General features: G+C 35.0%; 5 protein-coding genes across 5 annotated transcripts in view; 2 read left to right on the top strand and 3 right to left on the bottom strand.

The window, feature by feature from the left end:
• Positions 1-47,201: 47,201 nt before the first annotated feature.
• LOC138329790 (uncharacterized) lies at positions 47,202-56,278 on the top strand (the record flags this gene model as incomplete). Its single annotated transcript, XM_069277085.1, has 4 exons — positions 47,202-47,416; positions 47,905-48,023; positions 51,376-51,502; positions 54,111-56,278. Coding segments are annotated over 4 exons (831 nt in total), but the record flags the coding sequence as incomplete, so codon positions are not given.
• Positions 56,279-67,342: 11,064 nt separating this feature from the next.
• Positions 67,343-72,498, top strand: LOC138329662 (mediator of RNA polymerase II transcription subunit 18-like). Its single transcript, XM_069276903.1, has 6 exons — positions 67,343-67,741; positions 69,181-69,247; positions 70,696-70,818; positions 71,071-71,149; positions 71,311-71,447; positions 71,799-72,498. The coding sequence occupies exons 1-6, from the start codon at positions 67,567-67,569 to the stop codon at positions 71,845-71,847; spliced, it is 630 nt and encodes a 209-aa protein (XP_069133004.1). The 5' UTR covers positions 67,343-67,566; the 3' UTR covers positions 71,848-72,498.
• On the bottom strand, positions 71,017-123,811 carry LOC138329661 (CD82 antigen-like). The gene is made up of 9 exons (XM_069276902.1): positions 123,718-123,811; positions 101,690-101,820; positions 85,859-86,068; positions 83,893-83,967; positions 82,236-82,334; positions 81,956-82,024; positions 81,648-81,770; positions 78,697-78,780; positions 71,017-78,320 (listed from the first exon to the last, which is right to left on the bottom strand). Exons 2-9 carry the CDS (start codon positions 101,747-101,749, stop codon positions 78,255-78,257), a joined length of 786 nt encoding a protein of 261 aa, XP_069133003.1. The 5' UTR covers positions 101,750-101,820; positions 123,718-123,811; the 3' UTR covers positions 71,017-78,254.
• Positions 123,812-126,466: 2,655 nt separating this feature from the next.
• Positions 126,467-127,724, bottom strand: LOC138329789 (protein starmaker-like). Its single transcript, XM_069277084.1, has 2 exons — positions 127,602-127,724; positions 126,467-126,799 (listed from the first exon to the last, which is right to left on the bottom strand). The coding sequence occupies exons 1-2, from the start codon at positions 127,722-127,724 to the stop codon at positions 126,467-126,469; spliced, it is 456 nt and encodes a 151-aa protein (XP_069133185.1).
• Positions 127,725-132,669: 4,945 nt separating this feature from the next.
• Positions 132,670-144,179, bottom strand: part of LOC138329660 (apolipoprotein D-like) — a 22,170-nt gene continuing 10,660 nt past the window's right edge. Inside the window, exons 3-5 of the mRNA XM_069276900.1 lie at positions 143,509-143,603; positions 141,367-141,468; positions 132,670-132,961 (exon numbers count right to left, since the gene is read on the bottom strand). Of these exons, the coding sequence (XP_069133001.1) occupies positions 132,792-132,961; positions 141,367-141,468; positions 143,509-143,603 (367 nt within the window). The 3' untranslated portion in view covers positions 132,670-132,791. The remainder of the gene's footprint in view (positions 132,962-141,366; positions 141,469-143,508; positions 143,604-144,179) is intronic.

Below are 144,179 nucleotides of genomic sequence, written 5' to 3'. Positions count from 1 at the left end.
TAAAACTTTGTGAAGGAAAAATAATTGTATCTTTGTGTACATGTGTGTCACTTTCTGTTTGATCGACTGCCAAGCTATTTACAGATGCACATGTCGTGGAGTGAAGTGTATATTTACTCTTTCGACTGACTCTTCTCGTGTCATAATCAAATATGGCGGGATAGTTTGCTGTCGATCGTGTGTGCTCTCCTTTAGCATTGTATTATCTTACATTTTTGTTAGCATCATCATGGAATGTAAATACAAGAATTGTAAACATTGCACAGTGGAGAGTTAGGAATTCTAGTTAATTCCATATTTTATCTACTCACGTTACACGATGTTGTCTGTATCGTTAATCTATAATGGGGAATATAAATATTGAAGTATCTGAAAAGTTTGGTCGCCAAATGTTATTAAATTAGAGCATTTCAGAGAAAGTGGTTCCACGCATGATGTACATTTGTATATATAGTACATATGATCTTTAAGTGTTATGAATGTGCCATAGTACTTCATACAATTTGGAGATACCGACCATAGCGCAATAACGTTACTAAGCAACTCCAAGCAGACCCACTACACAATCAAATCGAATTTGGCGGATATAGATTTTGAATAGTGCCAGTGTTGTGATGATGGTCGCTGGATACAGTGTGGAACAGGGGTGTACAGCTAGGCCGGACTAGGGTACCAGTGTGACGATAAAAAGCGCCACTAGCACGTGGCCCAGTGCAAGAGGTGCCAAGCAGAAATTACCCACGAGGAATAGGTGTTCCCTAGGTATATTAAGACGTCACTATCCCAATCTCCTATTGTGTTGCATTATGAGACCCCGAACGACTGGCGTGGGACGCTTCGCGCTCGATTCTATAGCATTCCTGTACACAGGTAAGTGAATTCCTTATCGATAAAATGAATAATTAAATGTGTTAATGTGAAATCATTATGCAATCACAGATTGAAGAATTTTTTTCTTTTATTGATATGAATCATTCCATGGCGATATTTATGTCTTTTTCTTTAATTTGAATTGCATTGACACCATGGATTTAGAAATTGACGTAAACAATATCTTCTATATCATAATTTAGATGTAAATAGTACTAGTATAAAGATTGCATTAACAATATTACAGGTACAATGTAAAGATTCGACACTGGCGTCCCCATCTTTTAAGTGTTATACATTTGGTAGCTGACTGAGCAATACCAAAGAATTGATGGAAATAAAGGCATGTAATTATAGTGTAGCGTTGATTGGTGAAAACTTTAATACTTAAGAACAATGTTCAATCAATGTTTGTTTTTATCTGACAGATTGTGTGATTTTACAAGATATGTACATTATGAAAATATTACTGAATTGCAATATATTCGTAATAAATTGCTTTCATGTTCAAAAGGCTTATACTCCGAAAATTTTGTTAAAACACACTGCAGCAAGCCAGATATGCAATAGATTCATACAAATACATAACGGTACATATTTGAAATGTAAGGGAACTTAGCCTACGGTAGCTGAGAGAGGTTAAACACATATTCTAAACCAAAGAATTCTAACAACAAACAAATTCATTATAACAAGAATGGAATAAAATGGTATACATAACTATGTATATGTCTCTTATATAACCATAGGACGAGGCAATTAAAATTTTATGTTTATATCATTCGAAATATATTATACTTTATGCATTTTTCACTGAATTTGATTCAAGAAGATAAATTAAAGGAATATCATGATAATAATTACTTGTGTATGAATTTATTTTCTTAGAATAAGAGAAAATCGTAAGGTATAAAAACAATATTTGAATCTTTGAGAGTAATCTGTAACAAATGTATTAAAATCTCACTCGTATATATCAGCAACAGATTGAAGATATAGGTTAAACGAAAAATAAATAAATGTTTCGATATCAATTAAACGTAACTTAATATACAAGTATTGACGTAATAATTTAATATGTATATATTTAAGATAAATACGCAATGTCCAGATAATCATTTTCGACTTCAAGACCATACGTGGCTATATTGAATGGGCACATTTTTTCCATACAAGGTGTATTTTGACGTTATATCAAATTGATGACCACTTGAATGTATATTGTAATGGGAAGATAATCATTAGCTAGCATTTATTACACTACGCCTCCTTAAATATCTTATCAATTTTTTATAGTGATATTGATTTTTACAACGGTATGAATTGATTATTTGATAAGGAAATGTATATCGATACCCGAACAATGTATATAATGTACTGTATGTTACTAGTCCCACTACCTACAGTATGCCTAATATTATATATTCTAGTTTAGTCAAACTGAGAATCTTAGAATATGACGATGTCGAATCAATGTCTTTCTGACTGTTCAACCTAGCGGGTTTTGAAATAGTTTTTGTCTATTACATTTATGCGCTGTGGTGCCTTTCCGTGTTACCAGACTAGGGTGGGAAATAAATTGGGGGGGTCCATCTCTTCACATGTCTATGTTTAATTCATCGAGTATAGTACCCTTTTATGATCCCCTACAGCTAGACAGACGGATCCTCATATCCCTTATGATACTTCAGCTAGTCGAATTTCAATGTGAACTCGGCTGTACTCTGTATATATATTGCAAGATTATTTATTTCATAATTTCTGATGTGGTATTTTATTGAAGAAGCATTTGCTCGTATTGAAACTCGGTGCCTAACAGACTTCCTCCTGAATACAAATAGTGAATTTATTTATTTTACTGTTGTTTCACATTCAGCAAAGCGAGTGCTTGAATCCTTTCCAAACTAAGATACGAGTAGAAAATCAGACATGATTATGATATAGTGTTCTTTAACACATCAAATTGCATGACAGAGATAATACAGGGTATCGATGTACTCAAGCGTAGAACATCAACATTGTCGAACAATGCCCATTTAATATAACTCATTGGGAGAGTTTGAACTTCCTTCACTCGTATAACTCGAAGACTATTTATTTCGCATGATATTTGACGTTTTGCCATAATTTTCATTAGGTCGAGTTACCGAAATTTGGCTTGTATCAATTGTATATATGTTCGATGATTGATACACATGGAACTATGAGTTCAGAGTTACAGTTAGACGATGGTAACCTATAAATGATGTAGGAATTAAAAAGAAAGAATTTAACCGTCCTTAAAATTAGAACTCCATATTGTGTGTTCTAAATGAATCATGCTCGTATGTGATACAGATAATACTATAACATAAAGTGTTTTCTACGTAATAAGAATGAACCAATGGTTAAGGTTTTCTATATCTCGTCAACATTGTTTTTCTTTATCTCCGTCACAACCTGGAGGCATACAATAGACACACATAGTACATACAAAATGAAACAAACGGATATTCCTAGGGTTTATTTATCATACTTATTACTTATTATCATACTTTAATTCCTAGGGTTTATTTATCACACCCATTACTTATAATCGTACTTCATTTCTAAGGCTTAAAATTATACTTATTACTCGTTATCATACTTCGTTTCTAGGGTTTATTTATCACACTTATTACTGATTATCACGCTTCATTTCTAGGGTTTATTTATCACACTTATATAACACCTTAGGATATGTAAACTCCGTGTAATCATTATAAAATACTAGTTGTCGATAGTAAAATCTTAGGATGTGTAAACTCAGTGTAATCATTATATAATACTAATTGTCGATAGTAACATCTTAGGATGTGTAAACTCAGTGTAATCATTATATAAATACTAATTGTCGATAGTAAAAATCTTAGACGTGTAAACTCTGTGCAATCATTATATAATACTAATTGTCGATAGTAACACCTTAGGATGTGTAAACTCAGTGTAATCATTATATAATACTAATTGTCGATAGTAACACCTTAGGATGTGTAAACTCTGTGTAATCATTATATAATACTAATTGTCGATAGTAACACCTTAGGATGTGTAAACTCAGTGTAATCATTATATAATACTAATTGTCGATAGTAACACCTTAGGATGTGTAAACTCTGTGTAATCATTATATAATACTAATTGTCGATAGTAACACCTTAGGATGTGTAAACTCAGTGTAATCATTATATAAAACTAATTGTCGATAGTAACACCTTAGGATGTGTAAACTCAGTGTAATCATTATATAATACTAATTGTCGATAGTAACACCTTAGGATGTGTAAACTCAGTGTAATCATTATATAATACTAATTGTCGATAGTAACACCTTAGGATGTGTAAACTCAGTGTAATCATTATATAATACTAATTGTCGATAGTAACACCTTAGGATGTGTAAACTCTGTGAATCATTATATAATACTAATTGTCGATAGTAAAACCTTAGGATGTGTAAACTTTGTAACTCAGTGTAATCATTATATAATACTAATTGTCGATAGTAACACCTTAGGATGTGTAAACTCAGTTAATCATTATATAATACTAATTGTCGATAGTAACACCTTAGGATGTGTAAACTCAGTGTAATCATTATATAATACTAATTGTCGATAGTAACACCTTAGGATGTGTAAACTCGTGTAATCATTATATAAACTAATTGTCGATAGTAACACTAGGATGTGTAAACTCAGTGTAATCATTATATAATACTAATTGTCGATAGTAACACCTTAGGATGTGTAAACTCAGTGTAATCATTATATAATACTAATTGTCGATAGTAAACACCTTAGGATGTGTAAAACTCAGTGTAATCATTATATAATACTAATTGTCGATAGTAACACCTTAGGATGTGTAAACTCAGTGTAATCATTATATAATATAATTGCTAATTGTCGATAGTAACACCTAGGATGTGTGTAAACTAGGTATGTGTAAAACTCAATAAGTGTAATCATTATATAATAATACTAATTGTCGATAGTAACACCTTAGGATGTGTAAACTCAGTGTAATCATTATATAATACTAATTGTCGATAGTAACACCTTAGGATGTGTAAACTCAGTGTAATCATTATATAATACTAATTGTCGATAGTAACACCTTAGGATGTGTAAACTCAGTGTAATCATTATATAATACTAATTGTCGATAGTAACACCTTAGGATGTGTAAACTCAGTGTAATCATTATATAATACTAATTGTCGATAGTAACACCTTAGGATGTGTAAACTCAGTGTAATCATTATATAATACTAATTGTCGATAGTAACACCTTAGGATGTGTAAACTCAGTGTAATCATTACACTAATTGTCGTAAGTAACACCTTAGGATGTGTAAACTCATTCATTATATAATACTAATTGTCGATAGTAACACCTTAGGATGTGTAAACTCAGTGTAATCATTGTATAATACTAATTGTCGATAGTAACACCTTAGGATGTGTAAACTCAGTGTAATTATTATATAATACTAATTGTCGATAGTAACACCTTAGGATGTGTAAACTCAGTGTAATCATTATATAATACTAATTGTCGATAGTAACACCTTAGGATGTGTAAACTCATTGTAATCATTATATAATACTAATTGTCGATAGTAACACCTTAGGATGTGTAAACTCAGTGTAATCATTATATAATACTAATTGTCGATAGTAACACCTTAGGATGTGTAAACTCAGTGTAATCATTATATAATATACTAATTGTCGATAGTAACACCTTAGGATGTGTAAACTCAGTTAATCATTAATAATAATACAATTGTCGATAGATGTGTAAATCAATCATTATATAATACTAATTGTCGATAGTAACACCTTAGGATGTGTAAACTCAGTGTAATCATTATATAATACTAATTGTCGATAGTAACACCTTAGGATGTGTAAACTCAGTGTAATCATTATATAATACTAATTGTCGATAGTAACACCTTAGGATGTGTAAACTCAGTGTAATCATTATATAATACTAATTGTCGATAGTAACACCTTAGGATGTGTAAACTCAGTGTAATCATTATATAATACTAATTGTCGATAGTAACACCTTAGGATGTGTTAACTCAGTGCAATCATTATATAATACTAATTGTCGATAGTAACACCTTAGGATGTGTAAACTCAGTGTAATCATTATATAATACTAATTGTCGATAGTAACACCTTAGGATGTGTAAACTCAGTGTAATCATTATATAATACTAATTGTCGATAGTAACACCTTAGGATGTGTAAACTCAGTGTAATCATTATATAATACTAATTGTCGATAGTAACACCTTAGGATGTGTAAACTCAGTGTAATCATTATATAATACTAATTGTCGATAGTAACACCTTAGGATGTGTAAACTCAGTGTAATCATTATATAATACTAATTGTCGATAGTAACACCTTAGGATGTGTAAACTCAGTGTAATCATTATATAATACTAATTGTCGATAGTAACACCTTAGGATGTGTAAACTCAGTGTAATTATTATTATAAATACTAATTGTCGATAGTAACACCTTAGGATGTGTAAACTCAGTGTAAATCATTATATAATACTAATTGTCGATAGTAACACACTTAGGATGTGTAAACTCAGTATTCAGTATTATTACATAATACGTATTGTAAATAGTAACACCTTAGGATGTGTAAACTCAGTTGTAATCATTATATATAATACTAATTGTCGATAGTAACACCTTAGGATGTGTAAACTCAGTGTAATCATTACATAATACGTATTGTAAATAGTAACACCTTATGATGTGTAAACTCAGTATAATCATTATATAATACTAATTGTCGATAGTAACACCTTAGGATGTGTAAACTCAGTGTAATCATTATATAATACTAATTGTCGATAGTAACACCTTAGGATGTGTAAACTCAGTGTAATCATTATATAATACTAATTGTCGATAGTAACAGGAAGTGTAAATAGGTATGTAACCTTATAAACTAATACTAGTCGATAGTAACACTTAAATGTGTAAACTCATAATATATATATGCTAATTGTCGATAGTAACACCTTAAGATGTGTAAACTCAGTGTAATCATTATATAATACTAATTGTCGATAGTAACACCTTAGGATGTGTAAACTCAGTGTTAATCATTATATAATACTAATTGTCGATAGTAACACCTTAGGATGTGTAAACTCAGTGTAATCATTATATAATATAACTAATTGTCGATAGTAACACCTTAGGATGTGTAAACTCAGTGTAATTATTATATAATACTATTGTAAATAGTAACACCTTAGGATGTGTAAACTCAGTGTAATCATTACATAATGCTAATTGTCGATAGTAACACCTTAAGATGTGTAAACTCAGTGTAATTATTATATAATACTAATTGTCGATAGTAACACCTTAGGATGTGTAAACTCAGTGTAATCATTATTATTATATATGCTAATTGTCGATAGTAACACCTTAGGATGTGTTAACTCAGTGTAATCATTATATAATACTAATTGTAGTCGATAGTAACACCTTAGGATGTGTAAACTCAGTGTAATCATTATATAATACTAATTGTCGATAGTAACACCTTAGGATGTGTAAACTCAGTGTAATTATTGTATAATACTAATTGTCGATAGTAACACCTTAGGATGTGTAAACTCAGTGTAATTATTGTATAATACTAATTGTCGATAGTAACACCTTAGGATGTGTAAACTCAGTGTAATCATTGTATAATACTAATTGTCGATAGTAACACCTTAGGATGTGTAAACTCAGTGTAATCATTATATAATACTAATTGTCGATAGTAACACCTTAGGATGTGTAAACTGATTGTAATCATTATATAATACTAATTGTCGATAGTAACACCTTAGGATGTGTAAACTCAGTGTAATCATTATATAATACTAATTGTCGATAGTAACACCTTAGGATGTGTAAACTCAGTGTAATCATTATATAATACTAATTGTCGATAGTAACACCTTAGGATGCGTAAATTCAGTGTAATCATTATATAATACTAATTGTCGATAGTAACACCTTAGGATGTGTAAACTCAGTGTAATCATTATATAATACTAATTGTCGATAGTAACACCTTAGGATGTGTAAACTCAGTGTAATCATTATATAATACTAATTGTCGATAGTAACACCTTAGGATGTGTAAACTCCGTGTAATCATTATATAATACTAAATGTCGATAATAACACCTTAGGATGTGTTTAATCAGTGTAATAATCATATAATACTAATTGTCGATAGTAACACCTTAGGATGTGTAAACTCAGTGTAATCATTATATAATACTAATTGTCGATAGTAACACCTTAGGATGTGTAAACTGATTGTAATCATTATATAATACTAATTGCCGATAGTAACACCTTAGGATGTGTAGACTCAGTGTAATCATTATATAAATACTAATTGTCGATAGTAACACCTTAGGATGTGTAAACTCAGTATAATCATTATATAATACTAATTGTCGATAGTAACACCTTAGGATGTGTAAACTCTGTGTAATCATTATATAAAACTAAATGTCGATAGTAACATTTATTACATTACCTATATAGCTATACACCCTCACAAACTCAGAGCTGGCATATAGGACTGGTTCATAATGCACCATATGTAAAACTACCTGCAGATACATAATATGCATTCCATTGTCAAGCATTATTTCCTAATTTCAGAGACAGTTCACACATAATTCCCATCATGTTATGTCGACGTCAACAAAACACACGGTCTGATGTTATATTCACAAAGACATCTATGTTTTTTCTCTCAGGATTGCTATTTTAGGCAGGTATAGTGGTATAGACATTTGATATATCTATGCATTTTTCAAATGTTTGACCAAATCAATTCCCGGCACGAAGACGTTTTATTTTAAATCTGTAAGAAGGACTTGTATTGATATTGTAAACATTTTTGGCAGCGTAGTTGTAATATACTACTCGAACTATTTCCAAATGCTTCATCATTTGAAAAATCTATACTGGGCTTCATTCCAGTAAAACTATGACTTCATAAAACGTTCAAACGACTCCCAAGGGGATGTTTCGTTATTCTATATATAGCAATCAAATAATGCTCGAATTTAGTCAATAAAAGTCTAAACATGATTACATGCGAAAAGTGAAATCGTGAGCGATGCATTTTAATCCGGCTGAAAGGTTGTACAATAAAGACATAACTTTTTAATCATCTTTAATGATTTATCTATATTATAAAGTTTGCTTTGTCCTTCTTTGTCTTACATTAGGGAACAAAATCTATAAATGTCTTCAGGTAACCAATGCTCAAATTCAAATAACGTCCGATCGGTAAATAGTGGAGCTAGGTTGTGATGAGACTCATTTATCTGGATATGTTGGACGATTTCAATATAAATTTGACAAGAATCTGAATTGCACACAAATACAGTAAAACACGATTATACCTAACATTTTGGACCAATAAAATTACTTTGATATAAGCATAGTTCGTTATACAAATATTACAGACATCTTATTGGAACCATGATGGGGAATGAAAATTACTATAATGTTTTAATCATGAATCCGTTGTAAATGTGTTTTTACTGTATAAGAGCAGGGTCAGTATCCAAACAATAAAAAGATAGGTTACAGCAATACTTCACTAAAGATTATACAATGCATAAGATATTTACGTGTAAATTTTTCGGGGTTTTTTATTTTTCTTTCTTATGTATCGCAGTTTTTTTTGTTTTTGTTTTTTTGGGGGGGGGTTTCTTTATTTTTTTAAAGATGCTCCGCCGCTGACAAATGATATTTTTACTATTAAAAACAGTAGCATACGATTTAGTATTTTTCTTCAGTTACAAAATTACTTACTTTACACCATTACCACCAATGAAAAGTTTGAGATTCTAATTTTACTTTAAGTTAAAACTATGAAAAATAATTAACTGCATCCCGAAAAAAATCCGTACCACTACATCCTATATGAAATGAACTACTGAATGCGCATGTACCAAAGGCAAAATAAATCATTTTATATTATTTTTTTGTGTTAATTAGACTATTATATACACGATTAAACACCAATTATTGTTCAAATGATGAATATCATTTTTGGTCTGTCGGCGGTGGAGCATCTTTAACGTTTACATTATCATATCATATATACATGCGAATACGTTCAGGAAACTTTAAAAGAAGGCTTTCAACTCATGCGCAAAAGAACAAAGTAAAAAGATGGTTTCTAACTCGTGTACAAAAGAAAAATGTAAAAACAATGAAATGGATTTTGAGGTCCTCTATGTGGTATCTCAGACATGTTATTTACGAGGTGATCTACCCTAGATGAACTGTGTACCTGATGGTCTCTCGCACGCCATGCCTGGTGGTACCTTGTCAGTTTTGGCACGAGCAATATCTGATTGTTTGTACTGTCCAATACGCTATACCCGTATGGGTCGATGTAGCTTACAGATAGTACTGGCTTTATTTCTACTGGATCAGATCATCTATATCAACTATCAGAACTCTTTGTCTATTGTGTTTTGTTGTTGTTGGGTTTTTTTTCAAAAAAAGGGACAAGATGTCTTACTGTCTTCAAGAAAAACTGCATCGTAGCATATTTGTATCATAAAGACAGCAACTGACAAAATTGTTAGCACACGCACAGAACAGATTCATCAGTTACACATCTATATGTATATACATCCTGAGTGGGGTTGTCTATATATCTTTGCTATTGTAATACAGAGTACAGTAAAAACGCCAGTGAATTGATAATTTTAAACGGGTACATAAAGTACCGTCTCGGATTCACATGGCTGACGATGACTTTCGTTTTCGAAATATATCTATATCTTTTCTCACATGCATTATTATATTTTTTTCTGTTGCCCTGAGCCTACTTGGTCGGCGGCATGCGTCAGTCAGTGAGATAGCACTATAAAAAGGGCGAGAGTTCAACTATAACAAGGATACACTACACGAATATACCACAGCCTCCCAAAACATACATACATTTATACATTACACACACGAAAACTATCCTTATAGCTGTTAAATATCTGATAAACCAAGCTAAATCATTCAAATCTACTATATACTATCATATGGTAAAATTGTATCGCCTAAATACATGTAATGCTATCTGTCAGAAATAATAGAATGTTTCGTGTTTATTTTGTTTTCGATCCTGTGTTATATACTTAATGTCCTCCAAAGTGAATATTCATAATTATTGATTGTCTTTTAGAAGTATATTAATAAGCAGTTGTTTCATTCCTTATTTCATTACCATTGAAAAGCGCTGTAAGAATTCAAAATCTTTAACTACACATCCAAAGGCTATGGCTTCACCCAGTATGATGTATACCTAAACGTAAAGAAGATATTCAATATGAGTCGTTTGGGAACTCAAACACAAAAAATTCTTTTTCCAAAACTACCGAATTCTGTCGTGATATTGATTCCTGAACCATTGTACGAATTTATAGACCTTCATTTTCTGGCCGCACATTTTATGTGTTCAATGTGAACTCGTGTGCATGTCATTAATTGATTAATACCTTTAGGTTGTATGCCCTTTAACCATTACTAGGGCACGTGTCAATGTGTTGTTATGACGTGCTGACATGCGTCAAAGATAGCCAACATATTTTGATAACGTAACATGCTAAGTGCAATAGCGCGCCGTAAAGACATGATTGTACGTGTTTCCAAATAATTTTCTTTTGCAACAAACATGGAGACGTCTAAAACATATGTTTGATCGATAATGAAGGGTATCGCCTTCATTCATTTCTATTTGACATAAGTAGCGCTTTGATTTTTCTGGAATAGGCGATTCTGTGTTGTTAATTTTTATATATTTTCACTTAACTATCACACATATATAAAATAAATAGAAAGCAAGAAAGCATTACTTATATCTATTTGTACATTAAATAAATAACAGATTCGGTAGAAAAGATAAAATATTTGTTGAAAAAATTACCTCTTTTATCTTGTGCAGCTCCGACAACATGTTATGTATTGATATATTTGCAATGTATAAATATTTTATTCTTCTTGTTTGCTTTCAAGCCTAAATTTATCTTAACACATCGGCATCTGTCATAGGAAACGTTCATGAAACAGCATAATAATCTTCTATATAATACATCATATATATCTCCTAGTTTTACGATGGAAGGATTCGAAATAAAATCTTTGAAAAAAAATATTATTAAAACAATTCACTTGAAATATGTAAAAGTCTATAACATACACACCAATTTATGTTAAAAAATGAATAATTACATATGTTGTTAAGTGTTGTATTCACTAAGACATACCATTAAACTTGCGACACACGTAAAAGAAACCAAACGGCCAGAAGCTATACATTGTGTATGTTGCCTTAGATAAAAAAACAAAAACCCAGACAAGATGGAGACAGAATACAGATCCACTATCAAAACTATTCGTGGGGTTTTGTTTTTACGTTTAAATTCTATGTGTGTGAAGTTTTCTATTAAATGATTCAAGACAATTTATCTCTGTGCTAAAATGTTGTTTTTTTTATCTATATTCGGTTTTTCATTTTTTGGAAGTTTGTGCTGAACTATTCCCCTTGCTATTTTCGTTAAGTTTAAAGTTTTCAATCCCGCGAGGTATCACAATTTGTTGTCTGACACAACTCGTATCCTTATATAGACACAATTCTTTCACATTTAGATATCATTCAAACACTAGTTAATTTTGTCGTCACCCTTTACCTACCCAATCTCGTGAGGTCACGGTTACAACGAGACTATGACTATTCGGTCAGGATCTACAATACGTTTGACCACACACGTGGTACAGTAAGTCCGTTTAGATTACCACTAATTAGTTTCCTCCTTTTTTGGTTTGTTATGCCGTAGAATTGGATTCGGCAGGGTCCCGCTTTACTGTTTTACCTCAGGGACATTGCTTTTTTCTATCTGTGCGTATGTTTACGGTGCTTTCTGTCGGGAATGTGTGAATTCAATTTAGCGTAGGCAACAGATTAAGCCGCATTTTTAATATTAGGCTGTCTCCCATGGGAGAGCCATCTCCGTGATCACCCGGGAGTTTCTATTCCGCTGTGATTGCTCCACCAGTATAGAATAATCAGGGTTTGTTCACAAACCTTGGTGTTTAATTTTGTGTCTTTCTAAAAAATTTCTAATTTAATTCTTACAAAAAAGACTTTAACTTTAAATCCGAGAAAATTGGATGTGACATTCTACTATTTTTGTGATAATTAATGCCAAGCACTGTAACAAACTCCATCGTACCACTCTGAACATATCACGTGCACCCACAACAACCCTTCTAGGGACGCTAACTGTCACCACGTTTTGACACATTTCATACAGATTTACATCTTAAGTGTAAAGTTTGATTTTGACATGACATCACATTATTTAGTGATATGTGCGATCGATTTGTGCAAGTTGTGTCGAGGCTTGTAGAAGTTATTCAGTGCTAAAGTCAGTATAGAAGACTAGTAAAAATAAAATGTAAGACTGATACATCTATCATTCGAGGATATAGAATGAATGAAAAGAGAATCTGCCTCTTACTCTTAAGTTATGAAAATGGAATCCGATATACAAATGACTTTACATTAATTATTAATTAAAAACATGCATTTGTATTGATAAACAATTTATGACCGCATTTTTCAGTATATCGTACATAAACAAGCACTTAATGTAGTAAACATTATCAATGTGCTTAACAAGTTTGCAATTCTTTACAACCTATCAAACATTTTCCTGACAAACTTTGGGTTTTTTTCATTCACTATTTTCATATTTTTATAGCACTTTCTTTCTCTAACGTTCGAAGAATTTTTTGCCAGAAACTTTTAAATCATTGCCATTTTAGACATATATTTGATTTTTCCTGGTGAAACTCCTTATTTTCTATCTAGTATACAAGTATCGCATGCACTCATGCATCGACCTTTCATTCAAATACCAATAATTACATTTTCACTTCAGCCCTACTTTATAACCTTACCAAACGTTTTGACATTGACCAGTCTATGAAATGCCATCTGCTTGTTATAACGTCATAATCTTTGAGAAGTCACAATTGTCGATCACTGAAGATGACTGTTCAGATGTCTGTTCCGTCTTTGAGGATAATGAATTATTTAATCGTTATAGATGTCAAATCTCTTCAGATTTCATCATGAAATGGTTATGAAATGTAACTATAATCATTGAACTGCATTCAGTTGTTAATATTGAAGTATGAATGCTAACTAGACAACGGTAGATTCAACATGAAGCGCTAGAATGTTTCATTCAATCTGTCCAGTCGGCATTTATACAAATGTACATGAACATCCATTTCAAGTGAATACAGTCCAATGCTTAATGAATAATTGGATTAGGTTCTTTATGTAACTTTGGAATAGACACAATCAAACAGTTTCAAGGTATTCCTTCCATGCATGTTGCATGTTCGTGTTGATGCATGTGTGGTACTGGGACGCGTTTCAATGCATTTGTCTACAACATAAGTTTTCAAACAAAGTTAACACATCGTTAAAAGCAATATGATGTCTGGTATATTTCTCACAATTAGTTTAAAGTAATATTGTTTTCTATAGAGCCCATTTACCTATTGTATTCTCGTGAGAACAGGCTAGTATGTCAGCTACCAGTGCTATGACGTTGACCAGTAGTGGATAGCCATATACATAATTAATTTACACAACAAGCTACCCGTTTTCTCATCTCAAAACACACATTTCATAAAATACATGTACAATACACAAAATATTATTGTTTATTTCTGGTAGAAAAAACAAATGCTGGTTATAGTTCAGCATGAAATAAAATAAAATGGCAAGTGCTCATGTTATTGGGGAAGGAGTTCTTAAGCGGCATCAATATATATAATATATATGCCACTGAAATGGTTGAATTGTGTAAAAGTATTTTGATGGGCTATTGTTTTCGGCAACACTGTTTCTAAGCACTTATACATAATATCGGGTAAAATTTGCTAAAACAATTTTGCTTTGTGATTGTCATTGAAATATGAATGGAAAATAATATACTAACAACAAATCGCCACGGTTATGTTTTTGGAGATATTTAATATCTGTGAAATACAAACCGTGCCAGTAGAACGATGACCTGGAGAGATTACCCGTGTGGGCAGCACGCTGGCGGTAGGTTCCATAACAATATTGCATGTTACACGTTCTTTTCGCGTGTCTGTGAAGTACTAATTTGATAAGACATGTTACCTCCTGTCTAACGTGAGATAACAATGGACGATACCTATACTACTCTGGTCGGCCTGGAATCAACTCAAGGGTATTAGAAATGAAACTTGTTAAAGGTTTCATGTCTGGGACTGATGAATTTGATACGTTTTATTCAAATTCACTCAAAAGCAGTTTTTGGTAATATAGTTTTATATCGCCCTCGTGGGTTATTTTCATATCACTATGGTAACACTTCAAACTAGTCTCGGTTCTTGTTGATATTGATAATAATTTAATTATACTTGAGTAAATATGGAATGTGATATTAATATATTGGAATTGGTATCTTATTGAATTAGTGTAAGAGACCCTATCTAGTTACGTAGTACAGAGACGGAAACAGGCTAGCAGACAGTCAGAGACATCAGTCTTCATTCATAAGGAGATAAAGTGTGTGAATGGAACGGGACAAAGTCATCTATCTATACATGTATGTTTTCACCATTATCATTTGATGTTAACCTGTACTTTTTAAATGTTAGTTGCGATTAAGACAAAAACAAAACAGAGTTGGTATGTTTCATTTTTCTCGTATTCTTTTGCCAAAACGTTTGTCAATCGAGTTCTGTTATATTCTTATGTTACATTTGTCGTCGGCTTCTGTAAAATCTTGATATATAGTCCAGATTTAGGGTATTTTTTGTCAGGATCAAAGGCAATTACACTTGGGATAAAATCTTTACTATTCTTCCTAATAATTTTCGTCACGTTTGGCTTTGAGATGAGCGTTCGCGTATAAGATGCTAGCCCCTAGCACAACGCACACTAAACACACCGCATTTACGGAGGCCACCCATAAATGATGCTGGATGTTACTAAGACGTATATCTACCAATCAACGCCATATTACATCCGGGGTTTGATACTATATAATATGACACAACTGCTGAACTAAATATGAGTATCAAGGCATTTATTCATCGCTGCATGAAATAAAAATGTATCTGCTGCAAGGAGGCTGTGGGTAGACAAACCTAAGTACACATAACTATCTGAACGGGAGGCAGCAGCACTTTTAAATTGATATAACAATAAAAGCAATGAACATTTATATCTATTAACCTCGTTTGGACGATACCATGTTTATCAAACAGATTGGCAAGAACACACCAACTAGGTATCAGCAGTGACTGCAATTGTATATCTGAGCAGTTTTGATAGGACGGGACAAGCCCTTTGTTTTCTGTCGGGCCATGGAATAGATATATTGATAACCATAGACCAGCCAGTCCTTTTTATATAATTAATTTATATCAGCTATGATTAGGCAAGTTTGTATAGCTTTAAAGCGGTAGGTACTGAACTCTCTCGTAGACATGATAGCAATACATTCTGCTCGGCGTATTATCCCACAGACTAACAAGATACCCCACCTCCTTTCGTATTAAACGGAATTAAAATGTAGCTTAAAAATTCACATAACCAAAACATAGCTGTGTACGCCATAATTCATGCCCTTGCGGTTAGGTATTGCTTGTGACACCTTGCTCTTGTATGCGTAACGTCATAACTTAAGGGGAAAACGATGCGAGTCTCGCTCACAAAACAATGCCGTCACAATGGAAATCTACCCACTATTTGTTTGATTGATTGAATAAACGTACTATTAACAGCACGAGTCATGTAAAGACGACATCCCATGTATGTGGTGTGTAGCTTATTTGAAGTGTGTGGTGCGTATATTGAAAGACTGTGGTATATTCGTATTGTGTCTTCTTGTATATGGAAATCTTGCCCTCTTTTATAGTACTATATCATTGAAGCATGCTGTCGTAGACCCCAAGCAACGCATCCCACCCTGTCACATTACACTGACAACGGGCGAACCAGTCGTCCAACACCTTTAATGCGCTTATCAGGAACAAAAACTAACACTTTTACAGACTTTAGCGTGTCTCAGCCAGGGGACAGAACCCAGAGCCTTCGTCACAGGAGCAAGCGCTCAACCAAAAGCCAAATATGAGGTGGTGTCAAGGAAAACGTTAGGAAGAAGAGAAAATATGAGATCCTAAATTTAGTCGCCTTTTACGAATATGCAATAGGGGCAGCAGCACATACAATTTTAACGCCCTACCTGCAGGGACAAACTACAAAGGAGGTACCTATCTAATATGCAAAGAGGGTATATAATGCATGAGGTATAATAACTACGTCTATGATAGACAAAAAATGAACAATACGCAAACAGAATCGTAGCACACCTATCTAAATTCAGTAATATAACTAGCATTGTACTTCAGATATACAAATGAAAATGTTAATAATGAAATATTCCCTGTAATGTGTCCCTTTCCCGTGTTTTATACAGTATAAACAATAGAGTAATGACTACGTTTTCCCAGACCAGGGTCCAGCTCCATAGACAAAGACCAATCATACGTGAGGGGAAAACAAAGGTCTCATAAATCACACCACATCTAGATATAAACAAGAAGTACCTGACATTATAAACACGCCCCTGCTAATATTGATACGTTCCTTTGTTCAATAAATTCTGCTTACAAGATCCAAGGCGTTGTTTTCGTTCTTATTATAAGTCTATATATGTTATAATCACACGTATTTTATTATTCTATCAATATTTTTATCGCTGTTTCCAGTTATTTTGATTTCTTGTCCGGGTTTGCTGTGATTTCCATTTCCATTGATAGAATTTAATGCTACAGCGATTCCCCTGCGGAAACGTTATTAGGTCCCCTGTACAAGGCGGTTCATAAATGTCACAGATGTTCTCATCAATTCAGTCATGCGCAGTCGCATTGATAAACCGGAAGTTATCAGTGCGCAGTAAACTCAATCAGATTTATGATTAGTCTGAAATAGTTTTAATGATATTTCTTTGGTCTTTTGTTGTTAAATTTGAATTTTGTGACGCTACCATGTCAACATTGGTGACGTCATGATGGTCAAGGTTTGGGTGTCAGTTATACCCGCAGACGTCGCTACTGCTTAAATAGATTATTCAGATATATTTCGATTATTAAGTGGAAAGAGTAAGCCACGCGGGATGTACATCGTATTGCCTATTGAAATCATTATTCGTCTAAAGATGTTTTAGAACTACGATAATATTATGATAATTTTGAAAAATGAGACGAAGAAACGCTTAGGCCTACCCAACTTTCTATATGTTAGGTAAACCGTTTGGTGTCCTATATACATCGCACTTTGATCAGGTATTTGTTAAGCTAAGCTGACCCAAACTTGTGATGTATTTTCAAAGTGCGCATGCGCATACTTTAGACCGAAATCGTCTTACAGAAGGCAAAATGACACTTTGGAAATACAAAAGTTCTTTCCCTTTATCATTTTGAGATATGAATCGTGATCATGTCAAGGATAATGAAAATGATAAACCCTCATTGACTGCGTCGTACATGCATGTGATGCGGTAAGTGTATTGGATGTGTATGTGGTTTGGGGTCTACGGTATGATGAGGGTGTCTCCCGATAATCGTAACCAATTGTATGTACTACCTACATGTACCTGCAAGCAGCAAGCCACACACGGTCACAGCATTCTCAAAAAAAAGATAAAATGTCGTCCGAGAACCTTTATAATTACTGAGCGTTACGCATGGAGATTATCGAGTGTTATAGCCATAAGGAACGTGTAGGTGATATAATACCCCACCATGTTGAGAGTAAGTACAATTCTGGTTCTATAGCCAGCTTACAGGCGAACGTTGTTCTCAATACTTACCAGGAAATATAAGGCAGCCTGACAAGTGTTTAGCTTACAAATCATTTCTGCAAATAGGAATCATATATTCAATCATGCCATTGAAAGTAATCAGGAAATGCGAGATCAACATTCCACTTAAGGTTAAGCTTATTCTACATGGAAATGGTGTTTGCCCTTGAACATCGAATTAGCCATTACTCATTTGGGAGTTTGTGTCTACACCTTCAAACATACATGAGTGTATCTATTCTGGTCTCCCGTTTTAGCGAGGTCTGCTTCGCTTTAGTAAGAGGTGTTAATTTTACTGCCTTAACACGTTTGGTTGATATCTGGACGACTACTATCGATATAATCTTCCTGAACATGACAAAAAATAATTCGAAACGTGTAATTGGTATGTGCTCCCTTCACATGGCGAGTCTTCCCTTTCATACTCGTGGGTGGTGACAAAAGAGTCAAACAGGCCGTAATATTTTCGACCGGCTGCGTTTTACTGTATTAGTAGTCTTGGGCGGCTTCCTCTCGTTTTAGGCTTCATTTCACATATAAACAAGTATAGGATGGATCGTACTTTATAAGCTGTGTATATTCTTTGTGCAAACTTCTTAATAATTCGCCAGGATTTGTAAAATTAGATTAGCTTGGACGGGGGATTGATTTTTCGGTTAAATAAACTCCCTATCCAGATTGGCAGTCGTTATTGATCAGCTGTTCCTTTCAGCTGTCACTTGCAATTTGTCGACATAGCGGTCGCCGTCTCTGTTACTTTCTGTTAATGTTTTGTGTCAAATTAATCTATAACTTATCATTTCCCCTGTATTCCTCCTCTATCGCTAGCCTCGACGTGCGTAGCCTTATTTGGACGAAAGGTGACGTCTGCTAATCGTTAGAACGGAAATTACATCTGATGGACTTCCTCCCCCGTGTGCGGTAAAATACATGTGACTAGGGACGCTCTCGTGACGATGGACTAATGACGTCAGAAGTCAAAGGAATTGATATATGTGTATGTTATATTTTGGTATTTTACCTCTCGTTTCCACACAAAAATAAGGCTTTGTTTGCTATCTTAAGACACTGGAGACTGATAACAATTGCGACTCCCTGATTGTCCTAACTTCAAAGGGCTTTTAGACATGTCTGTCCATACAGGTTTCGATTCTCGTATATTTTATAGCATGAATGTGCATATTTAAAACAAACTGATATTCGTAGTATCAAAACGGAAAATAACATTCCAATACAACTCTTAATATATACACCATCTTTACAACTATTCAATCTATTTGTATGCTATTATCCGTCAGAGGTCATACAAATCAAACGATTATCGTCATATCAGTTTTTTCTAAGCATATTTCAAATACATAATGCTCAATAATTTGTACAAAGTCTGTTCACACCAATATCTAACTTAATCAACATCTGTCAAGGAAACAAGATGTCCACAAAAGGAACGACACAAATAAATAAAAATAGTAAAACTGACAATTAAATATTACCCGTGCAGCCTAAATCACATAATCGTGTGATACATTCAGATGTAGATGATATACATTGTTTTTTCATGAATACCAGCTACACGTATATTTCATCAAGTGAGGTGGAAAAATGATATTTTTCACGAGTGCGAAGCACCTCACGAGATGGAAAATACTGGTTTTCATCAAGAAACAAGGAATATTCTTTTTATTACATTTGTTTTCTCGCTTCCATTTTTCAGAAGACCACCACTACTATTTCCGCCAAAAGGTTATTACGCAATTGTATTTTACAGAGTTATTTGCCCTTGCGATTATTAAGTCGTATTTTTGTCAGCACAACGTCATATTTCTACACAAAACATGACGTCATTTTTGTGCGCAAATTAATGACGTAACAATCAAAATGATATTTTCATACTGTCAATGCTGCATTCCGATTGATCAAAAGTGAGTGGAAATACCAAAAGTGATATTTTCACTCCATTTTTTTCGACGAGACCAGCGGATATTATATCACATAACCCGACTGAATTCCACTGCCTTCGCACGTGAAATATTCTTGCTTATACCACTAATGGAATATAATTGAGAGCGTTTTGCAGTGGTTGGTAATTCATTGTGACGTCATTACTGGAGCGATTTCTGTTGACTGCGGGGCAGGAACGCCGTGACAGAAACAATAAAGTGACGTTAGGATTCTAGTACGGTGGGAAAATGTCTGTCTTTGTTAGATTTGTTACAGCACATTGTGTGCTGACATTTCATATGTTTTATAAAACTCAAAAATCAAGACTCGTTTCATAGAATCTCATGAATTTAACAATAAAACCCAATATTAAATGATCAGTCATATAAGACCACATTATTATACAAGCACTACAGTTGTGAGTGGCTATCACAGTAAACAAATTTCATCAAACCTACTGGGAAAAAGATTTCAACTATGACAATGTGTATTCAGAAAGTAGTATCTCTTAACGGTTGGAATGCAGTTTTCAGCTGTAAATGAACTTTTCAAATTTTGACGTGAGAAGTAAACTTGCATGTATGTTTAATAAATTTTGTTTCTAAATAGATACTAGATAAAAACTGACATTGATCAAGATGGCTGCGTTCGGTAGTATATCTGGCTCCTAAGGGGTCAATAGAGCGGGAAGAACTACACTTGGAATTTACTTCCATCGATACACTCTCTCAACTGGTATTTGTGGCTAAATCTTTTTACAAAAATGATATATTTGCAACTGCGAAGATTAAACTGTGGATCGTGTCACACGATGAAAAATCATCTTAAGATAGATTCAATATAAAGTAACTTTGCAGTTGTGACCCTTTTACGTCTAGATATTGACAGAAACAAATTCGTCAAAGGCACATACAGACACTCACGTTAATTTATGGGTTTGTTTTCCCCGGGGAGTAACAAAGTTGGCGATGGCGTATACCAGAGTAAGGCAAGGCATAAACTGTAGCAGAACTCCACTTATATGTAGCATTGAAAAATGATATAATCTTACAATAGCAACTTCAAACTTAGAGAATGGGTCATATACGTCACCTTTGGCGGACGATTTGTGCGTGTGACGTCAGATTTATCTCTTGGCAAGTAGGTCTGGGTGATGTTTCAAGATTATATAAAAATAGAAAACCGTCCAGAATATATAAACGAACTACAATTGTAAATGCAAGTTCCTTACCCGTACAATGCGTGCAGCCGACAATGTGTTGTGTATGACTGATAATGTTAGAGAGATTGTATCATAAGTACTTTTACCTGTAAGTCTTTATACACCGGAAGTCGTACATTGTTTCCTCCATTTATCATTAAAGAGTTCTCATTTGGCCTATATCCGGGTGTCGTTTACTTAGTACAGGGCTAGTGGTCGTTGAGGATCACGTGACATGGGGAGCAAGTACAGTAGTGATATGTAGAGGGATGACAGGCTATTATGTTGGTGTAATGTATTTTACTAATCAAGGAGGTTTAAATAAACATTGTTATTATCGATATACTGCTCAAGCGAAACTAGATATGATTAATGGGTAGCAGTACCATCGGACGCTGGCGATTTGTTTTTATACCGTATTAACCGACTTTTATAACGTATAAAATAGTTTATTTATTATATGTTAACAATATCAGTAAAAGCTTTTACTTTCTAATTATCACTGATATATAACTTCAGACTCTAGTAGCCTTATGCGAGTTGTTGGTATTCCTAAGAACACCGATCACATAGGACACGTCAGAGATCCACAAAATGACAAAGCTGTGTAAACACTTGTCTTTCTGCCGATATACTGGCAATAGCTCCCAAAGACACGCTTGGCGTACTTGGAACTAGCGACTATAACTAAGATAGACATTAGGGTGTCTCGGCAAGAGAACCGAATATAGAACCTTCATAAGTGGGTCAAACGTATAGCTAAATGTAATACATGTATATATATAGTATGTAAAGTCTCTACATTTAGTCTTCTTTTACGCTTGTAAATCGGGCGGCAAGAAAAGAGGTGCAAGACACTAGAAACGAAAGCCAAACCGGAATATTAACATTGAGTTTGTTTTGTTTTTTCCTGTGAATAATAAGTCATTAAGTAAATAAAGACATGTGGCGAAGATATGGGTCATGCACTTGTGGGTTGCATCTGATGTAAAGGCGATTGTATTTAGGTAAAACTTTGACACTTCTCACGGATGTGAACCACTTTATTTACGTGCTATTTTGCGAGAAAACCCAAACTCTGAACTCCTTTTTTCGCTTATACTTGTAAAAATGTATACATTAATGTATGATTGTCAGTAAGAGTTCTCGATTACGAATGTATTCCCGAATATGTTGAAAATAAGGAAGAGCCGACAATGAAGTAGTTTATAGTATGCAAGGGTATACCACAATAAAATATTGTTTTCCTGTCAAATAAAACTCTACTTAAGCGATACGGTACCAATAAAACTCTACCTAGGCGATAGGTAGTAATATAACTCCACCTAAGCGATACGGTCAAACAAAACTCCACTAGCGATACAACAACAAAAACTCATAGGCGATACGGTACAAACAAAACTTCACTTAAAAAGATACGGTACAAATAAAACACCACCTAAACGATACGTTACAAATAAAACTCCACCTTAGCGATACAGTACAAACAAAACTCCACCTAGGCGAAACTCTACCTAGGCGATACGGTACAAACAAAACTTCACTTAAAAAGATACGGTTCAAATAAAACACCACCTAAACGATACGTTACAAATAAAACTCCACCTTAGCGATACAGTACAAATATAACTCCACCTAGGCGATATGGTACAAATAAAACACCACCTAAACGATACGGCAGTGAAGTTACCGAACGATTATATAGAAATTGTATAGGATTCTTCACGTTTTTTTACACAACAACAAAAATTATATGTCCGACCTACCGACCCGACCCCCCTCCCCCCTTTTGTTGTTTTGCCAATGTAACCATTATGACATTTTTGGCCTTACGAAATACATATAATGGTCAGTAACGGTGGCATATATTCCTTAAAGAGTCTTTTTGTATACTGCATGGTCCAAATGGATCCAGGTGTGCTATTAGCGTTTCTACCCTCTGTAGCATTGCAAACATCTCCCGTACGATCCAGTAATGAGAATAATTAATCACGACTGTCGATCCCGTTATCTTTCGAGGAAATACAATATTTCCCAGTAATCTGGGGGTGTGATGTATGTATTATATATACTTATAAATCATTGATATTTCCCTCTCTGTAGTAGCTAACACAAACATATTGGGACGCACAGCATAAAATCTGTATTTTGCAAGTTATAAACTATTTAGAGTAAATGGAAAATTTCTTTTCTGTGTAATACACCATGGAAGCGATAAGTTTAGATTTTAGTCCTGAGGTACAAAATGTATATATACAGATAGCTAATGTACAATGTCTAGTCCCTAGTTGCGGCCTGAACCCGATCTACTCAAAAACATCATTAAGGACGCCCAGGCACTTGTGTTAGATGGGATGTGTAAATTTGATTAAAAGAACCAGAAATACGTGGTACTTGTGGAATGTGTCATACGACATTTGGAGCTAAATCTGTTTGAACACCTGAAAGCCTTTAGGCCTGGGACCCCGAGAACTTGTACAAATACTGATTGAGCTCGGATTTTCGAGTTCAATATAACTTCATTTTTTAGCTTGTTTGCGCATTTGTAAAAGGGACTGTTACTATTATATTAGATGTCTTATTGAGTATTTCGTTTAGGGGTTAATTTGCTCGGTTTTTGTCAATCATCATACATAAATCAGGATTGAAAACAGTTCACGGAACAGTAAGAATGCTTGGTTCCGCCATAAGGAACATTTGATTCTCGGATACATTTTGTGCTGGTTATTAGAAAATTTTACTCCATTCTAAAGATTTGAATATTTCCAACAATGTTAATAGGAACATTGAACTAACATTTGTTCATGTGTTTTGACAAATTAATAAAAATAAATCATCGCCAAATTGTATTTACAAATCGCACGGGGCGCTCTGCTGTTTCAATATAGCTGAAATGCATGCATACCCATCACGTGCCTTCACTGCAGTGTTATAAATGAGGATATTTCTGACGATGTCTGTACTGAACCGGAGAGCAATCGTTATGCACCGACGATACCGAAATGTTCTCATTTGTCATATACGACCTAACATCAAAGTGATACTGAAGCTAATATTATTGATGTATTCCCAAATAATCAACGAAATGTGACATTTGGGAACAACGTTAACCTTCGTCAATATCATATTACATGTTAACCTTGACTTTAAGATTAAGATAGTAATCCTGCTCAAATGCCATAGCTAGAAGTTTTAAAAGTGCTTTATCGAAATTATTTTGGAGCTGAAACACTCTGCAATTAGCAGAATCTAATATCGTCATCGTCAGAAATATCCTCATTTATAACACTGCAGTGAAGGCACGTGAAGGGTATGCATGCATTTCAGCTATATTGAAACAGCAGATCTGGATTTCCCTGTTCATTTATATTGACATTCCAAACTTGGCCTATTACAGAAGTCTCCGAGTTTGTTTTTTTTTATTATTATTTTATTTTTTATTTAAATTAAGGCATTGTAAACAGTATCTAACTTTCGATCAATAAGAAGCAGAAGCATCCATTTTGTTATGTAACATCAGAAGTTTTAAAACTTACTAAATGTACTTAAAATTTTTAATAAGCCTTGATATCAAGTATCCATTTCATTTACTAGTAAATTGAACAGTAGCTGATTCCAGTCAACAATCCTTGGAATATTGATAAATGTATATGGTCAAGGATAAACGTGCATTTATAGTTTTATTTATATACATTATAATTATATTGAAACAGAAATCAGTTAACACAAAAACAAGACAGATAAACTGCGAAACAGAACTACCCTAGAGAAATATCCATCAAACCAAGTTCCATGAACAAGTAGTCTATAGACTTAAAAACAACTAAGTCTATCGTGAAAAGTTACTTAAAAACAACTAAGTCTATCGTGAAAAGTTAACATCAACGATAAAATAGATGACTGACAGAGCCGAGGAAAGATCTGGATTCCCCGGTAAAGTTAAATGTCATAACACTGCCTCGGTCACCGATCATAGTTAAGCCTGGACTTGTCCTTAACTACAGACCCTAATGAGATAATATATCATCAGATCGCACTGGATAGCAGCCACCGTCTAATTAGTCCCACACTGATCATCCAACATTTAGCGGCCATTTTGTATCACCACGTGCGTCGCGTCTGTTGTTTACGGTAGAACGCCACCAGGGGGCGCTGTGAGACCGAGAAGCCACCAGCCATCTATTTGAACAAATCTATCAGCCACAGCTGGACGTATCGTTTGTGAAAATGAACAGCTAAGATCCCAGACAAACTGATGTCCTCCGTACTTGTAACTTCTCACAGATATTTGGAGCATGAACTTGCTCTTTCTAGCTCGCCCTTTGGTATTTTGTCCTCCATGATGGAGATACGTGTCATTAACAACTCGTCCCCGTGAGTACCTTGTCGTTAGCTAAAGAGGAAACAGTTCACGGGCGTGCATATATCACTCCAGCGGCCTGTATAATCTACTACCACTTATTTCTGGCAATAATCGCAATAGACATAAAATCATGATGACAATGTGTTGACAGTTGAAACTCTAACTAATGAAAAAGGATTTGGCTTTATATATAACGATGGGGAGTAAACATACGTCATGCTTTGGGTCCCGTTAAAAATAATCGAAAGATTGGTTTGGTTTATTAAAACATAATGCATATATCTGTTAGGGTCAATTAAAGACGGCCTCACGTGTATGTGAAGCGCGATGTGTGTGTTTTGGGAGAAAGCGGTATATTCATGTCGTGTCTTTTTGTATAGTGGAAGTCTTTTATAGTGCTATAGTGCTATATCACTGAAGCATACTGTCGAAGAAACCAAGCAACACACCCCACCCGGTCACATTACACTGACAAAGGGTAACCAGTCGGACCATTCCCTCAAAGCTGAGCGCTAAGCAGGAACAGAAACTACCACTTATATAGACTTTGGTGTGTCTCGGCCAGAACCCAGAGCCTTCCTCACAGAGGAGAACGCTCAACTGAGGACCCGAATTGAGAGGGACTTTAGGAACGAAAAAGTAAATTAGGAAGAATAGAAAAGATAAGATCATAAATTTAGTCGCCTTTCATACAACATGGGCACAGGTACATTTCTAATGTTTTCTAACGATTTTCAAAAGAAATAGGTATAAATGAAATATATAATATTTAATGAAGCATATAAAACATAACAGTTTATCCATTATACTCATATAATAATAGTCATTTACAACCTTTTTATCTAGGTATTACAATGCATAATTACTACATACTGATACATACACAATAATTCAAGAAAACCATTCTTTCATGTGTATGAGGCTAGATAGTCCTGTTCTTTAGGCGATGCGAGAATCATGACTATTCATCCATTTGGAAATCGAATGTTCTCCAGTCACAGGTGCAACACAAAAGGCTGAAGATAGCAACGTCAAGATAAGAATATTACTTTTTGTCGTGACCTCATGTGCGGAAGTACAGATCAATCGATGGTTGTCAGATGTTACTCTTATGGCACGATACTAACAGTAATCCAGACACCCTTTCGTTCTAGCCCGAAGGCGGATCATGTCTCCATCAGACTACGATTCATAGAATCATCCACAATATATCAATGTATATCCCAATATCGCATCCACAATATTTCAATGTATATCCCAATATCGCAGTCAAATGTCAGCTCAATACTCAAAATTCAAACTTTATATGTGAGCTCGACCATCTAATTTTACTTCAAGATAATAATATTAAGAATAATTACAAACCTATTGCACAACGAAAAATATCCACGGCACTATGCCCTATATGGAATGAAGTATGATTGTGTATAAATAATCTTATATGTATTTTTTGTTAATTATACATACACGATTAAACTTCAGTTATTGTTCAAATATCGTTTACGCTCTATCGGCAGTGGAGCATCTTTAAGTTGTCTTTGTTTATAAGCCTCTAATGTAAATGGACAAATAACAACAGTTTCTAATAGCCTAACACCAACCACTGTTACGGTTAAGGAAGGGGCAAAATGCGAGCACGATGGCGGATTATGTGACAGAAATAACAACTCTTTCGTTACACACGCAATGACCATTTTCAGTATATCTCGACCTATTTGATCGTTCTGTAGTATGCTCAATAGCAGTATGTCCGCCCTATCACAAGGAGACAACAACGATATGCAGAATCAACATTAAATAAAACAAACCACGCCTTCCCTACGACATCTTAAGTCCGGAAGTGTTGCATTCCGGTAGCAATTTATTTTACCGACCCTTGCTTCATAATCAAGCTAGAGCCTAGTTCCTGAATTGTCTTCGGTTCCGCTCGCTGTCGTTCTATAGGACAATGCATGTTCCAATAGTTTGATTAAAGTATATGCATATCAGACAAAGTGTAGTCTTAGGTCTCGACATCAACATCACTCAATATAACTGGTAATAGTCACCTTATTAACTTTCTCTCAACATAACATAAACCGGCCACCAATATGCCTTATATTATCTAATTAACTAATGTAACGTACATAGATGTCGCCGTGTGTCATGGCCTCCACCGCATCTTACGGGAAATGCAATCATTTTATCTGACAACAACCCTGCAGAATGTATTTTAAAGTACTGAGCCTCGACCAATTTCTATTAAAAGAATTGAAGCGTACAAAATTGTGTTTACCGTTCCCGCTCGGCGAGAAGACAGCGTCATGATTGATCCGATCCTTAAATTGATTCATTGCCAGGTCCGGACCGGACGCAGAAGTCCGGGGATATGGAATCGAGGCTGCTGGGAAATTAACGAGCCACCTCACCTCTCTCTCCCTGTGACTTCGGAACTCCGGCCTTGGATATTCTCTGCGGATGCGGGGCAGTGAAGGGTCGGGCTTTCCGATAAAGCTGTATGAATACCTCTTTGTTAAATGATGAACAGAGAACTTTCGGAATTACTCTTCGAACACTATGTAGTGTCCACTTTGAAATGTTGTTGATAAACCATTTAGAACATCTCTAGACCAAAGTTGATTAATATAACTTTCAATAAATGACTAAAACGACCGTTTGAGATATCTCGACAAGTAAGGTCGGTTAGTCTTGATGAACGTTAATTTGATGTACCGTACAAGATGATAAATTAAAGTAATCGATGCATGTAGATAGATCTATATATTTCTATAATGGGGTCAAATTTTGGTCAGTTTTCGCTATACTCTTCATAGTTGCCAATGTACATCCCTTTACCTCAAAGGGAGGTCACTGTTTGTCAAACTAGATGCTGATTGTTGAAACGTGTTGATAGCTAAATTACCTCTTATAAAACTCCAATGTTTAACCAGTTACTTCGAGACTGATTTTAATCAATTTAATACAAAATTTTGTCAGATTTCTCTCCAAAATATTTTATTTTTATAACCAAAAAAAAACTTATGAATACGGCATAATTTTCTTTTGTCGTAGTGGCGTGATCTTAAATAAGCTCCTTTATTAAGATTGTCATACCCCAGTTAAGGAGCATACTAATAGCACAGGTCTCAATCGATTTTTGTGATGTTTATCTTTTGAGATGTTGACTTTATGGAAACTCCTTCCTGGAGGCCTTGATTAAATAGTAACATAAAATTATAAATATTATACAAAAACACTTTAATTATAGAGCTTTTTGAGATAGAACTTTTTTGCTGAAAATTTTGACGGCCAACCATTTTGCTCTGTTTATTAGTTGACCATTGAATATCCTGAACTAAGGCGAAAATTGAGTTGCTTGAAAAATAAAATAATGAATGCTATAAAATATATAAAAACAATTATACAAGGTAACACGTTAACTCTGTGTGTATATCTCAGTAGAGCTCAATCGCAAATTTGTGTTATGTACAACAATGTACAATGATAAAGTCAATTTAAAGATACAGGTAAATGATATTTGTTGACGGCGCGGTGACCTTCGTTTTCGATATATTTCTAAATGATTAAACAAATAATATTTAATCGTATGCTTGATAGAAAATAATTAGTGAATGTTAAATTTTGGCGTTGCTTGCAATATTAAAGATATTTTCAACGTGACGCCATGTGTCGTCAATGGCGGATTTTACCTGAAATAAAAGTGTTGTTAACTAAACGATATCCACAAATATATTGTCATCTACAAATATGGCAACAATTATATAAATCTTTATAATAAAAACTCTTTCCACTCGTCTACTCGGTAGCTAAAACATTATCAATACTACTCGATAAACGCCAAACTGAACGCCCAACACCATCAGTGTGAAACTCGCCTCATTACTACGAAAATAACAACTTTTAGGCAACGCCACCATAATGGTTTTAAAGTAAAATAATAATAACTTTGTTACATAAATAAATTCTAAACTTTATCAACCATTTCCTGTCCATTATTAGTTGATGAGAGGAACCATGTTTGCTGACGTCATTTACTAATGTACACTAATTGTAAAAGTTTTACTTTTATTCTATTGCAAAACATTAATAAAAGTGGTTTGTTTTTTTTAAAGTGACAATATTATCTGACACCCTCATTGGATTGTTATCGACTATACCCTGCTATATGGAAATACAGTATAATATAGTTTAATATTTGAAGGAATATGGTACAGAAACATTGAAATACATTGTATAATCGAAGGTATTTCGTTCATTTAACAATGAAGAAACATTACGGTGATTACACAGACTATACAAACCGCATGACTATAACAAGACGTTAGTTAAACCCTAAGGCGGTGTAGTTAAAGCCAAGACGTTTGGAAATTACGGCCATGACCTGAGGGCGGCATCTCGCAAATTCGCAAAGGTCAAAAGCAGAAGCACTGTCCTCCGAAGTGGCCGGTTTTCACACGGTAGACTGAACTGTATCCCGGGGTGGCCCAGAGATCAATACAATTCGCCGCAGCTCATTAAACATTAAATGCATTGTTATCATTGTGTGCGACTTCCTAACCACTATACGTACAAATCACATTAGGCGGCCGCCAGTAAATTGTACATTTGTTGGAACAGGTGAAGCATTGCTAATCTCGTGTATATGGCAATATGGCGTCTACTGTCTAAATCGAATCTTATTTAGTCCAGAAAACATGTGAATGGTGCACATTCACTCAGAACCTTGGGACTCCTACAACACCGCGCCCGAGGAGTTCCGATTGAATGAAGATGTTTGGTCATTCGGTGTATACTACGTTAAGCTTTTAGAACCATTGAATCAATATCTGAAGTTGTTTTCTTTGTCAAAAGTGAAGTATTATTTAGTGTAGTATGCTTTTAACTACATATCTTCCATTTCATAACCGATATTCGGGAGTAGGCAAACCGTAAACTTATTTTCACGGCTTTTTAATTTCGCCAACTAGACTGCTATGGTTCTACTTTTTAAAAATCATTTTCGCTACGATTTATTTTCGCAATTCATTGATGGTGTGAAAATAAGTTGGTTTGCAGTAGTAGACGAGTAATAATACCAAACTAAGGTTCAGTCGAATTTCCCTACATGACTACCAAAGTACTGCACTGTCCTGAATAAGCACCAAATATTATTAAGAAAACCATGTGCAAAACGATTGGGGTATGTTTAATGATGTCCGATTTTGTATCCTCTCCTTAACTTACTGAGTAATGTGTATTGCACGACAAAAGCCTACAATTCATTCGGAAATGATAAGAATGATTAGATCTAAATTTTTACGTTCATATACATCAAATAAGGGTGCTAGGACGAAATATAACTTTAAATTCAAATATTCACTAATGAGCTCAGCCACCGTGTTCCCGTAAAAATCGATGTGACGCAGAACATTATTTATTCTAGTATTGTTTATCTGCTAGTCAACTCAATATCAAGTATGAAAATGTTTCACGACATGGCCTCATTTCACGTGACGTTTTACCATATGGTTTATTAGTCTGGTGTGAAAATTATACCAAATATTGCTCATATTGTACAAACTTACATAAAAAATAATACATTTCCCTTAACTTCTCTATATTTTCAATCTTCATTTTATGACATCTCTCTATCTGACTATGTTTTATATATAATGTTGTGTTGTGGTCATGGATATTGTGAAATAATGTGTTATAAAGTTGAAACCACCTGTGTCTGACCATGTTGTAAATATAGAAAATAAAACATGTTTGAATCGAATCGACAATAATTTATAGCAATTTCGTGGCGGTCAAGTTCTGCCTCTCGATTTCCCAGTAGAGAAGTCGTGTTAGAGTATCAACAAAGGTCTCCATCGCCGCTCTCCTATGGGAAATCTATCTTAAAGATTCAGTTTCTTCATTGTGAAACCACGGAAAATGTAAATAATGAAACGCGACTAGTTCAGTGAATTATCTTTATGTTTTATCTGTTTATATATTTTTATTTACCTATTTAATTTGTTGAACAACAATGGGAGAAACAAAAAATAACAGGTAACAGACAATTATATACCTTTCAGATACAGCTCCAAGCTGTGCATTGAATAACCTAGATCTATTAAGGTAATACAATACCAAATATGAATATCAACAATGTATGTCCGGAATCTAAGTGTGTATATATTACGGTAATACAATATCGAATATGACAATCAGCAATGTATGTCAGGAATCCTATTGTATATATATATTACGGTAATACAATATCAAATATATACAATCAGCAATGTATGTCAGGAATCTTAGTGTGTATATATTACGGTAAAACAATATCAAATATGAATATCAGCAATGTATGTCAAGAGTTTTAGTGTGTATATATTACGGTAATACAATATCAAATATGACTATCAGCAATGTATGTCAGGAATTTTAGTGTGTATATATTACGGTAATACAATATCAAAAATGAATGTTAGCAATGTATGTCACGAATCTTAGTGTGTATATATTACGGTAATACAATATCGAATATGACAATCAGCAATGTATGTCACGAATATTAGTGTGTATATATTACGGTAATACAATATCAAATATGACAATCAGCAATGTATGTCACGAATCTTAGTGTGTATATATTACGGTAATACAATATCAAATATGACAATCAGCAATGTATGTCACGAATCTTAGTGTGTATATATTACGGTAATACAATATCAAATATGACAATCAGCAATGTATGTCACGAATCTTAGTGTGTATATATTACGGTAATACAATATCAAATATGACAATCAGCAATGTATGTCACGAATCTTAGTGTGTATATATTACGGTAATACAATATCAAATATGACAATCAACAATGTATGTCCGGAATCTTAGTGTGTATATATTACGGTAATACAATATCAAATATGAATATCAACAATGTATGTCAGGAATCTGAGTGTGTATATATTACGGTAATACAATATCAAATATGAATATCAGCAATGTATGTCAGGAATTTTAGTGTGTTTATATTACGGTAATACAATATCAAATATGAATATCAGCAATGTATGTCAGGAATTTTAGTGTGTATATATTACGGTAACAGTATGTCACACAATAATGCAACAATGTGTTTCGTCTGTCAAAACTGATCAAAATCAGTGGATAAAAATGTTTTCACAAGTCGATTTCGTGTTTGTGGAGTGCAATTCTCTACGACATTGCACCGCCTCACTTTTGGCCTTGCGTTGAGCGTTCGCCCCTGTGAGGAAGGCTCTGGGTTCTGTCCCCTGGCCGAGACACACCAAAGTCTATAAAAGTGGTAGTTTCTGCTCCTGCTTAGCGCTCAGCAAACAGGGAGTGGGACGACTGGTTCGCCCGTTGTCAGTATAATGTGACCGGGTGGGGTGTGTTGTTTGGTGTCTTCGGCGGCATGCTTCAGTGATATAGCACTATAAAAAGGGCAATAGTTCCACTATACAAGAAGACATAACATGAATTTACCGCAGTCTCCCAAAACACGCACCTCGCACAACATACACACAACACACCGCATACATGGGAGGCCGTCCTTACATGACCATAGCTGTTAATAGGACGTTGATTAATCAAACAAACAAACTACGACATTGCACGTACTTGAAATCACACCTTTCAGACGTCACAGGGCGCACGTGTTTCTGAGGTCGTCGATAACATACCTAATCTCACTATAATTGTTTTCATTAGTAGCAGACGCACGCGAGAACGACAATTTGATTGTTTTTATCATATTACCTATTAATATTACTGCCGGGTCAATAAACACACAAACACTTTGTCCTTGCTTGGAAATTGGTAATTAAATCGGAACTAGCGATGTTTTCACAATGACATGAAGGGGAGCACAGTCGCACGAGCTTGACTTTATTACTCAAGTATCGCCTTCTTATCGGGCCGAATATCATTAAATCGCCATCGACCAAAAGATACACAAGTTGGAGGGAATGAAAGAATGCAAATTTGGATTGGCAATATCCCGGGACAATTACGGATAATGGAATTTTCTATGAAGGAATATGTCTCCGATATCCGGAGTGCGGTCATAGGTCTGAGGGTTCTCGGAAAATGAGTGTTAATGATATCTAGAAAATCAGTCAATCTTCGGATGTGACAGACAGGTGCAGAGAGCAAGACCCTCCAATCAGGGGGTCCTGTTATAGTACTGTATTCGGAGGTGAAGGGAATGTGACATGGAGCTACAACGATCGCGTGATTAAGGCTTTTAATTTGTAGCAATTTTTGGCAAAACCTAGTCAGGATCACGTACGACAATGATAAAATATCATAATGACAACTTCATACCGATGGTATAATGTTTGACTTCCCTGTCACTACCACTTCAATTGTGTTCTGGCGAAATATTAACCGTTTCTAAAGTCAACGCCTTAAACATTAGATTATGAATTACAGTAAATAAATAGTCATGACTTTCAGGAAATATCTGTTAAAGTGTAACTGTATAATATAAATTACAAAAATTGATTAAAGCCTGCTAAGTTTTATATACCACAGCTTTCAAAGCATTGTATACGGGATAATGTGCCTACTGACTCTAGCTGTTATAGGGCGTTATATGTAATGAAGCTCACAATATAATCACTCATGTGATACCCTCTAGAATCTCTCCAGTAATTGTGCTCTCACTTATTTTGACATTATTTCATACAAGTTCAAAGTATTAGACATTAGCCAATTAGAATTGTATTGTAGAAGCAACTGAACCCTGAGAAAATATATTGTTGTTTTTTTAAATCGTACCGAACGGAAATTGAATTTCAGAAAATGACCACCAAATCAACAGCGTATGTTTTATTATTGGGTTGGTCATGTCTGACCTCTTGTATTTGAATGAAAATGTAAGATATATGGAAGCCCTTCCGACATAGTAAAGCCATTCTTTATCGTTTATGTAGCAATTAATCATCAATAATATAATATTAGTAAGAAAACATACTACATTCCAAATATGATTTTACTGTTAATTCATCATGAAATATCAAAATGAATATAGCATTTCCAATCTCTATTCTATGAGTTTTATTTTCCTTTCGCCATTTTGTCGACGTCTGTCTTATCAAAAGAAAATAAATGCTGTTACGATAGCGATAAAACAAATAGGTTTGCAATAACTTTCTGAAAATCACTCTTAAATCACTCGTTTATAGTTATATTGTGTAAATTGCGCATGAATTATTAAATATACACAATTCGTTGTCACATGTGTTAGCCTAACTTATTATATAGTTTTGTTTCGTTAATATTGTGATGAAACAAAAGAATCTGTGATAAAATATGATGATGTTGTACATGCTTTTGTCTATGTTAGCATGACTGTTATCGGTGGACAAACATCTCGAAACAATACAAAATTAACTATGATAGAATGTCGACGGAAGTCATCAATACTAATTAAAGCATGTGTAAGACAAGGGACTAACTCGTCTATGAAACTGACGCTGTATAAAGGGGTCACAAGGACCCCTAGGAACCCTACCATATCCGTTACAGGTTGATAACGTCCAATATTATTTTCCGGTGTTTCAGAAAGTATGCCTTAACGTAGGCGCCAAACCTCGGCGGGAATTGTTATATTGCATGATGAAGTGTGCTTTCATGAGATGAGAAACATGACTTTTTGTTTCGATATTTGAAGATTTGTTGAGTGCCTGATAAGCAAATATTTGACTGAAATGCACGCGCATAAAATACATGTCGCTACGAGTCTTGTTAGTTTATCTAATAGTGTATGCTTGTTTTGAGCAAAAATAAACAAATGTTCATATGATTTTATTTCATTTAAAACGAAGAGAATAACAACAGGAAGTATGTGGTTTAGTTTTACCGTTTAATGGTGGAATTTGTAGATAGCGTTCTGTGTTCTTTGAAGAAATCTCAAAGGAATATACAGCAATGGCCGACAGGGACTAGAACACGAGCCTAGGCATGTTTTCTGTTTTTCTTCACAACAGAATCGCCAAGCAATATTCTTTGAAGTCAGGAGAAAGTTTACGAGTTTAGCAATATTTTCTCTCTGCCTTTTTTGTTTAACATTTAGTGGAATGTGAAACGAACCGACGGTAAAAAAAAACCGGCTGAAATATGGAACCAAATACAACGAATTGCATTGCCCACTCTCTTGATTATAATATGTCCTCGCCTGCGTGTAAACGCAAAGAACGATTTAGAAAGAATTTATTCCCGGAGAAGCTGAACTACCTCTTTTATAGGCGTTTGTATATCAGACCTAGCTGACAGAAGTCAGACTTTTTGACAGGGACAACCGATAAGAACAGAAAACAATTTTTCTTTTTCTTTTCTTTTCTTTTTTTATTCGAAGTTCTATCACCAGGTTGGCTCATAAAAGTACGTTTGTATGTGGTGTGATGCGTGAATATGTGTTATGATTGACTTTGATATGATTGTTATGCTTGTTAAAGAAGAAAGCAATATTGTAATTTTATAGTGCTATCTCACTGGAACGTACATGTATTACAAAACGTTCCGAGGATCTTGTACCACGGAGATAAATTAGGAACAATCGTTCATTGCTGTCACTATAAGACATATCAAGGTTAAAACACGATTCAGTCTTCCAAAAATTAAAAGCTTACAACATCGTGCTCAACCGTAATGATGATAACTAGGTACCAGAAGAAATCAGTTTATATTAAGCGGGCTGAAAGATAATTGACAACCAGAAATTTAATCAACATTATAAAGTCTACTCAATCGAAAAAATAAGCATTAATAAAGAATTCCAAAGACATTCCATGATCAAGGTCGGCCTGTTTGGGAAATATTTAACTTGTATTGTTGACAATTTAGGATTAAAATGTTATGAATTGCTGTGATTTAGAATGAATAGAAAAGCGAGGTTCAGTCTGAAAGTACTCTATATAGAACAAGTCAATTAAATTCCTTTTGTGCATACCAGACATTAATTTAGAACATATTAGCCTGACTCTATCTGTTCCTGTATATAAGCAATATGATAAAAGCAAGGACATTAGGCATATGTATTTACCATCTTTGCATCGTTGATTTTAATTTCCGTAATCGTTCTGCTACTGGCCAGTTTAGTCTTATTGAAAGACTGCGGATGACTAATAATTTTTTTCAAGAAAAACTGATGTAACTACTGCATTAATAACTTTGGATATGAAGCAAAGGTTCTGTGTGAAACTGATGAAAAAAGATAAACGTACAAGTCGAAATAATAAGCTTCTTCGTTTCGAAAAGACCAGGATTTAAGTGTGATGATAAATGCACTGGTTATAGAGAGGATAGGCACATACATGATAAGGAAGTTATTCGAGACATTTTGTAACTTATGATTTTACAATTGACAATTCAGCTTTATAAAGGCGTGGATATGTCGTGAACGTGTTTTGTCACGCTGGTAATCCTTTGGAAGTGGTGAAAGCCAGGCAGTCAAGATATCTATTTTCTTCTCCATTTTCCTTGACAAGCATGACACCACGTGTTGAGTAAACCATGTTACTGGTAGCAACCCAGAATTGATCAGCTGATTTTCCTATAAGTGTCGCCTTTGATACTATCCAGTCCCTTACAAGGACATCGCCTGGCAAAGTTTGCTGAAATTGGCAAAATCTTCGAGAAGGGAATTATGTTGTCATTTAATTTAACATTTGTACTTTCAGTTCTACCTCAGCTTCTTTTTCGGATAACACTGTTTTCCATTTATATATAAAACAATTATTAGACAATCAATTCATTTATTAAGACTATAGTTTGTATGTGGCCAACAACCTTGCTGTGAAAATGAATTTACTTGTCAGGGGGGCATGTAAAGGAGCTATAGATGACTTAGTCACATTATTGACAGCAAAAACGAACGTTCTACAAACTAAACATCAATATTCGTAATGAATTTGTCTTGGCTTAGTTGTGTTTAAACCTTCAGAGTTTTTACAAAATTGCATATCTAAAACATATCAAACAGAAGCCATGTCATGTGCTTGTCTAAAAAATGACAAATGTGACTGTACTTCCCCGGATAATCACAAGGTACATTACACAATTGTTGACTGGGATTGAGGGCAATAGATGATTTGTTGGACCCGAAGACAAACTGTTGCCCGAGGCAGAAGGCCGATGGCAACAGTTTGTATGCGGGTCCAACTTATCATCTGTTGCCCGAAGATCCAGTCGATTACAGTTTTGTTATACCCATTGACTCAAAACAATGCATTGACGTCATGATTTTTAAGTGTGACGTCACTCCGATCCAATAGCACATTTGAACAGTTCTTTGGACCGCTCGACGGAACAGTTCATAGAAACTAATTTATAGGGATATAACAATGTCAAACATATCATAACGTTCGTCGTCATCTAATCATACTTTCCATGGTACGCTGCTAAGGTTTATATCTGAGCGGGAACCAGTCCAGTTATCGGCGAGTGAGCAGCATCTCTTGTCACAATGATTACAAAGTGGTATTGGTTTGTAGTTATCAGTCACGACCTGGTCCGACAGTTAACTACCTCAGTATAGGATGTATTTATATGAACACATAATGAAGTGATCTGACATATCGAATAACTGCCACTATATATATGTTGTACTGGAATTGTTCGGGTAGTTACTCGTATCATTGATTTGGTGTGAAATAGGACATTCGAAAGGCCTAAAGAGTAAAATATTTTTTCGTTTTGATTTACATAGGACGTGAATGAGTTGATCATTTGACGTAAACTTTGTTTGTTTGATTTATCAACGTCCTATTAACAGCTATGGTCATGTAAGGACGGCCTCCCATGTACGCGATGTGTTGCGTGTATGTTGTGCAAGGTGCGTTTTTCGGGAGACTGCGGTATATTCATGTTGTGTCTTCTTGTATAGTGGAACTTTAGCCCTTTTTATAATGCTATATCACTGGAGCATGCCGCCGAAGACACCAAGCAACACACCCCACCCGGTCACATTATACTGACAACGGGCGAACCAGTCGTCCCACTCCCTTTTTGCTGAACGCTAAGCAGGAGCAGAAACTACCACTTTTATAGACTTTGGTGTGTCTCGGCCAGGGGACAGAACCCAGAGCCTTCCTCACAGGGGCGAACGCTCAACTCAAGGCCAAAAGTGAGGCGGTGCCAAGGGAGGCATTAGGAAGGATAAAGTCAGTTAGGAAGAATAGAAAAGATAAGATCCTAAATTTAGTCGCCTTGTACGATCATGCATTAGGGGCAGCAAGTACAATTCTATCGCCCTACCTGCAGGGCAGAGAGAGGTTGATACAACGTCTCTTGATGTACAACGGTTTAACAACTGACGCACTAGTAGGATATCACTATACAAGCCTAACTAATCATGTGATTGTTTTGTATACCGGTAATCCTCGATCTTCCTACAGAGCTAAGCATGACTATGTTTCTTTATGTCGAGAGTCTAAGCAAGAAATATCCCCCAAAACCTAACTATAAAATCAATTTTAGCCTGTGACAATTTAATGTTATAAAAATAGTTCTGTTTTAGCCTTATGACACTATATAGCACGCTACGTAATGCATTTGAGAACGAGAATTCATGAATGATTTAGGTGATGCATTACAAATGACTTGGGATCATCGAGAACATGTCCAAACCGTCTGTGTCTAGGATAGAAGGCAGCCTATGTCGTGTTTCAGAAATTTCATGGGAAAACATTCTTATTTCATAAATATTGAAAACGAACAATATTTCCAATAATAGATCTTCTTATCTTAGAATCCATAGTTCGTGTAGTGGAAAGTATGTTTCACTAGATAGACATTTATGTACACGACCACAAAGGACTTTGATGATTCAAAGTGTACTTGAACAAGTTATTTAGGGAGTTAACTTCTAATTTCACCAATTTTGTCTGTGGTGTTTTAAAGGTTACCTCAACTCCTTACTATTACCCGAATGAAGTCTCTGCCTCCCTTTAGTGTAGCCATACTGTATATAACTGACGCATCAACACTAGACAACAGAATTACATCTCCTGTGAAAACATAATTGTGTTCAAGTACATATCTTACGGTGAAACCTGAACATAGAACTTTCAAATTTTGCGATCACGACAAGTCAAGGTCCTAGCACAAGTTCTAACACATATATCATGATAAGAATAAAAATGGAAATCTTTATAATCAGCCAATTCAAAACTCAAGAAGTAAATGTATAAAACAGTATATCGTGATGAAGTTGATATTTTTCAAATTTTTGTATGACGTTTTTTGTATATCATATATATGCAAGCCCTGCAGGTAGGGCGTTAGAATTGTACCTGCTGCCCCTATTGCATGATCGTAAAAGGCGACTAAATTTAGGATCTTATCTTTTCTTTTCTTCCAATATTACTTTGTTCTTCCTAACGTCTCCCTTGACACCACCTCACTTTTGGCCTTTGGTTGAGCGCTCGCCCCAGTGAGGAAGGCTGTGGGTTCTGTCCCCTAGCCGAGCCGCAGTCTCTAAAAAACACGCATCTCGCATACCATACATAGGAGGTCGTCCTTACATGACAACAGCTGTTAATAGTATTTTAATTAATCAAACAAACAATGCTATATATGCTTGTCAACTTTATGTCTGACTTGTTATAAATGATATAATAATGTGATATTTGCAATATAGCACCAAAATGATTATTTATTTTTGTGAATATCGAAACTTGTTAAGGATGTACTCCTCTGAGAAGTCAACATTTTCTTGTATTAAACTTTTTTTCTCATATAGATTTTGGGAAAGAGGAGGTCATACCATGAAAGAAAATGAAAGGAGAACATATGTCCGTGTGCTCGTTTTTGAGCTACTGTCACTCAAAGATATCTAGTTGACAATATGTTGGATTTTATGGGAATTTTGCCGTTTTGACCATATTCACAAGATATTAAAGCCATAATTTCCTAATGAGGTGTTTGATATGTATTAATGTCTGTATAATTTATTTTCCAGTAGTCTTCTTTTAAAATATACCAGTTTTGATTAATAAGACTAATGTCTTTTCTCAGAACAACAACATATGCTACCCCTTAATGTTGAGCTACAAAATGCACCATTTTTAGCCATTTTTGCCAAATCTAACTCTTTATAGAAAAAGTTCTGGTATTAAACTTTTGTTTGTATTTTGCATATCAATAGGGAAAGGGTTGTTTTTTCAAAATCAGGTAGAAAAATGGTGGGTCCGTGTGCTTACTTTTTTGCACCACTTTAATATTTGTTATTTTTCAGTATTTTAGAGTAAAAAATAAAAGTGCTCAAGTTACCATTAAATGTGAAAAAAGTGAATCATTTCACATAATTAAGCTCAATATTTTAATTACCACGAACCAAGTAAAGATTTACAGCAAAAATTAGCTCGATACAGCTAAAAATGCTAATGCAGTGATGATTTAAGTAAAAACAATTTCAGTAAAAGAGGTAAAACGTTGGCTCTACTCAAAGCGAAAAAAGACACAATTTCAAAATGGCCACCAAATGGGCCAGTTCTTAAAATCCCCGTTAAAAAATCTACTAAATTTAGAACTGTAATTTTTTGACAAAATTTGCACCTGGCAACTTGCTACAGATATTGATAAATTGTATTTGAAAATCTCATAACTTCTTTGATCTTTGTCGAAACGAGACTTCAACGGGACTGAAACCTCAGAAGAATACATCCTTAAATGCTTTAAAAATTACAGAAGCCTAATAAACATTTCATGAGCAGTTCGTTGTTAATATTTTGGTCATGCTAGCATATAGAGTATGTTTATCATTAAACATCTTACAGACTAATAATACTGCTAGACACAATAGCTATAAAACATATACCGTCCGAAATATGAGGTACACCTTTCCCCAGACACAATATTATTTATCCCACTTCATCACGAAATTCACCTCTTCTCGCCGATTCGACCATGCGGTCATTCGATAAGCATGTTATTTGATTTGTCCCTCCCGTAATCCAATTTACTTCATGCAGTTTAGCACCAGTAAAGGAATAAATGTTATTTGCATTAATAATTTCTGTGGCGATTAGCTTACCACCGCCATTGTATACAGGCAACTGTCTGAAAGATATTATTTGAATATTTATGGTGTCTATTTTAGTATTAGTTAGCCAAACACGTATCGCCCGTATCTCACCTAATACTTTTAAAACCATATTATTTTCGCGTATACATTTAGGCCATGGGCTAGGAGGGTCCCACATGCACCCCCCCCCCCCCCCCAAACCTCCGAACCAATATTTTTCTGAACCCTTATGACCCACTGATCACAAATCCAAATGTTAACATTGCATAAGTTGGGATGAACTTCCGGTTATGACGTCATCAAGATGGCCGCCATCTCGAATTTCACTAAAAATTGAAAAATAGTCATAACATTAACATTTTTCAACCGAAGTAGACAAATGAGGTATCAAAATGACCACAATAGAACAACAAATACATATCAGGACCAAAAAAAGCCAATATATGTAGTGATTTCTACGCAGGAAATGAAAAAATCGGATTTAAAGCTCAAAAATGGTGATTTTTCAGCAAATTTTTCATATTTTGTTTGACGCAGCAAAAATGTTTCCCAACAGCAATCTATTATTTCTTGTAAGTTTTTTGACCACTTGTCAATCAGTTTAAGCAACAAAAACAACCAAAACCAATGTTAACATCGTATAAGTTCCGGTTATGACATCATCAAGATGGCCACCATCTCGAATTTTACTGAAAAATGAAAAATAGTCATATCATTGACATTTTTCAAATGAAGAAGACAAATGAGGTATCAAAATGACCACAATAGAACAAAAAATACATGTCAGGACCAAATAATCCAATATATGTAGTGATTTGAACGCAGGAAATGAAAAAAAAATATTTTAAGCTCAAAAATGGTAATTTTTCAGCATTTTTTCATATTTGGCTTGACGCAGCAAAATTGTTTCCCAACAACAAATTATTATTCACAATCAGTTATTTGACCTCTTATCAATCTGTTAAAACAACAACAACAACAACAAAAATATATAGAAATGCAAAAGAGAATTGTTATACCATCATTTGGTTTACAAAACATCACCGGATGCGGCATATGATTGTTATTTTTTCCAAACCGCTAACACTACAGTTTCCTGGTGTCTTGGAATTTCCTGAATATAACATTGGCTATTGACGATTTATATCTTAACAAATTTGAATTTAAAGTTGGCTGAATATCTAAGTGGGACTTCAAAATAATCCATTTTCATGTTCGAAATTTTGTAGACTAGTAGCCTCTCAAATTGAATTGTTACAGCAAAACGCTAACAAATAGCTATAGGGTAGCAAATTAAAGTTCCGTAAATACCATGACACTTTTCGAAACATATTGTGTCTTTTAGAATGAGCACATCCATTGTTTATTTCCTGTGTATAACGCAAGGAAATATAAGATGGTTACTACAGTGACACATATTTCTTTCACTAGTTCTTAATGCTAATCATTTTCGTTGTGCGTGCTTTCTCGCCAGAGTGTCGTCTTCGACCTCGGTGACCTGATGTGACATTACATTATAGGGTTACCATCGTGGTTCTAACTTGTCAACTGTCCATGGTCAGAGTTAAGATCAGAAACATCGGCTTCAGGGATGTGGGAGCTCTTCCTGTTTCCAACCTAGTTTCACCTAGATTCACATATCGTTTATGATGTTCCAGACTTCTCCGGCATGATGGAAAAGACACCAGATCAACATTCTGCGGAGGGTTGAGTTGGTTCTCCTTAATTCGTATGAAGCACAATTCCTCATTCTTGTGAACCTCAGTGACCATAGGTGGCACAGGTGGATTCTTTGAGGTCATAAATGAGGTCTGCAGTGAAGTTTCACTCTTTGCCAAGTCTGGAAAGCACTTTAGATAACTTTTTACTGGAGAGTCTTCAATGGTCTCTTTGCGCATACACCAGATGTGACACAACCAGCACATTCAAGGGAGTGGGGAAAGTCAGACCAATGAAAAACATTTAACATTTATGCCCTCATTAATGACCTCGATGATATCACCTGTGCCATTCATGGTTGCACGAGGGTCCACAAGATTGATGAATAGTACTTCATACGAATTATGGAGTTATGTGCTAAAGAGAACCAATTCCACCATTGGAAGAATGTGCATCTGGTGTAATTTCCATTATGTCGGAGAAGTCTGAAACAGCCTGTTAGAATCTAAAAGAGATCCCACATCCCTGAACCTGTTGTTCCTGATGTGAACTCTGGTCATGGATGGGTCATAAAAGGCTAGAACAACACTGCACTGGTAATGCAGTGTCACATGAGCTCATCGACATCGAAGACGTCGATCTGGCTTTCGACGAATTGGATACTGATATCTCGAGTACTCTGATTCGGACTGCATGTACCAGCTACCAGATATGCCGAGTCTCTTCAGTGGATAGGTCAGTGAGGCGAGAAAGCACGCACAATGATAATGGTTATCACTGAGAACCAGTGAAAGACATATTAGTGACATTGTAGTAACCATCTGACATTTTGCTTATGCTATGCATAGGAAATAAACAATGAATGTGCTCATTTTCAAAGACACAAACGCTTTGGGAACTGTTAATGATATTAACGGAAACACAGGCTTAGCTTAGGTTACATTTGTTACGCTATCAGTAGGTGTTGTGTTATTTTTGAGACGCTGCTAATCTACAAAATTGAGGGTATAACAATAATTCTTTTTTGCATTTATATATGTTTTTGTTGTTATTTTTGGTTTTACTGATTGATAGCAGTTTAAATAACTGATTACGAGTAATAATTTGCTGTTGGGAAACATTTCTGCTGCGTCAAGCCAAGTTTGAAAAATTTGCTGAAAAATCACCATTTTTGAGCTTAAAAGCTTATTTTTTTATTTCTTCCGTACAAATCACTACACATATTGCATTATTTGGTCCTGATATGTATTTGTCGTTCTATTGTGGTCATTTTGATACCACATTTGTCTACTTTAGTTGAAAAATATCAGTGTTATGACTATTCTTCATTTTTAGTGAAATTCGAGATGGTGGCCATCTTGATGACGTCATAACCGGAACCTATACAATGTTAACATTGGTTTTTGTTGTTGTTGTTGTTTAAACTGATTGATAAGTGGTCAAAAAACTTATTAGAAATAATAGATTGTTGTTGGGAAACATTTTTGCTGCGTCAAACAAAATATGAAAAATTTGCTGAAAAATCACCATTTTTGAGCTTTAAATCCGATTTTTTCATTTCCTGCGTAGAAATCACTACATATATTGGATTTTTTGGTCCTGATATGTATTTGTTGTTCTATTGTGGTCATTTTGATACCTCATTTGTCTACTTCGGTTGAAAAATGTTAATGTTATGACTATTTTTCAATTTTTAGTGAAATTCGAGATGGCGGCCATCTTGATGACGTCATAACCGGAAGTTCATCCCAACTTATGCAATGTTAACATTTGGATTTGTGATCAGTGGGTCATAAGGGTTCAGAAAAATATTGGTTCGGAGGTTTGGGGGGGGGTGCATGTGGGACCCTCCTAGCCCATGGCCTAATTATCCCGCGTTATTTTACACGGCAAACGTCCTTATCCTTTATTTTTAAAGCGGTAGTTTTATTTTCGCACTTGTTGGATCACTGCTTCATGTTTCTCCAAGGACATGTATAAGGAATTTATGTATGGCTTGAACCCTTTTTGGTCCTCGAATCCATTGATTTGTTAAACATATGTTTAAACAAATTAGTTTGTTTTATTTGAAATATTTAGTAATTCCCTGCTTCAATTGTAGTGGGAGTTTTCTAAATTTGCAGCTCCTGTTGTCATGGTAGCTGTTTTTTAGGAAACAATCCTATATTATTAGGTTTTTTTTAAATGGCCTTATAGATATGCAAAAACAAAATTTAAAAAAAAGCCTTATAATATAGACATCTTTAGCGGACTTATATAAGGGAACAAAAAAGGCACAAAACGTACATAGTCATATCTTAAGAATACCCCCCCCCCCTACCATCTACACATTTCTATATAACTTCTGTGTAACTTTTGGGTTAATAGGATTAAAATGCACGGTTCATACTATGAGAAGACAGTGTTTTGTAGCTAACTGAAAGACATTTTGTGATAATATACTAAATGTAGTGTGGCAAAGTGCCAGAGGTCAAATATTATCCCTTTTCTGATTATCATAATATTTTATTACACTATGAAGCAAGCTTGTAACTGATTGCAGCAAAGTTACCATAGGTCAGTGATCGTAAGTCAATGTCTCTTTGTCAGAAGACAAGGGCACTGAAAAAAGTTGTTCCTGTTAAGTGATCGGAATTTTGTTGTATCGTTTTGAAACTGTTAGAATTAATTTGGTTTGGTTTATTACATATGTACATTAACGTCCATCATAATTTAATCTCATATTTTAAGACACTCTTAAAAATTGGCAAAACTATTCAAAATATATCGTTAGCAGAAAAACAACATTATTATATTATTTTACATGTGCTCTATCTGAACTTACCTACTATCAACTTTTACATCCGATTTATTTCATTGAGTGATTAGACTTTTTCCCTTGCTCATTTTGTACAATATCTATATCTACATAGTATACGTCGATTTACTCTCCGCTTACAGGAGTGACGAAAACCATTGCTTACATGTTGCATGACAGAAATGTTAAAAGCTATTGGGACGTCACTTCACGATCGTAATCAGAAGACAAACTACCTACTGTAAAACTTCTCACTTCATCTCAAGAGAGGGCGCAATGAAATTGCTTTTATGAATGGAAATCGAATTTCATTTTCCTCCTTGATGCCCCTGACAACAATCATTGGCCTCGTTTTGACATTTACTTCTCTTTGACAGTGACCTTGTGGAAGCACGTGATGTCCCAGTGCTCGGAGGCCCATACAGTGGCCTGTTCCTGGTCCCTTCTTCATCTACGTCATTATGAGGGTCTACTCCGGCCCTTAGGGGGATTTCTCCCCGATTACAACGAAACCACACTGACGGAGATATGTGGGTACGCATGATTTGTAACAAGTTAATGCAATACAACTAATAAATTGGACACAAGAAAAAACATTTTACCCAAGTATTCGATTTAGTAGTCTATAACAAGTGTTGTAAGTTTTTCTCATAATCACAATTTAATGTAACCAGTACTGACGTTTAAAGTTCAATCGTACATATAACAATTTTATGGACAATTGTTACTTGTGTACTCATTCAGATTAACATTAGGTAGATTATTTGTGAAAGTCACGTTTTATTATCTTCTGCGTCTACGTATAAGTCGCATAATATTTTTCGACGCTTATAGCCTATTGAAGAATTACATCTGATGTTATTTTACACGGGTTATTACAATTGTGTATGTTGTGTTGTTTGTTACAGAACAACTTCATACCCATATAATATGTTTTTCAAAGTATAGTTGTTTCAGATAATTCTGCATCGTGTAATGATTTATATTATTCCAAACCTTCATTATCTGGTGCTTTGTTATAGCCTGTTCCAAAACTACATGAGGTGTTCAGAACAATATCTTCACCACTGCAACAACAATACAATATTTCAACTCTACGAACTGGAAAGTGCCTTCAAACCTCTGTGTAAATATTCAAAAGGTAAGCTTATGGTTTTTTTTTTTGGTTTTTGTTTTTGGTTTTTTTTTTTTTTTTTTTTTTTTTTACTTACTAACGTCCTATCAATAGTCAGGGTCATTTAAGGACGCCTCCCATGTATGTGATGTGATCAATTGTGTGTGTGAAGTGTGTGGTGTGTCTAAGGAGGCTGCGGTATATTCGTGTTGTGTCTTCTTGTATTAGAAAAACACGTGCCCTTTGTATAGCGCTATAAAACTGAAGCACACTACCGATGACACCGCACAAGCACACCCCACTCGGTCACATTGCACTGACAACAAGCAAACAAGTAATACTACTTCCTTTATTCCTGTAAGCTGAGCGCTAAGCAGGAGCAGAAGCAACCACTTTTATCGACAATGGAGTGTCTCGTCCAGGAAAAAGAGCTCAAAACCTTCCTGATAGGGTCGAACGATCAAGTCTAGGGCAAATGTCGGTGTCAAGGGAGACGTTCGGAAGAGGAAAGTCAGTTGGAAAGAAGAGAAAAAATGTCATTATATTTCGTCGCCTCTTCCAAAGAGGAATCAATATCCCAAAGTGATCTACCTTCACATATCTAATGACTATTAGATTTCCTCTTATCGTCCAATAACCTTGTCCTTAACTTGGCTAGTTCTGCAAGGAAAAAACAACTGTACGACAATCTAGTTTTATAGTGTGTGACCTATTGAATAACGTATCGTAAGACGATGCTTGATCTTCATGTTCCTAATACATTTTAATTACTATAACCAAAACAGAAATGATTATACAACGCGCATCAACACGTTCTACAACTAGGGTGGGTCATAGTTATTTTAATTCGTCAGTGACGTTACACTAAAGTCGTCGTCTTTCATCTTCTCTTTATCTATTATTAGCGTTTCCGTATGTTCTCTTACTACATGTAACGAGAGAAGGAAGATCTTTTATTTCCGTAACAAACATTCCGTTTTTGGTCAGCTGATTATCAGGGCGCAGCAAAGCACTTCTAAGGCAACACATAAATGAAAATATAAGAAAAAACTCAATCTTCAAAATTCAATACTGCACACTGCGTCCTTATAATAACTTCCAATTCAGAGCACTGCATCACTTACTAGTCATGGACAGAAATGTTATCTCCTGTCTATTCGTTTTACACAGGATTCGTACAAATATTTGACGGTTTTGAATACGTCTATCTAGCTAGTTCCTGTACTGAAGAAGAGAACATCTATTACATGAAGCGTGCTTACACTTAAAACAACTCTGTCGGACATAAACATCTGTCCGGACGGCTGGTCCTATGTATATGACCAGTATAAATGCCTCCTTGCATGAATGTCCAGGTCCTTTGAGGAACAGTTCGTGAATATCAGTCGTTATTATCCAGACAAAATTTGTTATATTTACCATATATTGATTGGTCAGACCTATGTGTACGGCGGATTATGAAGTCTACGCCGTGGCTGTGATGTCGGGTATTGCAGACTATAGTCCTCACGTTTAGAAATAAAGTGTTTATCGGTCAATCATTTGTCGATAATTAAACGATTTCTGAAAGTAAAGTAAGTTCAATGTATAGTACATAAATATCATACACAAGTGTTTCATAAAGAATTTCAGAATGGAACTACTTTTAAAATTGAGATAGATGACCTTGAGTTGACCTTTATTAATACAACGATGACCAGGCGGCCTACAACTACGATACCAATTTAATAACTATATCATTCGAACAATATTACATAAAATGTTGTTTTTGCGTAATTAAATGATCGCCTTGTGACCATTGCAGACGTACTGAAAAACTCTCAAATGGCGTCGAATTCTGTAATAATATTAAACAATACAGATGCATACTTGATTCAATTTCACGTTCTATTAACTCATTTCATGTAAATATCTATAAGAAATACAGTAGTGTCCGATATTTTGATAGAGTTTCACAATAATATAAATACTTTTTAGACCTAACAGGCTGTGTTTCGTCAGTGATGCATTTGATTTTCGAATATTAAGAATAAATGATGCCCTACTAATTTATAACTCGAGTTCGTTTGTGTAGGTTTTTTGTTTTCTTTCCTTTTTTGCCGGATGTATGCATGTTGTTAATTTATTTCAGTTTATTGTTCATATTTTCATTGAGATTAGATAACCTTTAAACTCACTTTGCTAATTAACAAAGGATAAAATTATTCCAATACAACTGTAAATAACATTTCAAACAAACAATGTAATGGCATTGGATAGCAATGTGACATGTTCAAATCTCTGTTAGTATGAATTTTAATGAAGAATTCTAGAAGGAGACAGGGCTAATTTGTATAAATATGTATGATGCAATGAACGCATTCTGACAGGTCAATTTTACAAGACAATGTCAATTGACAATGTGCATGAAGGAAAAAAATTAGTGTGATTGGCTGAAGTTACTATGTGATGTGAACTTCTCTTTTACCGTTAAAACTTGGACAGTAAATCTTCTGGAAACCGAGATACGTTGTGTTCTGATTGTTATGGTCTATAGCAATCCGGCTACACGGGAAGAAATAAGGGGAGGCTGAAGTTGGTTCCGAGTTCCGAGTTCCGTTTAAGCTAAACGGAACTCGGAACCAGTTCCGAGTTCCGTTTAAGTAAAACGGAACTCGGAACCAGTTCCGAGTTCCGTTTAAGAATTTTGTTTTTTAAAATGAAATTTAAAAAATTCAGTTTATGTAATTTGAACATATTACAAATGTTCTCTCTTGTGTTTTGTCATATTTTTTTTTTTTTTTTTTTTTTTTTTTTTTTTTTTGCAATTTCAAAGAACATCTATTTCCGTTCATGTAAAACGGAACTCGGAACCAGTTCCGAGTTCCGTTTAAGGAAATTTTCTATCATTTTCGGTAAAATCATTCTATATGCCTAAGACATATAAGAAATGTTGCCTGTTGGCTTTTTTAATAAGTACGATATAATGTATTTATGCTGAAAACCAACTTTTTCGTGCGATTTAGCTTCGTGAACTTCGCGATCCAAGTAAATTCGCGGAAGTTTTTCTCCGCTAATTAATATCTACAGTATTTATAGAATTAATATCTACAGCATTTATAGAATTAATATCTACAGCATTTATAGAATTGATGTCTACAGCATTTATAGAATATCCTTGCAATTTCAAATCCGCGAATTTTAATTTTCTGGCACTTGTTTTGAAATGGGAAATTAATAGCCGCAAAAGAAAATTGATTTTTAGTATAAAAGTGATGTCTTATAGTTTAGAAGTTGTTCATTATATATAGTTTAGGAGTTGTATATTAAATATACTTTAGGAGTTGTATATGATATATAGTGTAGGAGTTGTATATAAATGTATCACCTTCCCTTACAGAATACGTAGCACATAGGACTTGTTATCGACGATTGGAGACGAACTTCGAATGGTGTCAAGAAGAACGACAGAAAAAATTAGCCCAGAAGAAACACACGGATATCCAATACCACGAATACATGTGCAAGTATGTGACACCATCCTCTTGTCCGGATACAGCGACTTAGCTTACTCTTCGCAGAGAACATATCTGAAATGCTCTTAAGTGGAAATTTACAAATGTACTAAACGTACCCTTATCTTTGTTTGCCTTTGTTTTGGTTAGTTAGTTGGTAGGTTGTGGTATTAACTATACTTCTAACGGGTGAGGAAGTCTCCCTGTCTATCACATGCTGATGTCACCACATTATACTGACAACAGACAGACAAGCCGTCCCACTTTTTATGACAAAGATAAAGCAGGAGTAAAAATAGAATAGATATAATCCCAAAACTACTCTTTTTTCTAGTCGATTTTTACTATTTAAGCTATTTAAGTCATTCTACGAGGCATCGAACGTGTAGAAAACAACTTTTATTAAAAAAGACGCTTACCGATTGAAAAAAAATATGATATACAACATCTTACTGTTCTGAAATACATCAAGCGTATGGTGAATATCTATTCCGTTATATAATGATATATAAAACAAAACGCCAATGGCAAAGTTACCGCTCCTTTTATTGACAAATCCAGTCCACAACATGGCAAGTTTCACTCGTTAATAATTTGATTCGTTGTATCCCACACCAATGCAGGCCGTTCATAAAAGTCGAATATTTCACCAACGTCCTCTCCAGAGTGGGCTAAACTTTTATTAAACGTGAAATTCTCTCGAATTTAAACCCATTTAACTATTCAAAGTTATAACATTCAGGAATAACCTTTTTCCTACGCTGGATAATAGCTTTATTTCGTAACTAACTAGATATAAAACAAACTGCTCTAACACGTGGCAAGCTACTCTACTACATTAACATTGTTTATACATGCATTTCTAACTACACCGTCCAGTATACGTAGTGGCTGAGAGAAAACCATATCAAGGTTCAGTATTTAAAATGTTTTATCCTCCAGTCGCCTAACTGTATGCAGTTTATCTATCCTCTGGTTCAATTTCCATTCACAAGCAATCAAATTTAATTTACATCCTAGGATTCCAGTATCATATGTCAATGCGTTTGAATATCACTTACAAGTCTATTCAACCAACCAACCAAGGATAATTTACACCCTGGTTGTTATTTTGACGTTGAGTCTCACCAAACAACCATTGCTAATTTACACCCTGGTCGTTATGACGTTTAGTCTCACAACCCAACCAATGCTAATTTACACACTAGTTGTTACTATGACCTTTAGTCTCACCACCCAATCAATGCTAATTTACACCCTGGTCGTTATGGCGTTTAGTCTCACCACCCAACCAATGCTAATTTACACACTAGTTGTTACTATGACCTTTAGTCTCACCACCCAACCAATGCTAATTTACACCCTGGTCGTTATGGCGTTTAGTCTCACCAGCCAACCAATGCTAATTTTACACCCTGGTCGTTATGGCGTTTAGTCTCACCAGCCAACCAATGCTAATTTACACCCTGGTCGTTATGGCGTTTAGTCTTACCACCCAACCAATGCTAATTTACACCCTAGTTGTTACTATGACCTTTAGTCTCACCACCCAACCAATGCTAATTTACACTCAGGTCGTTATGGCATTTAGTCTCACCAGCCAACCAATGCTAATTTACACCCTGGTCGTTATGGCGTTTAGTCTCACCAGCCAACCAATGCTAATTTTACACCCTGGTCGTTATGGCGTTTAGTCTTACCACCCAATCAATGCTAATTTACACCCTAGTTGTTACTATGACCTTTAGTCTCACCATCCAACCAATGCTAATTTACACCCTAGTTGTTACTATGACGTTTAGTCTCACCATCCAACCAATGCTAATTTACACCCTAGTTGTTACTATGACGTTTAGTCTCACCACCCAACCAATGCTAATTTACACCCTGGTCATTATGGCGTTTAGTTTCACAACCCAACCAATGCTAATTTTACGCCCTCGTCGTTATGGCGTTTAGTCTTACCACCCAACCAATGCTAATTAACACACCGGTCGTTATGACATTTAGTTTCACCAGCAAACCAATGCTAATTTACACCCTGGTCGTTATGGCGTTTAGTCTCACCACCCAACCAATGCTAATTTACACCCTAGTTGTTACTATGACCTTTAGTCTCACCACCCAACCAATGCTGATTTACACCCTAATTATAATTACCTTTAGTGTCACAACCCAACCAATGCTAATTTACACCCTAGTTGTAATTATGACGTTTAGCCTCACCACCCAACCGACATCTTACAAACAACCATAAGTAGGAAAAAGAATTCGAATGCAATATGATGCCAAAAGTACATACAGTAATTTATCGTGATTTTTGATACCTATTACCTAAATCTTCTGACAATGTACACATCTCAACCATGTGACCTTTATCACCTATGACCTGTATATCCGATGTACAATATACATGTCATTAAGGTGACCTATGTATCCCTAAAGTGACTAATAGTTTTTACAATGACCTGCAAATGTTAAATGACCTCCATTTCCTATTTATGCCTTTACGGTGATCATTAGATCGCCTTTGTCGTGATATTTGTCCTGTTTGTAACCGTATGTAACATGTAGGCCTACACGCAAATAATTCTAATGATGTCTTTTTTGTATATTTCAGCGTAACAAACGAATATGTGCAATGCATCTTTACAGCAACATTCTTGCGATGTTCGATGGGTGCTGCTAATATATACTACGACATAATTAACCAATCGGTTTCCTCATTACTGGCTCACGTGACTTCGTTTCAGTGTATTATACGTCATCCACTGGACGCAATCCCAGTGTTTACTACCACGACATCTACAACGACAAGGGAGACAACGCCTATGGAAGCAAACTTACGGAAAACAACAAACCCTGCCATGGAAAGTACTTCAAGAAATTCACATCATACTTCAGGGAGTAATGGGTTAAGTCCTAGTTGTTCATGTACAGCGTTGTTTCTCCTAACTGTTTCGTTATACCAGACGCGGACATGGACGTAAACAGGTCCTATTTTCAAAAATACAGATGTATTATTTTTGTGATAATTTTGTAATGAATTTAAAAGTTGATAATAGAAAACTACATATCAGATACGCTCCATTAAAAACATTTTTATCCCATGAGATGAAAGAATGTTTGAGACGTAAGAAGTGAGTCAAAGGTTGAATGAATCATAATTCATTTGTTTTCACTGACTTTCATTTTGGTCATCATTGAGTTAATTACACTTTGTTTTTATTCCCCTGACGGAGAAATCAGACGGTACTAGAGTGTTTGATCCTGTCTTTCTGTCTGTCTGTCTGTCCGGATTTGGTTTCCAGATGATAACTTGAGAACTAATGGATGGATTTTTATCAAACTTTACACAATGGTATCATATGGGAAAATACAGCTCGAGATTGAATTTGGGGTCAAAAGGTCAACTACAAATATCACTGTTACTAAAAATAAATTGTTTCGCAAAATATTAGTTTCCAGACGATAACTTGAGAAAACATCAACAGAATTTGTTCAAACTTGTTCATATAAAGATAGCATTACTAAACAAAATAACTTGCCATAGATTAGAAAATTGACAGCAGGGGACGTGTGTTACTTGCAACACTTGCTGTTAGCGTGTTGATTCTGTTATTGGCTTCCCTTCTTACTCTATGGGTAGTTTATATTATCAAAGGAAACGTTAGCCCGAAAAGTGAAGCATTACTAAGGGTCCAAATTCGTTCATATGTTACAAATACTGTCAGATATGATCCTAGCCATGACGGATGGAATACTTCTCATTAAAGATACGATCCTTGTCCGGAAGGGTGCATGCAAATTTAGAAATTTTGTTCTTTAGTTACTTTCCATAGGAATTGCTAAATATGTACATTTTTAACATTAAAGGATATTTTCTGTAATTTATTTATGTACTAATTTAAAATGGCATAAGGTCCGTTACTAAACTGCGGACTACATGAAACCAATTCTCACTGAGAGCCAGATCCATTCTTACAAAACATTAGCTCGTTTACGATTTAACATTAAGGGTTCAGTACATAAAATGTAACTACTATTCACAGCTATATAACCATTAGCTTTTCCTCGCGTTCATTGTTGCTGTGTCACAATTGTTAATTGACTTCTGTAAGTCAGTAGTAAAATTATACGGTGAAGATAATGTATATTGCTTTTTATCAATATTATTTTATTATGTAAAGTATTGATGTTAATGTGTTGATGTACAGTCCAATTCGTACAAATCTTATATTTGTCTATATTAGAAACATGCCATATCTGTTTTACTTTACCAGAAGATGAAGTGTATTGATATGTGATCATACTATATATTCTTGGCCTCAGGAGGTAAACAGATGAATGGCCTGAAGCAGTAGGTAACTCTCACACTATCTAATTAGTCAGTTACCAATAATACGTGAGGTTTGTTTTCCCACGATATCATCTGAACTGTCTACAGTGGCTAGTGTTGATGGAGGCACGATTTACCTTGTATCTGCAAGATCTCTACATAGTACAGAGATGCTGATCTGGATGACATTGCTGGGGCCATTTAAACATATCAGAAATGTGAATGTGAGGTGAATGTGGAACAATATGCACTCAACAATAAACATTTACGGATCGATTAATTATAGATGTGTTCAGTGATTGATTTAATGAATAAAATTTTGCATTAATGACAAGAAACCGAGAACCAAGTTAATTTCCTTAATTTTATGGAACTCGCTAACTTAAAATAATAGTCCATAAGAAAGCATTGCATAAGTTAAGGAGAAAAAAATCAAGAAGTTGCTTTACGTTGGGAGATTTCAATTACGTTATTTCCTAAAGAATATTCGCGAAACTGGGCCCCGGGATTAAAGAAGAACGAGTAAGTAAAGAAAACCCAAAACCGAATGACATAAAACTGTAATGAAAGGATAATATGAAAGTATCTGAGATTTTGTCAGATGAAGTATGAGGTGAAAGAAAATTTATTCAAAAAAATTTTATAAACGAATTTAAGTTTAGGACAAGTGTCAGACTGTTTTATTACCAAAAATAAAATATTTTCCATACGATATACGCCTTTGTTATATTTACAGTAATGAGGAACGAGAACCCAAACTGCGTCCATGAACCTTTGTTATGTCACAGACATCACTGACCATACCTATAATACGGTCTATCAGTATAAAACAATTACTAACAAACAATTCAAACATAAGAAATATACACATGTACGTATTGTAGATTGTTTCCTGACAAACACTATCCACAGTTATCAATAGGGACTTGATAACCATCCCACAATCTAAATCTGCGGTTATGGAAGAAACGCCAGGTTCCTGTTCTATTGTTATTACCGAGATAAACCGTTTGGTCCTGATCAATGTCTCTGCATTCCGATTGGAATCTATTAAAACTATTATGTAATGTTCTGTACAGGCCTAATGTGTATACCGCCGTGACCTCAGTGCGCAGTAATATCGACTGGATCGGCGCCTCCGTCGTGTGACAACTTCCAATATACAAACTTAATAATACTACGGAAACTAACAGGGATCACAACATAAAACCTTTACGTTTCTGTGGAAACCATCAGGGATCACAACATTCAACCTTTACGTTACTGTGTAAACCAACAGGGATCACAACATACAACATTTACGTTTCTTTGGAAACCAACAGGGATCACAACATACAATATTTACGTTAATTTGTAAACCAACAGGGATTACAACATACAACCTTCACGTTTACATGTAAACCAACATCGATCACAACATACAACCTTTACCGTACTGTGTAAACTAACAGCGATAATAACATACAACCTGTTCGCTTCTATGGAAACCAACAGGGATCACAACATACAACCTTTACGTTACTATGGAAACCACCAGGGATCACAACATACAACCTATACGTTTCTATGGAAACCATCAGGGATCACAACATACAACCTGTTCGTTTCTATGGAAACCAACAGGGATCACAACATACAACCTTTACGTTACTATGGAAACCAACAGGGATCATAACATACAGCCTTTACGTTACTATGGAAACCAACAGGGATCACAACATACAACATTTACGTTTCTTTGGAAACCAACAGGGATCACAACATACAATATTTACGTTAATTTGGAAACCAACAGGGATCACAACATACAACCTTTACGTTACTATGTAAATCAACAGGGGTCACAACATACAACCTTTACGTTACTAGATAAACCATCAGGGATCACAACATACAACCTTTACGTTACTATGTAAATCAACAGGGGTCACAACATACAACCTTTACGTTACTAGGTAAACCATCAGGGATCACAACATACAACCTTTACGTTACTATGTAAAACAACAGGGATCAAAACATACAACCTTTACGTTACTATTTAAACCATCAGAGATCACAACATATTACCTTTACGTTACTATGTAAACCAACAGGGATCACAACATACAACCTTGACGTTACCATGTAAACCATCAAGGATCATAACATACAACCTTTACATTACTATGTAAACCATCAGGGATCACAACATACAACCTTTGCGTTACTATGGAAACCAAAAGGGATCACAATATACAACATTTACGTTACTATGAAAACGAACAGGGATCACAACATACAACCTTTACGTTACTATGTAAACCATCAGGGATTACAACATACAACTTTTACGTTACTATGTAAACCATCGGGGATCACAATATAAAACCTTTGCGTTACTATGGAAACCAATAGAGATCAAAATATACAACATTTACATTACTGTGTAAACGAACAGGGATCTAACATACAGCCTTCAATTTACTATGTAAACGAACAGGGATCACAACATACAGCCTTCAATTTACTATGTAAACGAACAGGGATCACAACATACAGCCTTCAATTTACTATGTAAACGAACAGGGATCACAACATACAGCCTTCAATTTACTATGTAAACGAACAGGGATCACAACATACATCCACTACGTTACTATGGAAAACAAGGGATCACAACATTCAACCTTTACGTTACTATGGAAACCAATAGGGATCACAACATACAGCCTTCAATTTACTATGTAAACGAACAGGGATCACAACATACATCCTCTACGTTACTATGGAAACCAAGGGATCACAACATTCAACCTTTACGTTAATATGGAAACCAATAGGGATCACAACATACAGCCTTCAATTTACTATGTAAACGAACAGGGATCACAACATACAACATTTACGTTACTATGTAAACCTACAGGGATCACATCATACAACCTTTGCGTTACTAAGGAAATTAAAAGGGATCACAATATACAACATTTACGTCACTATGTAAACCAACAGGGATCACAACATACAACCTTTGTGGTACTGTGCGAACCAACAGGGATCACAACATACAGCCTTTGCGTTACTGTGGGAACCAACAGGGATCACAACATACAGCATTTGCGTTACTATGGAAACCAACAGGGATCACAACATACAACCTTTACGTTACTATGTAAACCATCAGGGATCATAACATAAAACATTTACGTTACTATGGTAAACAAAAGGGATCACAACATAAAACCTTTACGTTACTATGTAAACCAACAGTGATCACAACATGCAGCCTTTGCGTTACTATGTAAACCAACAGGGATAAAAACATACAACCTATACGTTACTATGGTAAACAAAAGGGATCACAACATACAACCTTTACGTTACTGTGTAAACCATAAGGGATCACAACATACAGCCTTTGCGTTGCTGTGGGAACCAACGGGGATCACAACATACAACCTATACGTTATTATGTAAACCATCAGGGATCACAACATACAACCTTTAACTGACTATGTAAACCAACAGGGTCACAATACGACCTTTACGTTACTATGTAAACCAACAGGGATCACAACATATTACCTTTACGTTACTATGTAAACCAACAGGGGTCACAACATACAACCTTTGCGTTACCATGTAAACCATCAGGGATCACAACATACAACCTTTACGTTACTATGTAAACCAACAGGGATCACAACATACGACCTTTACGTTACAATGTAAACCAACAGGGATCGCAACATACAACCTTTGCGTTACTGTGGGAACCAACAGGGATCACAACATATAGCCTTTGCCTTTGCGTTACTGTGGGAACCAACAGGGATCACAACATACAGCCTTTGCGTTACTGTGGGAACCAACGGGGATCACAACATACAACCTTTACGTTTCTATGTAAACCAACAGGGATCACAGCATACGACCTTTACGTTACTATGGAAACCAACAGGGGTCACAACATACAACCTTTACGTTAATATGTAAACCATCAGGGATCACAACATACGACCTTTACGTTACTATGTAAACCAACAGGGATCACAACATACAACCTTTACGTTACTGTGTAAACCATCAGGGATCACAACATACAACCTTTACGTTAATATGTTAACCAACAGGGATCACAACATACAACCTTTACGTTGCTATGGAAACCAACAGGGATCACAACATACAACCTTTACGTTACTGTGTAAACCATCAGGGATCACAACATACAACCTTTACGTTAATATGTTAACCAACAGGGATCACAACATACAACCTTTACGTTGCTATGGAAACCAAAAGGGATAATAACATACAACTTTTACGTTTCTATGGAAACCAACAGGGATCACAACATACAACCTTTACGTTACTATGTAAACCAACAGGGATCACAATATACAACCTTTACGATAGTGTGTAAACTAACAGCGATAATAACATACAACTTTTACGTTTCTATGGAAACAAAAACGAATCACAACATATTACCTTCATGTTACTTTGGAAAAAGATTATATTGATGTATATATTACATACACTATATTATATATATGGACAAAGAGTTGATGGGCACAATAATTATTTACCACCAACGTTCAGTGCGCATGATTGTCTGTCTATTAGTAAAGATGTTAAATGAGGCGTCTCCTCTATCCCTAAAATTCACATATGAGAAGAGAGACAACTCTTTTACAAACATACGATTTATTTTAAGAGGCTAAAATCATGATAAAGGAAAATGACTCTCGTGTATGCATTGAAAGTCAAACTATTGTAAAATACACATTACACCTTTTTTCACAAAGAATGAACGCACATGTTTACTTGTTATCATAGCAATCAAATATTATCAGAATTTCAGTAAATCTACAAATAAAATCATTTAAACATGTGTGTTTGTTGTAGAATTAAACAACGTAACGGTCGAATGTAAAATATATGTGTACAAATTATAATCTATTCAAAGAAGTATTAATCTCAGCTTATTTTGGAACATGTAACATTCACAAATCTTTAAAACTATACGTTGATATCGTTACAGCGATAACATTTAAAATGGATCAAAAGCCACAAACCATCATCTACATTATATAGCTGTTTATAAGCCCTTGATCTCAAAGATTTTAAAGCTTGCATTGGCATTTTAATTGCTGTTATTGAATGTTATGTTAAGCATTAAACAGTTTTCATTTGGTGGTTATAAAAAAATCAAATATTGGTAAATGTACAGTACGTCTCCATGAAATTTGGGTCCACGTCCCGAGACTGGGTGCACTGGTCTCTTGCGGATGCACACCAGTTTTGAAGGTGTCATGTGCGTCCGCGTGATATCAGTGTAGCTGAAGGCTTTCACAGTAGCTCTAATTTGAGCCAACCTGTTTGCCGTGGGTTGCATCTCGTATCCGGAGGAAGAAGGTCCTGGTAGTTGAATAGGTTTTGTTCTGTTTTCTTGTTTTTCTTACTGCCACACACTATTTTGGCTTCATACTCCGGTTTGATAGACGAGAGATGATATGGGCCCTCTATTATCAAACGGCTGGTCATGCCGTGTCCTTGGTTCCTAGGTTCCCAAAAGGCACAATCCTCGATACTTCAGGGGTTCCGATCACTTACTATCACTACATCCCTGGACTAGCTCATAGTAAAACTGGAGGCAACAGAACAGAACTGGTAAATTAGTCATTTGATGTACATCAAAAGAGCCGTATAACGGTACACTGTGGTTGACTGTGTGGCTTTGAAGTTGGACGTCGCTCTCTCTGTAGTCTTCAAAGGAAATCTTTGCTGGTCTGTGATTGGTCAAATGTTTTCCGCTGAACTGCCTTCAATTTCACTATGAGATAGTCCAGGGGTGTAGAGATCGTAAGTGATCGGAACCCCTGGAATATCAAGGATGAAAAGGCACTGGCTTAGGGCCAAACTCGAAGTTAGTTTGAATTTTGTTAGCTTTGGTCAATCTTGCGGTTGTACTATCCTGGATATCCGTGTCATTGATAGTGTCCCCATGTTGGACTCCGTGGCGGGTGGGGGCACAGATAGCGAACGATATATAACTCTCACAGATGGCTTCCAATAACAAAACAAATGAAACCAAATCAAATTCATAAAACGAACCCATAACTAATATCATCAATTCATCCATTACATCTTTCCCACAGTTTCTGGTCATGTCCTCTTCTCAGAGCGGCAAGACCACTGCAGGGTTATCGCCTCTATTATTGCGAAAGGGCATCAAAGGCATTGCCGGCGATGTCAAATCTGTTCAGCCTTTAGGATCGGGTGATCCTCTTATATAGGTTTTTCGCAAACAGTAAGCGGAGAACCTCCTTGGGACCAACAGTTTTGCCGGCCTCAGTGTGTGTGTGTAAAACCACACTCGTCATTGAATTGCAACAAGGGGGTAATCAGGAGCCCAGCCTTGCGCAATGACAATGAGGCTGACATACTGTCATACTTCAAAGAGGAGAGAATTCCGGTCTATAAAGTAAAACGTATAATGACCAGAAAAAAAGTTGGAAAATGGTCCAAACACACTTTCATATTGACGTTACCACAGAGCGTAACTGTTGGATACCACCATTACACTGTCAACATCTACATCCCATATCCATTAAGGTACCGTAACTGCCTGAGATACGGCCATTATAAGAGCAAATGTAAACGGAAGATAGTGTGTCAGTACTGCGGCCGTGAATGTCACGATAAAAGAGACGACTATGACATTGTCGGAATTCACTGTGTCAAATGCAACGGTGATCATGCTGCGTCGACTCGAGCCTGTCCTTCCTGGACTCGGGAGAGGGAGATATTGCGGGTCAAATACATTCGTAGTGTCTCTTTCCCTGAGGCTAGGAGGATAGTTGAGAATTCTGACATCAGTGTGTCCACCTATGCGCAGATCACACACGCAAAGACACCGGTTGACAGTGGCACCGTCATGCACGTGTCAGTCCAGGCCTTAGTTGATAAGCCTGCTTGGGGCAATAATGTCCCAGAGGTGGCTGGTACTGAGGCCTGCAAAGTCACCGCGGGGGATCCGAAAAGGTTTGTGTTGGGTCCACCTAAACCTCAGAACAAACCACAATCAAAACCACCTGCTGGGCCACCTGGAGCTAAAACACCAATCCCACCGGCGTCTTCAGGACTTACACAACATAATATTCAAACAACACCAAACACACGAACAAAAGTTACCACCGCCCGTCATAGATGTTCTTTATCTCAACCGCCATTTGACGTTAAAAAGCCTGCTGGTATTGAACGTCAGGCGACCAGCAAATACACCAACGCAGGAGCAACGGCAGACCAAAATCATCAAGGTAAGGCTGTCGAGGCTCCCTGAAATAAACAACACACCCAGTAGGGGTCAAATGACCCTGTTTTTGGTCTATGAAGGTCTCTCGGACGACAGCGAGTTTGGCGACAGCACATTTATCGTCACCAAACAACCTTATTCATGAGTAGTCCTGTCAGTCCGACAAACTATCCTCAGGGAGCATCATGACCAACACTAACATACAATGGAACATACGCGGCGTTAAAGCGAACATAGAAGAACTTAAACATCTTATACAAACAAAGAGCCTATCCATATTCTGCCTCCAAGAGGTAATGCTGAAAGACACCATCAATCTCAGACAATTTACATTATACACCAACAATCTAACAACAGGCGGCCGGACATCAGGTGGTGTGGTGGTGGCGGTACATGAAAATGTCTCCACAGACACATCCAGCTAAATACCACCCTACAAGCTGTTGCCCTAGGCACTGATGATAGAGGTAGACGTATCGAAGAGTCGATTGATAAAAACAGCTGTCTTTATGACAGTGCCACAAGATATTTACACCCTGCCATTCATCAATTCTTCTGGATTATGATTGGAGGGTCAACGATGATATTTGTGGGAACGATCACTTACCAATTAATTGAAACACATAGGGTCACCAAAACTTGAGGTGCCCATTCCTCGTTTGAATCTACATAAGGCGGAGTGGGTTCAATTAAAAAACTTGTTGCTCATCGAGGTTAATTTTTGAACGTCGATGACCCCATTAAAATTTTCACAGAAGCGCTCACTTCTATCGCTACAAAAACCATACAAAAATCCGTGCCAAAACCTACTAAGATCCTTCTTTCAAATGATTCATTTATCAATAACTTCAATCTGGTAAAAATGCAGCTCTAAGACGGTTCTCAAACTATCACAATTTTAAAATTTGGAGAGCAAAAGCTCGAAGGTCTATCAAATCCGACAAGAAAAGTACATGGAAAGAGTACGTCTCAAAACTTAATTCCAATACATCTTCGAAGAAAGTTTTTGGAATGATTGGTAAAATCAGTGGGAAAAGAAAAACACCGTCCTCCCACCTCATCAACAAAAATTTAATATTTTCTTCAAATCCGAAATAGCTGACGCCTTTGCAAAAACATTTTCTTTTTTTTTGTCCGTAAAAAATCATTCCAAAAATTCCAAAAATTTAAAAAAAAAAAAAAAAAAAAAAAGGAAAAGAGACGTAAATCCTCCAATACTAATACGTCTTTAGAGATACCAGAACTGCTCGAGTCCCTCGAGAAATCAAAGGACTCGGTAGCTGCATCTGAGGAAATTCCATATTATATGTTTTTAAAACAATTACCAGACTCTTCACTTAAATGTCTTTCAACTATAATTAACCAAGTTTATTCTTCTGGCAAAATTCTCGAGTCTTGGAAGGAATCTACTATAATACCCCTTCCGAAGCATGCGAGGAATGTTACTGATGCCGAAATCTATCGTCCTTTTTCACTGACGAGCTGCATTTGTAAAACATGAGAACGTATGATAAATACTAGATTGGTTTGGTTCCTGACGTCAAACAATATTCTAAGTCCACTGCAAAGCGGCTTTAAAAATCGCAGAGGAACGGTAGACCACGTAGTTAGGCTAGAAACATTTATATGAGAAGCCTTTGTCGAGAAAGAATATCTTGTGGCCGTATTCTATGATCTTGAAAAGGCATACGACACAACTTGGCTATATGGAATCGTGAATGATCTCCATGGTATCGGTATACGTGGTAATTTGCCAAAGTTTATTTCAAATTTTATATCCAACAGGCATTTCAAAGTTCAACGGGTTCACCTTATTCACCGTGCGTTCCATTTGCAGATACAACTGGTACGAACCCGCTGTATCTGTAATGGAAAGCGCTGTACCAGCCGAACCGAAGCGGTACAAGTGGTTCGTTTTCAGAAGGTACCACTTGTATCCAAGATGGCGGACCCGAGATTCTTCATTTGTCACCGGAATGTTTTCTTTGTTAAAAACAAGGCAGAGCGTATTTATATCCGATAAAATTACATGGATCGTTTATTTCAATGTGTGCTGAAACTTTTTAGGTATCATTTTTGGATCCATTTCATTGTTGGCACCGAAAATACATAGCTTTTATATTCGAAGCGTATCTTTCATATGGGTGCCGCCATCATGGAAAAATCCAAACGCGTTCCATTTGGCGGTGCCGTATCACTTTAGTTTAACTGGTACGATTTCGCAAATGGAACACACGGTCAGAAACACAAAAACATGAGATGGGTGTCCCTCAGGGTGGTATCCTGTCTGTCACACTTTTTGGCTTAAAAATCAACAGCATAACCAAATGTCTTGGCCAATCTACAGAAGCGTCTCCATTTGTGGATGGTTTCTTGATCTGTTATAGATTAAAAAAAAAACATGCACACTATAGAACGACAACTACAACAATGTTTAGGCAAATTACAAAATTGGGCTGACGAAAACGGCTTTTGATTTTCAACATCAAAAACTGCTTGCATGTACTTCTGTCAAAATCGAAAACTACACAACGATCCAGACTTCACACTCAATGGAATTAGAATTTCAGTAGTTTAACAAACTTAATTTCTTGGACTAATATTTGATTCGAAACTGTCCTTTGTTCCACATATCAAACATCTGAAGGATAAGGGCTCGAAGGCGCTGAACATTCTACGTGTTCTTTCCAATTCCGATTAGGGCATACCGTGAAATGCTTCTGAGTATCTACCGGGCACTTAATAGATCAAAATTTGACTACGGCTCGATTGTCTATTGATCGGCTTGCAGCTCCTATCTACAGATGCTTGACCCTATCCAGAATCAGAGACTGCGTCTCGCACTTGGAGCTTTTCGAACAACGCCTGTGAAGAGTCTCCATGTGGACGCTAATATAATGAGCCATCTCTAGACGATCGACGAAAGAAATTATCCTTACAGTATGCTGCTCAACTGAAATCCAATCCCAAAAAACCCGCATTTAATATTGTATTTAATCCTAAGATATATTCACACAAAACCAAATGGCAACAAAGTTGTTCTACCGAAACAAACATTAAACTGTTAAAAATACAGCCGACACTTAAGGCCAAAACAATATGTTTGTTTATGATTACATTTGCAAAAAATAGGGTCGGTCGGTCGGTCGGTCGGAGGATTTTTTTTTTTTTTAACTCTAAAATGATGGCCGGAACCGGAGTCTGAGGTCAAAATCCCGACTTTTTAATATTTTTTCGAAGAAAATTTGGAAAAAATATTGGGTCGCGGTTAAAAATTAGGGTCGGTCGGGTAACCCTAAACAGACATTATTATTATTTTTTTTTTTTTTTTTTTTTTTCCTAATCCTAAACTGTTCAGTCGGAGAGACCGCAGAGAGGAAGTTGTTCTCTCTCGGCTCCGAACTGGACACACATATTTTACACATTCCTATCTATTAAGAGAGGAGGATCATCCTACAATGTACATGCCATGCACGTGATTCACCTCTCACAGTGGAGCCTATATTAGTGTACTGTATTGATTTTAAGCACATATGAGATAAGCACTATGATGTCTCAGACATATACACTTTGTTCCATGCCGTGAGACATAATCGTTTTTTAATTATCTCAAAGAAATCGGTATGTTAAACAAAATATGAACATTTTCTCATCTCATCATCGTTTCAACACAACATTTCACTGTTTCATCAACATTGTTAATGAGATTTCTCGTGTGTTTTAGCCAAAACTATTTTATCCCATGCAAATCTCTTTTAGGCCAATAAGAAATAATTCGCTGTTTAGGGTTACCCGACCGACCCTAATTTTTACCCCGACCCTATTTTTTCCAACTTTTCAACGAAAAAAATAAAAGTCAGGATTCCGATCTCAGACTCCGGTTCTGGCCATTATTTTCGAGTGAAAGACACACACAAAAACAAAAGAAAATCTCCCGACTTAGCGACCATATTTTTTGGCCAATTGAACCCTAAACAGACCCATTTTTTTTCCTTATAAGATTAACATTTACAATCTGTTTTTTATCATTATTATTTTCTACTTGCTCTTTTCTTATCCAGACTTTTCAGATGCAATCATTGTATATATCCTAATATTAATGCATGAACTCAAACAAACAAACAAACAAAGTGTTACGTACAGTGCATGTACTTTCACTTTCGTTATCCCTGTTCTCCGCAGATCTAGAGTTATTTACCCTTACATGTACATCCGGTATACTTTAACAAATATGGCTGCGCCCATGAGATGAGGTACACACTGGTTTAGCAAATTCACTCGGCATTGTTATGACTTTCAATGTGACACCTTACAATCATGCTTGTTTTTCCTTAACGAAGACTTCGAGGATTTCCATTTGAAACTATGGTTTTCGTCTGAAACCTAATTCGAACAAAGACTTTTTGTGACCGGCGATTCCCCCTCCGCATAACAATGGACCAGATGATATCGAAAGTGTCCAAGTTCGCACCAACAAATGAATTCCTTCTACAGGGAAGCATCATGGAGAATGCTCACGACGTCCTGCTCCACAGACTACGGGGTTTATGTGATAACTCGGACAGTCCATTTGAAACCTTCACTGATCATGAAATGTTTTTCTCAATAAGTAGGCCTATGTTTATTTTATTTTCAAATGTACGCATATGCAGAAACATATATTTCTCACATAGCTAGCCATGTAAGATAGAGTTGTCCCATGAAAGACAGCTATGTAAGATAAATCTATCTTACATAGCTGTGACGTCACAATTGCCGAACAATCAGATGACGTCATATCAGCCAAAGTTGACGTCATTTTTCTTCTATTTCGATTGATTTGCCGGATTTATTTACCATTTCATTTGTTTAATTTGCATTTCAAACCGTTTTACCTAAGATTTCTTGTTTATATTTATTAATATAAACCAAACTTTGATGAGCTCTTTCGAATGGTGCTCTTATTTTTAAAATCGATCAATTATTTAAGAAGTTAAGATTTTATGACAAAATGGCTGCCTCACCTTTCGTGTAAGTAACTCGACAAGCAATGTGAGAAAATAACTCTTTCATATGTAAATTATGTAGGATAGAACTATTCCACCCTCGGGTACAGAATTTTGGGTCAGAAACCTTGGCAAGCCTCGGTTCTGGCCCAAAATTCTGTACCCTCGGGTGGAATAGTTCTATCCTACATATGTACATATGAAAGAGTCATATAATATATATATGGTTGGTTTCTCTAAAGCGGTTTCAGTAAACATTTTGATTTTATTGGGGGAAATGAGTTTTTTCCTAATTTAGGGAACCTTACATTATAAATAGCAAAGGACCCAGTATCATGAACATTCCTATTCCATTAAGGAATTCCTTAACTTAAAATTCACCATAGGAAAGCATTACGAAAGTTTAAGAAAACCCCTTAAGTTAAGGAGCCTTAATTCCTAAAGATCGGTTATGTTTTCCTATTGGGAATTTTAAATTAAGGAATTCCTTAAAGTTAGGAATGTTCATGAAACTGGCCCCAGATACAGTTAAAAATGTTAAATGCATTGCAATTGTTACATGTTGAATATATACATGTACATAATGAACGTCTTTCAGTTGGCATTCATAGCCAATATGAATGCTAACTGGACAGAGGCAAATTTCATAAAGCGTGCTTGGTAAACAAACTCGACTAGTACATTGCATTTGTGTATACAGAACAAGCATAGCAAGTGTAAATATAGTGATATAGCTGTCTACTTAGATAAACTTCCCTTTAACTCAGTTAGTAGAGCAGCAGTGCACTATAGTCGGGGGTCGAGGGTCCAAGCCTGGCACACTATACTTTAGCCCTGATCACCTGCAACAGCCAGCATATGTACATGGCCACATATATATTATATTGCCAATTATATCTTAATCAGAGAAGAAAACCATTTAAGGTCATATTATGTAATTTCTATAATTTAAAAGGCCTGTCATTGTGTCAATCAACAATCTGTGATAACTTAAAAGATATCTGTATGTTTATTTCATTGAAAACCTTTTGAAAAATATACTAATTTAACTTTATTTTAACAGAAAACACAACAATCACTCAGCCCCTAAGTTTGAGAGTAAGACACTCCCTGGTGGAACAAGACTCATGGTATAATATATAAGGTTTACAAGTACAGTGGAACTTGGTTGATACAAACTCGGATAATTCGACTACCAGGCTTAATATGAAGTACTTTGCAGGTCCCAGGCGGATTCCCTTTTTATCTTTGTTTAAAGAACTCAGATAATTCAAATTCGGAAAGCTCAAAGAACTCGGATAATTCAAAGTAAATTTCTGGTCCGAATGACAAAAATCATGCATAAAATTGTTCATATAACTGGAAATGAGATTTTTTTTTTAACAACTAGATCGCCGAAAATGCCAATTTCTTTTTCATAAATCTGCCGTAGAACAGCATTTCAAAATATATATATCGGTTTTATTGTTATAACTTTGCAACTACCATCAGCAATTTTGACATCTCTCTTGTTCACATCGTTTTACGACATGGAACTGTTCTATATATACCAAGTAAAGAGATCATCCGTAGACTTGAGAACTCGCTTAATTTGAACACTTGGATAACTTGAAGTTTTATCTCGATCCCTTCGAGTTTGTATTAATCGAGTTCCACTGTACATGCATGGTCAGGGTATTTATACATGCATAGTCAGGGTATTTTGGCAAGGTTTAAGAAAGACAAAAGTGGCAAGCCTCCTCTTTCTGTACCAAGCCAATACACAGCTTATATTTTTAAACACTGACCATGTATTCTTTTTATCCTGCAACATTACAAAAATGCATATATGGTATTTTTTATATTTAGCAGTGTTACATTTAATAATATATCAGGCAAAGAAGTAATTCTAACAGTGTGGACAAAAGATTGTCGAATTTTCGAGGCGATCTGCCCTTTTGTGAAAACACAAATAATGAACACATATAGAACATACAGATGAAATATAGGGACAATGGCAATGCATAATGCCTGATGATCCCTTCGGTCAGTCGCTATAATTAGTTGTGATCACCAAAGGCATACATCCATAAATTAGACAATGGGATGTATGGTCTATGTCTACTGTTAGAATTACTATTTTGCCTTATATTTACTACCATAAGTAATTTGTATCCTACAGACAAATGTCTATGAGGATCCATTATTATATGGAAAACAACCTTTGATAGTACCTCCTTGACCCATTTAATAACATATTCATATTACAATGTTCAGAAAACATGTCTGACTTTCAAACAATTAAATGGATCAACCAATAGGAGGTTGATGGAAACATATAATGGTTCTAGATAGATACATGTATCAGACATATTTGTTTCCGTTAATGTAATATACTAAATATCCACAAAACTTTTCGCTCTAAAGTTTAACAACTTGCACACTGACTAGTTTTATATTTCTATCCCCTGCATTATAGAAGGGATCATCTATACCTTAAATTATTGATCTTCCATTAATTCAACATTGATAGTTTTCTTTAAAATCATTCTGATCATGTGTACAGATTTAATTAATGTGTTAATTGTGTCTGTATCAGGCAGGTGCGATATGCAGGTATTGCTGAGATGGGTGACAAGAATCGACCGACCATGGTTAGACACGTCATTGACTGCAGTACTTCTGACAACATTGTACAGTTCCTAAATGAGCTGGGTTTTAGGTAGGATAAATTCATTAGAAATCGTAACGTTTAGTTTGTTAATGAGCTTCATTTACAATTAATTAATCCTTACAGTTTAATTAAGTTAAGATGTTCTTATCATCACACATGATTTTTTAATTAGAAACCTTGAAACGATAGAATATAATTTGTGTTTTTTTTTTTTTTTTTTTTTTTTTTACATTTCTAGGTAAGGGATTTACATTTAAATACCCTTGGTATAAATGTGAGCACTTCTTTTTGTTTCCTCAGGATGGATCATGAATTCGTGATAAAAGGTTTTTATTTCCACAAAGGGAGAATGAAAGTGACAGTATCAAAGATTTACAAGGTTTGTCACATCTATAACCATTTTTTTGGTTAATCTTAATCCAGGTGTTCCTGGGGAAAAAAATCTCTTCAATCTTTTATACAGTCTAGCTGATAAGCGTAATGGAATAAGAGTTACTTCCCTTCCCTCACATCTATCAATGTAATTTTGGTTTGTGTCAGATGAATGTTCCGGGAAACACAGACAACTTGGAGCCATTTTCAACCTCCAGTCTGGTGGAGCTGTCAGTAGTTACCCAACAATCAGGTGGGGAGGGCATTGCGGAGGACATGAAAAGTTTCTCTGAACAACTTAAACCGTATCCTTTTTATGTGCCAATCTTCCTGAGTCATCAGGCAAACAAGAAAATGTCTGTTTAGGGTTACAATGGCGAAAAAAAATATGGTTGGTAGGTTGGAAGGATTTTTTATTTTTTTTTCTAAATGTCTTTCACTCTAAAATAATGGCAGAAACTGGAGTCTGACATCGAAATCCCAACTTTTGGGGGGGTTTTCGTAGAAAAGTGGGGGGAAAATGAGGGTCGGGGGTAAAAAAATTAGGGTCCCTCGGGTAACCCTCAGCTTAAGTAGTTTGTTATAAAATTCTAAGCATTGACATTTGTAAGCGATACATTTATTGTAGTCTGTTAATCACCTTAACTCCAAGGCAGACTTGTACAGCTGGAGAAGGTTGATCACCGACGACTCCAGAACTTATAGGGTACATACTTACGAGGAGTATCATCATATCACATCACCAAATCATCAATCATGACCAAGAGAAAGTGTTCATCATTCATTTTCACAAAGACATTGAGAGTGATCTATGAGAATGTTGTTTGGTGGTCTGGAAATCAGGAACTAAGACTTACACAGATGAGACAGTATAAAGTGTATCAAGTGTCAAAGCTGAACAGTTTTACAATACCTGGCAACAATATTAATCAATATTAAGTCTGTGAAGGACCTTGATGGCCGACTTTCACACCATACAGAACTCAGTGACACTCATAATCTACATGTACCAGGATACCAACCCATTGTGTGATAGGCTGTTTTACGATATGATTCAATTGTATGCATATAGGTATGTGTAACCATTGAGCCACAGATCTTTAAAATAGGATTAGAAATTGGTGTATCTATACTTCATGATTAATTATGGCCAAGTGACTATTCTGCCTGCGGCAATAACCAACAATATATGCTCTAGGTAATTGAAGTTTCAATTACTCAATTACCACCAATTGATAATCTTCACGACTTTTTATTGTAATGTTTAATTGATATAAAATCGTTAATGGCGAATGTAAGTACAGTGTGAATATGGGGATATCATTATTCACCAATAAATAACTGATGTAAACTGAACTGTACTTTTATTGTATGTCCTACTGTGACTTTACAGAGATCATCAGGATGTACGTTAATGCTAAACGTTGTTCTGACAAAGACCATATATGGCCTTTTGCCAAATTTAATTGGAATGGATCAAATTAAAGACTCCTGGAGATGATTATCTCACAAGGGCCTTTCAATAGTAGATCTATATGTTTACTCAATACTATTTTCAGGTTGGAATGCTGTAACCTAAATATAGGCTAATTTACATGTATAATGTCCTTACTAAAGTCTTTTGCAAACATTGTAGCTCTTCCAAGAGCAGCAAATGCTGAGGAGCATTGTTGGACTTGTTCCAAGAAAGCTATTTATTAAATATGACCCTAGGGCTAGTGCTCCAGGAAAATTTTCCAAAGGTTTAATCATTTGACCGCTTTTACCTTGAATATCTGTTAAAGTGCTTTATTCAAGGAGCGCCTTTCAGCCAATACCAATATTCCAAGGTCGGTGTTAATTAGAAGCAATTTAAATAAAGAGGCATCAACAATAGATGAAATATCAAGATACCGATAAAAGCTGGGAGCAAAACATCAGTAACAATGTATATGTATTCTAAAAAAAAACTTTATTCCTGAATTCTCAAAAGAATACATGTAAAAATACCTGGAATGATATACACCTAAGGTTAAACATACAGGTGTCTGACGCTAGTCAGGAGTGTGCTACCAATGGTGCCGTTTACAACAAATCGTACACAGGTATTATACCAGTCACATTCTACAGGCCACAGAGACTAACTAGAGAGAGAATTCTATTCATTTTCTGTTCCAAATACTTTATCAGATCTTTAGCTTCCCTTTATTGAAATACTTATTTGCATTTCAGATTGAAACACTGAAAATGTTTACAGGAATACATGCAGCAGATCATAGTTTAATACTATCACATGACGACTAACTTGATAGGCAAGAACATATAACAGTCTATCTCAGTCTAAAAGCTACTATTTTACATGCAGCTGCAATTCTTATTTTATATCTATCATGCAGACAAAAGTTATTAAATTTGATGATATATTTATGCTTAAATCAAACCTTACAATGTATATATACACTAAATAACTATACAAATATGCTAACCAGCTGTATCAAGTTCCAATAACTTACTTGATCTAAGAATTCGTTTTTAAGAAAAAATATCACTTTCACAAAATAAAAACTTTATCTGCAATATTGATTTTGACCAACATAATTTTTTTTCTTCATCTCATATACTGATGGTTTTGATTAGGCATCAGTGTGTTGTGTGGCAACTCATTCTCATCTGTTTAAACTTAAAATTAAAGTTTTCAATTTAAGTAACATCACATACATTAATCCAAGGGTTTGTGATGTTGAATCGACCTTTCAAAATATCAGATATATGGGCCGATTAACATACTTGAATGTTGACTACATTATGTAAGCTATAGGACTTGGATACAGCTGGGTCTGATATATAAATACACTACCTACATGTGTCGGGTATAACAGTGCATGAATACTGTCAATGTTAGTACGACTAGAACGATGGGTCAAAGGCACCATATACTTCTATATGTCCAGTTCAACTTTCCTGTCTCAATGCAGAGTAAATGATTTAGGAATATAAACAAACAAATCCACACAATAAACAAAAATACTTGAATCTTTGAGCCAATGTTTACTTCAGAGTAATACAGTTGAGAGAACAATCAATTATGTGTAAGGATTATTATGCATGAAAATCTAAAAAGAAACAAAAATATTCTGTAAAATGAATATTACACTATATATAGAATAGAATTAATGAATGGAAGAATAACAATAATAAAAAATGTTTTTGTCCTACAAAAATGGTGCTCGGTATGTGAGGTTTGATTTCATAAAAATAACTTATTAAATCAAATATTATCTTCAGTTATAAGGTTTGATTTGGTTAGATTTGTTGTATCCTATGAAAAGCTGTGTGTAAGAACATGCTAGGAATATCAATGTTGGATAAAAGCCAGAGTTCCTCATGGAGAAACACTAACTAATAAGCATGTTCTATATGGACTAACATCCTCATTGTGAGTTCTACTGGTAGATCTTAATTAGTGGCTCAGCCACAGTAGCATACATGGGATATCACGGAGAACTAAACATACTTTGCCTTTGATATTGGTTACTTCGGAAAACTGACAAAAGTACATATTCACACTCAGTGTAATGTACATATTCACACGGAGTGTAATGTACATATTCACACTCAGTGTATATGGTGTCCATATCATAAAGTTAACAACACACTTAATAAACTATGACGATATTCTGGTTTTTCCTTTGTGTTTTTTTCGTTATTAGCACTATAATGGTGTTAAGTATTAAAGCTGGAACACTTGTTGACATTGTGTGACAGTTAATAGTTTGAGTACGGTATTACAAATGAGCTCGCCAGTATATACAAACTGTAGGATCAGACTTTATCATTGAGGGCCTGGTTTGTAATTACTAACACCCAATCAGAGTTTACACAGACACCCTCACTACATTACACAATAAGGATGGACCTATCAGAATTTATCCATTTGTACTGCAGGCCTATTGTAGATAATATTCAATACATATCTAATCCCATTAACAGTAGGCTGTTGTTTTATGTTATAAAATGGAGTGTACTGATACATGCATATCAAATGTGAGTGAGAGCCTTTATTTCGCCTAGACTTTGGACTGTATAGTAAGTGATTAAGAGAAATGTTAATTGTTAATTTGCCAAATTTTTCTGTTATTGTAAAATGTTTATCGTACAGAGACAACCTTTTAAGACAGTATGGTCCTTGTTAGTGATACAACATTAGGCCAAGCACAACAGACAACCACTAATACACACAGAAAGCCGAGTTCATCAGTTAATAATGTACAGGCATATCAACAACCAATCTGTACCAATTTATAAACATTGATAAAAAAATTCCTGTAAAAAATGGCAAGATGACGAAGAATTGCTAACCCTGTCTTGATATTTCAATAACACAATAAAGTGAACTCTTAACAGTTAAAATTCTTCTTTTAATTCGCAAAAAAATTGCTGCTCTTTATGAAACTGATACGAACATTAATTTCAAATTACAAATATATTAGCATTTCATTTTTGGTTTAAGTGTTGTGAATTATTTGTAATAGATATTTTTTAATATTCCATATACATATAAGCCTATATTTAAATATATTAGTTCATGCTTTATAATTAAAGGTGATAAGAATTCAGTTTTTGAGGTAGCTAGAGAATCATATACCTATTTGCACATTGGCCTTATAAAATTAAATCTAGATATCGATTATGTAACTTTCAAAAAATCTTTTTAACAAGATTTTTACAAATTACCATTTCTTTTCATTTTATTTTTGTTAAAAAACTAAAACCTGTATAAATCATAACTACAGTACTGTGTTACTGTTTGTAAAAAAATCTGCCATTGTTTTTTTTTATACACTCTTAAGAGGATCAATAGAAACAACAATTTCCTGTCACTATCTCTATCACATCTTGGTCAAAGTTCTGAAAACCAATGTGTCTACAGTATCTGGAGTGCACTGAGACCACAATTCTCTACAAGCTTGATTGCCTCCCTTGAAATTCACCAGTAATAAAATTCAAGCATAATAATATCTCAAAAAGTCTAATAAGCAATTGTGTTGACAGTTACTTCAAATTTACATTATAATCTCCCAATTTTTTTTTTTTTTTCTCTGATATCAGACATAAATTCATCTTTCACATTTTTAGGAGTTTTTTTCTAATGAATTTGAAGAAGTTGGCTAACAGACATGATAGAGATAGCTTTTGTTTAGGAAGGGTCAGTGCTGTGGTTCAGGCCCAATAAATATTCTATACATCTACCAACAACCATAAATAACGTTTAATATAATACTCTCTTATGTTATGAGCAAACTACGTTTTCAGAATCTCATACATTTGGTTTTTAATAGTGGATTTTCTAACATTAGTGTATAAATATTGTACACACCTTAATATAAGGATGGGATATACAGGGGAAACTTTAAAATCCATTAACAAGGTTACCCTAATATCAACAACAAATACCATACAAAAATATTAATTTCAACAAAAAACACAACTGCTATACATGAACCAAAACTTATAAAATACAATTTGTAATATGTTATACACTGGTATTAAAAAAAGTTCAGATCTAATGATTACACATTCATAATGTACAGTCTGATGTTAGTAAGCACATCCAGTACTAATTGTTACATATACTACAGTGTATAACAGTATATGGCAGAAATTACTTCATCAAGATTTACATAAAATTACTGCAATATGGCAACGAGATGAAACACCCAATACCACAGTACTCTGTACCATATTACTGAGTTATCTGCCCTGACGCTAAGGTATTGAATGTGAAGTAAATGTGTTTGTGAAAACAATTTAGGTTTTGCACACAAACTAACATGTGGCATCCAAGGCCTAACTGCAAGTGCAGATAACTCCATAGTATATAATGACAAAAAACATATGGTATTTACATTGGTTTTTGTAGTTTAGTTGAAAAGTTTTCTCTTTGGATTTTAGAGTGCACATGCTTTGGATTTTAGAGTGCACATGTTAAGTAAATCTAAAATCATTATTATAGCATATTATGAATCCAAAGTTCTGTGCTTTAATACATGTTAAATGTTATATGTACATATTATGCCTAGTAACAAATTCTAGTTTCACATTCAAAACCACCACAATAGGCACATATACACGTACAAAGGAACTTGATGACAACAATACAAACCACTAGAAATATATAGAATATTTTGTAACTATGTTAAGACAAAACTTTGGTCTCGTTCAATGAGACAGATGTCGCTTACGAAGTTGGTTACACTCCCCATGGCACTCTGGGTTAATTAAAAAAAATGTTGAAAATCAATTTTCATAGAGGGTAATTGAGATTAAAATTTCTCTGAAAGAAAAAACCATTGTTCAGAAATTTTAACATTTGCATGATGCTTTTGAAAATCTATCTGGCAATAACTTCAAAAAAAAGGCCGAAATCCTGAATCATAAATATTAACGGTAGTTGCATACCTTTATTTTACATTTTTTGTGAAGAATGCTAGATACAACCAGTATGGAAAGTATAACCAGCTACATGTATTACCAATAATAAATATATATATACATTTATAAATTTGACAATATCAATACTTTTCTTAAAAAAAAAAAACAATATAGGAATAGTTTATCAGCTGAAAGCCAATTGAACAATTCCATACATCCGCTAAAGTTCTGAAGATCACATTTCAGACAGAACAGTCACTAATTCAATCGCACAACCTTTTGTCACTTTGAAAGAAATGAATTTTCAGCAGACTTACAAATATTGAAACTGATCATTTACCTGATGGAAACAATATGAATTATGAAATCTGTATCAAATTGATGATTCCTTACAGAAAAGACAATGAAGATTTCTTCCTCTTTGGAATATTTATTCCAATTACTGAATACCAAGTATGAGTAATGGAACTAGATTTATCAATAAAATGAAAAATGTTGAACATCCTTGACACCTACATAACCAAAAATCCTGGTTTATTAAAATGCGATTAAAATAATTATAAATGGTAAAATATGAAAATCTTTGTGTTATTCTTATTTGTTTTGTATGAGAGAAAATGATAATTGAAATGACCAAGAGTACAAAATGTCAAGGCGACAGTGACTGTTGTCATGGTAACCATAGTAGGTGTGTGTCCTCTTCAGTGATAGGAGTCGTCCTTGTCCACACGTCGACACACACAGATGGCGAACACTATCCCAAAGATCTGAAACAAATAGGATATACATAGATAGAATTTAAATCAACTTCAGGAATATAACCATTATTTTTCAACTTCTATTTTGATCTACCCAGTATTGTTATAATGAAAATGAATTAGACAAAAAATATTCTTTTCACTTAATTTTACTATTATATATACCAAAATAATGACCTTTTAAAAAAAATCAACATTCACTAAAGATTTGCTCCAACATAAAATCTTACACCTCTGATTAAGATTTTGTTTTTACAAATTTCAAATTGAGCAATAGAGTTAAATGCTAAGAAAAAATAAGAAGTCATGTGAATTTTTTTAAAAAAGTTTTAACATTAATATATGGCAAATATAACAACTTTTAATGACTTCCTGGTGATATTACCTCGAGACAGGCGACACCGATGCCGACTCCGATGAGGATGTTAGTGTACTGGAGGGCCATGTCAAGGAGTGTCTTCTTACAACCCTGCCAACAGATATATCAATTCTATAGTTATTTCTTGTGTTGACATTTAATCAAATTTCAAGTGATGCTCTCACTGATACCTTACCACTTCAGAAATTTCTTTTTGTAAATAACCAGATACATTTTGTCTTAACACATTCAAATCTTTCTTGGAGTTAACACCAGGGAAGGAAGAAGTCCCTATATACATATTATCTGCCTGTACTTTTTCATGATTAAGAAAAATTTTGACATAAATCCTGTTGTAAATCATACAGAAAGACTAAACCAAAGTCAAGATGGACAGTAACAATTCAAGCTTTTAATTGTTTAAAAAAAAATCACATTGAGTGAAAATATTTAAAGTTAGTCTCATTTTTCAATAAACTGAAACTATCTGAAATTCTGACATTGTTGCCATGAACACAATGTGACTAGTCTAGTCTTTTCCATCTCTCACGAGAATGGGTGAACTTTCAACTTCCACTCAGCAGCAACGATCATATATAATTTCTAAGGCGACTACATATACATGTAGTTTAAAATAATAAAGTATTTGTTTACAAGCCAGTTCCAACAACTGGTGTATGAATATTAGTAAGAAATAATTATAAATATTATTGGTATAGCTTATGGTAATTTTAACTATACATCGACAAATGGTATCATTTTTAAACCAGAGGGCCTGTATCGCTCACCTGGTTTTTTGTTAGTAATTATCACAAGACTCAGACAATTAGAAAAATAAGCAAAATTGACTCCCAAAGTTTAATTTTGAATCACAACCATACAATGATGCTATTGATACCATACAAATATGCTATCCAATACATAGGTTCAGAGACAAAGTAATTTATATGAAAATAGTAGCCTAATTGACCTTTTGACCTCGCATCTATTGCCGTCTAAGGCCCCGGGGGTCAGCCCTATCATTTGTACAATTTCAAATCCCAACCCTATAAGGATGCTACCATTGCATTATAAGTGCTCTTCCATTCTTAGTTTCAGAGAAGAAGTCGTTTATATGGAAATAGCCAAATTGACCCCTTTTGACCCCACCCTTCAGGCCCCCGGGGGTCAGCCCCATCATTTGCAAAATTTTGAATCCAAACCCTATAAGGATGTAACCATTGCATTATGAGCGTAATCCCATGTTAAGTTGCAGAGAAAAAGTCATTTATATGGAAATTGACCACTTTTGACCCCGCCCCTCAGGCCCCCGGGGGGTCAGCCCTATCATTTGCACAATTTTGAATTCCCACACTATAAGGATACTACCATTGTATTATGGGTGCTATACCGTGCTTAGTTTCAGAGAAGAAGTCGTTTATATGGAAATAGCCAAATTGGCCACTTTCAACCCGCCCCTCAGGCCCCCTGGGGGTCAGCCCCATCGTTTGCACAATTTTGAATCCCCACCCTATAAAGATGCTACCATTGCATTATGGGTGCTATACCATGCTTAGTTTCAGAGAAGAAGTCGTTTATATGGAAATAGCCAAATTGGCCCCTTTTGACCCCGCCCCTCAGGCCCCCTGGGGGTCAGCCCCATCATTTGTACAATTTTGAATCCCCATCCTATAAGGATGCTACCATTGCATTATGGGTGCTATCCCATGCTTGGTTTCAGAGAAGAAGTCGTTTATATGGAAATAGTCAAATTGAACCCTTTTGACCCCGCCCCTCAGGCCCCCCGGGGGTCAGCCACATCATTTGTACAATTTTGAATCCCCAACCTATAAAGATACTACCATTGCATTATGAGTGCTATCTCATGCTTAGTTTCAGAGAAGAAATCGTTTATATGGAAATAGCCAAATTGACCCCATTTGACCCCGCCCCTCAGGCCCCCGGGGGTCAGCCCCATCATTTGTACAATTTTGAATCCCCACCCTATAAGGATGCTACCATTGCATTATGGGTGCTATGCCATGCTTGGTTTCAGAGAAGAAGTCGTTTCTGTGGAAATAGCCAAATTGACCCCTTTTGACCCCGCCCCTCAGGCCCCCGGGGGGTCAGCCACATCATTTGTACAATTTTTAATCCCTACCCTATAACGATACTACAATTGCATTATGAGTGCTATCTCATGCTTAGTTTCAGAGAAGAAGTCGTTTATATGGAAATAGCCAAATTGACCCCATTTGACCCCGCCCCTCAGGCCCCCGGGGGGTCAGCCCCATCATTTGTACAATTTTGAATCCAAACCCTATAAGGATGTAACCATTGCATTATGAGCGTAATCCCATGCTTGGTTTCAGAGAAGAAGTCGTTTATATGGAAATAGCCAAATAGACCCCATTTGACCCCGCCCCTCAGGCCCCCGGGGGGTCAGCCCCATCATTTGTACAATTTTGAATCCCCACCCTATAAGGATGCTACCATTGCATTATGGGTGCTATCCCATGCTTGGTTTCAGAGAAGAAGTCGTTTATATGGAAATAGCCAAATTGACCCCTTTTGGCCCCGCCCCTCAGGCCCCTGGGGGGTCAGCCCCATCATTTGTACAATTTTCAGTTAGTAGCTCATAAGGATGCTACCAGCCAAATTTTGTTGAAATCCGACCAGCGGTTATGGAGAAGAAGTCGATTGTTGACGGACGGACGGACGGACGGACGACGGACGACGGACGACGGACGACGGACGCCGGACGCCACGGTATGGCATAAGCTCACCTTGGTCCTTCGGACCAGGTGAGCTAATAAATGGTTTGTAGCGTGTTTCAGAATTAGCAACCTCTACAAATCAGAGTGACAAAATATCATCCAATAACTATAACTGACCTGACACCATTACAATATTACATGAACCTATATCAATGGACAATTCGGGAAACGTTTATCTGTAATGGTCAGTTGTTTGGCACTCCGTAAGATGTACTAGCTTACCTTATTATAGAAGAAGTTAGCGGTTTTGCTGTTACACTCGGAAGCGTTCTTTGGATTGGCGGACTTAACTTCCTCCATGGCAGTGTCCTTGTTCGTCAGTACGCAGCATGACCGAGGGATGTTCTAAGATTTGGAGGGAAAACAGGTTTAAATCAAATAAAGCATTGTCAAGTTCACTCTGTGCAGTAAGCCAGATACTAACAAGCAACTGTCTGATTGGTTCACAATTAATGGAACAGACTAAATCATAACATATATAATAAGTGACAAAATCAACCCCGTGATACGACCGATCTGTCTTTACTTACCAAGCCCTTGCCCATCAAGTAAGCATTTCCCATGTAGTCATCTGGTCCACTGTAACCACAGCAGTCAAACTGAAATAAAATACAACGTTTATTTCTAAAGTAATGATAAAGGTGTTTTTTATGATCCACTGATTAAAACTTTGTACAAAAAGATGATTGAACACTGTGCTGTTTCTATGTATTGGACATGTTAAATTTAGCGGAAGAGATTATATAAGACTGTTAGGAATACACTATAGCAGAGACAGACATGATTAGTTCGTCTACACAATATACTCACCTTGATCTGGATGAAACCCCAGGCATCCCTCAAGGTGGAGCTGTTAGAGTACTTCTCTTTCACAGATTTCTCCAGGATTGTGTCAATCTTCTTCTCAACCTGCAACACATTAAATTTTACCTGTGAAGCATTTGAGGGAATGACTGCATGACAACAACAATCACAAAAACTTTCAATCTCTGCATTATCAAATCAAAGCTATTATTTCTGAAATTTTTACAGTTTTCATCGCCTTCTGTATGTCTTAGTTTTTTACTTAAAGATGCTCCACCGCTGACAAATGGTATTTTCTCACTATTAAAAACAGGAACAGACGATTAAGTATTTTTCTTCAGTCACAAATGAAATACTTAGTTTACACTATTACCACCATTGAAAAGTTTGAGCTCCTAATTCTACTTCAAGTTAAAAATATGAAAAATAATTAATTGCATCCCGAAAAAATTCCGTGGCACTATATCCTATATGGAATGAAGTGCTGATTGCGCATGCACCAATGGCAAAATAAGTTATTTTATATTATGTTTTGTGTTAATTAGACACATATATATATATACGATTAAACAACAATTATTGTTCAAATGATGAATATCATTTATGCTCTGTCGGCGGTGGAGCATCTTTAAGCATCTACTACAGTATATAATAATAAGAGCATGATAACAATAGATAACCCAGGATGATTTTGGGAACATTTTGTTCACGTGTGTATCATCAACATTCATCCTAATTATGTTGATAAAGTAATTTGAAATGGAGAAAATTGAAATTTTTGTTTTTCACTCAAAAAAACATTCTTGCCTTTATATGTATTTTAATAAAGAAAACAAAATTATTTTTAAAACACTTTTGAACAAAATACAAACTTCTACATAGGTAGGTAGTCTGGTTAAATGGTTGGTTGACTGGGCTTATAATGTCCTAGTACATGTAACAGCTAAGGTTCTTTAAGGATAGTTTCTCCTGGATGCAGTATGTGAATGTCTGTTTTGGGAGGCTGTGGTATGCCTATATTCATATTTTGTCTCTTTCTTATAATTGAATTCTTGGTATTTTTTATAATGTTATCTCACTGAAGCTTGCTGCCAAAGACACTTAGAACACATTCAACCTAATCACATCGACAACTGCATGACAACCGGCAAACCAGTCATTCTCAAGTGCAAAACAAGAGCAGAAACTGACACTTTTAAAGACTATGGTGGAACAAAACCCAGAGCCTTCCTCACAGGGGTGAACATTCTACTCAAGGCAAAAGATGAGGTGATGCTTACCGTTTCCACGGTAATTTGGGCCTATGGCGCTTAAATAATTGTAACAAAGGGGGGAAAGGGGAGAGGGTGCTTATAAGGGCACCAAAATGTAAGTTGTGGACAAAAAAGTAAATCTTTCTGTACTCGTGGTACATAAATCTTTTTCATAAGTTCATGTAATATTGGATACAAAGCTGATGTTAGTGGCATTACATGTTGTAAAACTAAAACATCGTTAAATCCATGAGGTGAGGGCGTTTATACTATTTCAACTTTTGTTCAGAAAAGAGGAGGGGCACTTATAGGGGGAGGGGCATTAAGGTTTATATTGGCAAATACAGTATTAAGTCTAAACCTTGAGGACTTACAAAATGTGTTATTACAGAACAATAACGAGGACCTACCTCCATTCTGTAGAGGATCATGAGGGCAGCAGCAGCAACTTCACCACCAATGATAAGGATAAGGAAGAAAACATACTGAAATAACAACATATAAAACAGGATTATCTCCCTTCAATATTCGACATACGGAAACAACACATAAAACAGGATAATCTCCCTTCAATATACAATTATGGCCCTCTGTGGAGGGATACATCTAGAATTGTCTCCCTGGAAAAAGATATTTTCTCGAGGGCGACAATTTTAGATGTGTTCCGACACATAGGGACATTATTATTTTATTATACAAAACAAAATCAAAACAAGCAATCTTAATCTCTGGTAAAAGAACTCATGAAAATAGTTCCCAGCTAAGTTGTTAAATTTGTCGGGCTGAAAAAAAAAAGCAACAGCGTTGACATTGCAGATGATGTCAACTTCCGACCACATGTGGAGCTTTCAAGGGGCTATTTCCCTGGGGTTATTTCTGGCCTTATCATTCTCAGGAAATATTTAACTTATTCAATGCCATGCGATCATGTTTAATCCAATCAGAACATTCTAAATGAAAGTGAGGTATAATAGTATTCTTTATTTGTCAACAACAAATAAAACAGGATTATCTCCTTTCAATATTCTACATATGGAAACAACAATAAACAAATATCATCACTTTTATATTCCAAAACAACACATAAAATATGATTATATCTCGATCTCCTTCTGTATTCCACATTTTGAAGAAAAAAAACATGATTATCTCCCCTTCTAAATTCCACAACAATCCATACAACATTATCATATCCCTCTTCCTTTCTAACCAACTGTACACTATGATGTCAAAATTCGAAAAAGAATCCACTTATATGAATTTATAGTGCATTTATGTTCCGAGTTAAGCAATTTAGAACCCCAACATGTGCTGATATTTTAAAGCTTCTGTGATGTATCTGATCCACAGTTTATCAGCTGTATAATAACAAGATAATTTGTGTTATCAAAAATACAAAGCTAGCTGATGGCGTATAGCTACTTAATGCTTTGAAAGTGAAAAGTCTCTAATATACTTTAGAATTACTAAACAAACTTTTCCTTTTACTTAATACAGATATCTGTTTTAAGTGTAGTTACAGAAATTTTCTAATGCTTAGAACTACAAGTATCCCTTGAAGAAAATTAACTGTTCAAACGTACTGGTACAGTAATTAAAACTGATGCTTATTACCTAAAAAACAACAAGAAATACAATCAATGAAGCCATTCTAATATCTCCCTCTTATATCTCTAAAGTTGTTTTTATTTTATTTTCTTCATTTCTCGTCCTATAACTTCCATTAAGGAAATCAATTTCCTTCTGGCATCCTGATGAAATGATGAAGAACTTCAAAGCCTTCTTCAGATCAATTTGGCAATCTCAAATACATTGAGACATCTCATTTCTAAACTTGTTGATTTCAACAAGGTAAAAAAATCCTCCCTTTAGTTCAGATAGCTTGATGTAATTAATTGATAATCAATTATCAAAAACAGTCAGCTCTAAAATATTCAGAGCTTTATTATAATTTCATTTTTTTAAATTTGCAAAAACACCAAATGAACAATGTGTTTCTAATTCTTCTTTTAATACTATTCGTATTTTTTTCAATAAGCCACGTAGTCATTGAGACTCTTAGTTTGAGAATCAAAGTAGAATTTAAACTACAGCAAACCTCTTATTTTAGTGTAGTTTTATTTACGGTACTTTGAAGTCATAATTCACATACATGCAATGTTTTCTTTGTGAAAGGATATTTCTGGTATTGAGCCACCAAATTGTGCTTATTATACCCAAGCTAATAAATAATAATTTACAGGGTTTTTGGTTTTTTGGACTAAAATTTGAGTGCACTACGTACTGTTTACAGGAATTCTGATTCCAGGTAAATGTGGACTCTGACAGACCAACATACAGTTATAGTATACAAAGATGATATTAATATAGACTTACAAAGCCAAGGAGACACTTGCTACCGCGGATAGCTCCACAACATCCACAGAATCCGACAAGGAACACAAACGCTCCAAAAGCGATGAGGATGTACGCTGCATACTTAAAGTAGGAATCGGTGGTGTCAATGTCTACTACTGTAAAGTAACTACTGATATTCTTATCCACCAGGAACCAGATTCCTACTCCCAGGATCGCCCCGCCGGACAACTGAAACAGACAATTGGTTATTGTTACCATAACAAACAAACAATGGTCATTCATGGTATAGTAAATATATATATATATATTGTTAAACTGTTGTGCTACATCAGAACTGAGAAAAAAATCTTTTATTTCAATATCCAATATTCAATAACTGTTTTCATAAATATATGGTTGAGTGGGAAAAAATAAGTGCCTGCATATGACAGATTTTCTTCAAGACTCGATATTCCATTTGTGGATATGAAGGATTACTTGTACCATGCCTAGGTACAATGTAATTCGATCTACCTGTGGGGTTACAAAAAGTATAACTATAAGCTCCAGGCTTTTTGAAATTTAAATTTTAACATATTTCTGTAGACTCCAATCTTTCTGTACTACTTCCCAGTATGCAGAGAAGTCAAAGGTTAAAAATGTTTCGGATCTAGATCTTTATGTAGCTTCCCTATTTTCAACTTTTTTTTATTTAAACATGTACTTCATGACTTCCTTGAAGAACTGTAAAATCAATGTATGGATTAATTGAATAATCATATTAAAACAGTTACCATATTCAGCCCAATAAGTGCCCCTCCCACTTAGGAGGCCTCAATTTCAATTGGCCAGTGGGCATAAGACAAAACTATCAAAATTGTAAAGATTTGCAGTAATTTCGTCTCATTAAGTACCTTTGCATTTTTCAATCTTTAAAACACCCCGGGCACTTATTGGGTGGAATACAGTATATGTGTATACAAGTCAACTTTTTCGTCTTTGCCTTTTAGTTTGACATTAATGATGTTGCTTTTTAAGAAGTCAACAAACCATCTTAAGTTTTGATCAAATTTTGTTTTTAAAATTGAATATATCTTTTCTAAGATAATGCTCTCTATGACCTTTTTCCTGTTTTAAGACATTGCAAAAGTGATCATTTCCCACATGCACACAGACGATCAAGGAGTTGAGTATTGATTTGAAACTCTACATAAAAACTATAACCATTACTTCCTGAACACTACAATATTTTATTGTTCTCCTAAATTTTGCTGTTTTTTACGCCCTAAAGGGAATTCCTGTTCTACCGAGAGGAGAAAGTATGTGTCTGGCAGTCACATTGATTGTACAGTGGTTCTGGCTGGGGATTCCAGCATGGTATGTACATGAATACTAAATCAGTCCTTATCACAACGCCTGTCAGACTGTACCAATCCAGGCCTCAAATATACACATTACCTCATCAAATACAATATGTATTCTTATCATGCAACAACATCAATCTAATCCTTAATGTTCATTGTGACCTTGACCGTATATGGCCTTGTATTCTTATACGACCTTGACCTTCAGAGAAACTGTCCTCTACAATAGCCAATATGACTCTTGACCTTGCCTTAAAAGGAGTTTTTATAAATGTTACATAATACATTGAGTCACTTTATTAAGGAAGTGTTAGATTTTGGCGAGGGAAAATAAAAGCCGGATCTGAAGTACCTGGAGATACCACTGTCGGACAGTTGCTTTTAAAATTCAAACTTGAGACCCGGCAATTGAAGCATAGGCTGTAACAATCCTGCCACCATAGCAAGGAACAATAGGTATTTATTCCTACTGTGAATTGATCATTAAACAACACAAATACCTTGATATTTAAAAACAGCACCTTAGAAACTATAAAGATTTGTTAATTTTATCAAAGATCCAAAATAATATAAAAGCTTCTCATTATACTCCTGTATATTTAAACACCTGCAGTATGCGTGCAGTTATGTACATCTGTAGGACATTTGAATGAAAGTTCTGACTTTGATTCATTATTATTTACATCAACCTAATGTTTAACAAACAATTCCAATCCTGTAAAACAAAACAAAAACAATGGAGCCAAAACTATTTGTTAGAATTGTAAAAGGTAACAAATGGAGCTAAAATGTATCATGTAATGTTAAAAATCATTTCTGGTATGCATATAAATGTATAACCGTACTAGTCGTCACAGCTAGATAGAATAAAGGTTATTAGTGTTCATCATACAAAACCAACTGTGTATATGAGTTAATGAAATGTTTGCCAAGTTATGTATCTTCTACACTGTAAAGTGTTGATGTCGACCTGCTGACTAGGCGTGGAGTCTAACACTTCCTCACAGAGAAACATTGTGGCATGCAATTACTTTACACTTAAAAGCAAGTTCATGTATCACTGTTATATATACAAGCAATGTCGGCAGTCATCATTGTCTCGTCTAATGACATCGTACACCACATGCTATGTCTCATGTATAAAGCAAGCTAATCACACAAGAATTTTATGCATGCAGTACTGTAAAACATATAACATTGTTGTACCAATCTGTAAAATCAATTAGCTGTGTCTAAGTATTGCTATAAAGACTAGTACTATGTCTGTCTGGTGTTTACCTGCTGTGGTACCAGAGAAATAACCCAATAAAATTGGTAAGATTTTAATCAATCCTATTTTTTGACATGCTGATTGTCTTGACTAATTTGAATTATTACCCATAAAATAGAACCAGACATTAATCACCCGGCCGGCCCCCAATAGTTCTGAACAATTATATTTCTGCATTATGCACAGTGGATATTGGTGTGCTGCATCATATATAATTTGCAGATCGATGTACCTAGAATCTATCTATGACTTCAATGCCTCAATGATTTGCAGAAGTGCACAGGACTTGACTATAAAAGCTATAAATAGTTGATTACAATGGTGTGTATAGTTTTAGTAAGCGACTTAATGCGGCATAATACAGATGTATGTCAGCTGATGTCACAGTACCATGAATATTACATGTTGTCATAGGGTGATACACATATCCCCACCATAAATCCTGCCACCAGGCTAGCAGCTCTATGTAGGACTCCAGTGCCTCAGTCAAAGTGCATGTCCTCACGCTGTCATTGCTGAAATATATCTGCAATCAACTGTAACCCACAATAGTGCTAGTCGCAACAGAATTCAAGGAAACTTATCCAGGACAACTTTAATGATATATATGAAATTAATAATTTGACTGCTGAAGAACGTCTGCAATCAACCATACCAAACACTAGCCCCTGACAGCTACCTACAGAAATAAAAAAATAAAATAAAATCAGTATATTTAACTTTTTAAGGGCTTTATCCAGAAAAGAAAAGCTTAGAAATGTTCATCAATACTACTGTGTGAAAGAGAGTGCTTCAGAAATAGGCCAAGACATGGGGCTAATGAGTATAACACACATGTAGTCTCTATACTGCTTCATCAATAGACAGCTTCTCCTTCAGGGCCTCCACACAGAAAGCAGTGATATGTACTCACTCGATCATGTGAAAGTACAGTACATGCTACACAAAATAAACTGGTATGGTTAAAATTTTTGTGAAAACGGCAATTATCGGTAGTTTACACCAATCAGCAATCAAAGGTGGTTATGGGTGATTCTAAAATAAACACTACAGTTCTTCATCTTTATCTTTCTAGTTATGTATGATTCAAAACGTACATCGAGGATGATTACATCAAATTATCTAGTGGTAACCAACCATGAGTAACACACTATAGGTAGCACTGCTGGAGTATCTAAGTTACAGATGATGGGTTCAGGCTGTTGTAAAGCTATACCCCATTTAGTCCAGCATCAAGTTTTAATCAAGCCCCAATGCAAATATAAGCGACCAAGTCAAATTGACCATGACTTGAAGTGGTACAGCTTCAAAGAGTGCCATAAAGACTCAGGTCACAATTGCATGTTGCACTCCAAAAATGTTTCATATTGATCTCGGATTTTAGAAGAAACTACACTAACTATTTCTGTGTTAGAAGAGATGTTAAATCAAGCACTTTCAAAAGAATTTTTTAAAGCAACAAATTATTTTGATCTTCAAAGAATTAATCTGTCATTGAGAAGAAAATTAAAATTTATAATTTAGCATTAACAAGTGAAAAGCCAGCATTATTTCAGAATAATTTTTTCAACATCACATTTTTACCACTTCACGTTTATTTGGTAGATTACTTTTTGAGCTAATTAAGCATGCGCATAAGTATGTGACTTACAACATCAAATTGTACTGGTAAATTTCCATGTTTACATCGTGACTTTACATTCCTTACACATCAAAAAAAGGACACCAGGGCCCGTAGTAAATACACTTTAATTATAAATTAATTGAGACATTATTTACTGTCAAAATGCTTCATGATAGCTGTGTTTGAAATTAGAAACACTGTTATCCAGGTAGTTTTAGACTGATTTTGAAACAATGGTCTGACAAGGCTCGGTAGAGTCAGACAGGATACAATCAATAAGGTCACATCACTATTGTATCAAGTCTGCAGACCTGTGAACACACCAACCACAGCCAAATTTGGTACCTTACTACCTAAACTATCCTAGTCTTTATCTTATACAACGTAACCCAGATCTGGTTAAATCTAGTCTCTTTCGTAATTCTAATACAACGTAACCCAGATCTGGTTAAATCTAGTCTCTTTCGTAATTCTAATACAACGTAACCCAGATCTGGTTAAATCTAGTCTCTTTCGTAATTCTAATACAACGTAACCCAGATCTGGTTAAATCTAGTCTCTTTCTAATACAACATAACCAGATCTGGTTAAATCTAGTCTCTGCTATACTAATACAACATAACCCAGATCTGGTTAAATCTAGTCTCTTCTAATACAACATAACCCAATACAATCTAATACAACATAACCCAAATCTGGTTAAATCTAGTCTCTGTCTAATACAACATAACCCAATCTGGTTAAATCTAGTCTCTATCTAATACAACATAACCCAATCTGGTTAAATCTAGTCTCTGTCTAATACAACATAACCCAATCTGGTTAATTAGTCTGTCAATACAACTAACCCAATCTGGTTAAATCTACTCTGTCTAATACAACATAACCCAGATCTGGTTAAATCTAGTCTCTGTCTAATACAACATAACCCAAATCTGGTTAAATCTAGTCTCTGTCTAATACAACTAACCCAAATGGTTAAATCTAGTCTCTGTCTAATACAACATAACCCAATCTGGTTAAATCTAGTCTCTGTCTAATACAACATAACCCAAATCTGGTTAAATCTAGTCTCTTCTAATACAACATAACCCAAATCTGGTTAAATCTAGTCTCTGTCTAATACAACATAACCCAAATCTGGTTAAATCTAGTCTCTGTCTAATACAACATAACCCAATCTGGTTAAATCTAGTCTCTTCTAATACAATAACCCAATTGGTTAATCTAGTCTTCTAATACAACAACATAACCCAGATCTGGTTAAATCTAGTCTCTGTCTAATACAACATAACCCAAATCTGGTTAAATCTAGTCTCTGTCTAATACAACATAACCCAAATCTGGTTAAATCTAGTCTCTATCTAATACAACATAACCCAAATCTGGTTAAATCTAGTCTCTGTCTAATACAACATAACCCAAATCTGGTTAAATCTAGTCTCTGTCTAATACAACATAACCCAGATCTGGTTAAATCTAGTCTCTGTCTAATACAACATAACCCAAATCTGGTTAAATCTAGTCTCTGTCTAATACAACATAACCCAAATCTGGTTAAATCTAGTCTCTATCTAATACAACATAACCCAAATCTGGTTAAATCTAGTCTCTGTCTAATACAACATAACCCAAATCTGGTTAAATCTAGTCTCTATCTAATACAACATAACCCAGAATCTGGTTAAATCTAGTCTCTATCTAATACAACATAACCCAAATCTGGTTAAATCTAGTCTCTGTCTAATACAACATAACCCAGATCTGGTTAAATCTAGTCTCTGTCTAATACAACACTGTCTTTAACAACATACCAAATCTGGTTAAATCTAGTCTCTGTCTAATACAACATAACCCAGATCTGGTTAAATCTAGTCTCTATCTAATACAACACATAACCCAATTCTGGTTAAATCTAGTCTCTGTCTAATACAACGTAACCCAGATCTGGTTAAATCTAGTCTCTATCTAATACAACATAACCCAAATCTGGTTAAATCTAGTCTCTTCTAATACAACATAACCCAATCTGGTTAAATCTAGTCTCTTCTAATACAACATAACCCAAATCTGGTTAAATCTAGTCTCTGTCTAATACAACATAACCCAGATCTGGTTAAATCTAGTCTCTATCTAATACAACATAACCCAAATCTGGTTAAATCTAGTCTCTGTCTAATACAACATAACCCAATCTGGTTAAATCTAGTCTTATCTAATACAACATAACCCAATACTGGTTAAATCTAGTCTCTGTCTAATACAACATAACCCAATCTGGTTAAATCTAGTCTCTGTCTAATACAACATAACCCAGATCTGGTTAAATCTAGTCTCTGTCTAATACAACATAACCCAGATCTGGTTAAATCTAGTCTCTGTCTAATACAACATAACCCAAATCTGGTTAAATCTAGTCTCTGTCTAATACAACATAACCCAAATCTGGTTAAATCTAGTCTCTCTAATACAACATAACCAAATCTGGTTAAATCTAGTCTCTGTCTAATACAACATAACCCAAATCTGGTTAAATCTAGTCTCTGTCTAATACAACATAACCCAAATCTGGTTAAATCTAGTCTCTGTCTAATACAACATAACCCAAATCTGGTTAAATCTAGTCTCTGTCTAATACAACATAACCCAAATCTGGTTAAATCTAGTCTCTGTCTAATACAACATAACCCCAAATCTGGTTAAATCTAGTCTCTCTAAGTAACCAAATCTGGTTAAATCTAGTCTCTATCTAATACAACATAACCCAAATCTGGTTAAATCTAGTCTCTGTCTAATACAACATAACCCAAATCTGGTTAAATCTAGTCTTGTCTAATACAACATAACCCAAATCTGGTTAAATCTAGTCTCTGTCTAATACAACATAACCCAGATCTGGTTAAATCTAGTCTCTGTCTAATACAACATAACCCAAATCTGGTTAAATCTAGTCTCTGTCTAATACAACATAACCCAGATCTGGTTAAATCTAGTCTCTATCTAATACAACATAACCCAAATCTGGTTAAATCTAGTCTCTATCTAATACAAAGTAACCCAAATCTGGTTAAATCTAGTCTCTGTCTAATACAACATAACCCAAATCTGGTTAAATCTAGTCTCTATCTAATACAACATAACCCAAATCTGGTTAAATCTAGTCTCTGTCTAATACAACGTAACCCAAATCTGGTTAAATCTAGTCTCTATCTAATACAACATAACCCAAATCTGGTTAAATCTAGTCTCTATCTAATACAACATAACCCAGATCTGGTTAAATCTAGTCTCTATCTAATACAATATAACCCAGCTTGACTATACACCTATTCCCTATACAACACCATTCCAACCTGACAGCAGTTTTTGATAGAGAAAACATGTAGTTGTGATTTGTTGGAACTCCACTGTTTTTCTGTTTCCGTTGAATAACCTTTACTGAACAGACTCCAATCCATCAACATTGCCCCTAGATTTCCTGAGGTACACACTGACCTTTGTACCACTGTCATTGACAGATCCAGAAATACACAGTGGCAACACTTGCCAGCAGCGACCCAGAGCGATTGTCTGTACCACTTACTCCAAAGGATGAAGTAAGTTCCTTCCTATGCCCTTTCCATCAGGAGAAGTAATGGAGATGTCAGGTGCATATGGCATTGTACCAAGGGCCTTGTTGTATCAGTTGTAGGACCTAGGTATGACTTACCATATAAAAAAGAACTTGTAAACCAACATTATTAGATCTTAAGCTACCAGCTACTACAGGGTGATCTACCAAAGGCCATGTTGAACCATAGAGATAAAAGATCTAGCTATCAGCTACTACACATACTCTAACCAAACACCTTGTTGAACCAAGGTATACAAGCTTTTAAGATCTTGCCAACAGCTACTATACATATTCTAACCAAAGGCCTTGTTGGACCAAGGGATACAAGATCTAGCTACCAGCTACTACGCATATTCTAACCAAACCTTGTTGAACCAAGGGATACAAGATCAAGCGACCAGCTACTACACATGCTCTAACCAAAGGCCATGTTGAACCAAGAGATAAAAGATCTAGCTACCAGCTACTACATGTGAACTACCAAAGGCCTTATTAAACTAAGAGATATAAGATCTAGCACTAGCAACCAGCTACTACATGAGATCTACTAAAGGCCTTGTTGATCCAAGAGATAAAATATCTAGCTACCAGCTACTACACATGCTCTAACCAAAGGCCATGTTGCACCAAGAGATAAAAGATCTAGCAACCAGCTACTACATGTGATCTACGCATACCATAGGCCTTGTTGAACCATAGAGATATAAGATCTAGCAACCAGCTACTACTTTACAAAGTGTTGAACCATAGAGATTAAAGATCTAGCTATCAGCTACTACTGCTCTAACCAAAGGCAAATCTAACAACCGCTTGTTGAACCATAAGTAAGAGAACCAGCTTAAAGCATCTAGCTATTGACAGATAACTCACATGCTCTAACCAAATGCCTTGTTGAACAAAGAGATATAAAATCTAACAACCAGCTACTACATGAGATCTACTGAAGGCCTTGTTGGACCAAGAGGTACAAGATCTAGCTACCAGCTACTTCATATGATCTACTAATTAATGCACATACTGCAGCCTTGATCCCCTTCTGAATCCGGAGGTTTCAGATCTAGCTACTAGTAATTAGTTCACACTTGTCACTGTATACAAAGGTCCTTGTTGAACCATGAGTATTTCAGATCTAGGCTATAGCTAGCTATCAGCTACTACATATCTAGTCAATAGCTATAGCCATCAGCTACTACAGATATATATAACATCTATAAGACCACATGGTTTGGCAGCCAGACTTGATGAAACAAGGTATCTGAGATCAAGACACCAGCTACTACAGACACCTGTCAGGAAGCAGCTTTCTGCGTTGATGACACAAACTCCAACCATAGTTCTACAGATAGGCATGATTTAGATATATTAGATATACAAGGTGGTAATGGATTTTTTCTAGTCCATAACTTTATGTTTGGTTCTTGTAATGCAATTTCATCAGGTTTTGTTTTGTTGGGGTCTTTTTTGCCATTTTTTTCATAACATGTTCTTCCCACCTTGATATATTTAATCAAACTCCAACAGTTTATCCCATTCTATTACTAGTAACTTATCCCAACCTTAAGTCAATACTGAAAATCTGTTGAACCCTCTACAGAACTCTCAAATAAATTATTGAGCTCTGACACACTGATATTTAAAAATAGGTTTTTGGTGTAAAGGTTGGGGAAATATAGGTGTTGATGTGTTGCCGACAACTATCTCAGAAATCATTAGTGGAGTGGAGGGTTACTCAGTGTATGGTGTTCACTCTCTGTAGTGGAGAGAATAATAGAGATATTAATATATGTTGTAGGGTATAGACACACCAACTGACAACTCACTGGTGGAGAGAACATCACAAATGTAAAGATGTCTAGAGCTAAGTGTATGTAGTAATTGTACTTACATACAGATATCATCTTAGCTGAGCTGAAGCTATATGTTTGGACCAGCCCGATTGAAGATTTTAGCTACGGTAATCAACCAGAGGGTTGATGGTCAAAATATTTCACCAGGGTTGTGATGTCCCTGTCCACCTGACTGGCGCATGTAAGATTCTTTTTCTCTCAAAGTACTTTAACAAGAAATGGTGAAAATTTAGTCAACATGATCCTCGCTGTGAAAAAAATGGTCGCCGCATGTATTGATGACGGCACTGTCTAGCGCCTGTCAGCTGTCTTTTCCCTACCCCGCAAAAGACAGTTATCTCTTCTCAAGCAACCACAGGATAACCCTGTCAAGTATGGGAGACATTCTTAGGCCTGACAAAGTAAAGACATTCTTAGGCCTGACAAGGTAAAGACATTCTTAGGCCTGACAAGGTAAAGACATTCTTAGGCCTGACAAGATATAAGGACATTCTTAGGTCTGACAAGATAAAGACATTCTTAGGCCTGACAAGATAAAGACATTCTTAGGCCTGACAAGATAAAGACATTCTTAGGCCTGACAAGATAAAGACATTCTTAGGCCTGACAAGATATAAAGACATTCTTAGGTCTGACAAGGTAAAGACATTCTTAGGCCTGACAAGATAAAGACATTCTTAGGCCTGACAAGATATAAAGACATTCTTAGGTCTGACAAGATAAAGACATTCTTAGGTCTGACAAGATAAAAGACCTTCTTAGGTCTGACAAGATAAAGACATTCTTAGGCCTGACAAGATAAAGACATTCTTAGGCCTGACAAGATAAAGACATTCTTAGGCCTGACAAGATAAAGACATTCTTAGACAAGATAAAGACATTCTTAGGCCTGACAAGATAAAGACATTCTTAGGCCTGACAAGATAAAGACATTCTTAGGTCTGACAAGATAAAGACATTCTTAGGCCTGACAAGATAAAGACATTCTTAGGTCTGACAAGATAAAGACATTCTTAGGCCTGACAAGATAAAGACATTCTTAGGTCTGACAAGATAAAGACATTCTTAGGCCTGACAAGATAAAGACATTCTTAGGCTGACAAGATAAAGACATTCTTACAAGGCATTCTTACAAGATAAAGACATTCTTAGGCCTGACAAGATAAAGACATTCTTAGCCTGACAAGATAAAGACATCTAGGTACAATAAAGAATTCTAGTTCTAAAACTAGGCCTGACAAGATATAAAGACATTCTTAGGTCTGACAAGATAAAGACATTCTTAGGCCTGACAAGATAAAGACATTCTTAGGCCTGACAAGATAAAGACATTCTTAGGCCTGACAAGATAAAGACATTCTTAGGCCTGACAAGATATAAAGACATTCTTAGGTCTGACAAGATAAAAGACATTCTTAGGCCTGACAAGATAAAGACATTCTTAGGCCTGACAAGATAAAGACATTCTTAGGTCTGACAAGATAAAGACATTCTTAGGCCTGACAAGATAAAGACATTCTTAGGCCTGACAAGATAAAGACATTCTTAGGCCTGACAAGATAAAGACATTCTTAGGTCTGACAAGATAAAGACATTCTTAGGCCTGACAAGATAAAAGACATTCTTAGGCCTGACAAGATATAAAGACATTCTTAGGTCTGACAAGATAAAGACATTCTTAGGTCTGACAAATTAAAAGACCTTCTTAGGTCTGACAAGATAAAGACATTCTTAGATAAAGACATTCTAGCCTGACAAGATAAAGACATTCTTAGGCCTGACAAATAAAGACATTCTTAGGCCTGACAAGAGATAAAGACATTCTTAGGCCTGACAAGATAAAGACATTCTTAGGCCTGACAAGATAAAGACATTCTTAGGCCTGACAAGATAAAGACATTCTTAGGCCTGACAAGATAAAAGACATTCTTAGGTCTGACAAGATAAAGACATTCTTAGGTCTGACAAATTAAAAGACATTCTTAGGCCTGACAAGATAAAGACATTCTTAGGCCTGACAAGATAAAGACATTCTTAGGCCTCTGACAAGATAAAGACATTCTTAGGCTGACAAGATAAAGACATTCTTAGGCCTGACAAGATAAAGACATTCTTAGGCCTGACAAGATAAAGACATTCTAGGCCTGACAAGATAAAAGACATTCTAAGGCCTGACAAGATTAAAGACATTCTTAGGCTACAAGATAAAGACATTCTTAGGCCTGACAAGATAAAGACATTCTTAGGCCTGACAAGATAAAGACATTCTTAGGCCTGACAAGATAAAGACATTCTTAGGCCTGACAAGATAAAGACATTCTTAGGCCTGACAAGATAAAGACATTCTTAGGCCTGACAAGATAAAAGACCTTCTTAGGTCTGACAAGATAAAGACATTCTTAGGCCTGACAAGATAAAGACATTCTTAGGCCTGACAAGATAAAGACATTCTTAGGCCTGACAAGATATAAAGACATTCTTAGGTCTGACAAGATAAAGACATTCTTAGGTCTGACAAGATAAAGACATTCTTAGGCCTGACAAGATAAAGACATTCTTAGGCCTGACAAGATAAAGACATTCTTAGGCCTGACAAGATAAAGACATTCTTAGGCCTGACAAGATATAAAGACATTCTTAGGTCTGACAAGATAAAGACATTCTTAGGCCTGACAAGATAAAGACATTCTTAGGCCTGACAAGATAAAAGACATTCTTAGGCCTGACAAGATAAAGACATTCTTAGGCCTGACAAGATAAAGACATTCTTAGGCCTGACAAGATAAAAGACATTCTAGGCCTGACAAGATAAAGACATTCTTAGGCCTGACAAGATAAAGACTTCTTAGGCCTGACAAGATAAAGACATTCTTAGGCCTGACAAGATAAAAGACATTCTTAGGTCTGACAAGATATAAAGACATTCTTAGGTCTGACAAGATAAAGACATTCTTAGGCCTGACAAGATAAAGACATTCTTAGGCCTGACAAGATAAAGACATTCTTAGGCCTGACAAGATAAAGACATTCTTAGGTCTGACAAGATATAAAGACATTCTTAGGCCTGACAAGATAAAGACATTCTTAGGCCTGACAAGATATAAAGACATTCTTAGGCCTGACAAGATAAAGACATTCTTAGGCCTGACAAGATAAAGACATTCTTAGGCCTGACAAGATAAAGACATTCTTAGGCCTGACAAGATAAAGACATTCTTAAGGCCTGACAAGATAAAGACATTCTTAGGCTGAAAGACATTCTTAGGTCTGACAAGATAAAGACATTCTTAGGCCTGACAAGATAAAGACATTCTTAGGCCTGACAAGATATAAAGACATTCTTAGGTCTGACAAGATAAAGACATTCTTAGGCCTGACAAGATAAAGACATTCTTAGGCCTGACAAGATAAAGACATTCTTAGGCCTGACAAGATAAAGACATTCTTAGGCCTGACAAGATAAAGACATTCTTAGGCCTGACAAGATAAAGACATTCTTAGGCCTGACAAGATAAAGACATTCTTAGGCCTGACAAGATAAAGACATTCTTAGGCCTGACAAGATAAAGACATTCTTAGGCCTGACAAGACAAGATAAAGACATTCTTAGGCCTGACAAGTATAAAGACATTCTTAGGCTGACAAGATAAAGACATTCTTAGGCCTGACAAGATAAAGACATTCTTAGGCCTGACAAGATAAAAGACATTCTTAGGCCTGACAAGATAAAGACATTCTTAGGCCTGACAAGATAAAAGACATTCTTAGGCCTGACAAGATAAAAGACATTCTTAGGTCTGACAAATTAAAAGACATTCTTAGGTCTGACAAGATAAAGACATTCTTAGGCCTGACAAGATAAAAGACATTCTTAGGCCTGACAAGATATAAAGACATTCTTAGGCCTGACAAGATAAAGACATTCTTAGGTCTGACAAGATAAAGACATTCTTAGGCCTGACAAGATATAAAGACATTCTTAGGTCCTGACAAGATAAAGACATTCTTAGGCCTGACAAGATATAAAGACATTCTTAGGTCTGACAAGATATAAAGACATTCTTAGGCCTGACAAGATATAAAGACATTCTTAGGTCTGACAAGATAAAGACATTCTTAGGTCTGACAAGATATAAAGACATTCTTAGGTCTGACAAGATAAAGACATTCTTAGGCCTGACAAGATAAAGACATTCTTAGGCCTGACAAGATATAAAGACATTCTTAGGCCTGACAAGATAAAAGACATTCTTAGGTCTGACAAGATAAAGACATTCTAAGGCCTGACAAGATATAAAGACATTCTAAGGTCTGACAAGATAAAGACATTCTTAGGCCTGACAAGATAAAGACATTCTAGCTGACAAGATAAAGACATTCTTAGGTCTGACAAGATAAAGACATTCTTAGGCCTGACAAGATAAAAGACATTCTAAGGCCTGACAAGATAAAGACATTCTAAGGCTGACAAGACATTCTAAGGCCTGACAAGATATAAAGACATTCTTAGGTTGACATTCTAAGGCAAATAAACTGACAAGATATAAACATTTAAAGATAAAAGCATTCTTAGGCTAACATTAGATAAAAACATTCTTAGGCTGACAAGATAAAGACATTCTTAGACAAGATAAAGACATTCTTAATTAGAGCTAACAAAATAAAGATCATTTTAAGATTGACAAGATAAAGTCATTCTTAGGGCTAACATTAGATAAAGACATCCTTAGGCCTGACAAGATAAAGACAAACTTAGAAATAACAAAATAAAGATCATTTTAAGATTGACAAGATAAAGTCATCCTTAGGCCTGCCAAGATATAAAGTCATACTTCGGGCTATCCAGGTAAGAGAAGGCTGCATCTTGTATATACAGATTGTACATGTGTTACAAACTGCAATGATTTTTATCAGGCTGACCATTGTGTGTATATTACTTGTTAAATCACTCTTATTAGACAGCTAGGTACTTGGATATGAACTAATTTCCACTTTGTATACATAATTAAACAAGGACATAGTCATTCAGATCCCCCGCCAATGGAGATATCAAAGCTGAAGTAAGTTTGATTGTGGAGACTTATGTGTATGAAAAAAAAACAGGAAAAAGGAAGTTGAGCTAAAGAAAGATGGAGTATAATTCAAGTAGAGCGGGGCTGCAATTGTTGAATCAGGTATACAGCCTTGACATTTATATTAGACTATATACACAAAGATGGGTGGATTTTGCAAAGTAACATTTACCATTTACCATGATATTTTTAGCAATGTTTCCTTGGTAACGGAAAAGGTGCAAAAAATGAAAACCTAAAAATAGCAAAAGGTACTACTAGACCATAAAAAGAATGTGTCTATGAAGTTTCGTGGAAATATCTCTGCTGGTTTTAGAGTTATGCTCCGGAAATGAACCTGCTACAAAAATATGATATTTTCAGCAATGTTTCTATGGTTACAGAAAAAAGCACAAAAAGTGAAAACCTAAAAATAGCAAAAGGCACTACTAGACCATAAGAACAATGTGTCTATGAAGTTTCATGGAAATATCTCTGCTGGTTTTAGAGTTGTGCTCCGGAAACGATTCTTACACAAAAATCTGCCATTTTCAGCAATGTTTCCATGGTTACAGAAAAAAGTACAAAAAGTGAAAACCTTAAAATAGCAAAAGGCACTACTAGACCATAAGACTAATGTGCCTATGGAGTTCCGTGCATATATCTCAACCGGTTTTCCAGTTATGCTGCGGAAACGAACCTGGTACAAAAATATGATATTTTCAGCAATGTTTCCATGGTAACGGAAAAAGTGCAAAAAAAGAAAACCTAAAAATAGCAAAAGGCACTACTAGACCATAAAAACTTCGTTGAGCCCGGGGATAATAACCTTGTTATGTAGCTGATCTAAAGCCTTCATCAACATACCAATTACAACCACCATTTTATGGTCTTTAAACAATGAGTCATCAATTAATCAACACCGTGAATAAAACCCCAATTAATACGTAACAGTAATAGGTCTGATGTCAAACCCTAACAGCAGTCCTCAGATGGTCAGTACATGAGATGTAGTTCTCGGATGGTCAGTACAGTATACTCATCGTAAACATTGGGGCATGCATGTATCTGTGTGAGAGAATTGATCTGTATAGTGTTTACCCAGAAGACAATGTTGAAGATGATGAGCAGCGCTCTGGCTATTCCTGCACAGCAGCTCATGTTGACGACAATTCTATGTAGACGCAGTAAAATCCGCCAGAAAACTAGGTCACTTGGGCTATATCCTCAATCTGCAAAAATAAAAGACAACAACCGTTTTAATTATCATCCATTTAGTTGTGTTAATTAGATTGTGAAATGGAATTGTATCTTTTGAAGCGCTCTCCATTTTTGAAGCAAACTTCAGTCGGTGTGTTTTAGTATTGAGCTAAAAATCAATGTCGACATTAGCACATGGAGTGGACCGGCTCACAGCTTCATGGAGTCACAGGCATGTATCCTTCTAGCACTGCCAACTTCTCCAGTTGGATATTATTTTAGTGGGGGAAATAACTGATTTATCTACACAGCATTAAACAGTGAAGGGAAATTAATTCCTTTAGAAATCCAACATAGCAATGCACTGTCCCTACAGGAATAGTATTGAATCAAATCAACTGTGAATATACATACACTGTATGTACACAGGTAAAACTACACCTAGAATCAGCTTCCAGAGCCGGTTTGTTTGAATACCTGGTATAAACATAGACTCTGATCAACTACACTGGGAAGACAAAAGCAGTGAAGCCTGAAGTCATCAATATCCACCGTTTTGCTGTATGTGAACAGCAACAAAGAGGCAAAAAAATCTTGTCTACCTCAGACCAATCTTGGTTTACATTCTCATAGCGGACATTAAATATTACATGTAATTCAAAATCTCTTCACTTTTAACAATCCATGCTGCAGAAACACAATACTTTAAGTTCTGGTGTGACAATTTAATGGTTTAGAAACCGTCTGTATCTAATATGAATTGGGTGAAGGTGATATCATAATTGTTTATAAAATACAGTCACCCCTAAAATAGTCTCCAATAACACATTCCAATGTAAATATGAAGTACCATATTTATCCTGTAATCAAAACCCTGTACTGCTGCCTTCACTTTCACATGAGGAAATGTCTATAACACATAGAGGTTGCCTATTCTAATGAATCCAGTATTTCTATGAACTGTTGTAATCTGACATGAGCACATTTTATCACCTATAATGATTTACTGCAATAACTCTGTAATCTTTCATACTTCATACACAGTTCAAAATCTGGAAGTCATTCTTAGTTTGCTTTATACACAAAATTCATAAAACACATCTGACATAGATTTGATGGCCCCAGCCTTACAATGTAAAGGAGGCATAGAGTCTTACTCGTGGAGCAAGACAAGAGGCCCATGGGCCTTAACGGTCGCTTGAGTTCATGCATATATACAGAATGAAACAAAGACATATAACCACTATATATTGGCCCATCAGGCCCTTGAAGTCAGTCAGTGATTTTATAAATTTGACTTTTTAATCAATGAAGAGTATTTGGTTCCATCATCTCTTTGAATTCAGAAGAAAGATTTTTGAAATGTTATCCATTTTGACCCCTTTTGGCCTCAGCCCTCTGGGCCCTGAAGGTCGGCCAGGACCAATATTGATATGACGTTAAATTGCTATCTCAGGCTAATAATTCTAACCCAGATTGGCTAATTTCCTATGAAAACTAAGCAAATAATGTTCATAAATGTGTTTTTCCTATATAAACTAAATTTGACCCCTCCCCAGCCAGGGGAAAATCTGAGATACCAGGACCATGAAATTCACTATTTTGTAAAGGGCCTTAAGACTGTCCAATCTATGAACGAAGAGTATTTGATTCTACCAGTTCCAGAATTTCAGAAGAATATTTTTGAAGTCTGGCTTATTTGACCCATTTTGGCCCTGCTCCTTAGGCCCCTGGGGGTCAGTCATAGAAAATGTTTTAAAAGGATTCAATTTCCATCTCATAGGAATATTTCTGACAACATCTGACTAATTTCCTATTATAAATGACCAAATAATGCTCAAAAATGTGTTTTCCCTATCTAAACAATAGTAAACTTATAAGCCCCTCCCCAAGAGGACATCTGAGACTCCAGGGTCATATAATTCATAATTTTTGTAGAGGGCCTTGAGACCTTTCTATTTATCAAGAGTATTTGATTCTATCACATCTATGAGTGGAGAAGAAGATTTTTGAAAATTTAGCCAATTTTACCCCTTTTGGCCCCTCCCACAGCCTCCTGGGGTTGGGGGTTATATAATTCACAATTTTGATTGGCCTTATGCCTTAGAAGGTTTGTGCAAAATTTCATTGAAATTGCTTCAGCAGTTTTGGAGAAGACGTCGAAAATGTAAATTGTTTACGGACACACGACGGATGATGCACGACGACGGACAAAAGGCGATTAGACTCATGTGACCTAAAAATGTCTAATGTAATTGGTTACCATTTTATGTCGAATTTGGTATCTTTTTTCCAGTTTATTTATCCTACATAACATTTTCATTGGAAAAATGATAAGACATTATTATATTGTGAAAACTGAAAGAAAAATATTAATTAAAAGTTTAAAACAATATAACCACATATTAGAGGAGAAAGGATGAACATTACAAGCCAGCAATGTTCCATTATGTAAAATACAAAGATAAATGTGCACCACTAATTGTGATGACTTAATTAAAAGTTTACAACAATTTCATCACACCTGGAAAATGTCAGTGCAATGTTTTTTAGGGGACATTTAAAGGTCACAGTCATACAAACTTGATTAGAAACTGACAGGTGTTACACATTGTGATCTGGAAACAACTGAGAAAACCATTTATAAGGAAACCGCAGACAAAACACCAACTGAGGAATTATTAGCCAAGTTTCATTTTACAACCAACAGATTATCTTTAGCCTGCATTAATTATTACAATGAAACTTGAAGAATCATTTTGATTAACTGAAAATCTGAATAAATCATATATCTCAAGTAAATATCCATCCAGTATCTTAATATTTACTATCAAATGAACTGGTGTAAAAAATATTTCTAAAGGAGTTATAAAAATTAGCATGGCTGTTGTTACAATTGCTAATTAAAATTTCAATTTTATCATTAATACACCTGATGTACGTAGTCTTAACCTCCTAAAAAAAGAACAATGTCGGTCTAGCACTCCAACTAAAAGTAGTGCATTTCATAAATGATAAAATATCATATCACGGTGCAGTTAAGTTACGTTGACATATTCAAAATGCCATATACATAGAATACAATTTAATTCAGTCTTGAATAAAACATGAAATGAACGTCAAATTAAATCCAGATTTGTATGCAGGCTATCTACAAACAGCAGCATTTTCTAAAAATTTACTGCTACATGAAAATACATTAAATTCTCTGACACAGTGTTATTATATAAGGCTTGCAGTGTAAAACCCAGTGTAACATTTCACCTGTAAATGTGTAGATCTGTGTAGTTTTTATTGACAAGAGTTTCCAATTGTTACCTTATCATTATCATATGTTTTGAAATTAAAAATTTGTTATATACCCAGGTTTACATTTTTATACTGTAAATCATCACTGTAAGTTACATTGTAATAGCTGCCTGATCATAATAACGAGATGTTTGAAATAGGAAAATGTTTTCAGGAATATACAAAATATATAATTTTTGATTTCCCAACAGTGTTTACATGCAATTTTTATAATTATGACACAATCTAGTTGACAATTTTAAGCATAGAAATATTGCAATCACAACAGACAAAGCTATAAACAGTAAAGGACAATTTTGAACTAGAAGATATAAAACCACTGAAATCTGAATGGTTCCAATATAATACCACAATAGGGCCTGTAAAAGACACAGGACAATCACGATCTTAAGATTGAGGGAAAGGGGAAATACTCCATACACATGATTTCAATTTCATGAAAATATCATGTAAAATGCCGTAAGGGAAATAGTTGCATATCATTAAAATATATAATCTATAACATACACTGATATAGCGACCTCAAACACTTAGGGTGTGTATCTGATTTCTGGAGTTGTGGGCTAAGCCTCACTTAAAAACACTTCGTTCAAGTGGGTACACATGTACTTACATTGTTTATCATATATAACTGGAGATCTTATCACATCCATGGGTATCATCTACACACTTTCCAAAACATTGTGACACTTGTCCTGCTATAGGTTTACAGTACATTATTATATATGACAATAATGAATATCATATCCACCTGATCACTGACTGATCAAATTAAATCCTCAGGAGTTTGACAAGCTATTAGTTTGAGTAAGTCGAAGTGATCAATTTCAGACAAACTCTTAGATTTTTATTCAAATCAAAATCAAAAATTGATTATTTTCTATAACTCCCTTTATAGTTACCATATAACCATAAATTAACACATTACAAAACTGGGAGTAATTTTAGTTTTTAATTTTGATATTTTTTTCCCTCTGTGTTGTGAGTGGATAAGTAATGTGTTGTTTCGTCTTAAATGAAGATGAAAACCCACATGTAAAATGGTCTTCCTCATGAGACAGGACTTCTTAATCTCCAGGGTTTATCTGATATCAATATTAACCTTTGACGACCTCTAAAGTTATTTTTTTACAATAATTAGAGGGTACAGTATAGAGGACAGCAAAGGATATACAGATTGTTGTCTAGCACATACATGTATGGCTTGTGTGTCTCAAAGAGTAGTAACTTATGACTCCCAATTAAGAATAAAGAAAATGTTCATTTTTAATCCAGGGAAACAAATTCTCATTTTTCAATCAACCTGAGTAACTTGTGTAAATCTTTTCTTGAACTCATTAAGTAGAAAGGACTGTCTGAAATCTTTTTGTAACATACATTGTCAATATTATTTTGTAAAATTACTAAACACATCATTCAGCAAGGACCTTCTAGAGACATAATATTGTCACATGATATCTCAATTTTACTCCTATCGTGTAGGTAGTTTACCTGCTATCATGCAAGTGAGTAATTATAGAAAACAGATTTCTTTTAAGTTAGTTTTTTAATCAAATTACACACAGTATGCTTCTATTTACACCATGATTGTCATTAATTTCAACAAAATTTTGTAATAATGAAACAAAGGGCAGCTAGCAGCTGGCATAGACTATATATAAGTCTGCTGGCTATTACCAGTCCTGGACAAAAAAGATTAAATTTATAGACCTGAACCTGAATGATAAGTTGTCAGAAATTACAACATTTTGTCATTTGACCATGATGTCCACTCAATCTTTAGCAGGATCACGAATAAGGAAGTGTTCATCAGTATAAATGCCATCTTTAATCCTTACCATTTCAACAATCGGCTCTATAATAGGTCTGCTTACTACACCAGTACAGAACTTCATTTGTACAGCTAGAATTCTATATTGGAGCTGAGTGTTCACATAATACAATGACTCGACCACAGATTACCATTTCACAATAGACCATTCCAACTGCTAGCCTGGCCTGCAGTCTCCTGGAATCTCCAGTTTACAACTGCTAGCCTGGCCTGCAGTCTCCTGGAATCTCCAGTTTACAATAGAGTGTTTCAGTATGTGGAAATCTGATGGTTTTTTATCCCTGATGGGGATAACATTATAGAATGTTGGTCTATATTACAAAAGGCTTTGTTATCTGTTGGTCCCCCTGGGTTATCTCAGCTTAAGGTCAACTCCCCTGGGGGGTAGATACACTGGTGTCAGTGCATGCAAAATAGCATAGAAAGCTTAACTGGTCATTAACTTCATAGAAACGCTTAACTGATCATTAACTTTTAACTCCATAGAAATGCTGAACTGGTCATTAACTATTAACTCCATAGAAATGCTGAACTGGTCATTAACTATTAACTCCATAGAAAACTTAACTGACCATTAACTATTAACTCCATAGAAAGCTTAACTGACCATTGACTATTAACTCCATAGAAAACTTAACTGGTCATTAACTATTAACTCCATAGAAAACTTAACTGACCATTGACTATTAACTCCATAGAAAGCTTAACTGACCATTAACTATTAATTCCATAGAAAGCTTAACTGACCATTAACTATTAACTCCATAGAAAAGCTTAACTGACCATTGACTATTAACTCCATAGAAAACTTAACTGACCATTGACTATTAACTCCATAGAAAACTTAACTGACCATTAACTATTAATTCCATAGAAAGCTTAACTGACCATTGACTATTAACTCCATAGAAAACTTAACTGACCATTGACTATTAACTCCATAGAAAGCTTAACTGACCATTAACTATTAATTCCATAGAAAGCTTAACTGACCATTAACTATTAACTCCATAGAAAGCTTAACTGACCATTGACTATTAACTCCATAGAAAACTTAACTGACCATTGACTATTAACTCCATAGAAAACTTAACTGACCATTGACTATTAACTCCATAGAAAACTTAACTGACCATTAACTATTAATTCCATAGAAAACTTAACTGACCATTAACTATTAACTCCATAGAAAGCTTAACTGCTGGTTATTAACATTTAACTCCATAGAGATGCTGAACTGGTCATTAATTATTAATTAATTATAACTCCATAGAAAACTTAACTGGCCATATATAAACTATTAACTTCAGAGAAACACTTAACTGGTCATTAACAAAACTCCATAGAAAGCATAACTGACCATTAACTATTAACTCCATAGAAAGCTTAACTGACCATTGACTATTAATTCCATAGAAAGCTTAACTGACCATTGACTATTAATTCCATAGAAAGCTTAACTGACCATTGACTATTAACTCCATAGAAAGCTTAACTGCATGGTCCTTAACTATTGATTTCATAAAAAAAAAATTGTTTCTTAACTATTAATCTATATTAACAACAAATAGAATAAGAATCTCCTACAAATCCACTAATCATAATTATGACTCCCTTTCATATCATAGTATTTCATCTATACTTAAGAACATAACAGCATTACTGGTCCTGTATTGAAATGAGGGTGTACATTATATGTATAACCTGTTCCTGAGAGTTAGTCAGAAAATAAACTTCATTTCAGATGGAGATATATATACCTCCTATAAGTTTGGCCTCTACCAATGCAACCTGCTGGTAGCATTTCCTGGACAACATGTACCAGAGTGAGAAAGGACTAGCTGCCTGCTGTGGCCTGGTTAACCTTGGCCTGAGACACACTGAATCCCTGGGGTACTATCTACTTTGGTATATATTTAATATAGTCCTACCACTGTTTAAATAAAGCTGTTCACCTTCATTGAAAATTACCCCTGCTAATTCATGCATTTTCAGACTGAAAGTAACACACAATAAACATATTTTTTTGCTTATTTCCTTTATATCCATCTTATTTTTGTCGGACAGCTAGAATGTAACACAGAATGCAAACATCAGACATAAATATAATACACGTACTTAATAACTATAATTATTACTATGATTCTAGTACCTTTACTGAGAACTATTACTTTCCTGATTTCACATATATATATGGATTGACATTGACTTCGTCTTATATACCAAGAACAAACTTAAGCTTATTGTGGGAATTAAGGACCCAATAACTTTGATATTATATAATTAATAATGCATGAATTAATCATAGAAGTACTGTGCGTTTTCTGTGATTTACATACTGTATATAATACAATCAAATTCAAAGCAATAAAAACCTTCCTGGTTGGAACAGCTTTAATTACTTATAATAACCCTAACACGTACCTATCATTTGTGCACCATATTACACTGTACTCTTCCTTGTCTGAATTCCAGCAATTAAAATTCCGGAATGTAAAATTTGCGTCACTATATAATGCAGTAATAGTTATATTGTTGAAAGTGTTTCATATTGACATACATAGATATAAATGGGACAAAGAAGTAATTCCAACAGTATGATGAAAACATTGTCAAATTTTCTGATACATTTATATACCATTTCCCCTTAATAAATGCCCCTGATCCTCCTATAAGCATCCCTCCCCTCTTCTTGAGAAGGAGTTGAACTTATACATAGATAATCGCCCCCCTCCCTTTATGGAATTTACATGTACAATGATTTACTACTAAATATATTTTTATGCCGAATACATCAGCAGTGTATCCCATATTGCAAGAAGTTCAAGTCTTTGACATGTACATCACGATGTAATAATGCAAGTTTACAACAACAGATTAATGTGCCATGATTACGAAAAGAGTTAAAATATGGCTGACTTTTTGTCCCCAACTTACATTTTGGTTTCATAATAACCCCTTTTGTTACAATTTTGGCGAATATGGTATAAAGATAGTTATTGTTGAAATGACTAAGTTCCTAATCGAGTATAATAGACCACACAGAAGCTCTGCCAGTAGACCAATAATGCAGTACTGATTTCAATTCTAACCATTTTTGGTGCAAGTTTTAAGGTCTTGTTATAATGGCCACATATACTTTGTTAGTGGGGCCCTTGTGCCATGGCAACAATAGGATCAGAATCATGTTCCCAGCTTTATCATATTCCATGTATAAACGTTTTATCATAGTATTACTGCTTTTATTAGCGCTAAAACTGAAACTAAATCAAAATCACACTCAAGCTACAGCAATCTAATAATTCAATTCTCTAGTTCCTTATAAAATCAGACCCTTCATGTAAGAAATAGCGCATACAAACTTTGAATATAACCAGTACTTTTTTGGGGCGCCCACACAACAGAATTGATCTATGTACTGACAAATTTTCAAACTTTTGCAAACATTACTACATATAAAAGTTTGAGGACAGATCGCTCAGGAATGTTAGAGGATAATCATATGAAATTTGTGAGACAGAATTCTATGTTAACGGCCATACATATATTGATATACAGGGATGAACCTATCATATGAAATTTGAGGAAAAGATCACCTCAGTACTTTCTGAGAAAATAGCGATAACTATACTTATAAGTAAAAAACCAACATCTTGTATGATTATGCACAACTAGATGATTAAGAATGAACAAATAGCTATAGCTATGGAAGATAAATGTTGCACTCTCTGAATGAGAAGTGTCCACTTGTGTGTGCATGCAGGGTTGTTCATTAACATATTCTATTAACTGTTTAACAGCCATTATACTGGCAGTGTTGATGAAACCACTGGTAGATATAATGTTTCTGTGAGATATCTCGGTCCTGTAACTGCTGCCTGTAGATGGGCCCACATATCACTATCTGTTCTATTGACAAACCATCACATACAAAACACAGGTTTTGCTCCTGTGAGGTGAACTCATCAACACATGATTCCTTACGCACCTCATGATTATAAAGTCAGCTAGCTATAGTTCCAAAATCTTTGAATATTTCTTTGACTAATCATGTACAAATAAACAATATTCCTGAGATCATTCATGTACAACAGCTAGAGTTTATTATATAGAAACAATAAGAAAATCTATAGTATATTTTGGAAGCAGTTAATGTAGACCTATATTACTGTAGAGTACATATATTTCTATCTGTTATGACTATAACCACCACAGTAATTGTATTGATGTATCTATCACTACATGAGGGCAGAATAAAAATAATATAACATCGCTATTAAATAATTATAATATAAACACTACTTGATGGAGCAGACCATTTTGTGTTGACTAAAACTTTAATGAAATATAACCAATGATCTCCCCTTATTTCATGCTTGGTTTTGTTTTAGTTTTACGTCCTATTAACAGCCAGGGTCATGTAAGGACGTGCCAGGTTTGTTGGTGGAGGAAAGCCGGAGTACCCGGAGAAAAACCACCAGTCAGCGGTCAGTACCTGGCAACTGCCCCACATAGGATTCGAACCCGCATCCCAAGAGGTGGAGGGCTTGTGGTAATATGTCGGGACATCTTAACCACTCGGCCACCGCGGTTTTCATGCAACGAAAATCAATCACCATTATAAATTATTGGTCAAATATCAATGACAACAAAAATGACACTGCCTGTAGAGAGCCAAAATTTATACAAGTTCTGTTCCCCTTCCCACAAGGATGTTTGTAACCAAATTTGGTTACAATCCTTGCAGAACCCTAGGACAAGTAGTAATCTATAGGATTTACCTCGAATTCCCCTATTGGGCCCCGCGTCCCTCCTGTCCCCGGGGGGTCAGAGCCAAAATTTATGCTAGTTTTGTTCCCCTTTCCCCAAGGATGTTTGTGGCCAAAATTCGTTACAATCCATGCAGAACTCTATGACTAGTAGCGATTTAAAGGAAATGTTTTAAAGAATGGACTCATTAGGCATATTATAAATAACAGAAATATAAATTTCTTTGAAAGTACTCATTACACATTACATAAACATAAATTTATATGATCATTCTCATTACACATTACAGAAACATAAATTTCTATTCATGATCATTCTCATGGCACATATATTACAGTCACATAAAATTCTTTGACAGTTCTAATGCACATAACAGAAACATAACAGATCATTCTCATTACTATGAATCATGATCATACTCATTACACATAACAAAAACATAAATTTCTATGATCATACTCATTACACATAACAAAAACATAAATTTCTATGATCATACTCATTACACATAACAAAAACATAAATTTCTATGATCATTCTCATTACACATAACAAAAACATAAATTTCTATGATCATACTCATTACACATAACAAAAACATAAATTTCTATGATCATACTCATTACACATAACAAAAACATAAAATTTTAATCATTCTCATATAAACATAACAGAAACATAAATTTCTATGATCATTCTCATGGCACATAACTATGATAATTCTCATTACACATAACAAAAACATAAATTTCTATGATCATTCTCATATAATTAATTTTTCTTTGTTTTCATACCAAATCTGGCTTTCTGATTGGCCAATATTTTTTTTGCATACCACTATGAAAAAAAATATCCGAGAGAATGGCGCGAAACCCCGACGTTAACGTGACGTCACAATAGAGACATTGACGTTGCGTATTGATTCGGAAAAAAGAATCCCTTGAAAAACCACTATAATGTTACATTTAAACATACTTCATTTTATCAAATAGAGTATAAAAATTAATTATAAGTATTGATGTCACTATTTTTTAATTTTATCGGGTTATGAAAAAAAAAATTGTTTGCAAACTTTTGTGAGAATCCGCTACGCGGATTCACACAGTTTGCAAACAAATTTTTTTTTCATACCCTAATAAAATTAAAAAATAGTGACATCAATGCTTAAATACACATAACAGAAACATAAATTTCTCTGATCATTCTAAATCACAAAAAAAATACCTTGCCCATTTCCACTGATAAGAAAACATAGATTCTACATCACCAGGTAAACAGAAACTTAATGAATCCCTCAGATCATATATACATCTAAATCAGACTAAACAATTGTTTCCCATACCTCTGTAGACTGTGATATGATATACATAAGCACAAAGAAAAGGTTCTCCTCATTGGGTATATATGTTGTAAATCACTCAAATATTCTAGATAATATAACAAACAAATGAAATTAAACCAATAAACCAGCCAACATTACAGTTGCTATAAACAGAACAATATCAGCAAAATATTGATTTTTCTCTGTTTCTTTTCCGCTTTTCCAACATCTATCAGCAGTTTCCTTTCTGGAGGAGCATAGCAGCAAGGATTACAAATAAGGATTGAGGTGGGGAAGAGACAAGAATGGCAACAAGGATTACAACTCATGATTGGGGGTGGGGAAAAGACAAGAATAGCAGCAAGGCTTATGAATCAGGATTGGGGGTGGGGAAGAGCCAGGAACGGCAATAAAAGTTACAACTCATATTTAGGCTTGGGGAAGAGACCGGAATGGTTACAAGGGTTACAACTCAGGATTGGGGGTGGGGAAGAGACAGGAATGGCAACAAAGGGTTACAACTCAGGATTGGGGGTGGAGAAGAGAGAGGAATGGCAACAAAGGGTTACAACTCAGGATTGGGGGTGGAGAAGAGAGAGGAATGGCAACAAGGGTTACAACTCAGGATTAGGGTAAGAGAAGAGACAGGAATGACAACAAAGAGTTACAACTCAGGATAAGGGTTGGGGAAGAGAAAGGAATGGCAACAAGGGTTACAACTCAGGATTGGGGGTGGGGAAGAGACAGGAATGACAGCAAGGGTTACAACTCAGGATTGGGAGTTGAGAAGAGAGAGGAATGGCAACAAAGGGTTACAAGAGATCCCAGAGGGATCTTGGCGCCCACCAAAGAATGATCTATGTCTGACAACAGAAAGAGGGATCTTTTCCCTGCTTTTCAAACTTTTACTACATACTATATATGAACCTTGAGAAAGATCTTTTCAGTACTTTCTGAGATATGTAGCAGTAACAAACTTCAATTATCAAAATTCAAGATGGCTACCTGTCGATCATCTTGCTGACCGATCTGTCCCAAAATGCAATATGCATAACTAGGGTCGTAGGGGAACCTACATATAAAAATTTGAGAAAGATTCCTTCAGTACTTTCTGGGAAATAGTGTTAACAAACTTTAACTATCAAAATCCAAGATGGCCGCCAGTCGGCTATCTTGTTGACCGATCACTCCCAAAATGCAATATGCACAACTAGGGTTCAAGGGGAACATGCATATGAAATTTGAGAGAGATCCCTTCAGTACTTTCTGAGAAATAGTGGTAACAAACTTTAACTATCAAAATCCAAGATGGCCGTCAGTCGGTCGGACATCTTGTTGACTGATTGGTCCCAAAATGCAATATGCACAACTAGGGCCCTAGGGGAACCTATATATGAAATTTGAGAAAGATCCCTTCAGTACTTTCTGGAAATAGCGGTAACAAACTTTAACTATCAAAATCCAAGATGGCCGCCGGTCGGCCATCATTGTTGACCGATTGGTCCCAAAATGCAATATGCACAACTAGGGCCCTAGGAGAACCAACATATGATATTTGAGAAAGATCCCTTAAGTACTTTCTGAGAAATAGCGGTAACAAACTTTAACTATCAAAATCCAAGATGGCCGCCAGTCGGCCATCTTGTTGACCGATCTGTCCCAAAATGCAATATGCACAACTAGGGCCCTAGGAGAACCAACATATGAAATTTGAGAAAGATCCCTTCAAAACTTTCTGAGAAATAGCGGTAACAAACTTTAACTATCAAAATCCAAGATGGCCGCCAGTCGACCATTTTGTTGACCGATTGGTCCCAAAATGCAATATGCACAACTAGGGCCCTAGGAGAACCAACATATGAAATTTGAGAAAGATCCCTTCAAAACTTTCTGAGAAATAGCGGTAACAAACTTTAACTATCAAAATCCAAGATGGCCGCCAGTCGGCCATCTTGTTGACCGATTGGTCCTAAAATGCAATATGCACAACTAGGGCCCTAGGGGAACCTACATGTGAAATTTGAGAAAGATCCCTTCAAAACTTTCTGAGAAATAGCGGTAACAAACTTTAACTATCAAAATCCAAGATGGCCGCCAGTCGGCCATCTTGTTGACCGATTGGTCCCAAAATGCAATATGCACAACTAGGGCCCTAGGGGAACCTACATGTGAAATTTGAGAAAGCTCCCTTCTGTACTTTCTGAGAAATAGCGGTAACAAGAATTGTTAACGGACGGACGGACGGACGGACGGAAGGACGGACGGACGGACGGACGGAAGGACGGACGGACGACGGACCACGGACGAAAGGCGATTTGAATAGCCCACCATCTGATGATGGTGGGCTAAAAACTTAGGATTGGGTGTGGGGAAGGACAGGAATGGCAACAAGGGTAACAACTCAGGATAAGGGATGGGGAAGAGACAGGAATGGCAACAAGGGTTATAATGGGTGGGTAAAAACTTAGGATTGGGGTGGTGGGGAAGAGAGAGGAATGGCAACAAAGGGTTACAACTCAGGCTAGGGGTGGGGAAGAGACAGGAATGGCAACAAAGGGTTATAACTCATGATTTGGGGTGGAGAAGAGAGAGGAATGGGGGTTACAACTCAGGGGGGTGGGAAGAGACAGGAATGGCAACAAAGGGTTACAACTCAGGATTGGGGGTGGGAAGAGACAGGAATGGCAACAAAGGTTACAACTCAGGATTGAGAGGGGGTGGGTGGGTGGGGAAAAGACAGGAATGGCAACAAGGGTTACAACTCAGGATTGAGGGTGGGGAAGAGATAGGAATGACAGCAAGGGTTACAACTCTGGATTGGGGCAGGGGAAGAGACAAGAATGGCAACAAGGGTTACAACTCAGGATTTGGAGTGGGGATGAGACAGGAATGGCAACAAGGGTTAAAACTCAGGATTTGGGGGGAGGAAACAGGAATGGCAACAAAGGGTTAAAACTTAGGATGGGGGGGGGGGAGACAGGAATGGCAACAAAGGTTTACAACTCAGGATTGGGGTTGGGTAAGAGACAGAAATGGCAACAATGGTTACAATCCGGATTCCGGGTGGAGACGAGACTTGAATATCATTAAGGGTTACAACACAGGATTGGGGTGGGGAAGAGACTAAGAAAAGTCTAATAAGACTCGAGTCCTTCTACGCATTGTACAATTGCCACAAAAAGAGTTTTATACATGTACCATATTGTATGAGGACTCCAATCTTATCAGTATTAGATCCAAATCCCCTCTTATCCTGATTTGAGATCAAGTTTTCCATTCCTGTTCTACACATGCACATATCTACAGACTAATTAGCAATTTTATGGATAACGCTAATTAAATATCAATGTAAGCAGCAGATATTGCATCATACATTCACTTGGAATGTGGTTCAAATTTTTGACACTATGACATTTCTAAAAAGAACTTATAACTTAACACGTACAGCATCACTTATAGCTATAAGAGGCAAGATAGGAATATGACTTACAAAAAGATATCCTAGAGAATTCCAATGTGATCAGCAGTGAGTAGTGATTTGTAGGACATGCAGACGTATACTTTAAATAGTTTCCAACTAAAAAACTTGAGTTTGACCTGTATTCCTGGTTTTCATTACCGTATGGTTATTCTTTGTATAGTAATATTGTGTACACAAATCTTTGATGTATATATATATATATATATTATAGATTCTCTGTTTATTTACAACTTTAAAGCTACAGTCTCCACTTTAATGTTGCAGTTATATATATAGCTAGCTACAGTATACAAGAGATCCCAGAGGGATCTTGGCGCCCTCCAAAGAATGATCTATATCTGACAAAGGAAAGATGGATCTTTTCTCTACTTTTTAAACTTTTTCAAACATACTTCATATAAAATTTGAGACAGATCGCTTCAGTACCTTTTGAGATATAGCGGTAACAAACTTCAACTATCAAAATCCAAGATGACTCTTTGGCGGCCATCTTGTTGATCAATCGGTCCCAAATCACAATATGCACAACTAGGGCCCTAGGGGAACCTACATGTGAAATTTGAGAAAGATCCAATCAATACTTTCTGAGAAATAGCAATAACAAACTTTGAATATAAAAATCCAAGATGGCTGCCTGGCAGCAATTTTGTTGACCCATCGGTCCCAAATCACAATATGCACAACTAGGTTCCTAGGGGAACCTACATATGAAATTTGAGACAGATCCCTTCAGTACTATCTGAGAAATAGCCATAACAAACTTTAACTATCGAAATCCAAGATGGCGGCCTGGTGGCCATCTTGTTGACCGATCGGTCCCAAAATGCAATATGCACAACAAGGGCCCTAGGGGAACCTACATATGAATTTTGAGACAGATCCCTTCACTACTTTCTGAGAAATAGCAATAACAAACTTTAACTATCAAAATCCAAGATGGCTGCCTGGCGGCCATCTTGTTCACCGATTGGTCCAAAAATGCAATATGCACAACAAGGGCCCAAGGGGAACCTACATATTAAATTTGAGAAAGATCCCTTCAGCACTTGAGAAATAGGGATATCAAACCTTAACTATCAAAATCAAAGATGGCGGCCTGGTGGCCATCTTGTTTTTTCCTATCAGACTCAAAATCTGTATGGCACAAATAGGGACCAAGGGTAACCTCCATGTGAAGTTTGAACAAAATTCCTTCCGTAGTTCTCAAGAAATATCGATAACAAACTTCAACTGCCAAAATCAAAGATGGCTGCCTGGCGGCCATCTTGTTTTTCCGATCAGCCTCAAAATCTGTATGGCCCAACTTGGGACCAAGGGTAACCTCAATGGGAAGTTTGGACAAAATTCCTTCAGTAGTTCTCAAGAAATATTGATAACAAACTTCAACTGCCAAAATCAAAGATGGCTGCCTGGCGGCCATCTTGTTTTTCCGATCAGCCACAAAATCTGTATGGCACAAATATGGACCAAGGGGACCCTCCATGTGAAGTTTGAACAAAATCCCTGCAGCAGTTTTTAAGAAATAGTGATAACAAGCATTGTTTACGGACGGACGACGGACCACGGACGCAGGGCGATTTGAATAGCCCACCATCTGATGATGGTGGGCTAAAAACATGTCGGGGGATCCACCTTCAACTTCATGTATTTATGTCCACAGTAGCAAACTTGAATAAAATATGATAATTCACCCTTAATTTAAGCCTTATATATATTTATTGCTGTTCAAGTTAACTCTACTGAGGGATCCAGATTATTACTTGTATCAATTAATTCATGTCATTTCCAGAGGTTAATCTACTTTATAGAATTATATATACTGGTATTCTTAGGATTTCTAATTATCCATATACTGATCCGTTATTTCTTAACATTCATGACATATGAGTAGCTAGGACGAAATTCCACTTCTGATCAGTGTAGTTGTTATTGATTAATCATCACATGTACTCACCTACATCATAATTATTAAAACTGCAAATTAATTCATTCATAAACTTACACACATAATGAGCTTTGTATATGTGTATAGTAAATTAATAAATATGCAAATTGCAAATCAGCAAGTCAGATAGCTAGACTAGTAATGTGTATAAGTTGGAACATTTCAAACTGGTACTGTAATTTATTATAATGTTCCCATACATACAGGTTACAATGTGCCAGGATATATATAGCACAGGGTTTGCATTTACGTGTCCCTATAATCTTTTGGTTTAAAGCATTAATAGGACCAGGCTAAATAGCACAGCGTTTACATCCTTTTTATATCCCTTTGAAGCATAGATAATCAATAGGACTCCACTTTTTCTGAAACTTTCATAAAATTACATAAGGGGACCTCACTTTTAACTGAAAAGGACTCCATTTATGTAATATCCAAATACCCATTGCAAACCCTGCAGCATACTCATTAAAAGTAGGTAATTGTAAGTGACATACAAACATTTTGAGTATCTATAATAACCTATTTTTATCTCCTCCTACTTCTATAATTTTTAGCATTTGGAATAATGAAGTGATGAGTTACTAGTAAATTTGTGTCATAAAATCAAAGAAACCTATAGCTGTAGAAAAGGCATGTTGGTATTATTACAGGAGTGTAAAAGGAGTGGGTCAGGTAAAACATAGTATTAGTAGTGTTAACATATATATAGTCTCTGTCACACAGCTAATGGAGCAAGTTTATTTATTGCTTCTTTAGTTCAGTCAGTAGAGCTGTACAGTTTTTCACACATAAGACCGGGGATCCTATTCCTGGTCATGGCACTCGACAAAAATGTGTATTTCTTATCCCCAATTCCATGGTCATGGCACTCGACAAAAATGTGTATTTCTTATTCCCTATGCCTGGTCATGGCACTCAATAAAAAATGTGTATTTCTTATCCCCTATTCCTGGTCATGGCACTCGACAAAAATGTGTACTTCTTATCCCCTATTCCTGGTCATGGCACTCCACAAAAATGTGTGTTTCTTATCCCCTATTCCTGGTCATGGCACTCCACAAAAATGTGTGTTTCTTATCCCCTATTCCTGGTCATGGCACTCGACAAAAATGGGTATTTCTTATCCCCTATTCCTGGTCATGGCACTCGACAAAAATGTGTACTTCTTATCCCCTATTCCTGGTCATGGCACTCGACAAAAATGTGTACTTCTTATCCCCTATTCTCCCTGGTCATGGCACACTCGACAAAAATGGGTATTTTCTTATCCCCTATTCCTGGTCATGACACTCGACAAAAATGTGTATTTCTTATCCCTATTCCTGGTCATGACACTTGACAAAAATGTGTATTTCTTATCCCCTATTCCTGGTCATGGCACTCGACAAAAATGGGTATTTCTTATCCCCTATTCCTGGTCATGGCACTCGACAAAAATGTGTATTTCTTATTCCCTATTCCTGGTCATGGCACTTGACAAAAATGTGTATTTCTTATCCCCTATTCCTGGTCATGGCACTCGACAAAAATGTGTATTTCTTATCCCCTATTCCATGGTCATGGCACTCGACAAAAATGAGTATTTCTTATTCCCTATTCCTGGTCATGGCACTCGACAAAAATGTGAATTTCTTATACCCTATTCCTGGTCATGGCACTCGACAAAAATGTGTACTTCTTATCCCCTATTCCTGGTCATGGCACTCGACAAAAATGTGTATTTCTTATCCCCTATATTCCTGGTCATGGCACTCCACAAAAATGTGTGTTTCTTATTCCCTATGTCTGGTCATGGCACTCCACAAAAATGTGTGTTTCTTATTCCCTATTCCTGGTCATGGCACTCCACAAAAATGTGTGTATTTCTTATTCCCTATTCCTGGTCATGGCACTCGACAAAAATGTGTATTTCTTATCCCCTATTCCTGGTCATGGCACTCAACAAAAATGTGTATTTCTTATTCCCTATGCTTGGTCAAGGGCACTCAACAAAAATGTGTATTTCTTATTCCCTTTTCCTGGTCATGGCACTCGACAAAAATGTGTATTTCTTATCCCCTATTCCTGGTCATGGCACTTGACAAAAATGTGTATTTCTTATTCCCTATGCTTGGTCATGGGCACTCAACAAAAATGTGTATTTCTTATCCCCTATTCCTGGTGAGGTCACTCGACAAAAATGTGTATTTCTCAGCCCCTATTCCTGGTGAGGTCACTCGATGAAAATGTGTGTATTTCTTATCCCCTATTCCTGGTCATGGCACTCGACAAAAATGTGTATTTCTTATCCCCTATTCCTGGTCATGGCACTCGACAAAAATGTGTATTTCTTATTCCCTATTCCTGGTCATGGCACTCGACAAAAATGTGTATTTCTTATTCCCTATTCCTGGTCATGGCACTTGACAAAAATGTGTATTTCTTATTCCCTATGCTTGGTCATGGGCACTCAACAAAAATGTGTATTTCTTATCCCCTATTCCTGGTGAGGTCACTCGACAAAAATGTGTATTTCTTATCCCTTATTCCTGGTGAGGTCACTCGACGAAAATGTGTATTTCTTATCCCTTATTCCTGGTCATGGGCACTCAACAAAAATGTGTATTTCTTATCCCATATTCCTGGTGAGGTCACTCGACGAAAATGTGTATTTCTTATCCCTTATTCCTGGTGAGGTCACTCGACGAAAATGTGTATTTCTTATCCCTTATTCCTGGTGAGGTCACTCGACAAAAATGTGTATTTCTCATCCCTTATTCCTGGTGAGGTCACTCGACAAACATGTGTATTTCTCAGCCCCTATTCCTGGTGAGGTCACTCGACAAACATGTGTATTTCTCAGCCCCTATTCCTGGTGAGGTCACTCGACAAACATGTGTATTTCTCAGCCCCTATTCCTGGTGAGGTCACTCGACAAACATGTGTATTTCTCAGCCCCTATTCCTGGTGAGGTCACTCGACAAACATGTGTATTTCTCAGCCCCTATTCCTGGTGAGGTCACTCGACAAACATGTGTATTTCTCAGCCCCTATTCCTGGTGAGGTCACTCCACAAAAATATGTATTTTTCCTTGCATGTTCTTCTCTACAAGCATCTTAGTTACCAGTATATATGTGTGTCCTAGAACAACACATGGCTATCTGTAAGTCCTAGCTCATGTTCACTTGTATGTACTTTTTCTCCCCATAAGATTACAGCTTTGAATATGAAGCTGTATAATCATGATAAAATGTGCAATGTTCATCATCTTAACAGTATAAAGAAGTAGAGAACTGATCTTATCTAAATCCTAACTATATATACAGCATCACTGGTGTTGTACATGTGTAAAGTCATGTCTGTATTCTGTACCACATCTACAACATCCTCTAAGCCTGAGCCCCAGGACTGATAAACTTCCAATCCCATCATCTCAACACTATCTCATCACCAATATTATTTTAGTTATATCTACTATATCTGCCTGGAGTGTGGTACCCCGTCCTCCTCCCCTTCTCCTTGACAATATTTATTTTAGTTATATCTACTATATCTGCCTGGAGTGTGGTACCCCGTCCTCCTCCCCTTCTCCTTGACAATATTTATTTTACTTATATCTACTTTGAGTATGGTGCTGTTTTTGAAACACATATATAAGTTCAGTTCAACATATATACTTTCAAGTTGTTATGGTACAGAACTGGTAATTTGAAACATGCATGGCTGGTTGCAGGCTTCCCTGTCTAGAATGACCTACTTAATTCACCAATGATTCTCCCCTTTACCCACAAACCTTCCAATTATAATACTAACCTGATTACAGATGGGTCAAGTGGACATTACACTGACCTCAGAGTATAGTATATATTTATTGCCAGGACTTGTATTATGTACTGGATACTAACTATTGTAACAGCTCTCCATTTAGTCAGTTATAACCAACAATTACATGCTAAGCAAGTTGAGGACTATACCTAACTATTATTGCATACATAGGCATATTAATGCATAAATATATTGTTCTACATGCATACTATACCATATATAGCATATGTCTGTGTTGGTAGATCAATCAGGAGAATTTAACCTTCCACTAAAATTGTAAAGCTGCATATCTAGGTATTACAACTTCTGACAACAGATTCACTATGTTTTACTCTAAAACTATATATATTGTATGGTATTTTTCCAATTGCCTAGTTAATAGCAGTAGTTATTATGAATTAATCAAGTGTATCCAATATACGCTATCGTATAAAGAATTTAATGAACATGCTTAAGGTCAATTAACATAATTTTCCTCCTGAATACATTCATGGCCTTTTTGTGAATTGAGACTGCTACAATAAAGTCTACTTGGTACCGATAAATGTTACATATCAGTATAGCGATAACTGTTTCAGAAAGTTTGTGAGAATTTACACTTGAACAAAGAAATATACAGAGAAAAGACTCAGAGTATCTGGGTTTTGACCTGACCAGTGTCCTGAAGCATTGTAGGTCTCAGCATGTGGTCAGATTACCCTTTATGAATGTATCTATTCATTGGTCAAATCTTGGGTTGTAGGACAATATACAACTGTTTCCAGCACTATAAGCCCTAAGTTTGAACTATATCCTAACTAAATAAATGAATGACACACACTATATCAAAATTTCAAGTTAAGAATAAAAAGAAAATTACATATGCATTTCACAAACATAATTTCACAATACACTAGCCAATTTTGATCAGACATTTAGAAGCACATTGTAAAACTAAATGTAAAGTAAATGTCCATGGTAAAAAAACAACTATAAACATCTTCTATATGAGTGGATAAATATAAGACAGGATTTAAATAAGCAATTGCTTAATTAAATACATTTGTAAATCTATTAAATGTATTATTTTCTGCTGTAATAGCAGGCCGCTCTCAACTCAACAATATCAACAGGCAACAAATTTAAACATGCCAGTGTCAATCACACGTGTGTAAAGTATTATCACGAAATACATTTAGATTAGGCAATGTGTGTTTTAACATATTATCATAAACATTGATAAATTATAAACTTTTTACATAATTCATTTGACTGTCACCTCATCCGATACCAGCTGACCGTGTCATAGCGACACGCACAGATCACAGCGAATGAATGAATTATCGCATCAACTCACATCTTAGCATTTCGATTTCGTCTTGTGCCTTAAAGAATATCTGTATGAAACGTACACAGGTAATAATAAGGGGCAGTTTACTCTTCAACGCAGTGACTAGAGGCTTTGTTTACAAACATCATACTTACAGTGAACACCAAGCGGCAAAATGTCAAACTGCGATACACACTCAGAGCTTGAATTTGGGCGTGTGCTAAATTCAGGCGGAAGACTTGTAGCGCCACCTCTCGACTAAACAAGGCAGCTAACTACAGTACGTACAAATAGAGTGCTTTTCGTCACACATACGATTTTAGGGCATAGTACGCAAAACGAAATATCATTAGTAAGTGAATATAATATTTAATTATTTATATTGATACATCAATAAGAAAATAAGCATTTAAATGTCCTTAGGACATCTAGCAATATGACGTAGAAATGCATTTGCGGTGCAGGTTCTCCTGTACATGTGGTGGCTATCATAAAAAAGTTGCTCCTTTTTAAAGTTCTTTATTTTGTATTTTTTCAACGGACTAACGTTTATGTACCATGAAATAAAAATAAGACACAAAACATTGTGTATACATTATCTTCATTCTGAGGGAAAAAAATATTAGAACAATCATTTTCAATTGAAAGAATATTCACATTTTTATAAAAAAAAAAAAAGTAGGTTTATTATTATCATTATTTGTAAGAAACCCGCATGAGGTCAAGAAGACTTTACTGTTGTACTAACTAGGTTATACAGGTACAGATGCTATTGAATTGAATGCTATACTGAACCCCCTAGAGTTAAAGAAAATAAATGTGCGGTAACCTAACCTGTGACGCCTGACTGATCATCATCTCAGGTAAGGTATAGGCCTACGTATCATCGTATTTTTATTTTATTTCCTTTAGCAAATAGGCTAAAAAGCCTTTGTGCAAAACAAATACAGACATGACAATGGTAAACAGACTTTTCTGGAAAAATGATGTACACTATATATATATAAATCAAAAAGAAATCAGCGAAAGGATGCACACATCAAATATATCAATTATCAAATAATATTGAATTTCTAACTTCATTAGCTCTGTGAACAAAGACACAATGTAGCTAAACTTTTAACAATGCTGCTATTTTCTGAAGTTAAGAGATCTATAAATTTAGTCATATTAGGCATAAACCAAAATTTCCTTTTTAACAGTTTTTATCTAATATCTACATAAATAGGACATTCCAAGATAAAATGATATTCATCTTCAATTTTTGCAAAATTAAAACAATATCTCAAATCGACTGGAATTGGGTTAGGCTTGTTACCTTAGGCGGTGGGGGTGGCGAAAGAGGGCGAAAAGGGTCCTAGCTTATAGGCCTAGTGACCATAACGACAGACCTGTGTGTCTAAAGTTTACAGTACAAAAGTCGTTTATGCAAGTATGCAATTCATTTCTTTTATTGCCTTGAGCCTTTCGGCTCATCGGTTTGAAACAAACATATATACAAACACAATACACAAAATCCACACTTACATCCATACAAACACCCACTTTCGCCATACTTACATATACACTGACACACAACAACCCGACTAGCTACATCAGACTAGTGTAGAGGGATTATGCTAATTTTAACTTATAACATGCTATTTCTTATTTTATTACTTGAATTAATATATTTTGCTTAATTTGATAACTCTTTTTTGTTCTCTGTTTCTAAAAGATGAATTAATATTAAAAAACATTCACATTTTAAAATAAAATGAAATTCGTCTTCAATGTCCTCACTGTTACACTTATATGTTCTATGTTGTTATACCTCAATATTTAATTTGTGAGATGGCAATCGTATTTTTGTTGTTTCTTTAAAGTTCATGACCCCAATTGGTTTTGATAAATAAGGTTGTAAGCAGAAATTCTGACAAATAAACTTGTACAATGAACACCAATAGTCGTTTGCCAAAACCTAAATGATTTTTTTTCAATGTCATCAGTCTTATGAAATCCCCAAAGTTCAACTCCATGATTATCATACATATCAAAAATATCAAGCTGAGTTTCAACATTGAAATAGTTTTTCTTAGACACTCCTGTTATAAAAAAACAAAGCTTTCCTTCCCTGTTCGGCAATTTTGTTGTTGTTGGGCTTTCCTAAATTTTCCATTGAAGTTAAGTAAAAACTCCAGATAATGAAATTCCTCTAACGTTTCTAAAACATTCCCATCATAAAACCACACATCTTTTCTCAATTTACCTCATTTTCGTAAAACCATCACCTTTGTTTTAGAAGTAATAACAGTAAAATTTATTTATTTGTTTATTTTAGAAGAGAATATAGCATTTTTTTTTGTAATCCCTCGGGAGTTTCAGACAATAACACCATGGCATCAGCATACATAATTGAAAACAGGTTAATATTTTGTAACTCTATAGAAGCACATACTTCTGTTAAAAAATTCATTTCACAGTCATTAACATATAACGAAAAAAAGGAAGGGTGACATTATTTACACTTGAAATAAACCGTTCTGACACTGCAAGAAATCAGACATGTTTTTATCGAATTTCACACAACATTTTACATCTTTATATAATGCTCTTATGATATTAAGCAATTTTCCTTCAATACCTTCTTCAATAAGTTTGTACCACAAATTTTGTCTATCTACAAAGTCAAAAGCCTTTTATTTGGGAATCAATGAAACAGCAATGTGCTGTGGGCGTCACTTAATTTAGAATAATCACTATCAAATTTGATTAGACGCATTCATTCATTAAGAATTGATGTGAAAATGCCTTAACAACTTACTAGAGTAATTCCTCTGTAATTATTTGTATCATTTTTTCTCCTCTCTTTAAAATGGGAATAATATTTTATTTGTAACTTTTTTTTATTTTTCAATGACATGTTCATATGATAATGTGAAATAACATTTCTTTATCATCATTGTCCTTCTCATCGTCATTGTCCTCCTCCTCCTCCTCCTCCTCCTTCTCCTCCTCCTCCTCCTTCTCATCATCATTATCCTTCTCATCATCATTGTCCTTCTCATCATCATTGTCCTTCTCATCATCATTGTCCTTCTCATCATCATTGTCCTTCTCATCATCATTGTCCTTCTCATCATCATTGTCCTTCTCATCATCATTGTCCTTCTCATCATCATTGTCCTTCTCATCATCATTGTCCTTCTCATCATCATTGTCCTTCTCATCATCATTGTCCTTCTCATCATCATTGTCCTTCTCATCATCATCATGTCCTTCTCATCATCATGTCATCTCATCATCCTCCTCCTCCTCCTCATCATCATCATCATCCATCATCATCATCATCATCATCATCATCATCATCATCATCATCATCATCATCATCATCATCATCATCATCATCATCAACATCATCATCATCATCATCATCATCATCATCATCATCATCATCATCATCATCATCATCATTATCATAATCATCAAAATCATCATAACACTCGCCTTAGTCATCATCAACAACAACCATATATAGTCATCTTCAATAATCAGTCTCATTGTCATCATCTATATCTACATAAACAACAACATCATCATCATCGTAATTTCCATCACCTTCAGCCGCATTATTGTCATGTCTCATTTTTTTGTTTGACATAACGTGACGCTACCCAATTTGGAACGCTACCCAAAATGAAACACTTTTAAAATATGTGATACAGAATTTTCAGTTTGCAAACTTTACTAACGATAACAGTTCTGAACAAAAATTAAGGTGCTGACTAATACCTGTGACAATTTTAAAATGTCATTTTCTTTCCAGTTGCTTATTATCTGTAATTAAAAATGAAAATAATGAAATTTTGAAAAACTCCGGGAAACGACATCGTGCGACAACCCTAAAAACACCATATATTTTAAAATAAGAAAAATAAATGCTGAATGGAATATTTTTGAAAGACATGTGGCTTGAATAAACTAAAAAATGTTTGAACTTTCTTTTAATCAATTCAAACATTTTTTATCATGCATGGGCATTTATTAACCCTTATAGTGCCTTAGGGCCGATTTGGGCCGATCTTCGGGTTTCCAGAGTGCCAGAGGGCCGATTGGGCCGATCTTCGGGTTTCCAGAGTGCCAGAGGGCCGATTGGGCCGATCTCAAAAATACCAGATCCCATTTTGCTTTATTTTGATATCTGCGTATATATGACTGAATTAACGTAAATGACCGTAAATAAATATCTTCCGAAATTTCAACCGACGTCATTTTATGACGTCAAATATGACGTAGCATGACGTCATTTACAAAGGGTAGACGTCATCTTGATCCAGACATTTCCACCGATTTTTAGGCCTATTACTTGTTTTTCATTCAGTTTCATGTGCATTACACAGAATAGAGAGACAATTTTATTAATGTTATATCACTATATTCTTATCAATACACTATGCTGCTCATTTATCTTGTATATGAATAGTGTTATATTTTATTCTCCTCGTCATTTCGTCAATAAAAACGACAAAGGAGAATATGTTTACGGGATGACCGGGGTCGTATCGAAACATGCGTCTTCTATATGAATGGAATTGAGAAAGAGAGTTACATTACACCGACAACAAACCTAAATAGACCATCTCAGATATTTAACAGTAAACGAACATTGTCATATGTGTGCTAATGATAACTTTTTTTTTATTTTACCAATATATCAAATGTCTAACTCAGATCTTTTAAAAAGAGAAAATAAAGAAATGTATTTCATTCAACTTATGAAACCTGTGCTAAATTCAGAACGGGACCAAGGAACTTCATATTAGTTTTTATTTTGTACTCATGTTTTTGTTAGTTTCTTCCAGAACCATTCAGAATATCTTTATGTACCATGTTATGACGTAATCTTACTATGACGTCATTGTACTATGACGTCATGTTTTACAAATAAAATAATTCAAACCCCCTGAAGACCGGCATGAGCCGAGAAAGCGCTAGGGAGGAAAAAACTGTTTTATAGTTGCGTTTTCTTTTTATGTATATGGAAACCATCACATGGACATGGTTCTTTTTTACTCATTCATAGATATATATATATATATATATATATATATACGAGAGAGAGAGAGAGAGAGAGAGAGAGAGAGAGAGAGAGAGAGAGAGAGAGAGAGAGAGAGAGAGAGAGAGCGTGGGAGTGACCATTTAACTGCCAATCCATTCAACATTAGAAAGACACGCATAGTGATCATAGGAATGAGGATTGGGGAGAATCCAGTCTGATCAACCTAAGCAAAGGTTTAATAAACCAGAACCTACACTTAAGGAAGTAGTGGAAGTCATCGGGAAGGCTTATCTCATGAAAAGTTATGCGCCAAAATTCATACGGCATTGGGAGAACGCTAGATTTACACGCACTAAAATTTCACAACCTATTTTGATACAAAAACGCCAAATTTTTCTCGATGCCAAAATACCCTAATTTTCGGTATTGGTATCCTATATAAAGTATAAAATTACTGTCCAAAGCTCATTACCCGACTATGGACACATCTAAGGTCATCTGGAGATGAGGACAGTTGGCAAATAATTGGCAGCAGGCAGAAAGGTGATGTATTGCCAAAGGAAAAAAAAATCACAAACACACAAGTACTACTGTATTATTCCTTAATTAAACACCAAATGGAATATATTAGATATATGCTGATCAATTAGTACGTAGACACCGTCGTGCAGAGAGGTCAAGGAAAGGAAAAGAGATCAGACTGTTATATAGTTAGACATGGTAAATGTATTTTATGCCACATAAGCTTGTCCAACTCAAGCCGGAGAGGTACTATGTACCGGAAAAGATATGTCATCTGCTAAAGGATTACTTTGACAGACTTCAAATGAGGTTTACAGTGCAGGAGTGTACAAACACTTGGCAGCGTTTAGGAGTTGAAATGGTTACTGTATGCACCGTGCAGTCAGTGCTTTCATGGGTTACATGACAGGAAGACAAAAGACGGTAGTCGAAGCACGATTAACTCTAAGAGAGATTGAGAACATCATCAACTGAGCTCTATTGAAGATCACACCCACGAAGTCCAGGGAGCTAACACTGAAAAAAGGGAGCGCTGCCAGGCTGACATTTGAGATAGGAGAAGACACAATTCCACCCGTATCCGAGAAGCCAATGTAATGTCTTGATAAGTACTATCTTGACTGATTGAGTGACACCAAGAACGTAAAATGAATAGACACCACAAACAAAAGTGTTTTGCTTGAGAAATGCAAGGTCTGAATTTATCAACATATGGCGTGCTTCCAGGAATCCATTGGCCTCTACTAGTGTATCGAGTGTCAATGACGAGAGTCGAAGTAATGGAGCAATTGGTACGTAGATATATGAAAAAATGACTTACAGTTCCTCAAATTTTAGTAGTATTATGCTGTACAGTTTAGTGAGTTACAAATTCCTCCGACGTTACTGATAGAAGAGTACAAGATCACCAAAGTCAGACAGCTACTGATGCTAAAGGACAGAAAAGACGCTAAGGTCGGGGAACGTGGACATCAGATCTGGCCGAAAATGATCTGCAAGGAGGACAACTAATGAAGCAGAGTCACGTCAGATGCATAGTGACATACATATGTAGTGGGAAGTGGAGCAATGGGCAGGCAAGAGCACGGTGTAACAACTAGAGTAAGATGGGGAACAGCTAAAATAAGGAGAAGACACAGCTTGTACAAGAGGAAGTCTATCAAATTGGAAAACACAAGAACGGTCAGAGCAACCGCCATGAAGAAAAAGGACAGTTGGCTATATTGGGAAGGTGATCGTCTAAAGAAGTTGGCATGGAACAATATTTCGGTATATGACGTACTGCCATCCCCCAAAAATTTGGTAACATGAGGAATGTCCAATGAAGCCAATGGCAAAAAATGTGGGAAATCAGCAAACGTAATGCACATCCTGTGTTCATGCCCAGTTGCCCTCTTTAATGGGCGATACATGGCGTCACAACAAGTTGCTATCTAATATTGTAGATGCATTAGAAAGAATAGAATGAAGGCAAGGAAGTACAAAGGGGGTATGGAATTTTTCAACTTCGTCTGACCAGATCAGATTACGAAAGGTGACGAGGAAGGGAGTGGGTTACTTGGTACGACTGCAATTGGCATTTGCGAGCAGATGTCGGGGAGTCCGGCACAGATAACAACGACAAATCAAAAAGCAGATATTGTTCTGTGGTCTTTGTCTTCGAAACGGGTTATCTTTGTGGAGTTAACCATACCATGGGAGGAACAGATGGATAATGCCTATAAAAGGAGAATGCTATATATTGAATACCTTTGCATAGAATGCAAAATTGAATCCAGGTAAGCCTTTCCGATAGAATACTGCTTGGTTGCTATGGAACGGTTTGTAACTAACTGATGAATGTTAACCATTAAAAAACAAATAGTTTTTATTTAAAGCAACTGAAAAAAACTTATATTCAAATGCTACGGCAACCCTATTATGCAATGATATGTAACAGATCCATCCAATAATTGTTTTCTTGTTTTTGTTATTTATTACCGTATGTATGAATGTCTAGCTGTGTCTAGTGCAGATGAGCTGTCTTTTTCTTACTCCGGTAAAAGACTGAGTTATTTATCTTTTCCCAAGCAACCACACAATCACCTTTTCTAGTATTAGAGAAAGATAAATATTGCCCTCATCGGAAGTCTGCATATCTTTGTCAACGTTAAAAAACCAAACTTTGGATAAGTATCTGGTGATCAAATACTTGGCAGTTATCGTTTTAAGGACTCAAATGATTCCCTTAATTAAAATCTTATCACTGCATATAATTTCACATACAACCGCATGCTAGTTTATTCTGTTCAAAGTAGGGGTATCACTTTGGGCCGTTTTACGGCCACTCAGTGACAAACAAAATATTTTGTAGGAAGATACCGTAGTCAGCTGCATATTATATGCTATTCAGAATATTCGATTTTTTCTGGACTCATGGTAATATCAGAGGTCAAAGGTTACAGGGTGAAAAATCACATGTTCATGGGTTCATTAGTTAACTATTATCTAAGCAGTTTTTGTCAGAAACTTTTGGGTTTGTAAAGTTCAGTTCAGAAAACTGATGAAAAATGGAATAAGTACGTCACATTGACCTAGTTTGGCACTTGTATTATTCAAGCATTAAAAGCTCAAATAAATTTGCTGAGAATTTAGATTTTGAAAGCTTGAGATTGATATTAAGTATTGCATGTCGATGTTGACATGACCTATTTTTGATAACATTGACTGGTTACGTGTATAAATTAGGTCACAGGTAATGAATGGTATCATCTGTTTACCAAGCATCCTCTTATTTACCATGTTTAAAGCAAGTTTTTAAAATATGTAAGCTGGTTTTATAAGCTAATTTCAAGCAACACCTTCATTGAAAGTAGTATGTTAGAAATGTGCCTGCTGCCACAATGCATGATAGTACAAAGCAACAAAAATTAAGATATTAATTTCATGGCTACCTAGATCAAAATACTTTATTTTGCAAACAACTATGCTAAAATAGAACAAATGCTAAACTAGGTCACTCACACTGTGACCTACTTATTCAATTTTTCATCAGTTTTCTTTACTGAACGTCACAAACCCAGGAGTTGTTGACAAAAACTGGTAAGAATATTATTTTCAATCTTATTTTCAATAAATTTGGACTAAAACAATGAAAATGTGATTGTTCATCATTTGCCCTCTGATATTACTATAATTCTTAAAAATGACATTCGGAATAGCAAACAATATGCAGCTGACCCCTTGAATGTAGTTATCTCTATGTAAAATATCCCGCTTATCATCGAGTGGCCGTATAACGTCTGCAAACAACTACACAGAAAAATCACTTTTATTTTAAAACAATTTCACAACTTATGTAAAAACATTTATGGTTTACAAACGCATCTTTCGGTTATTTGGAGAAGGTCTTATGAAGACAATTCACGTGACGTTCGCATCCTCTTTACCTCTCATCCGCAGAGCACTGTGTCATCCGCAACGCATATACACATACGGCGCTTCGGTTTACCGACGGCTGCTAATTATTTTCGCTTTTTCTTTTTAGCAAAAATAACAAAAACATTCATTTAAGATAGCTGATTTGCATTTTATTTATGTCATAGCTAGCGCAGCTAAGCGACAAATTAAACAGCAAATCGGAATGACGGGACGTCGGTCGCTAATCACTTCACACACGTCTTCACCAAACTACACCGGGGCGGGCGTGGAGAAGTTACCAAATCCTAGACATCGCTGCCTGTACTTTATGAATTTGGAAGTATCGAGAAAAGGAATTCTTGCCTCCACCTCTCCAAAAACCCGGGTCCTTCTGCGCTCAGTGAAACCTGCTTGCCTGCGGTGATAGATCCATCCCATTTCTAAACAAAAAAGGAGATAATACCACAAAACAAAACGAAACTGTGTTCCTAATAATAAAACCTTTAATATGATATTAATACGCACAAAAAAACAGGACAATACCATTAATAAAACTATAATGATGTTAATATCATTATAATAATACCATTATGGTTTTACTTAAAAATTTACTTTATCGGCCCCAAAGGAGAAAATGGTGTGGCCGTTTGTAACATCGCTTAAGATAGGCTTAGATAATATTGCGTAATTATTTCAAAAAATAAAAATTGTCCCTAAATAAATTTTGTAAATTGAATAGATTATCTTTAGTAAATTGAATAACAAGGATTAATTTGTACGTATAACACAAGAATCGGAGTGTATTTTCATCATAAACCGATTCGCGGTTTAGTTACAGTATATTAAGATATTATTGAACCATAGCATAAAATCTATCCAAACTAATCCTTATAAAACTATGATGATAATAATGATGATGGTAACACTAAAATATAACGATAATGATTAAACCATTATAACATAACCATGATGACGATACCATTATGATATAAATACGATGGTGATACCATTATGATATAACCATGTTGACGATAAAAATATAATATATAACCATGATGACGATACCAGTCTTATATCACCATGATGATGACACCATTATAATATAACTACGATGATGATGCCGTAACGATAAAATATAATAATATGATATGATATATAAACTAATGGTATGATACCAGTATATAATATAACAATGATGATGATACCATTATAATATAACCATGATGACGATACCATTATAATATAACCATGATGATGATACCATTATAACATAATAACATGATGATGACACCATTATAATATAACCATGATGATGACACCATTATAATATAACAATGATGAACACATTATAATTATTAACTAATGATGATGATGATACCATAATAATATACACCATGATGATGACCCTATTAAATATCCATGATAACACCATAAAATATGATGATGACACCATTATAATATAACCATGATGATGACACCATTATAATATAACAATGATGACACATGATGATACCCATTATATATATAACAATGATGATGATACCATTATGATATAACAATGATGAACCATTTATATAACCATGATGATGACCATTATAATATAACCATGATGATGACACCATTATAATATAACTAATGATGGATGATACCATTTTATAAATATAACCATGATGATGATACCATTATAATATAATAACATGATGATGATACCATTATAATATGAACCATGATGATGACGATACCATTATAATATAACCATGATGATGACACCATTATAATATTATGATGACGATACCTTTATAACTATAATCATGATGACGACACCATATAATATAACAATGAATGATGACACATTATAATATAACCATGATGATGACACCATTATAAATATAACCATGATGATGACTACCATTATAAATATAACCTATGATGATGATACACCATTATGATATAAACCATGATGATGATACCATTATAATATAACCATATGATGATGACACCATTAAAAATAAACGTATGATGATGAGTTACCATTATAATATAACCATGATGATGACACCATTATAATAATATAACCATGATGAACCATTATGATATTCCATGATGACCATTATTAACCATAATATTAACTATGATGATGACACCATTATAATATAACCTATGATGATGATACCATTATAATATAACCACTATGATGATGATACATATTATGATTATATGTGACTATAATGACGATATTCATTATAATATAACTATATGATGACGACCAAAATTATGAATATACCATTATGATGATACCTATTATAATATAACCTAATGATGACGACACCATTAAATATAACCATGATGATGACACCATTATAATATAACCATGATGATGACACCATTATAATATAATACGATGAAGACACCATATTATGATATAACCATGATGACACCATTATAATATAACCATGATGATGACACCATTATAATATAACCATGATGATGATACCATTATAATATAACTATGATGATGATACCATTTAATATAATATAACACATTGAAATGAACGATAATGACACCATATAATATAACTATGATGATGACACCATATTATGATAATGATGACACCATTATATGATACACACATATGATAATATAACTATGATGATGATGACCATTTATAATATAACTAGATGATGACACCATTATAATATAACCATGATGATGACACCATTATAATATAACTAATGATGATGACAATTACCATTATAATATAACCATGATGATGTACACCATTATAAGTATATAACAATGATGATGACACCATTATAATATAACCATGATGATGACACCATTATAATATAACCCATGATGATGACACCATTATAATATAACCATGATGATACCATTATAATATACCAATGATGATGACACCATTATAAACCATGATGATGACACCATTATAACTATAATGATGATGACTGACACCATTATGATATAATATGATGATGACACCATTTAATATATATAACCATTAGTATAATGACACCATTATAATATAACTGATGATGATACCAATAATATAATATAACCATGATGATGACACCATTATAATATAACCATGATGATGATACCATTATAATATAACCATGATGATGACACCATTATAATATAACCATGATGATGATACCATTATAATATAACAATGATGATGACACCATTATAATATAAACCATGATGATGACACCATTATAATATAAACACATGATGATGAACCATATACTAAGGTAACCATGATGATGACACCATTATGATATAACTATGATGATGACACCATTATGATATAACACATGATGATGAACCATTATAATATAACAATGATGATGACACCATTATATATAACTATGATGATGACACCATTATAATATAACGATGATGATGACACCATTTAGAATATTACCGATGATGACGACACAATTATATATAACAATGATGACACCATATTATAATATAACAATGATGATGACCACCATTTATCAATTATAACGATCGATGACGAACCATTATAATCATAACCATGATGATGACACCATTATAATATAACCATGATGATGACACCATTATAATATAACCATGATGATGACACCATTATAATATAACTATGATGATGACACCATTATATGATAACCATGATGATACACATTTTAATATAACCATGATGACACCATTATAATATAACCATGATGACACCATTATAATATAACCATGATGATGACACCATTATAATATAACTATGATGATGACACCATTGTTAACCAATAAACCATGATGATGACACATTATAATATAACCATGATGACACTTACCATTTATAATATAACCATGATGATGACACCATTATAATATAACCATGATGATGACACCATTGTAACATAAACCATGATGATGACACCATTATAATAGAACCATGATGATGACACCATTATGATTAACTACGATGGTGATACACCATTATAATATAACCATGATGATTGACACCATTATAATTATATACCATGCTGATGACATCCATTAATATAATATAACCTATGATGATGACACCATTATAATATTAACCATGATGATGACACCATTATAATATAACCATGATGATGACCGTTTTGTAATATAACCATGATGACACCATTGAAATATAACGATGATGATGACACCATTATAAAACAATTATAAATCATGATGATGACACAATTGTATAATAATAACATGATTGACACCATTATAATATAACCATGATGATGAACACCATTGTATAATATAAACCATTGATGATGACACCATTATGATATAACCAATGATGAAGACACCATTATAATATAACCATGATGATGACACCATTATATATAACCATGATGATGACACCATTATGATAATATAACCATGATGATGACACCATTATATTATGATAACCATTGATGATGATACCCATTATAATATAACCATGATGACACCTCATTATAATATAACCATGATGATGACACCATAATATAACCATGATGATGGATCACCATTATAATATAACCATGATGATGACCATTATAATATAACCAATTATGATGACACCATTTATAATATATAAACATGTGATGGACACCTTATATATAACCATGATGATGACAACATTATAATATAACTATGATGATGACACCATTATAATATAACCATGAGATGGACACCACCATTTTAATGATAACCATGATGACACCATTATAATATAACCATGATGATGACACCATTATAATATAACCATGATGATGACACCATTATAATATAACGTTGATGATGACACCATTATAATATAACCATGATGATACAATATACATAACCATTGGATAATTATAACCAAGATGATGACAACACCATTATAATCTATAACCATGATGATGACCACCATTTATTATAACTATGATGGTATGATACCACTATTATAATATAACTGATGATGACACCATTATTAATATAACGATGATGATGACACACATTATAATATAACACATGATGATGATGACACATTATAATATAAACCATGATGATGACACCATTATATATAACCATGATGACACCATTATAATATAACCATGATGATGGACACCATTATAATATAAACCATGATGATGACACCATTATAAATAACCATTGATGATATTATGATATAAACCATGATGACACCATTATAATATAACATAATGATAACCATGATGATGATACCATTATATATAACCATGATGATGACACCATTATAATATAACCATGATGATGATGCCATTATAATATAATATGATGAACATACCATATGATATAACTATGATGATGATGACACCATTATAATATAACCATGATGATGATACCATTATAATATAACCATGATGATGATACCACCATTATAATATAACCATGATGATGACACCATTATATATAACCATGATGATGACACCATTTAATATAACCATGATGATGACACCATTATAATATAACCATGATGATGACACCATTATAATATAACCATGATGATTGACACCATTATAATATAACCATGATGATGAACATGATGACACCATTATAATATAACCATGATGACACCATTATAATATAACCTATGATGATGACTACCATATATAATATAACTATGATGATGACACCATTATAATTATAACAATGATGATGACAACCATTATAATATAACTATGATGATGACACCATTATAATATAACCATGATGATGACACCATTATAATATAACCATTTATAACCTGATGATGACACCATTATAATTATAACCATGATGATGACACCATTATAATATAACCATGATGATGACCACCATTATAATATAACACATGATGATGACAATCATTATAATATAACAATGATGATGACACCATTATAAATATAACATGATGATGACACCATTATAATATAACCATGATGATGATTACAATATAATATAACCATGATGATACCATATATATATAAACCATGATGATGACACCATTATAATATAACCATGATGATGACACCATTATAATATAACCATGATGATGATACCATTATAATATAACCATGATATGACACATTATAATATAACCATGATGATGATACCATTATAATATAACCATTATGATGATGACACCATTATAAATAAACCATGATGATGATACCATTATAATATAACATGATGATGACACCATTATAATATAACCATGATGATAACACCATTAATATATATAATATAATATGATGATGACACCATTATAATATAACCATGATGATGACACCATTATAATATAACCATGATGATGACACCATTATAAATATAACCATGATGATGACACCATTTATAATATAACCATGATGACAGAACATTATAATATAACATGATGATGACACCATTATAATATAACCATGATGATGACACCATTATAATATAACCATGATGATGACACCATTATAATATAAACCATGATGACACCATTATAATATAACCAATGATGATGACACCATTATAATATAAACATGATGATGACACCATTATAATATAACAATGATGATGACACCATTATAATATAACCATGATGATGATACCATTATAATATAAACAATGATGATGACACCATTATAATATAAACCTATGATGACACCATTATAATATAACATGATGATGAACACCATTATAATATAACATGATATGACACCATTGTAATATAACCATGATGACACCATTATAATATAACGATGATGATGACACCATTGTAATATAACCATGATGACACCATTAAATAACATGATGATGACACCATTATAATATAACCATGATGATGACACCATTATAATATAACAATGATGATGACACCATTATAATATAACCATGATGATGACACCATTATAATATAACCATGATGATGACACCATTATAATATAACCATGATGATGACACCATTATAATATAACCATGATGATGACACCATTATAATATAACCATGATGATGACACCATTATAATATAACCATGATGATGACACCATTATAATATAACCATGATGATGACACCATTATAATATAACAATGATGATGACACCATTATAATATAACCTATGATGATGACACCATTATAATATAACCATGATGATGACACCATTATAATATAACCATGATGATGACACCATTATAATATAACCATGATGATGACACCATTATAATATAACCATGATGATGACACCATTATAATATAACCATGATGATGACACCATTATAATATAACATGATGATACCATATAATATAATGATGACGACACCATTGTAATATAACACATGATGATGACACCATTATAATATAACCATGATGATGACACCATTATAATATAACCATGATGATGACACCATTGTAATATGACCATGATGATGATACCCATTATAATATATTTACACTTGTCAGGCTTGTTCACTATACTCTAATACTAGCCGATTTTGTTTACCATAACTGCATATAGTAACATTGAACTTGTGTATGAAAACGTTCTATGCAACGTAAAGGGGCTATTTCTGTAAAAAGAAATATATGTCTTTGTTACATTTTGACGTAACCTTACGTGTATATTGTTGTTTTTCATAGAATTTTGGGAAAATGTAAACAATGTATACATGTTTAATATTTTTATATGATACAAACATTTTGTATAAAGAAACGAAAAACTGTCCCGACCGGGATGTCAAATGTAAACATTGGCTCTGTGCCTATGTTCGTCCTCGGGTGAACGGGCGTGAGAACCTCTGATAGAGGTCAGTTGTAAACATATCCTCTTGTCTTTGTTCTTTGAGAATTTAATCATTTGTATACTAAAACACGCACCGCTAGTAATCGACAGTTACATGTACGTACGTGTCACCACAAAACACATGGTATCCATCGAACACAAGTGAAATTGTTCCATCTATCGATGGCGATGGATCTAAGCGTAGATTATATGATCATATGGCTCCCAAGGATGTAATATCGTCAAGTCAGACGACATCTCAAACACACTGAACTATTTGAACATCGGTGATAACTACGGCAAACTCCAGTGTGTAAGCGTGCGTCAGCTTCGCCTCGCTGCACAATAACGATCACCGAGTTCACACATGTGGCGGAGTACGAATTCTTTGTTAATACGCTATATATCAACATGAATATATTTCTAAAGTTCTGATCTGATTAAATAAAATTATCTCTAAAATTTACTTTGTTTGTCATGTTTATTTTACAATAAAATATTGAACTTTTTGTCGTCGCGGAGGAATAATTTTACCTAACACCATTCGCTGTTCAAGTGAGTAAGTTTCTCCCATTTTTTTACCGACTTTTATTGAATAATTACGTCACATTCAAATGACGATTTTATTGCATAAAATATAAATAAGTAAAAGTCACGTGAGTGTAAATATGGGGATTGGATTTCGCTTTTATGTTAAACATGCTTGTATGGAGCAATTCCTCTAAGAATATATTCAATATAGGGCGCGTTCCATACAAGCATGGTTAACTTAAAAGCGAAATCCAATCCCTATATGACCATGATAATGATACCATTACATATAACTATGATGATGATAACATGATAATAAAAACCTTGGTGATGATGATACCTCCTTGAGGCGGAAGAAAACCGCTGTTAAACATTGTCAAGAGACCACAATTGAAATATGGTGTAATTAATATTGATTCAATACAAATCATTACATTTCCCACCGAATGTTTCCTAAACGACTCCCGAGTGAAGAGATTATAACATCCTCGGCTCATAACAGCGTATGTCAGGGATACGTACCTATTGTTCCGAAAATGCCGTAGTCCGTGCAGGAGTAGAGGATAGCGTGTCGGATATAGTTAGTGTCTAAGATGTACAAGCGTGTCTTTGGTGCCCGCATCCCTATTAACAAAAAAATTAAACTTCACAAAGACCGACGGACAGATTCTATTATGTTTGTTGTTAAAATGGTATTGTTTGTGATAAATCGTACAGTAAAAATCTGTGTTTTGGCGATAATTGAACTGTTCTTTAAACGTCCACTTTGTTGGTTCTATTGCATTCATGAAATTCTGAGTGTCTATAACATACAAATAGGTGTAGTATACGATACCTACGGCAATGACTATAGATTTGTTTATTATTTAGCTCTTTGGATTAGTAGTTCCCAGTACAATAACAGGAAAAATAATATTGGAAAATCCAATATTTCTCTCGCATGTCACAAGATAGGAAAGTTCACACACATGACAACTTTTAAAGAGTGTGTGTGTGTGCCTTATTTGTAAAACTCGGGATACAAAATTACTGTATGTTGAGATCAACTTTAACATAGATGAAGTACATATAGGCTGAAACGGAGAAAAATAATTAATTAAAATATTGTTTGGAATATGGCAATTTTAACATTTAAACCCCCTTCAGATATAAAAAAAAACCCACTAATATTTCCCCTAAACAAAATTAGTTTGTGATTAGATTCTTCAAACATGATCTTTTGTCTATTAGCATTGTATTTAAGACGATGCGTTCATATGATAGAATTAAACAGGAACCTTCACAATTGGCCGATCGTGTCAATTTCATGCTACATTGTTTCCATATTAACAATTTACATAATTCTTGGCAAGTATTTTAAGAAAACGAGAAGCAGATAATTGTAAATAACAGGTTTCATTTTGTATATGTTGAGTACAAATTGAAAATGTCTAGTTTTGGTAAAACAAGTTTTAAAGTTTCTAAGTGCTGAGAAAGTCATAAATCTAAACAACAACAAAAATGAATTTCTGGGTGTGCTTTGTCCAATTCAAATAAAAATTTCCCATGTTTAACCATAATACAATCTGGTTTAAATAAATACATATGAGCTTCAACACACAAATATCTTGATAAAATTATTGAAAATCAGGTTCTGTCTCATTACGTTCTATTGAGGGAAAAGAAAAAAGTCCGCAATTTAAATTCAAGACCACCTTAATCAAACAGTTCACATTATGATAACATTTGTTACCAAAAGATATAACCTTCAATGTAGTGCAAAAAAGATTTCCCAATTTTTGTGGTTCAAAATTATAAACTTTTCATGGACTTGAATTAAGTCATTATCAGTCGATGTCTTAAAAATGTACAATTTTTCCATTAAGAATAAGTTACATAGACAATTAAAGATGCTCCACCATCGACAGAGCATAAATGATATTCTTCCTTTGAACAATAATTGGTGTTTAATTGTGTATATATATGCATAATTAAAACAAAAAATAAAATAAAATAATTTATTTCGCTTTTGGTGCATGCGCAGTCAGTACTTCATTCCATATCGGATATAGTGTCACGGAATTTTTTCGGGATGCAATTAATTATTTTTCATTTGGTGTAAAGTAAGTAACTTTTGTTACTGAAGAAAAATACTTAATCGGCTCCTCCTGTTTTTAATAGTGAAAAAATACCATTTGTCAGCGGTGGAGTAACTTTAATTAATGCATGCATTAATATTATTAATTATAACAGCCAAAATGGGATCAGCAGGCCAACTTTGAAAGACCTTATACTCTAATAAAACTACATGCTGATTATCTCGATATTCTGACTGAAAAGTACAACAAAGGCTAATTAATATGGTTGGTAAACTGGCAGAACTTATAGCAAGTTAAAGCTTACATATTTTTCTTTAAGATGCTTCCACATGAATATTTTAAGAAATGATCTTAAAATATTATTGATCTTTAATCTCATCATACAGGAGGAAAGTTATTAAACTTTAAAATTGGCCCATTAAGCAATATTTTGATCTCCTGATATTTGCGGTGTTGAATCAATCACTTTCCTACTTTTGATTCCTTAATATTTTCCCTTCTATCAATGTATAAAAAAATCTATTGCGATTGATTTATCTAAAACCCTAGATTGACTGGACGAAATCTAAAAAATGTAGACACTTACAGTATGACATGGTACTCTCAAAGTAATTAGGAAAATTTGGGGAGATAGGTGAAAGGGTACCATCCATAGTGAGCTCAATGATCGCATCTCCAAATCTGTAAATAAAACATGTACAACACTTTAGAATATAAATATTTATAAGATAAGGTCGTCAAAAATCAAAGACACCGTGTACGAAAGGCGAGTTAAAATCTCCCGTCGTATATTATATTTATTTTACACTTTTAAATATTGGAAGGGAAGTACTTTTTCTTGAACTTGAACGAATGCTATAAAATCTATTTTCTGAAACTCTGTAATGCGATTGTTTTAATATTTGATTATTTCGCGGTTCATTTTTCATCCTTTTGCTTTTGGTCCGATTACTTTCAATCAGTTTCGTAGTAAAATCCATATTAAAAAATGAAGGTCATTTCCCACCCATAGGAACACTGTCGAATCTTGAATCAACCAATCGCAATGCGGGTTGGTCGAACATATTTTGGTATGCGAGGATGTAATTTGGTATGCGAAGCAAATATGCCGTCGAAAGCCCCGCATCGAGTATCAACCGTGATCGGGAAATGTTTCATATACTTCATACAGCATTCTTATATTCATTGCGCTTATGCGGTTTCTCAAAATACAAGAGATGATTGCTAATATTACAAAATATCGCTTAAACTTCCATT

The sequence above is a fragment of the Argopecten irradians genome, chromosome 8, assembly GCF_041381155.1.
Source record: "Argopecten irradians isolate NY chromosome 8, Ai_NY, whole genome shotgun sequence".
In the NCBI taxonomy this organism is placed as follows: domain Eukaryota; kingdom Metazoa; phylum Mollusca; class Bivalvia; order Pectinida; family Pectinidae; genus Argopecten; species Argopecten irradians.
This window is presented reverse-complemented; position numbering and strand designations above follow the sequence as displayed.

Bases quoted from the DNA above. Each gene is read 5' to 3' on its own strand.
- LOC138329662 (XM_069276903.1), top strand. From the start codon at position 67,567: ATGGACCAGATGATATCGAAAGTGTCCAAGTTCGCACCAACAAATGAA. The intron at 69,248-70,695 runs GTATAATATATA...TGTCTGTATCAG, and splicing joins CTGGTGGAACAAGACTCATG to GCAGGTGCGATATGCAGGTA. The intron at 71,150-71,310 runs GTTTGTCACATC...GGTTTGTGTCAG, and splicing joins CAGTATCAAAGATTTACAAG to ATGAATGTTCCGGGAAACAC.
- LOC138329661 (XM_069276902.1), bottom strand. From the start codon at position 101,749: ATGAGCTGCTGTGCAGGAATAGCCAGAGCGCTGCTCATCATCTTCAAC. The intron at 83,968-85,858 runs GTAAGTCTATAT...TTGTTATTTCAG, and splicing joins GCAAGTGTCTCCTTGGCTTT to TATGTTTTCTTCCTTATCCT. The intron at 78,321-78,696 runs GTAATATCACCA...TATTTGTTTCAG, and splicing joins TCGGTGTCGCCTGTCTCGAG to ATCTTTGGGATAGTGTTCGC.
- LOC138329789 (XM_069277084.1), bottom strand. From the start codon at position 127,724: ATGGGATCTGGTATTTTTGAGATCGGCCCAATCGGCCCTCTGGCACTC. The intron at 126,800-127,601 runs GCACTATAAGGG...GATGATGAGAAG, and splicing joins CGGCCCAAATCGGCCCTAAG to GACAATGATGATGAGAAGGA.